This window comes from Pongo abelii, chromosome 4 (assembly GCF_028885655.2).
Source record: "Pongo abelii isolate AG06213 chromosome 4, NHGRI_mPonAbe1-v2.0_pri, whole genome shotgun sequence".
Taxonomy (NCBI): domain Eukaryota; kingdom Metazoa; phylum Chordata; class Mammalia; order Primates; family Hominidae; genus Pongo; species Pongo abelii.
The window spans coordinates 40,952,025-41,071,134 of record NC_071989.2 but is presented as its reverse complement, the minus strand read 5'-3'; the positions used below and the strand labels follow the sequence as shown (position 1 = coordinate 41,071,134).

General features: G+C 38.8%; 3 protein-coding genes, 1 long non-coding RNA gene and 1 other non-coding gene across 7 annotated transcripts in view; 3 read left to right on the top strand and 2 right to left on the bottom strand.

Annotated features, from left to right (window-relative positions):
- Nucleotides 1–11,043: 11,043 nt before the first annotated feature.
- Nucleotides 11,044–52,609, top strand: PRKAA1 (protein kinase AMP-activated catalytic subunit alpha 1). 3 transcript variants are annotated; one of them, XM_009240669.3, is made up of 10 exons: nucleotides 11,044–14,434; nucleotides 34,882–35,023; nucleotides 36,970–37,063; nucleotides 37,497–37,541; nucleotides 40,579–40,723; nucleotides 42,941–43,028; nucleotides 44,755–44,979; nucleotides 47,212–47,698; nucleotides 47,810–47,936; nucleotides 49,413–52,609. In XM_009240669.3, the coding sequence occupies exons 1-10, from the start codon at nucleotides 14,095–14,097 to the stop codon at nucleotides 49,655–49,657; spliced, it is 1,938 nt and encodes a 645-aa protein (XP_009238944.2). In that variant the 5' UTR covers nucleotides 11,044–14,094; the 3' UTR covers nucleotides 49,658–52,609.
- On the top strand, nucleotides 22,288–22,432 carry LOC112133617 (small nucleolar RNA SNORA57). The gene has a single exon (XR_002915248.1). It is a non-coding gene; the product is annotated as a small nucleolar RNA SNORA57 (small nucleolar RNA).
- LOC129059382 (uncharacterized) lies at nucleotides 49,123–56,568 on the bottom strand. The gene is made up of 3 exons (XR_008525226.2): nucleotides 56,265–56,568; nucleotides 51,635–51,794; nucleotides 49,123–49,592 (listed from the first exon to the last, which is right to left on the bottom strand). It is a non-coding gene; the product is annotated as an uncharacterized LOC129059382 (long non-coding RNA).
- Nucleotides 56,484–94,653, top strand: TTC33 (tetratricopeptide repeat domain 33). The gene is made up of 5 exons (XM_002815517.4): nucleotides 56,484–56,609; nucleotides 63,739–63,960; nucleotides 80,261–80,342; nucleotides 82,119–82,250; nucleotides 92,633–94,653. The coding sequence occupies exons 2-5, from the start codon at nucleotides 63,740–63,742 to the stop codon at nucleotides 92,984–92,986; spliced, it is 789 nt and encodes a 262-aa protein (XP_002815563.1). The 5' UTR covers nucleotides 56,484–56,609; nucleotide 63,739; the 3' UTR covers nucleotides 92,987–94,653.
- Nucleotides 94,654–115,024: 20,371 nt separating this feature from the next.
- PTGER4 (prostaglandin E receptor 4) overlaps nucleotides 115,025–119,110 on the bottom strand; it is a 15,588-nt gene continuing 11,502 nt past the window's right edge. The window contains exon 3 of the mRNA XM_024247739.3: nucleotides 115,025–116,989. Within this exon, the coding sequence (XP_024103507.1) occupies nucleotides 116,390–116,989 (600 nt within the window). The 3' untranslated portion in view covers nucleotides 115,025–116,389. The remainder of the gene's footprint in view (nucleotides 116,990–119,110) is intronic.

Below are 119,110 nucleotides of genomic sequence, written 5' to 3'. Positions count from 1 at the left end.
ATCCTCCACAGGAACCAGGGGCACTCCATCCTCTTGATACCACAAAGCCTGCCTCCCACAGCTTGATTGTTCATTCTGCTCCTGAATGCAGAGTGTGGCCCTGAGTGGTATGCAGTGTTCTTTTCCAGGCTGTGAGTATATGTAACTAATAGACTGCTGTTCACATCATCTGTTCTGTGTTGGGTGTTATGTGTTTGGTCATCCCCATCACCCTAGGGCAGGAATCCCTCCCTCACCAACAGGGAGAACAGCAAATGATTAAAACAGAGATTGGGGGAAGTCCCAGATGGAATGCAGATTGTGACAACATAACCTATCTGGTATGATACATGTATGAAACAACCTCACTGAAAAGAGGGAGGATGGGCCTGGCGTGGTGGCTCACACCTGTAATCCCAGCACTTTGGGAGGCTGAGGCGGGTGGATCACCTGAGGTCGGGAGTTCAAGACCAGCCTGACCAACATGGAGAAACCCTGTCTCTACTAAAAATACAAAATTAGCTGGACGTGGTGGTGCACGCCTGTAATCCCAGCTACTCGGGAGGCTGAGGCAGGAGAATAGCTTGAACCCGGGAGGCGGAAGTTGCAGGGTGAGCTGAGATCACGCCATTGCACTCCAGCCTGGGCAATAAGAGCAAAACTGTGTCTCAAAAAATAATAATAATAATAAATAAAAGTGGAGGATGGCCAGACATGGTGGCTCACGCCTGAAATCCCAGCACTTTGGGAGGCTAAGGTGGGTGGATCACTTGAGCCTGGGAGTTCGAGACCAGCCTGGGCAACACAGCGAAACCTCATCTCACCAAAAAATACAAAAAAATAGCCAGGTGTGGTTGCGTGCGCCTGTAGCCCCAGCTACTCTGGAGGCTGAGATGGGAGGGTGGCTTGAACCCAGGAGGTGGAGGTTGCAGTGAGCCAACATTGTGCCACTGCGCTCCAGCTGGGAGGACATAGTGAGACCCTGTCTTTCCAAAAAAAAAAAAAAAAAAAAAAAGAAAAAAGAAAGAAAAAGAAAAGAGTGGAGGAAATAACATGCTTATCCAGGGAAATGGTAGAGTCTAAGATTACCCTTGGAAATGAGTGGAGTCTGTAAGACTAAAGGCAAAAGGAATTGCACAAGAGCACTGGACTTAAGAAGATGATAAAAAAAATTGATATTGACAAGGATAAGGGTTAAAAATTTGCATATTTCTATAAATGTACACTTGAACAATTAAGTAAATGGATAGTAGATTATGGAAGCTAGCTTTCTTACTATCGTAGTGGGAGTTTATAGATAAGCAAAGGTAGGAGGCTAGAACAATCCATGGGGTAGTGGATTAGAATTGATTGTATGGATCAGTATGAAGTCATGTTTAGCTTAACACAGATAAGGATGTGCTATGGTCTGAATGTTTGTGTCCCCCAAACCTTATATGTTGAAACCTAATCACCAATGTGATAGTATTAGGAGGTGGGGCCCTGAGAGGTGATTAGGTTATAAGGTTAAAGCCTTCATGAGTGGGATCAGTGCCCTTATAGCCAGAGAGCTGTCTTACCCCTTCTACCATGTGAGGACAAAGCAAGAATGCACAATCTATGAACCAGGAAACAGGCCCTCACTAGACACCAAATCTGCCAGCATCTTTATCTTGGACTTCCAGCCTTCAGAACTGTGAGAAATAAATTTCTGTTGTTTATAAGCTACCCAGTTTATAGTGTTTTGTTATAGCAGCTCAATCATATTAAGACAGGATGGTTCCACATGTGGAAATATTTAGAAATACGGATATTTTTATTGGTTAATACACACACATCTATTTCTTTGCTCTGTCAGCAGATAGGATCTAGATGCAACAGCACTCCAGAAACAATGAGCAAACCTAGCACTGAATCTTGGTTTCTATTACCATTCTCCAATAAAAGTTATTCCAGCTTTGGAGAAATGGCTGATTCTAAAACTAGGGCAGGGGATATACAAAATGGGTCTGGAGCATCTTGTAGTGGCAGAAAGTAAGAAAGTGCTAAACAAGTGAACAATACAAACTATGTTGATGGAGGTATATCAAAGGGATACAGGAGCCAACTGAAAGAGCACCCAAGGACTAAAGCTGGAATAACTTGAGCAATAAGATAAATTGACATTAGTTTATAATCCAGTGCATAAAATAAGCCCATGAGTCCACACTGCTATACATAAATGATTGATTGAATACATAAATAAATTGAAAAGAGGAGACAAATCTTCCACAAAGAATTCCAAATAATTTTGGTAGACATCCCACTCTAGAAAACAGGGAGCATAAATCACCATGTCTTAAATGTGGGCTGTGCTCACTGACTTCCTTCCATATTACATAATAGAAATGGGGGAAAAACAGTAACTTTACATAGAAAAACCTGACAAATAAACCTTAGCTAGGCAACCAAGGTAAACGTCTACAGTGATAACTCATGTTGACAGTATGTACCCTTGATATGATATGGACCATTATCTCTGTGTTCTTCTTCCCCCAAACCCATAATACTAGTCTAGTCATGAGAAAAACACCAGAGGAATTCCAACAGAAGGACGCTCTACAAAACAATGGACCAATGCACCACAGAACTGTAAAGGTCATCAAAAACAGAGAATGAGAAATTGTCAGAAGCGCCTAAGGAGACGTGGCAACTGTCTTAGCTTGGGATGCCGTAATATTGTAATAAAATAAATACATATTTTGGGGGGCTGAGTGTGGTGGCTCATGCCTGTAATCTCAGCACTTTGGGAGGCTGAGGAGGGCGGATCACCTGAGGTCAGGAGTTCGAGACCAGCCTGACCAACGTGGAGAAACCCTGTCTCTACTAAAAATACAAAATTAGCCGTGCGTGGTGGCGCATGCCTGTAATTCCAGCTACTCGGGAGGCTGAGGCAGGAGAATTGCTTGAATCTGGGAGGCAGAGGTTGTGGTGAGCTGAGATTGCGCCATTGCACTCCAGCCTGGGCGACAAGAGCGAAACTCTGTCTCAAAAAAAAAAAATATATATATATATATATACACACATATATATGTATGTGTATATATACGTATGTGTATGTATGTATGTGTGTGTATATATATGTATGTATATATATATTTGGTCTCTGCTGCTGGTTCCTAAAGCACTCATAAACAGGGGCACCAGGAAAATCTTTTCTTCTAATATTTGGTCTTTGTCTTCATTTCCTGACATGGAGCTCCTAAATCTCTTGGAATTTCCTGGGTGATAGGAACATTTTTTGTTCTAATAAGGCAACTTTTGATGGGCTCATGGACAGCCTTCATGATGGAGGCTGGGTACGAAGGGAGCCAACTATGTAATTAGAGGATTGAAACTTTTCTGTCCTACCTCCCAACCTCTGGAGAGGGCAGAGGGGCTGAAGGTTGAGTTTATTACCAATGGCCAATGATGTAATCACTCACACCTATTTAATGGATCCTCCATAAAAATCCAGAAGGACAGTGTTTGGAGAGCTTCTGGACTGCTGGATATGTGGAGGTTCCTGGGCGGGGGTGTGTCTTGAGAGGGCATGGAAGCTCCACGCCCCTTCCCAGATGCTTTGCCCTATGAATCTCTTCCATCCAGCTATTCATCTGTATCCTTTGTAATAATATCCTTTATAATAAACCAGTAAACATAAGTAAACTGTTTCTCTGGGTTCTGTGAGTGCTTTACAAATTAAAAGAACCCGAGGAGGGGGTTGTGGGAACCTCTGATTTATACCTAGTTGGACAGAAACATATACAAGTCACAACCTGGAGTTGTGGGGGTGTAGAGTCTTACGAGACTGAACCCTTAACCTATGGGATCTGGCATTACCTCTAAGTAGACAGAGATAGAAATAAGTCAGTGTCTGCTGGAGAATCTGTTGTCAAAAGTGTTGTATTGAGTGGTGTTTGAAACTATAAAAAAGTGGTTTTTTTCCCCCTATCTCATTCAGTTGCTGTAACAGAATACCATAGACTGGGTGGCTTTATAAACAACAGAAATTTCTCACAGTAATGTAAGGTGCAAGTTTGAGATCAGGGTGCCAGTATGGTTGGGTTCTGATGCGGGCCTCCTTTGGGTTTGCAGACTGCTGACTTTTTGTTGTAGCCTCAGGTGGTGAAAGGAAAGACCCAGAGACTTTTCTGGAGTCGCTTTCATTTATGAGGGCTCTACCTTCAATGACCTAATTACCCCCCAAAGACCCACCTCCTAATATAATCACACGGAGAATTAGAATTTCAATACATGAATTTTGGGAGGGACACAAACATTCAATCCATAACATCTAAATATAAGACAAGGCTCGGAGCAGTGGCTCATGCCTGTAATCCCAGCACTTTGGGAGGCCAACGCAGGTGGATCACAAGGTCAGGAGTTCCAGACTAGCCTGGCCAACATGGTGAAACTCCGTCTCTACTAAAAATACAGAAATTAGCACTGCCACAGGTGGCACACGCCTGTAGTCCCAGCTACTCGGGAGGCTGAGGCACAAGAATCGCTTGAACCCAGGAGGCGGAAGTGGCAGTGAGCCGAGATCCTGCCACTGCACTCCAACCCGGGTGACAGAGCAAGACTCCAATCTAAAAAATAAATAAATAAATAAATAAATAAATAAATACATACATAATTACATAAATAAAGTATTCTGGATGGGATCCTAGAACAAAAAAAGGAACTTAGGTAAAAACTAAGGAAGTTGGAATAAAGTGAAGACTTCAGTTACTCATAATATATCAATATTGATTGGTTCATAAATCATAACAAATGTACTACAGAATGTAAGGTGTTGATAATCGGGAAAACTGCATGTAGGGCATATGATAACTCTGTATTAGTTTCACAATTTTTCTGTAAATCTAAAGCTGTCCTGAAAAATAAAGTCTATTTTCAAAAAGCATTTGGGAAGGCTGGGCACTGTGGCTCATGCCTGTAATCCCAGTAATTTGGGTAGCCGAGGTGGGCGGATCGCCTGAGGTCCAGAGTTCGAGACCAGCCTGGCCAACACGGTGAAACCCCATCTCTACCAAAGATACAAAAATTAGCCAGTCATAGTGGCACGCATCTGTGGTCCCAGCTACTTGGGAGGCTGAGGTGGAAGGATCACTCGAGCCTGGGAGACAGAGGTTGGAGTGGGCTGGAATCGTGCCACTGTACTCCAGCCTGGGTGACAGAGTGAGACTCCATCCCCCAAAAACAAAACAAAACAAAACAAACAAACCAAAAAGTATTTGGGAAGCTTAGAGAATAATATCCAGCAAAGTAAGTAAGAAATAAACAAGGAAATAAGGATCTTAGAGGAAGGAAAGTAAGATAAATCAAGGGATGAGGTTAGAATACTAAAATGCATGCCTTTAAGTGACTACATCTTTGTTAGAGTTAGCTGTCAGTGTGAGTCAGCTGAATTGAAAAAGCTTTGCAGATTTGTTTCTTAGAACATCCCCCAGGGCCTGAGGCTAGAGGGCAACAGCACAAGGTTGGAGGGAGCTGAGCTGGGCCAGCTGCACAGGAGGTAATCTATAAGTGATATTATACACACCACCACCACCACCCCCACCCACCCCCCGAGGCCTGAAAACATCGCTGGAATTTCTATTTACCTGAGCTTCTTACCTGAGCTCTTCTCAGAGGGATGTAGTTAAATAGAACTACTTTGACAAACCACTTGGTCAGGGGCGGATAAAACTCCCCAACCCACAAACACACGTCTAAGAAGTCAGGGTCTGGTTACCACAAGGTCATTGTTTGCTGGGGCACTGATCCAGCAGTCCTCTTTCTCTGCCTTTCCACTCAAATAAATGTTGGACGGATTTTTTTTTCTTTTGAGACAGAGTCTCGCTGTGTAGCCCAGGCTGGAGTGCAATGGCACAGTCTTGGCTCACTGCAACCTCTGCCTCAAGCGATTCTCCTGCCTCAGCCTCCGGAGTAGCCGGGACTACAGGCGCGTGCCACCATGTCCGGCTAATTTTTTGTATTTTTAGTAGAGGTGGAGTTTCACCGTGTTAGCCAGGATGGTCTCGATCTCCTGACCTTGTGATCCGCCTGCCTCGGCGGACGGATCCCAAAGTGCTGGGATTACAGGTGTTAGCCACCGCGCCCAGCTAATGGTGGATAGATTTTTAAATAATTTTGCTTTGAAGGAGACCAAATTCCTGGTTTGAATGGAGAGTCAAATAATTAGCTTACTAAAGGCATCTACATGTTTATCAGCTCTTTGTACTACCAAAGTATAATTCAGTAAAAGCAATTCTAACAGTGACCAAAAAACAGGACAAATTACTCTTCCTTGCTGATGGTCTCAAATGATCCAAGGGTACAGTTTAGACTATCAGCATATTCTTCAGGTACCCATCCAAGGATATACTTTCTCTTAGCTGATAAGAATAGGGCACCAAAGAATTTAGAGTTACGTCTTCTGGCAAATGAATATACTTTGTACTGCTGATTATGTATAGATCCATATGTCTGATAATCAGCAAGTCAACTGAGGGGTGGGCGGGGTTGATATCTTCTTATTAACACTAAGGAATCCAACCAGGACTAACCAACCACATCCACATGGTGATGGGCCAACAGAGTCCTTGTGAACGGTGCCAAGATTTTCCCTAGAAGACAGTTCTGGGAAAACTGTGTGGCTCACACCTGTAATCCCAGCACTTTGGGAGGCCGAGGCGGGTGCATCACGAGGTCAGGAGTTCGAGACCATCCTGACCAACATAAGTGAAACCCCGTTTGTACTAAAAATACAAAAATTAGCCGGGCATGGTGATGCACGCCTGTAGTCCCAGCTACTTGGGAGGCTGAGGCAGGAGAATCACTTGAAACCGGGAGACGGAGGTTGCAGCCAGCCAAGATCATGTCACCGCACTCCAGCCTGGGCGACAGAGCAAGACTCCGTCTCAAACAAAAAACCAAAAACAAAAAATAGGTCTGGGCCTGTTCTACAAGGGCAACTGAGCTTAAAATTCATCACTATGAAGGGGTTGCAAATATCTTAGCCTAAAATAATTTCAAGGCCCAGTGTGGTGGCTCACACCTGTATCCCAGCAGTTTAAGAAGCTGAGGCAGAATTCCTTTAGCCCAGGAGTTGAAGACCAGCCTGGGGAACATAGTGAGAACCCGTCTCTACAAAAAATTTAAGAAATGAGCTGGGCGTGGTGGCACATGCCTGTGGTCCCAGCTACTCAGGAGGCTGACATGAGAGGATCCCTTGAGTCCCGAGGCTGAGGCTGCAGTGAGCCATGATCACACCCACTGCACTGCAGCCTGGGCGACAAAGCAAAAGCCTGTCTCTTTCTAAACCAGGAGCTAGAAATCATCTATCATAGGTAAGGGGAGACAATTTTCTACAAGCTAATTTTAATCACTGTAACTTCTTGGGGAGCTTCTAATGTAAATGGACTGCTGTTCTGCCTCTTCCACAGGTTTGTATTGCTTCAGGATCCTTTAATTATGCATGTTTTCTAAGTAAGTGCTTTGTCCTTGGATCCCTTTATAAAGTGGAGAGACTATATCCATATTCATTGCTCTACTTCATCTGCCATCTGTTCGGTGATGACAAACAATCTATAACACTGGGCTGACTTTTAAAAGAAATTAATAAGTATTTTATTGATATATAATATTTCTACATATTTATGGGATACATGTGATGTTTTGTTGCGTGCATAGAATATGTAACGATCAACTCAGGTATTTAGGATATCTAGCATTTTGAGTATTTATTATTTCTATGTGTTGTAAACATTTCAGATGATCTCTTTAAGCTATTTTGAAATATCTAATACATTGTTAACGATTAGACTGACTTATCTTTGGAGTTATAGAACTGCATGACCAGTATCATCATGGATATCTTTACCTCTTTACCTGAAAGTCTCTTTGATGTTTTTTTTTGTTTGTTTGTTTGTTTTTTAGATGGAGTCTTGCTCTGTCACCCAGGCTGGAGTGCAGTGGCACAATCTCGGCTCACTGCAACCTCCACCTCCTGGGTTCAAGCGATTCTCCTACCTCAGCTTCCCGAGCAGCTGGAACTACAGGTGTGTGCCACCATGCCTGGCTAATTTTTTGTATTTTTTGTAGAGATGGGGTTTCACCGTGTTAGCCAGGATGGTCTTGATCTCCTGACCTTGTGATCCGCCCGCCTTGCCCTCCCAAAGTGCTGGGATTACAGGCGTGAGCCACCAAACCCAGCCTCTTTGATGTCTTAATGTTATAAATATTCATAATTTCAGTTAAACATCCATTCCTCTAAAATCCTACCGGAATCCTGGGAGGTAATTAAGATTCCTTCCTGGACGGGCGCGGTGGCTCATGCCTGTAATCCTAGCATTTTGGGAGGCCGAGGCAGGCGGATCACAAGGTCAGGAGTTCGAGACCATCCTGGCTAACACAGTGAAACCCCGTCTCTACTAAAAATACAAAAAATTAGCTGGGTGTGGTGGCAGGCACCTGTAATCCCAGCTACTCGGGAGACTGAGGCAGGAGAATCTCGTGTACCTGGGAGGTGGAGGTTGCAGTGAGCAGAGACTGTGTCACTGCACTCCATCCTGGGCAACAGAGTGAGACTTCGTCTCAAAAAAAAAAAAAAAAAAAAAGATGCCTTCCTTTCCCTCTCTATGCACATCACTCCATTCCTTCCTTTCTAATTCCACTTTATGAATAGATCTTGAGTTTTTCCTTTTCGTACGTGGTGGCTGCCTCATTTCTTCATTAGGTGATTGCAAGTTTCCTAATTTACCACTTTGATCTTGGTCTTCTCTAATCTATATCCTCCAAAATAAAGTCAGAGTTTTTAGAAATTTTTCTAAAAGTTAACTTTTTTGATTCTGTAACATATGCATAAGGCTCTAAATCAAAATTTACAAAGGGTAAACAGAGAAAAGTCTGCCCCTTGCCCCTGACTCTTAGTCACCTAATTTCTCTTCCCAAATATACCCACAGCTACCAATTTTGGAGAAAATAATTTATTTCTAAATTGCATCTACTTCACATCTTTCCATGGCTTATCACTCTACAAGATAATGTCCAAACTGAGAAGCACATGAGGCATTTCAGGATTTCGTCTGTTTAACTTTAGTGGGTTTACCTCTCATTTCTTCTAACAAGTCCCTCTGTACATCAGATTCCAGCCCCCGTAACAATTAGTTCTTCCCTAAACAGCCTACTTCCCTCTGATTTTCTTTTTTTTTTTTGAGATGGAGTCTCGCTCTGCCACCCAGGCTGAAGTGCAGTGGCGTGATCTTGGCTCACTGCAACCTCTGCCTCCTGGGTTCAAGTGATTCTCCTGCCTCAGCCCCCCTAGTAGCTGGTATTACAGGCGCCCAACACCATGCCCAGCTAATTTTTGTATTTTTAGTAGAGACGAGGTTTCACCATGTTGGCTAGGCTGGTCTCGAACTCCTGACCTTTGGTGATCCGCCTGCCTCGCCTCCCAAAGTGCTGGGATTACAGGCATGAGCTGCCGTGCCCGGTCCCCTCTGTGATTTTATATCTACTCTTTTTCCTACCTGCAATGCCTTCCCCAAGTTCCCTCCATCCCCCATGCCACCTGTTTCTTTCTTTTCTTTACTTTTTTTTTTTTTGAGATGGAGTCTCGCTCTCTCACCCAGGCTGGAGTGCGGTAGTGCGATCTCGGCTCACTGCAACATTTGCCTCCCAGGTGCAAGCGATTCTCCTGTCTCAGCCTCCCGAGTAGTGGGATTACAGGTGCACACTGCCATGCCTGGCTAATTTTTTGTATTTTAGTAAAGACAGGGTTTTACCATGTTGCCCAGGCTGGTCTCAAACTCCTGAACTCAGGCAATCCACCCGCCTCAGCCTCCTAAAGTGTTAGGATTACAGGCGTGAGCCACTGCGCCTGGCCTTCTTTACTTTTTTATTTTTATATTTTTTAGACACGGTCTCACTTTGTCACTCAGGCTGGAGTGCAGTGGCATGAACATGACATACTGCAGCCTTGACCTCCTAGGCTCAGATGATTCTCCCACCTCAGCCTCCTGAGTAGCTGGGACTACAGGCATGCACCACCATGCCTGGCTGATTTTTTGTATTTTTTGTAGAGATGAGGTCTCACAATGTTGCCCAGGCTGGTCTCAAACTCCTGAGCTCAAGTGATCCTCCTGCCTCGGCCTCCCAAAGTGCTGGGATTACAGGCGTAAGCCACTGTGCCTGGGTGGCCTCCCTTTTTTTGTGTGTAGAAAACATCATCTCTTAATACTTCTCCATAAACAGATTCAAGTTAAAGCTTTGGCAGACCTCCACAGGTAAAGGTTATCCTGACTTCTCATAATGGACTTTAGCACCGTATATGTTTTTATTTATTTTTTAAGAGATAGGGTCTTCCTCTGTCACCCAGGCTGGAGTACAGTGGCATAATCATAGCTCACTGCAGCCTCTACCTCCTGAGCTCAACTGATCCTCACACCTCAGCCTCCAAAGTATCTATGACTATAGGTATGCACCACCAGACTCAGCTAATTTTGAATTTTTTTTTTTTGTAAAGACAGAATCTCACTACATTGCCTAGACTTGTGTTTTTATTATAGCACCTGTAACATTGCTTTGTCTCCTATTAGAAGGCAGAACCATGTTCCTTTGTTTTTTAAGTCCCTAGGATCTAGCAAACTGCCCAGTACATAGTGTTTGTTTAACAAAAATAAAATATTAGTTACAATGTAGCTACAAGTAAGCTAAGGAAATATTAGGCTGCATTAATAGCAGTGTAGTACTCAGAAGTTTTAGTTCCAGCCACCATATTTAGAGATAGTCATCGGAGAAGTTTAATATCCACCTGGCAGTGTAGAGTCTAGTAATGCTGTAATGCTGTAATGACCTCCGAGGAGGCACCTGCTCCCTTACAATGTCTAAAGGGCTAGAGAGGAAGCAGCTAACTGCTAACCACACAGCTCCTCCATGAGGCTGGACATTCTTCACCACAGTGTTAGTATGTCTTCATCAGTGCTGAGATGTACTGTGATTTATTTGTACTGATAAAAGCTACAGTACTTAAGTTTGCAAACAATTTACTTTTTCCCTACTTTTTTTTTTTTTGAGATGGAGTTTCACTCTTTTTGCCCAGGCTGAAGTGCAATGGCGCGATCTCAGCTCAGTGCAACCTCTGCCTCCCGGGTTCAAATGATTCTCCTGTCTCAGCCTCCTGAGAAGCTGGGGTTACAGGCACAGGCCACCACGCCCAGCTAATTTTGTATTTTTAGTAGAGATGGGGTTTCTTCCATGTTGGTCAGGCTGGTCTCGAACTCTTGACCTCAGGTGATCTGCCCGCCTTGGCCTCCCAAAGTGCTGTGATTACAAGTGTGAGCCACTGCGCCCGGTCTGCTTTTCCCCCACTTAAACTAGAAAGGAGTCAAGTTACTTCTATAGGCCAGGCTTGGTGGCTCATGCCTGCAGTCCTAGCACTTTGGGAGTCTGTGGTGGGAGGATCGCTTGAGGTCAGGGGTTCTAGACTGGCCTCGTTAATATAGGGAGATCCCCATCTCTACAACAAATGAAATGAAATAAAAATAGTCGGGCATGGTGGCGCGCACCGTTAGTCCTAGCTACTTTCTCGAGGCTGAAGTAGGAGGAATGCCTGAGTCCGAGTTTGAGGTTACAGTGAGCTGTGATCTAACCACTGCACTCTAGCCTGGGCAACAGAACAAGTGCCTGTTTAAAAAAAAAAAAAAGTTACTTCTCTAATGTAACTCCTGCCCACTTATATTCCAATACATTTTACTGAGATGGGGTAGAGTTACAACAGATAGTTCAGGAAACTGGGAGTAAGCCACCGTCTACCTTATCTTTGCTTCCCCCTGGTAGAATGTTGAGTATGTAAATATTATCTCTCCTGGATGGGTGGGGGATGGTGGAATATAGAGGAATGCTATTGTAGATCATGAGCTCTTTCAAGGTAAGGACTATGACTTTTCATTTTTTAGAAAAATGAAATTTTCTATAGCGTCTGGCAGTTAATGAAAGCTTGAAGAATGAAAGAAGTGAACATTTGGGGATAGATCAATGGGAGAATGAAAGGAAGACAGGGTGGAAGAAACTGTGACAAAAAATTTAAAAAGGTAATTAAGAGAAAAAGCAAAGGAATACAGGAGGCTTCTTAAGACAGTAGTCTTACAAACAGTGAATTGGATTCAGTTTTTAACTCAACATGAATGGAAAAGAAACAAAACCAAAATTAAAACACTGAGCAATTAAAGCTGCTTTAAACAGAGACTATGGGAAACTGGATAAGATGATGTCTAAGTTTCTATCCAATTTTTTGATCTATAATTCTAGGTTTTATCTCTCCAACAATGCTTTTAAGTGTAAATGCCATTTAATGACTATTTATTAAATAGAATTATAATCTACAACAGCACAAAGCAGAAACAAACCCATGTTTCTACTAAAAAAAAAAGGTTATGTTACTTTCTTGAGTTTTCATAGTTTCATGAAGAGACTGGCAAATGGATTTGCAAAACTCAGCTTCAGTTTGTTCCCTTGCAACATGCTCAGTGAATGGTACACAGCTGAGGTACTTTGCTATCTTTTCCTTTTTTTTTCCCCTAGGGGCACTCTCCCACCCTTGGGCCTGAGGAGAGATGTTATCAGATCTTTTTCTTTCAGGTTAGAAGAAATGGCAGAACTTTCCTGGGTTAAATTCTAGATATAATAAAAACTTAAAGTAATTTAAGGTGCTATTTGGGGAGGGGAGGGAGTTTAAGGTTCCCTGCTCCACACGGGAATCCAGAGAGCTATTTCTGTTTTACAGAGATCCAAAATCCAAAAATTCTGCTTTACAGAGATGCCTTGTGTAGAAACTTACAAGGCAAACAGATAAAAGTGAAAAAGCCAGACACCGAAAGTTAAAACAGTAACCACTACACCACCTGCCCCCCAAATACATCAGTAATCAAAGATTTCTTAACCTTTTCCCCTTCAAACAATGTGCAGTCCTCAATACAGTAGGAACTTGATTAAGGCTAGCAGGAACTGTTCCCTGCTTATCTGGTGTAATTCTAAGCTCAAAGGCAGAAACTTTTGCTTCCCCTGCAATATCTTCCTTGGAACAAAACAATGCCTAATGCATGTTACTTTGATTTCAGAAACATAGAGGAGAAAATCAGGAGAGTTGGGTAATTGATTTTAGTGGGATTAAAAATGACATTTTTAGTTTTTTTCTTTTTTTATACTCTTTTCATGAAGGTACAATTTTTTTATTGGGCCATTGACACTGGTTCAATGCTATGACATCCCAAAATTGAGAGAATATAAACTTTTTAAAACAGAACACTTGATTTTGACTACTAATCAGAGGAGTGGAATTGAGTAACAAAATCAAACATTTTATGAAAAATAAGCAGACTTTATGCTATGGTATGGTTCCATTTATGTTTATATAATAGACTAAGTATTACTCATTACAAGTACAATAAATATTTGTTGATCCGGTTGATGTAACCGTAAGCCTTGTTCTCAGTCCAGTGAACGTATACATTTTACTGATAATCTAGAAGTATTAATTCCTATACACCAAAAGATCTGCGTATCATCCCCCTCTTGGAATACACATTCACTTGCACATATCCCCGGCCTGCTCCTCGCAACAGAGCTTGCTTTGGGGAGGAAATTTCAGGATCACCTCCAGAAGAAAACACCGACAGCGCTCCTAGAGCCATCGTGGTGCCCACCAGCAACTTACGGGCTCCAAGTGAAAAAAGAGCGCGGGTTGTTGGGGGGGGGGGGGCGGGGGCGGGGAGCGGGAAACTCCATCACAGACGCAAGTGAAAACTCCTGCGGCTTCTAGATTCCATCCGAGAAGGAAAGATGAAAATCAAGGTTAGGAAGTAGTGGCAGGGCGGTGTCCCCTGCCTTGCTTTAATTCACGCGGCTCTCGTAACAAGCCACAGATCTGCATCACTCAAGCGGGCTTCCCAGTCCTCATCTCCCCTCTGGAGTCACCCGGAGAAGGGTCTTCTCCGACCGCAGAGTGGTAATTAGGGAAGATCGCAGCGGGAGAAACTCCGCCAGGGTAGAAAGGAGCCTGGGGGCGACGGTCCGCCTAATCGTTCCAGGAAGCCCCTCCGCGTGCCGGTGGGCGGGCGCCCAGGCCCGAGGATGCGGGGCAAGGAGGCGGGTACTGGTGATTCTCCTGGCAGCCCCCGCCCGCCCCGCCAGGGGGAGCGTCTGCGCCCGACGGCGGCTGCGGGGCCTGGGCTGGCGGCGCAGGGCGTTGGCTCGGTTTGGCGGCTGCCCTCCCGCGTCCCCACCCCCTCCCCGCCCGCCCCCGGCGCGGCCCTGCCCGCCCCCTCCGCCCCCTCCCGCAGCGCCATGCGCAGACTCAGTTCCTGGAGAAAGATGGCGACAGCCGAGAAGCAGAAACACGACGGGCGGGTGAAGATCGGCCACTACATCCTGGGTGACACGCTGGGGGTCGGCACCTTCGGCAAAGTGAAGGGTGAGAACCCGCGGGACTAGGCTCAGCCCCAGCTGCGGAGCCGCACGACTTCCCCTTTCCGCACCTCTTCATCCTCCCCTGCCCGCTGCGTCCCTTCTTTCCAGGGCTGGGCAGCCCCTGTCCCGGATCCTGCGGGTGCTCTCCCCAGCCGCCGCGGGGCTGCGGCGCGGCCAGCACAGGCCGGGTGGAGGTGGGGGTGGGGGTGGGGGTGGGGTGGGGGGCCAGTCGCCATGGCGACGGCGCCGCGGCCGGAGGGGCTAGTAGGTACGAGGGGCTGGGATGCGAAGGTGCAAACTTTCCCAGGTGGGGCAGGCGGGCGGCGCGGCGTGCTCTGGGTGCTGGGAGGGGGCGCCGGGCGCGATCCCCGGGGAGGCGGCCTCTTGTGCGCCCGGGTTGTGCTCCCTTGGCTCAGGGCCAGCCCATTGCTTCCTTGGCGGTCCTCGGCGTTGTCCGTATTTCCGTCCTCTGTAGGAGGCTGTCGATTTCCCGGCCCCTGCTGTTTCCCGAGTGCGAAATGTGTTTCCGCAGAAGTAAGGTTTCTTTGTGGGTAGCCGACATCATTTTTTTTAAAGGCCATGTCGTCGGAAAGGATCACTGGTTTCCTTCCGAGCAGTTAATGAGTATAAACTGGTTCAGTATTTGCGATGCATGGTTTACGTTCTGAATGAGACTGTGCCTTTAGTGTTTCCGAATTAACAGGAGTTTCTTCGTGCGAAACTTGGCTGTTAGTTCAGATGTTGCCTCCAGATAGTATTTATTACTTTATTAGTACAGTTCGTTTCCACTTATTTTCAAAGGTTATTTGTATTCTAATAAATGCTTTAAGTGCACATCATTTGAACTTTTGTTTTAAGAAAGGTGTATTGGGTGCATTGTACACCATTCGGGTGACGGGTACACTAAAAGCCCAGACTTCACCACTATGCAGTTCATCTGTGTAACCAAAAGCCACTTGTACCCCTAAAGCTATTGAAATTAAAAGAAAAGTGTGGACTCTTTCAAAACAATATTCTGGAAATAAGCTTGCTCTACAGTCCACCAATTCTGGCAAAAAACGTTTAATTGCAAGTTTTGTGAGGCATGATTTTTTTTTCTTTAACATATTTGACTTTGCTATAAGGGATGCAGAGAAAGGAAGTTTGGAACTGATAAAAATAATTCATGCATTGGCTTTGGATAAATAATAGACTGACTTGCATATACTAAGTTCTTGGTAAATATTTGACTTGAAAGAAAAAAAGTTTGCCAAAGTCTGTACGGTAACTCAACTGAGCCTTACTCTTCCAGAGCTAAATAAACATTTTCTGATTTTATTTAGGGTTAGAAGAGAAGAACCCTTCCTTCTCTTGCCATTTTCTGAGTCATAGAATTGGAAAATTGTTGTGTATCCCATAGGGAAGCAACTGCCTGAACCTTCTTATGAAAATCGGCAAGGCAGACAATGTCAGGAGGAAGTAAGAAGCAAATGCCAGAATTGGGTAATAACAGCTATTAGGACAGGTCCATATAAGACCAGTAAGATGTTTCTGTGCCCTGGAAGTTTTAACTTTATCTTTGGCTATGATATTTCTTGTTAGCAATTACAAACTGCTTTTTAGTTTACAAGTGTTTGTAAAAAAAAAAAAAATGTTCATTTTTGCCCCCACCCCTTCCCAGAGTTCTGCCTGGATTAGGGTGTTCATCATTCCCCTAATATAGACCTGAATGCTTGAATAAAGTCAGGTCTATTTTTTTTTCTGTTTTTTTTTTTTTCCCGAGATGGAGTCTTCCTCTGCTGCCCAGGCTGGAGTGCCGTGTAGTGCGATCTTGGCTCATTGCAACCTCCGCTTCCCGGGTTCAAGCAGTTCTCCTGCCTCAGCCTCCTGAGTAGCTGGAATTACAGGCGCCCACCACCACACCCGGCTAATTTCATATTTTTAGTAGAGATGGGGTTTCACCATGTTGGCCCGGCTTGTCTCGAACTCCTGACCTCAGGTGATCCACCCACCTCAGCCTCTCAAAGTGCTGAGATTACAGGCGTGAGCCACCGTGCCCGGCCAGGTCTGTTTTCGTATTTGCTAAGTGGTTTTTGGCATGGCAGGTAATAAAGCAAGAAGAGATTTTTCATCTTCTGGATTTGATCTGTGATATGGCTGTGACATGAATGTCTGCAATGACTTTGCTGTTTCTTAACCTTCACTTCTCCACCCACACAAACTTCTGTTGGAGTACCATATTCTGTTAAAGTCAACAAACTCTCCAAATGTACAAAGGCCAATATTAGTCCAAGGATCATAGGTTTCATAGATATGGTTAAATTTGTTCATAATCACATTTGTTGATGTTGATCAGAATCTTTAACCTGTTCATTTTTTAAGTTAACAGTTGGGATGCTTTTTGCCACAAGTAATAGAAAATCCAGCTTCACCTAGTAAAGAACTTACCTGTGGTTCTCTTTCCACGGATAAGTCCTTCCAGCAGGGAAGGCCGGCATACCTCTTATGAGTCTCATTGGCTCATCCAGTCCCTCTGGCTAGGAATGCCGTGTGCCAATTGGCTTATGCTTGTATTCCTAAGCAGGCATTAGCAAGGGGGATGGCATTGCCCTTGGAGGAATATGACCCACCCTTTGATGTGTGTGTGCAAGAGAGGTGGGTGGGTGGGAGACATCTTCTTTATTTAAAAATTTGTTTTATTTTTTGAATTTTTCTTTAAGTTATTGGGGTATAGATGGTATTTGGTTGCATGAGTAAATTCTTTAGTGGTGATTTGTGAGATTTTGGTGCACCCATCACCCGAGCAGTATACGCTGCATCATATTTGTAGTCTTTTATCCCTCACCCTCCTCCCACTCTTCCCCTCAAGTCCCCAGAGTCCACCGTATCATTCTTATGCCTTTGCGTCCTCATAGCTTAGCTCCCACATATCAGTGATTAGAACATACTATGTTGGTTTTCCATTCCTGAGTTACTTCACTTAGAATAGTCTCCACTCTTATCTAAGTCACTGCAAATGCTGTTAATTCATTCCTTTTTATGGCTGCATAGTATTCCATCGTGTGTGTATATATATATATACACACACACACACCACAGTTTCTTCATACATTGAGTGATGGGCATTTGGATTGGTTCCACGATTTTGCAATTGTGAATTGTGCTGCTATAAACATGCATGTGCAAGTATCTTTTTCGAATAATGACTTCTTTTCAGAAGAGATTGCTGGGTCAAATGGTAGTTCTACTTTTAGTTCTTTAAGGAATATCCACACTGTTTTCCATAGCAGCTGTGCTAGTTTACATTCCCACCAGCAGTGTAGAAGTGTTCTCTGTTCACCCTTTTCAACAAATGGTGCTGGGATAATTGGCCAGCCACATGTAGGAGAATGAAACTGGATTCTCATCTCTCAACCTTATACAAAAATCAACTCAAGTTGGATTAAGGACTTAAACCTAAGACCTGAAACTATAAAAATTCTAGAAGATAACATTGGAAAAACCCTTCTAGACATTGGCTTAGGCAAAGATTTAATGACTAAGAACCCAAAAGCAAATACAATAAAAACAAAGATAAATAGCTGGGACCTAATTAAACTGAAGAGCTTTTGCACAGGAAAAGGAACAGTCAGCAGAGTAAACAGACAACCCACACAATGGGAGAAAATCTGCCTAATCAATACATCTGAAAAAGGACTAATATCCAGAATCCACAATGAACTCAAACACGTAAGAAGAAAACAATAGTCCCATCAAAAAGTGGGCTAAGGATATGAATAGACAGTTCTCAAAAGAAGATATACAAATGGCCAACAAACATGAAAAAACGCTCAGCATCACTAATGATCAGGGAAATGCAAATCAGAACCACAATGTGATACCACCTCACTCCTGCAAGAATGGCCATAATCAAAAAATCAAAAAAGCAGTAGATAGATTTTAGTGTGCATGTGGTGAACAGGGAACACTTTTTTTTTTTTTTTTTTTTTGTTGGAGACAGTTTTGCTCTTGTCACCCAGGCTGGAGTGCATTGGCGCAATCTCAGCTCATTGCAACCTCTGCCTCCCGGGTTCAAGTGATTCTTCTGCCCCAGCTTCCCTAGTAGCTGGGATTACAGACGTGTGCCACCACGTCCTGCTAATTTTTGTATTTTTAGTAGAGATGGGGTTTCACCATATTGGCCAGGCTGGTCTTGAACTCCTGACCTCAGGTGATCCCACCCGCCTTGGCCTCCCAAAGTGCTGGGATTACAGGCCTGAACTACCGTGCTGGGCCGGTAGACATCTTCTAAGTACTTGGATGGTGTGGGGGGACAGGGTAGACACCTACACATAAATGAGTGGTGTTAGGAGAGAGAAAGGGGGACATTGATACTCAGTGAACAGGCAGAAATGGCCACTATCGTGGTGATGTTGGTAATTAACACCAACAGCCTTAATTATGCAAGAATTCTTGCAAATAATAGGGTTAGGCATATATTTAGACAATTTGGAGTAAAGAAAGCTTTAAAAATTAGTTATACATACTGGTAAATTTAACATGAAGAGGGATCTAATAAAATATATGATATTGATATGCAGGAAAAGTCTTAGTATGATATTTCATGCTTATAGGAAATTTAATTTTGTGGGGAGAGTAGGCTGGAAGTTTGGAGTGATTGTTTCCTGTTATAGGCCAAAAAATTTGTTTGGTTACTTAGTGGTAGCATTTTGAGAGGAAAGTTTACAGAAAACTAGGGTTATTTTGTGATTATGCTTGAATTGTCTTTATTGTTTCCAAGGCATCTTTTTTTTTCCTTCTAGTTATCAAGATGTTAGGTTCCGGCCCTTGTGGGCCTTCCCTCTGCCCAAAAAAAGCATGGATGAGCAAAGAGTCATATCATTAAAATGGCAATCTTTGTTAGTTTTTCTAGAGAAGATGATCTTTTTGGTAGGCTGGGTGTATCTTCGGCAAATGAGTTATTTATACATATAAACTATTAAGTTGGCAAGTATTTCTTTTTTTTTTTTTTTTGAGATGGAGTTTTACTCTTGTCGCCCAGGCTGGAGTGCAGTGGTGCGATCTCAGCTCACTGCAACTTCCACCTCCTGGGTTCAAGTGATTCTCCAGCCTCAGCCTCCCAAGTGGCTGGGATTATAGATGCCCACCACTATGCCCAGCTAATTTTTTTTTGTATTTTTAGTAGAGATGGGGTTTCACCACGTTGGCCAGGTTAGTCTCGAACTCTTGACCTCAGGTGATCCACCCACCTCAGCCTCCCAAAGTGCTGGGATTACAGGCGTGAGCCACCACGCTTGGCCTAAGTTCGTAAGTATTTCTGTGTAAAACTGCAATTTCAGCTACATAGGTAACTGTACTCTTTGTGAATGAAGCATAGTAGAAGTTATTTAAAAATTCCTTTAAAAAATATAAACATGAACTAAGCTATATGTATCAGTGTGAATGAATCTTAAAAATACAAGGTTAGACCTCGAAAGCAAGTTGTATAAGAATATGTATAGTCTGCTGTTATTTATATAAATTTTAGAAACCTACAGAACCACTCATACAATGCTGGTAGAGTATAAATTGATATCCTACCTCTACATGAGAGAGTGACAGCATTTATTAAAATTAACCTAACAATTCAACTTCTAGGAATTATTTTATAGATGTACTCATGTGTATGAAATAATGGGTTATTCGCTGCCATATTGTTGTAAATATTAATACAAAACTTTCGAAGTAACCTTTCTAATAGTGTAATAGTTATGATTTATCCATACAGTGAAATACCTTGCAAACATTAAGGAAGAAAAAGGGAGGAACTTTGTATATTTTAGAGAACAATTTCCAAGGTATATTTTTAAGAGGAAAAAGTAGAACAGTGTGTTCAATATGCTTACCACTTATGTATAAAAGGCAGGGGCAAATCTGTATCTTAAGTGTGACTCCTTTTATATATAGAGTGTGTCTCTTTAAAGATACACACAAGACTGATTACGTTAGTTGCTCAATATAGGGGACTAGGTACAGGAGGACACTGTGTTGCACCATAGATGCTTTTGTACTTTTGAATTGTGTGTATAGTGCAGGTATTGTGTTACGAAAATATATACAATGACATTTGTAAAAATAAACATGAAAAATAATGTTACTATATTTTTTATGGATTCATACCCATGTAAAAATATTTAAACGTGGGAAACACAAACACCAAATTCAGGATAGTGGTTACTTCTGAGGACAGATGAAGGATAAGGGAATCTGGGAGGAGTCATGCAGGGCTTGAGTTGTATCTGTAATGTTTTATTGCTTAAGCTGATGGGGCTCATGGGTATTTGGAATGCCCTTGGTGTGCTTGAAATGTTTTGTTTGCTTTCTTAAATTACCATCTATAGCTTTTAAAGCCCACCCTTCCCCAGGATTAAGCTATTTTCCTTAACACGTTTTTATTCTTTCAATTTTAAAGTGGGAATGAAATGGTTAGGTGTCTAGAATATCTTTAGTAGATATTTCTATCTTTGCTGCTTCTCTGTCCTATTAAAATCCTCTGTTTCAAAGTATGATCTTGTTTGCCTTCAGGATTATATATCTAATTAGAAGAGCATTTGTTACAATGTTATGCAGTTAGACAAAGTTCCCTTTAGATGGCAATAGCATGGTTGTTAGCTAATATTTAGTTGACTAATCTGCTATTCCTGTGAGGGGGACATTGTGAATGCTGGTAACATTTGCTCTGAGTAATGTGCAAGTCTTCCGTGGCCAAAATATCTGTCTTCCCTTTCATTTAAAAACAAAACCTTAGCACTATTCTAAAAACTGACAGTCTGAAGAATAAAGTTTGAATTTTGAAAAAGGAGGGAATCCCTTAGTAGTGCATATGCCTGACAAAGTCCATTTACTACATTCATTGATTGACTATGGAACAGCATTTAGTTTGGCTACAACTGAGTTTACTCACTGGGGAGAATATTTAGCCTGGTTTTGAGAAAACAGTTTAGTTTCTGATACCATGCCAAGCCCTTTGTCCCTCTCACTGCACAGTGATGGTGGGAAGAGTGGATAGGTCAAAAAACTTGGGAGTCAGAAGACCTGCCCCAACTTGATCACAACAGCTTTACTTCCACAACTTACAGAATCTCTTAGAGCCTCAGTTTCTTTATCTGTAAAAGACAATATCTCCATCATAGGTTTATGCTCAAATGTGATAATGTGAGTGTCTCCTAAGCTATTAGATGCCATGTTTTAAAAAGTATTATGCTACTGAAGGCTGGGCGTGGTGGCTCATGCCTGTAATCCCAGCACTTTTGGGAGGCTAAGGCAGGCGGATCACGAGCTCAAGATACTGAGACCATCCTGGCCAACATGGTGAAACCCCATCTCTACTAAAAATACAAAAATTAGCTGGGTGTGGTGGCATGCGCCTGTTGTCCCAGCTACTCGGGAGGCTGAGGCAGGAGAATTGCTTGAACCCCGGAGGTGGAGGTTGCAGTGAGCCGAGATTGTGCCACTGCACTCCAGCCTGGCAACAGAGCGAGGCTCCATCTCAACAACAACAACAAAAAAAAAAAAAAGAGAAAGAGTTGACTCCTGATAGACTATGAAGGCTGGGATACAAATTCAAAAAGTGGAAAACCACACGAGCTGGAACATTCTAGGCTGGGAGCAAAAAGCCCTATCCTGCTAAATAACTCCCACTGCTGTCACTGTGTGAGGGTATAAAGAGCAGTTGATACTCATAAGTTAACATTTGTTTGGTTCCCAGTCTTCATGTACAGTGTGTTCCATTTAAGAAGTCATGATTATGTGTAGTACAATTAGAAAACCTGTTTTCAAAAAATATTTTTTGTTAACTTGTTAATTTTAATGGTGAATATCATAGTTTAGAAAATCCACCCTCCTTTTCTTGTCAGGGACTGAGTGTGTGGTCCTGCTCTTGTTATGTATGGAGGCAGAGGGAAAGGGCTCCCGCCCCCTCAAAATCATGTCTTTGGTGCCAGCCGGTTCTCAGTCGCCTGGATACTGAACTTCTCTGAGCAGGGCAGAACTGAGATCCAGCGGGCTCCTCCCCAGGATGCTTACGCTTTCTCATTTGATTTCAGGTCTCCTCTTTCGCTTCCTATTGCAACCAATGAAGGCCATTCCTACCATAAGTAAATAAAAAAGAAAATCTATCTTTAATAAATAACAATTGTATATATTTATGGGGCACAATGTGATGTTTTGATACATGTATACATTCTACACTGATCAAATCAGGCCAAGTAGTATATCCATCTCCTCAAATATTTATCATTTCTTTGTGGTGAGAACATTTAAACTTCCCTTTTTTAACTCTTTTGAAAAATTAATATATTTACTGTAATCATGATGCTATGCAATACAACACCAGGATTCTGTTCCTCTTGATTGTAATTTTATGTAGCCATTGACCAATATCTTCCTTTTCCCCTCCAGCCCCACTTACCCCAGCTACTGGCAATCACCATTCTACTCTCTACTTCTGTGAGTTTGACTTTTTTAGATTCCAAATATGAGTGAGTCTCAGACACCTCTGACATACTGATTTCAGTTCCTTTGGATATATACTCAGTAATGGGATTGCTGGATCATATAGTAATTCTGTTTTTAGTTTTGTGAGGAACCTTTACACTGTTCTACAAAATGGCTGTATTTATAGTTTCACCAACAGTGTATAAGTGTTCCATTTCTCTGTGTCCTTGCTAACACTTATCTTTCACCTTTTTGATAATAGCCAGTCTAACAGATGTGAGGTGATACCTTATTGTGGCTTTAATTTGCATTTCTCTTATGATTAGAGATGTTCAGCATTTTTTCATCTATCTGTTGGCCATTTGTTTGTCTTTTTTTTATTTTTATTTTTGAGACAGTGTCTCACTCTGTTGCCCAGGCTGGAGTGCGGTGGCATGATCATGGCTCACTGCAGCCTTGACCTCCTGGGCTCAAGTGATCCTCCCACCTCTGCCTCCCAAGTAGCTGGGACTATAGGCATACACCACCACGCCTGGCTAATTTGTGTATGTTTTATAGTGACAGGGTCTCACCATGTTGCTTAGACTGGTCTTGTACTCCTGGGCTCAAGTGATCCACCCACCTCGGCCTTCCAAAGTGCTGAGATTACAGGCATGAGCCACCATGCCTGGCCGGATATTAGCTATATATCTGATGCATGATTTGTAAATACGTTTTCTCAGTCTTTGGGTTGTCTCTTCACTCTATTTGTTTTTGCTTGTTTGTTTGTTTTTTTGAGATGGAGTCTCCCTCTGTCGCCCAGGCTGGAGTGCAATGGCGTGATCTTGGCTCACTGCAACGTCCGCCTCCTGGGTTCAAGCGATACTCCTGCCTCAGCCTCATGAGTAGCTGGGACTACAGGTGTGCACCACTACACTCAGCTAATTTTGTATTTTTAGTAGAGATGGGGCTTCACCATGTTGGTCAGGCTGGTCTCGAACTCCTGACCTCGTGATCCACCTGCCTTGGCTTGCCAAAGTGTTGGGATTACGCATCTGGCCTGTTTGTTTGTTTTTTGCTGTACAGAAGCTTTTTAGTTTGATGTCATCCCATTTGTTTATTATTGCTTTTGTTGCCTGTGCATTAGGGGGTCATATCCAAGAAATGATTGCCCAAACCTGTGTCATGGAGCTTCTCGCCTAAGTTTTCTTCTAGTAGATTTGTAATTTCAGGTCCTAAATTTAATCCATTTTAAGTTGATACTTGTTAAGGGGTGAGATAAGGATCCATTTCCATACTTCTGTATGTGGCTATCCAGTTTTCCAAATGACATTATTGAAGAGACTGTCCTTTCCCCATTGTGTAGTCTTGGCACCTTTGTCAAAAATCCATTGATTATAGATATATGCATTTATTCTGGGCTATCCATCCTATTCCGTTGGTTGACATGTCTGTTTTTATGTCAGTGCCATGCTGTTTTAATTACTATAGGTTTGTAATATATTTTCAAACATGGTAGTGTGATGCCTCTAGCTTTGTTCTCTTTGGGCCTAAAGTCTATTTTGTCTGAAATAAGTATAGCTATCTCTGTTCTCTTTTTGTTTGCATTTGTATGGAATATCTTTTTCAGTCCCTTCATTTTCAGTCTATGAGTGTCTTTTATGGTGAAGTGAGTCTCTTTATAGGCAGCGTAGAGTTGGGTCTTGTTTTTTATCCATTTAGCCACTCTATGCCTATTGTTTGGAGAATTTAATCTGTTTACATTCGAAGTAATTATTGATAGGTAAGGACTTAGTAGTGCCATTTTGTTAATTGTTTTCTAGTGTTTCTGTAGAACCTTTGTTCCTTTCTTATTACTTTCCCCCTTTGTGGCTCGATTGCTTTCTGTAGTGGTCCACTTTGGATTTTTTCTTTTTATCTTTTGCAAAAGCATAGGCTTTTGCTTTGTAGTTACCCTGTGGCTTACACAAAACATCTTATAACTGGTATATAAGCTGATAACAAGTTAACTTTGATCACATACACAAATTCTACATTTTTACTCCCCCTCCTCCATGTTTTATGTTCATGATGTCACAATATACATTAAAAAAATAATTTGTATCTTTAACAAATTATTGTAGCTTTATTATTATTATTCTTATTATTATTATTATTATTATTATTATTATTATTATTATTTTGAGACAGAGTTTCACTCTTGTTGCCGGGACTGGAGTGCAATGGCGTGATCTTGGCTCACCCCAACCTCCACCTCACGGGTTCAAGCTATTCTCCTGCCTCAGCCTCGTGAGTAGCTGGGATTACAGGCATGTGCCACCACACCCGGCTAATTTTGTATTTTTAGTAGAGACGGGGTTTCTCCATGTTGGTCAGGCTGGTCTCAAACTCCCAACCTCAGGTGATACACCCGCTTCGGCCTCCCAAAGTGCTGGGATTGCAGGTGTGAGCCAGCGTGCCTGGCTAGCTTTAACTATTTTTAATAGTTTTCTCTTTTAACCTTTATACTAGATATATAATTGATTTACTTACCACCATTACAGTATTAGTGTGTTTTGGGTTTGACAGTATACTTACTTTTTCCAGTGAGTTTTATACTTCTCATGTTTTCCTGTCACTCATTAGTGTCTTCTTTCTTCAGCTTAAAGAAGTTCCTTTACCATTTCTTTTTCTGTTTCTTTTTGTTTGTTTGAGACAAAGTCTCACTTTGTTGCCCAGGCCAGAGTGCAGTGGTGAGATCTCCGCTCACTGCAACCTCTGCCTGCTCTGTTCAAGCGATCCTCCCACTCAGCCTCCCAAGTAGCTAGGATTACAGGTGTGCACCACAACTTGCAGCTATTTTTTTTTTTTTTTTTGTATTTTTAGTAGGGTTTCACCATGTTGGCCAGGCCAGTTTTGAACTCCTAACCTCAAGTGTTCTGCCTGCCTTGGCCTCCCAAGGTGCTGGGATTACAGGCGTCAGCCACCATGCCTGACCACTGTTTTTCATTCTTTATCCTTTTTTCTTCCTCAGATTGTATGATTTCTGGTGGCCTGTCTTCTAATTACTAATCTTTTCTTCTGCTTGATGTAGCCTGTAGTTGAACCCCTTTATTGAATTTTTCAGTTCAGTTACACTATTTCTCAGCTCTATGATTACTGTTTGGTACTTCTTTAGAAAATCCACTTTTCAACTGATTAACTAACTATATCCGTTTCTAGGGTTGCCGTAACAATGCCACAGACTCAATGACTTACAGCAACAGAAAATTATTCTTTGCCAGTACTGGAGGTCAGAAATTTGAAATCAAAGGGCCATCAGGGCCATGTTTCTTCTGAAGGCTCTAGTGGAGAATCTGTTCCTTGCCTCTTCCTGCTGCTGCTGCTGCTTTTTTTTTTTTTTTTTTTTTTTTTTTTGAGACGGAGTCTCACTCTGTCACCCAGAATAGAGTGCAGTGGCGTGATCTCAGCTCACTGCAATCTCCGCCTCCCAGGTTCAAGTGATTCTCCTGCCTCAGTCTCTCAAGTAGCTGGGACTATAGGCATGTTCCGCCATGCCTGGCTAATTTTTCTATTTTTAGTAGAGATGGGGTTTCGCCATGTTGGCCAGGCTGGTCTCGAACTCCTGACCTCAAGTGATCTGCCCGCCTCGGCCTCCCAAAGTGCTGGGATTACAGGCGTGAGCCACCGTGCCCAGCCCTCTTCCATCTTCTTGTAGCTCCTGATGTTCCTTGGTTTGTGATGGCATAACTCCAGTCTCTGCCTCTGTCTTCAAATGGCTGTGCGCTCTCTCTCTCTCTCTCTCTCTGTGTGTGTGTGTGTGTGTGTGTGTTCTCTCTTCTTGTAAGGATACCAGGCATTAGATATAGGGCTCACCCTAAATCCAGTAAGATTTCATCTTCGAATCCTTCGCTAGTCACGTCTGTAAAGATCCTGTATCCAAATAAGATAACAATCAGAGATTCTGGGTTGACATGGATTTTGTGGGGACATTATTCACTTCACTACACTTGTTTTTATATTTTGTATACCTTTGGTTTTATGCTTTCTTTCTTAGTTTTTGAGTAACTTTTAAATTGGTTTGATAGAATGTATTAGTAAAATGTCTGTGGACTGGGCGTGGTGGCTCATGCCTGTGATCCCAGCACTTTGGGAGGCTGAAGGGGGGGTGGATCACCTGAGGTCAGGAGTTCAAGACCAGCCTGACCAACATGGTGAAACCCCGTCTCTACTAAATGTACAAAAATTAGCCGGGCGAGGTGGTAGGTGCCTGTAATCCCAGCTACTTGGGAGGCTGAGGTAGAAGAATCACTTGGACCCAGGAGGCGGAGGTTGCAGTGAGCTGAGATCATGCCATTGCACTCCAGCCTGGGCAACAAGAGTGAAACTCCGTCTCAAAAATAAAAAATAAAATAAAATGTCTGTGGAATCCTAAGACATTGAAATTGATATGAGGCAGGTTTTCAGTACACTGGATTCATGTTCTGATACAGGAAGGAGGTCATAGTAGCAGTGCCTGGCACATAGTAGGTGCTGGTACTCAAATATTTCTTGAATGAATGAATTTGTATGATTGAATGCATTTCTGGATAATTCTTATTAGTACAAGGAATTCAGTCTATTCTTTTCAAAACTGTATATACATTAAGAATTTCTCTGATATGTTTAACTTCCATTTATGTTTTATTAAAAAGATGTGTATTTTTACATGTCTTTCTGAGGATTATCTTTTAAAAAAAATCAAATTTCACTTACCATGTTTGGAAAAAGCATAACTTTCAGAGTCTGACCTGGGTTGAAGTTTTGGCTTTTCCACTCAGCTGTGTAACTTTGGGCAAGTTATTTCATCTTTCTGGGCCTCAATTTCTGGTAAAATGTTGCTAATAATGCCAAATCTTCCAGGTTGGTGAGAGTGTGTCAGTATGTTTGGGTACAAAGTGAGTATGCTGCAAATATTAACTAGTAAGTTGTATACCTTAATTATGTACTGTAAGGGAACTAGATTTATGTTGTAAAAAATTGTTTTTGTTAAAAAAAAGCCCTTGTTTATTAAAACTCGCATCAAATTAAGCTGCTTTTTTCCTCTGTGTTCTTCTGTGACCAAACAAGTGCTCCTGTAGTAGGTGAAATCACTGTCAAGGATTGGTGTTATGTGTATATATGTCTGATAGTAATCTGTTGAACATTAACCAAAGTCAGGAAATGAGTTGAACTTTGGAAGGTAGAAATCTGAGGATTGGTGGTGGTGGTGGTGGGGTAGGAGTGGTGGAGCGGGTTGGAGGGATTGAAGTATATGGGAATGGGAGCTAGATACATTAAAATGACAGCTATTATTTATTTAGCACTTATGTACCTGGATAAAGGAATGCTATTGCATCTACATGGATAGGGAGCACCAATCAGAGCTGAGATAAAACTGGCTATTCAGAGATTAAAACAAATAATTCAGGGCTGATTAGATACAGATGGGGGAACAACAGGTCTGGGAGCAGTGGAAAATAAATAACCCTAAATAATAATGGCTACCATTTATTTCTCAATTGCTTCCTATGTGCCAGGCGTTGTGGAAAGTGCTTTACAAACACTATTTCATGTATGTGTTACAGTCGCCCTTATGGAGTATGTGGTATTCTTATTTTACAGATGACTAAATAGAAGGTTGTAGTTTCTTTAACTTGCCCAAGTCAAACATCTAGTAAGTACCTTCAAACAGGAATAAAACCGAGGTCTGTGCGACTATAAAATCTATGCTTTGTATACATACTGCTTTCACATGTGCAACTGGAATTAGGGGTTCAACCCTATTCAACTCTACTCCCAAAAAAGGTGAATCTGCTAATACTACTTCCAATTGTTTTTTTCCCCTTTGGAAATTTTTTTTTTTGAGATGGAGTCTCGCTCTGTTGCCCAGGCTGGAGTGCAGTGGCATGATCTCCGCTCACTGTAACCTCCGCCTCTCGGGTTCAAACGATTCTCCTGCCTCAGCCTCCTAAGTAGCTGGGATTACAGGTGCGCGTCAACACGCCTGGCTAATTTTTTTTTTATTTTTAGTAGAGATGGGGTTTCACCATGTTCGCCAAACTGGTCTGGAACTCCTGACCTTGTGATCCACCCACCTTGTCCTCCAAAGTGCTGGAATTACAGGCTTGAGCCACCGCACCTGGAGTTGGAAATTTTTTTTCTAACCGATAAGAATACAAAGCAGCAAGTAAAATTCAAAAAGGATCACAGTGGAATAACTATTTTCATTTTAGCATATTACCATTTTTATATAAATGTTTTTGTGTAGCTAAAAAATGTAAAATGCATATATAATTTGTTTTTCATGTTTATAAGAACATTTTCTATAGTTTTCCTATGAGAGTCTGTTAGGTTGGAATAACAATGTATTAAACTGTTCTCTGAAATTGGTCAGCCTTTTGTTCTTACATAATATACTGTAATGAACATATTTATGCACATTTTTTCATCAACTTTTAAATCAAATTCTTAGAAGGAAAACTACAGATTAAAAAAAAAAGATCCTGATCATGTAATTTGTGTGTGTGTTTATGAATTTGAATGATCTCTTGGCATTGCTGTCAGGGCACCGCCTCTATTCCTGCCACTGTGATACGATCATACTTTTGTGATTTCTTCTATTACTTCAAAAGGGAAGAAGTTATACCACCATACTTTAAAACAATTAATTTATAATTTGATGAAATGCTCAAGTATTAGAAAAAAGTTTTATGGTATATCTTGATTGGTTATGGATTTTGTTCTGTTTATTATGCCTTCTTTTGGGTGGTTGGGGGCTTCTATTATTTACAGGTGGATTAATATTCTGCTCTGTATTACTCATGAGTTAAATTATACTCAATTCCCTATTCCATAGTTACCACCTTCCCTCCTATTTTTGCTAATTTCCTCCTCATTTTTTGTTACGTGTTCTATAAAATTTCCCATCACATTATTATTGCTACTACCTACTGTTTTCTAAATGATTTTAATTGTATTGTAAAATTCTTCTTGCTCTGCTCTGATTTCATACCTCCTATATTTTCTTATCATTCTGAAAATAGTTAATAAATTTTGCTAATACAATCATGCATTTCATAGATGAATTTAATGTCTATTCATTTTTTTGTTTTATTCTTTTGTATTATATGACTTTTTGCTTTTTCTCACTTTACTGTTATTTTTGTCATCATTACAGGCCGGGAAGGTCCCATAGCCCAGGTTGCTTTTGGGCAATACTGTTTTCCCCAGCAGCATTAACTGGCATGTAAGAGATGCTCAGTACATAATACCAAAATAATTAATTTGAGAGAATGCTTCGAATTCCTATTCCAGTTCCTTATTAAATGACAGGATATATGTCCAGAGTTTTGGATAAGCTCCAATCGTTTCTTAAAGTTAATTGGGGTTGAAATTCAGTTGAGCAGGGTATCATAGGAGTTTGGTTGGTTTGTGATGGTTTGGGAGTTCAGGCCTAAATTGGATTCTGTCTTAGTATTCTTTCCAAGTCTGAGTCCACCAGTATTATCCAGTATTGTGGCTATTTCCCAGTCCTGTTTCAGCTGGGCAGCTGTCAAGAGAAAGTCTGTGCCAAGCCAGAGCTTGGAGATTCTTGGAGGATGTGTTTAGTGCCATGCTTAGGTTTCAACATACTTGTTCTAAGAAAAAAGGTACTTCCTGAAGCAAGCTTTAACAGTCAAGTTGGCTGCTCTTAATCACATCTAATTAGTACTGGAGATTGGAGAAAGCCTTATTAGAAATTAGAATGTGCTTCATTTCCACAGTTGATTTCAGCTGTGATTATAGGGTTGCCTTCCTTCTTTCTCTTATACATTTCATATTACACCCCCATCCTCCTAATATAGTTATATCGTACTTTTAAAAAAAACCTATATTTGGTTTTTTCATAATTGTGGCTGTGTAAATGCTATTTGCTAAGTCAGTATCTATAACTATGTTTTATTTCTTACAGAACTTTAATTTTACTGGCATTCATGAATTATCTCATTTTTCTTTCATTTGTTTAATTTTTTTACCTAAAGCTTAATTTCTCACATCTTCCAGTGCCTTTGTAAAATCCCCCGGAAATAACTATCTTGGATTCTCTGTCACATTCCTGTCTGGATTTGTTGCCTTCTAGGCCTTCTCCATATCTGTTACTGTGACTTTGCTTCACCATTTTGAGATTCTCTTAGTTTTTCTCCTATATTGGATCCCTTCTTTGCTGGATTCCATGCCATCTTTCTTGGGTTTCTTCCTGATTTTGATGGAATATATATTCTCCAGTAGGTTCCTGAGAAAGGGTGCACAAAGGTTAAATTTTTGGAGACTTAGCCTCATGACTGTCTAAATTCTATGGGTGCTGATCATATCCCCAAAAGACCAAATCCCTAATGCCATAATCCCAAATGTTGAAATACTGAAAGATCAAAATCTCTAAAAATCAGAATCCCTAAATTCTAAAAATCTCACACATCTGAAATCCTGAAAATCAGAATCATGAAAGATTAAAATCTCAAATGTTGAAATGCTGAAAGCCAACACCTGGGGTAGAATTTAGTGCATATTCGGTTGTATGAAAGATAGTTGCATCATTTTACTTGCATCATATTAGGTGGAACGGATTGCCTTTTTATTGTATTTATTTGGAAATTGAGTATGGTTTAAGGAGATGGTTTATGGGTGCCAAATTGACGAGGGGTGGATTCATGGATTTAATTTTAGGTGTCAACTTGACTGGATTAAGGAATACCGAGAAACTTGTTAAAGCATTATTTTGGGTTTGTTTGTGAGGAGATTAGTATGTGAGTCTGAGTGGACTAGGTGGGGAAGATCTGCTCAATGGTGGTGGCCACCATTAAATCTGCTAGGGGCCCAGAGAGAACAAATTGTTGCCTTTCTGAGAGCTGGAATGGACTTTTCTTCTGCTGAATTGGACATCAGAACTCCAGGCTTGTTGGCATTTGGACTCTAGGACATACACCAGCAGCCCCCAGGGTCCTGGGCTTTCAGCCTCAGACTGAGACCTGGTTTGGCTTGGTTCTGAGGTCTTTGGACTGAGCCAAGCTACCAGCATGCCAGGGTCTCCAGCTTGAAAATGACCTGTCGTGGAACTTATCAGCCACTATAATCGCATGAGCCAATTCCCCTAATAAATCATCTCTCATATATCTATGTATATATATATCTTATTTGTTATGTCTCTCAAGAATGCTGTCTGTCGAGAATGCTGACTAATACGGATTTGGTATTGAGAAAGCCAAATATCATTCCTTCTTACTGTATTCCTTACAGCACAATGGAAGAGACCTGTGAAATTGTTCCCTTGCAAAAAGGCTGTGATAAATTAAGTATACCAGGCTACTTAATGGTGAAAGAGAAAAGTTTAAAAGCTAATTATTATTGGTGTTGTGAAGACAGAAAATCACTTAATTGCAATGGCCAAGCAATAACCAGATTTCTAAATGGTCAGCATATACTTACAAAATTTTTAGACCACAACCGCTCTAAACACAAGTGAATGTTTTGAAGATCATAGAAGTGAATATGCAGGTGAAAAATATAAGAAAGCTCCCCTGCCAAATTATTCAATCACGTATGACTTCTGCCCTTTCACACATAGTGCCAATTGGCTATGCTATGTATTTTATCTTTGCATCATTTCTAATACTGCAGGTATAAATTCTGTAAAGGCCTTTAGAGAATTCTAACTCATATTATGCACTTTTTGTGCATATTTGACTCCATGAAAGTGCATTATCACAATGTGATGTAATGTGTAAGCATTGTGCATGTACATGAAAATGTTGAAACTTGCTCAGTAAATGAAGAGATGTCCGTTTTGTTCATCTGTATTTGTGAAATATAAAATTTCTCAAGATCTTGGCTCTTTGGGTAACTCTATTGCAGTTTTTGTGCAAGCGGTAGTGACCCATTGCAGTTTTTGATCGAACTTGTCAGAAGATTCAAGTTGTCTGGTATTTCAGATGACCGCAGTTATGAATCTGGGTGCACCCGATTACCAACCGTAGTGATATGTGTTTATCCATTTTGCTTTTTAATCTATTTCTTCATGAATACATTTTATCTGTTCCTATTATACCCATGCAATGGTTGTTAGTATACCTGAGTGTTTATGCTTGCAAAAATATATTAGTACCTATTTTATTGTGTAAAGGGGCCTATGAACTGTTCCGTTGTGTTTTTATGTTTCTCAAATAAATCTTTTAAAAACGGAAATAAGTGTCTTTTAGAGAACTTTTTACAAATTATTTTTCCAGAATTCTATTTTTAGGATTTTGTTCTTTTGGGATTGTGATTTTTGGAATTTTAGATTTTAGGGATTTTGATCTTTTGAGATTTCAACATTTGGGATTATGGTGTTTGGGATTGTGTCTTTTGGGATTATGTCCTAAACCCAAATTCTGTCACCACCGACTGTCTAGTGATAGCATTTAAAATGGAAAGATAAAATGACTTGATTTTTTTTTCCCTTTATTTTTAACTGCATTTAAAAAAATAGAGGCTGGGCATTGTGGCTCACACCTATAATCCTAGCACTTTGGGAAGTTGAGGCTGGTGGATTGCTTGAACCCAGGAGTTTGAGACCATCCTGGTCAATATGGTAAAACATCATTTCTACAGAAAAATACAAAAAAATTAGCTGGGTGTGGTGGGGCCTGCCTGTAGTCCCAGCTACTTGGGAGGCTGAGATGGGAGGATCACCTGATCACCTGAGCCTGGGGAGGTTAAGGCTGCAGTGAGCTCTGATTGTGACACGGCACTCCACCCTGGGTGATAGAGTGACACCCTGTCTCAAAAAAAAAATAAATAAATAAAAAACAGGAAAAAAAATTTAAAACATAGAGAAACCAAAAAAACTAGAAACCACATACATACACATGAACCAGAATTTCAAAGGTATAAGAGGTTATAGATGGGGAAATGTATCTATGGCATGAGAGAGTCTTTTGGGATGATGGAACTGTTCTGTATCTGACTATATAATGCTGGCTACACCAATTTCTATATGTTTTAATATCCATATAAATGATACTAAAAGAAAAATTTCAGTCTGTATGTATGATAGGTTAAAAGGTGAAAAATTAAAAGAATTTAAAAATACAAAAAGGTATACAGCAAAAAAGAAGTCGCCCTCCCCTCTTCTTTTAGTCTTCTAGCTTTCTTTTCTGGAAGAAACCACTGTTACCAATTTCTTATGTATTCTCCTATGTAATCACTCTTAAACATCTGAACATTTGGGATGAATCTGGCAAAAGAGAAAATAACTTATATTTGCTTAGCTATTTTCTGAGAATGCTAGATAACTACTCTTATAATATGTCTAAATATATTACAATTTTTATTTTGTTGAGACAAGAGTCTCAATCATCACCCCAGACTGGAGTGCAGTGGTGCGATCTGGGCTCACTGCAACCTCTGCCTCCCAGGTTCAAGTGATTCTCCTGCTTCACCTCCCAAGTAGCTGGGATTACAGGCATGCGCCACCACCGCACCCAGCTAATTTTTGTATTTTTTTGTTTGTTTGTTTGAGACAGAGTTTTGCTCTTGTTGCCCAAGCTGGAGTGCAGTGGTGTGATCTCGGCTCACTGCAACCTCCGCATCCTGGGTTCAAGCGATTCTCCTGCCTCAGCCTCCCGAGTAGCTGGGATTACAGCTGTGTACCAGCATGCCTCGCCAATTTTTTGTATTTTTAGTAGAAACGGGGTTTCACCATGTTAGCCAGGCTGGTCTCGAACTCCTGATCTCAGGTGATCCGCCCGCCTCAGCCTCCCAAAGTGCTGGGATTACAGGCATGAGCCACCGCTCCCAGCCATTAATTTTTGTATTTTTTAGTAGAGATGGGGTTTTGCCATGTTGGCCAGACTGGTTTCGAACTCCTGACCTCAAGTGATCTACTCGCCTCGGCCTCCCAAAGTGCTGGGATTACAGGCGTGAGCCACTGCACCCGGCCAGAATATGTGTAAATATATTATTAATCATACTTAGTACTAATTTATTAAATTACTTATTTTACAGTTGGCAAACATGAATTGACTGGGCATAAAGTAGCTGTGAAGATACTCAATCGACAGAAGATTCGGAGCCTTGATGTGGTAGGAAAAATCCGCAGAGAAATTCAGAACCTCAAGCTTTTCAGGCATCCTCATATAATTAAACTGTAAGCTCTGTTTATATTAAATATAGTCCAGTCATCTTTTCATCTTTTTTGTTAACCTACTTAATGTGACAAGTGAGAAAAATGACTGACACTTCTTTTTGTTTCCTGAGGGTTTTGAAAAGTTTCTTCCTAGGCCGTGTGCGGTGGCTCACACCTGTAATTCCAGCACTTTGGGAGGCTGAGGCAGGCGGATCACCTGAGGTCAGGACTTCGAGACCAGCCTGGCCAACATGGTGAAACCCTGTCTCCAGTAAAAATACAAAAATTAGCTGGGCATGGTGGTGGGCGCCTGTAATACCAGCTACTCGGAAGGCTAAGGCAGGAGAATGGCTTGAACCTGGGAGGCGGAGGTTGCAGTGAGCTGAGATCGTGCCATTGCACTCCAGCTTGGGCAACAAAAGCGAAACTCTGTCCCCCCAAAAATTAAAAGTTTCTTCCTGTTCATGTATTTTTGGAACCCCACTGATGGTCATTTAAGCCTATGTTCATATTTTGCCCTTGTGCTTATCAGCTGTTATCTTCTCATTCTTTCTTGTCTTCTGGAAAGATGCCCTTCTGGTAATGTTTGGTGCCCCATTGCTGTAAAACCGACAATGATCTGCTAGTAAAAACTCTTGACCTCCAGATGCCCACATGATATCAGTTAGCCTCACTAGTGAGAATGCGGTAGTAGAAAGAGTTTTTCCTCATCCTGCTTATACCTGAATATATAGATAACAAAATTTCAGGAATCCAATATTTCAAAAGGGCAGTAATCTTACTGTTGTTTTACAGTTGCCAGTTGCAGAGTCTACAAATAACTATTTCCTGCTCAGCTTCTGCTTTGTTATGCAGGCAATAACTTAAAGCTGCTTAGGTTTTTCTCCTGAACTGGCTGACTCAAACTTGTTTCACTCTTACCTCTTCTCATTTGTTGAGTGCTGTGGTTTTAAATACCATCCATACGCTGACCACCCCTAAATGTACATCTCTTGCTTTAAGATCTCTTCTTACACCAGACTGATTTGCTCACTGCTGACTTTACATTTCCATTTGGATGTTCACAAGGTATTTAAAACTCAATCCGGCCCAAAATGAACTCTTTATTACTCTCCCAAACTTGCTCTTCCCCCAGTTTTCAACATCTTGGCTAACAGCCAGTTACCCAGGGCTAAAACTTAGGAACCATTTTTAACTTCCCTGTTTCTTTCACTTTCTACCATCCATTTCATTTCTTCCTTCACAATCAAGCTAGGATTTGATTGCTTCTCAGTTCCTTTATTGCTGTCAACCTGGTCTCAGCCACCTTCATCTGTCTCATGAAATCCTGAAGTAACCTCCTGTGGCTACCTTTACTGTCGACAGTTAATTCTTCACACTGCTGCCATAGTTTTACTTTTAATATGCCAGATCACATGACTGTTTAAAACGTACGATAGCTTTTCATCTTCCTTGGAGTAAAAGCCAAAGCCTTATCATGGCTTGTAAAATTCTGTGTCTTCTGGCCTGCAGTTAACACCTTTGACTCTACATCCTATTTCTCTCTTAATATTCCTCGAACATGCCAAGCTGGCTTCTACTTGGGGACCTTTGCAGTTGCTATTCCCTCTCCCAGTTTCACTTTCCTCCTAGATAATTACATAATTTGTTTCCATTCTTCTTTTAGGCTCAGCTCAAATGTTACTTTATTAGAGGCTTTCCTTTAGCACTCTGTATACAAAGATTCCCCTTAATTTGCTTTATTTGTCTTCATAGCATGTTCCACCACCTGAGATATTGCTTATTTATTTAGTGTCTGTTTCCTGGTTCCTGGAACATGAACTCCATGAGAGCAGAGAATTTTTGTTTCCTGCAGTTTTCCTAGCTCCTAGCCTAGTACCTGGTATACTATAGGTGCTTAGTAAATATTTATTGAATGAATGAATATACATGTTTTAATATTCGTAGACAATGTTTTCTCTCACCAGGTACCAGGTCATCAGTACACCATCTGATATTTTCATGGTGATGGAATATGTCTCAGGAGGAGAGCTATTTGATTATATCTGTAAGAATGGAAGGGTAAGCTGTTCTGCTTTAATTCTGTATGTATTTTGTAACTCCCCTTTATCATTTACTAGCATGAAAATGTCAGCAAGCAATTTTAAGAGGTCTGTTTAATAACCAGTTCCCTTAGTCATATATTTATTTAGAATCATAAACTATTTAGAACTAGAAAGGATCTTAAAGATTATCTCCTTAGCCTGTTTATACAGATGTGGATACTGAGCCTCATGGCTTATATGTTTGCTCACAGTAACATGATTTATTAATGACGAATTGGCTTGAGCCCCCAGAACTCATAATCTGCAGACTTATGCTTCCAGGGTATACAAATACCTTGAATATGTATCTTAATGTAATTAATCATTACAAAATATATTATTACTTAAAGATCTAGGCCTTGCTAGTCAATTCTAGCCACATTTAAATTGCATTCATTTTTTGGTTTCAGAAATCTGATGTACCTGGAGTAGTAAAAACAGGCTCCACGAAGGAGGTAGGAATTAGATATAAAGAATTTAGAGCTGGAAGGAACTTTATAGGACATTTTGAACACTACCTTAAGTTACAGATACAAAAACTCAACACTGCCCTTTGCCCATACTTTTTCTCATACCCAGGTTATGTGGTATGCGAAAGCCCCTTTGTGGGAAAGCTGTATCTAGCCCTGAAAAGAAAGCTTTTCTCCCAATCTTAAGTTATTTACATTACTCATTCATTTGTTCTATATAGCATGTCTATTTACTTTATCAAAATCAAACTTATTAACCAAGTTAATTTTGATTTTACTATTTCTTAACATGATTCATTTCTATTTCAGGTACTCCCCTTTACTCCCGCTTCTCCTTACCAAAAAAAAAAAAAAGTTCTGCCTGGAGACATGGGAAACAGGCACAACTGATATATTTTTTCTTATCTTTTCTGTTGTTGTTTATTTCTTGGTTTTACCTTGTGGGTATTTCTTCAGTTTTACCAGTTGAATATTAAAATTTCAGCACCCATATTTTCCATTTCAAAAGTTTCTTATTTTCTGAAATTTCCATTTCTTTAGTCTGCTGTTATTTGCCTCACAGATATAATAACCTAGTCTGAGGATGGCATTTTAAAAAAAGTTTTCCTCTGTTCCATCTTGTTCTGTACCTTCTGTGCTCTCTGCCTTCATTTTATTCATTTTTGTCTTTGATGCATGGCCCTTCTTCAGATATTTGGTGATTCTTGGCTGTCCACTAAATATTTAAGAATAGGGTATTAAATGCCAGGCTCATGTGGGTAGGACTTATTGATTGCTGGGTTTTCTTATAGCTTGAATAGGTAGGGACTTGTCTATTTTATTACTGTATACCAAATGCTGATAATAACAAATATGTTTTCTTGGATCAGATATTTGTTCCAGAAGAAACCTTCCCATTTCCTTAAAGGCCTTAGCTTAGCTGCCAGTGCTCCAGGAGCTGAGTGGGGAAAAGAGATGCAAGTCTCACTAGTTAGTATGTTGACTTTGTCTTAGCCCCCATGTTTTCCTTAGGATGCCTTATCCCTGCCGTGGTGTCCTTGAGAGCAGAGCTGGTTCAGCCTTACTAGAGTGAATTATAGGTCTTATTCCCCAATATGGGTGAGTTTAAAAGCTTCTTACTTCAAGCACTTGTCCTGTATTCAGCTCATCTCTCACTTCTACCTTGAGTAGTTCCCTATGTTTCCAATTTCTAAGGCTTCCCAGGCTTTGTGTGCAGATGTTTATTTTTTACTGGTTTCTACCCCTATAGGCTTAGGTTTCAGCTTTCTCTTGTAGGCTTAGTCTTTATTACTGTTTATCTATTGTCATCCTTGGTGACTCCTCTTGATTACTGCTGTCTCTTTTGTTCTTTTTGTCTTTATATGCCTGTTTTATTGCTGATGTCATTTTAGTGATGTTTCAAGAGTTGGAGACAAAAGATTTAATCTGCTATGTTTAATTGGAAATGTATTTTGACTTTTCTAACCTTCCTTTATAGATATCCCTTTCTCCATCCTTTGTAATTGTACTTGTTATTAATACAGCATAATTTTCATTTTTGTAGCCTGTCTAGTTACTTTTTATATTTTGTTTAATCAAGTTTTCTCCTATTTTTTCATATTTGAACAGATACACTTCTTTTTCCCCATGAACCTACAAATCTAGAAATAAAAGTATTAGAATGCTAAAGGATTAGTATTTTTCTAGAGGAACGGTATCATAATAGTTTCTTCTTTCAAAATAAATTACTGATTTGTATTTTCTTCCAGATTACCCATGCCCTTTAAGGTGTAAGTCTGGTTTTAGAATGCTAATTTGTGACCTGTGTTAGAGAATTGCATATTGGAGTCCTTCGCTTAGAGGATTAATAGCTTATTTATTAAATATGACTTCTTGGGAGCAGGCATGTCCAAGTAATCGTTGTCACTTATGTTGAAAAAAGTGATAAGAATATATGGATATATAGAGAAGTTTAAAAAAAATACTTCAGGCCGCATACAGTGGCACATGCCTGTAATCTCAGCACTTTGGGATGCTGAGGCAGTAGATTGCCTGAGCTCAGGAGTTCGAGACCAGCCTGGGCAACATGGCAAAGTCCTGTCTCTATCAGAAATACAAAAATTAGTGGGCGTGGTGGCGTGTGCCTGTGGTCCCAACTACTTAGGAGGCTGGGGTGGGAGGATTGCTGCAGCCCAGGGAAGCCGAGGCTGCAGTGAGCTGTGATGGCACCACTGCACTCCAGCCTGGATGACAGAACGAGACTGGGTCTCAAAATATAGATAAATTTAACCCCCCCCCCCAAAAAAAAACAAACAAACAAAAATGAAAAGGTAGTTGCTACGTAAGATTTTTTTTAGCAAGTATATTAAAGATAAAATGCTATAATATTTTATTAAATGAATTAAGGTGTTTCTTGTTAAAATGTCTTCTATTTTAGGACATATAGCAACATAGTTGCTTGCTGGTTTATGAATAGTGCTTAAATATTACTTCCTCATGGTCTAAAATAGTATCCCCCACCCCACTATCACTCACTGCACCCATATTTTGCTTTATCTTTGTTCAAAACAGTATCACTCCTTCAGACTATATTTATTAGTCTATTTTCATCAACTAGATTAGGGCCTTTGTTTTATTCATTGCTGTGTAATGAGTGTCTAAAGCAATGTATAGCACGTTGAAGGTATTCAGTAAATATTTGTTAAAAGAATGAAAGATTAAACATTTCCAGCTTATAAAAGGAAATATGCCAAATTTCGAGTAGATATTGAAATTATTTGAAATAACTCATGAGATACAGAGGAATGTACTCATATGCAAATGATAATATTAGAAACTTGAGTTACTGATTTGGGTTCCAAGACCATCTTAGCATTTCTGTTTTGTGCTGCAGGTATCTCCTCCTCATGTCAAAAGTATCTCATAAGTGAAGTTCATTCGGAAGATTTTCATGTATTTTGACAATTTTATAGGTTGGAGAATTTTAGATAGGACAATTTACTTTGAAAGACACACCTTTAAAAAGCCTCTCTACTTTTCTTAGCTGGATGAGAAAGAAAGTCGGCGTCTGTTCCAACAGATCCTTTCTGGTGTGGATTATTGTCACAGGCATATGGTGGTCCATAGAGATTTGAAACCTGAAAATGTCCTGCTTGATGCACACATGAATGCAAAGATAGCTGATTTTGGTAAGGATAATTTTATAGTTTCTTAACGTTCATTTCTAACGTTCTTATAGTTTCAATGAACCTACGTAGAATTCTTCAGATAACTGTAAAAGATTACATAAAGTAATAGACTGAGTATATCAAAGTATTCTGTTTTGTCTATGAACATACAAAAAGAAGAAAAGCTAAGAAATCATCTTTTCTTAGCTTTAAATGTCTTTATTACTATTACTATTATTTTATAGAGGCAGGGTTTCGCTTTGTCGCCCAGGCTGGAGGGCAGCGACGTGATCATAGCTCACTGCATCCCCAAACTACTGGGCCAGGTGACCCTCCTGCCTCAGCCTCCTGAGTAGCTGGGACTGCAGGTGTGCACTACCATGCCAGGCTAAGTTTTGTCTTTTTGTAGAGACGGGTTCTCACTATGTTGTCCAGGCTGCTCTTGAACTCCTGGCCTCAAGTGATCCTCCTACCACAGCTTCCCAAAGTATTGGGATTACAGGTGTGCACCACTGCACCTGGCTCTTTAAATATCTTTAAAATTAAATTTTAAACAATAGCATTAGAGAGACTATTTGAAAAGAGTATTATTTGTGAAAGAGAAGGTAGCAGCTTTATTTCCAATATGTTCCAAAGAATCAAGTATGGAGAAGAAGGAAAGTGAGTGGGATGGAATTATTTAAAACTTTGAAAGCCAGAAGTGAACTATGTGAATTTAATTATTTAAAATTATTTAAAACAATTTTTTAATTAAAAAAAATTTATTTAAAAATTTAAAAATGTTTTAAATGATAGTAAATTATAATTTGTTTAAAGAACATTTTGATTGTTAAAAATCAATTTATTTTGGCTGGGTGTGGTGGCTTCTGCCTGTAATCAGAGCATTTTGGGAGGCCGAGGCGGGCGGATCAGCTGAGGTCAGGAGTTCGAGACCAGCCTGGCCAACATGGTGAAACCCCATCTCTACTAAAAATACAAAATTAGCCAGGCATGGTGGTGCACGCCTATAGTCCCCGCTACCCTGGAGGCTGAGGCAGGAGAATTGCTGGAACCCAGGAGGTGGAGGTTGTAGTGAGTCGAGATCGCCTGTCCGGCCTAGGCGACAGGGTAAGACACGGTCTCAAAAAAAAAAAAAAGAATTTATTTTTTCTGTATTTCCTATATAAATTGCCATTGACCTTACTAAACCTAAGAGAAAAAGGAATCTTTTCAATTCTTTTCTTTAGGTTGGTTTTAGTTCAAATCAGATAACTTTTTTTTTTTGTTTGTTTTTTGTTTTGAGACAGAGTTTCACTGTGTCACCCAGGCTGGAGTGCAGTGGTATGATCTCGGCTCACTGCAACCTCTGCCTTCCAGGCTCAAGTAATTCTCCCACCTTGGCCTCCCAAGTAGCTGGGACCACAGATGCGGGCCACCACGCGCAGCTATGTTTTTTTGTATTTTTGGTAGAGATGGGGAATCACTATGTTGGCCAGGCCGGACTTGAACTCCTGAGCTGAAGTGATCCGCCTGTCTTGGCCTCCCAAAGTGCTGGGATTATAGGTGTGAGCCACCATGTCTGGCCCAGAGAATATTCTTATAAAAATTTTCCTCAGTTTTGACTACATCTATGTATCTATATCTATATCTATTTAAATGTTTAGAGATTAACTGGAAAATGCAAACCAAACCTGAGCTGGTTGTTTTGGTGTGTTTTGTTTTTTTTAAAATAGTAATTGGCTAAATTATTTGAATTTCTTATTCCGCAGTTGATTATTTTTATAGGGTGCATTTTTGAGGGAGCAACAGTTTCTTTTTGGAGTACAACTATGAGGGAACTTTGAAATTCAAAATTACTGTTCTTTTTTTTTTTTTTTTTTTTTAAAGAATCAGAACAGGCTTAATAGGAACTTTGAATTTTAATCCTTGTATTCATCTGTTACAGATTATTTTCCCTAGTAATTTCTGTATTAATAAAACTTAAACATGGCAAGTTTTTTCTAATAAGCAAAGTAACCAACAGCTTAATATATTTGCATTAAACTCTTAACAGTGCACTAACTTTAAATGTTGAAATAGATTACACATTTTAGGGCATAATGGCAGAATATTTGGCTACAATAGACCATAGGATTTTGTTGAAGCAAATAACAAAATGATGATTTATCATTTTAATGCAAACTCAATTTTATTGTTTAATGGGATTTTAATTTTTGTCTTTGGGAAATCTTTTGAGTAGCTGATTTTGTGCACTTTCAGGTCTTTCAAACATGATGTCAGATGGTGAATTTTTAAGAACAAGTTGTGGCTCACCCAACTATGCTGCACCAGAAGTAATTTCAGGAAGGTAGTATTTGATACCCTGCCGCCCTCAATACATTTGAAATTGTCTTTTTCTCCTAGATTTTGTTAGTCTATAGTGTCATATTTAATTCTAATGAAAGGAAAGAAATATAAGGCTTATTCTTAACCACATTTATACGTGAATGAGGGTTAAGGACAAGTCAACATTATATTAAAGTTGTTAGAAGAGAGTACGTTAATTTTTTTCCCAGGTGGAAGAAATGAAAAGTTTAAAACTAGGGTGTTTTAAAAAGTAGGTAAGACACTGGAAACTTGAATAATACAGAAATATCTAGTAGTTAGAAAAGGATTACTATTTACTCAGAGGAAAAATTAAACATGTAATGTGTAGCTTTAATTTTTTACATAGATGGCATTTTGTAGTACCTTTATGTTTCATGATAAAATGTCTTGGAGAATTGGGCTGAAGTAATCTTTAGACTTCATTTATGTTGAATCTTTGCTCTTTAAACCTTTTAGAGACTGCAATATTATAAGAATTTTAACCTCTCAATTTACTAACTACCAGCATTGAGAACATGAAGATATTTGTACAGTGTCACTTTTTGAATAGTTTGGAAAACAGGAGAATTTAATATTTTTAAGAATAACTCTTTGTCCTTCACTATACTACTGAAATTGAAAACAGAAGCTGAAGTTTGGTAGTTTTTATAATGAACTTTTTATAACTTTTCACCCAAACCATGCTTATTTATGTGAATGTTTTGCATCTTGATTAACTCAATGCAGAAATACTGTAGTATTTTCTTTCTATTTTTATAAGCTTGTTGGCCTAGACTGCTGAAAGAAATGAGATTTGTGTAAAAATATGGCTGTAAGGCAGGAGTACCTAATTTTAGATTTGTCAAGTTTCATCTTTTTTTTAAATATTAACTTAATGTCAAAAATTATTTTAAAAAATTTTTTAAAAATTGTGTTGTCTATCTTAATTCTTTTAGGAATAAAACAATTCAGGACATGGAGACTGTGGAAAGTGTTATTTAAATAAATAAAAAGAAATGTTATAACTGCATGTATGCAATGGGCTATTACTGAAATTTAATTTTTCTAGTTTGGATAAAGTCTTTCTTCAAGCTCTTGGTGTATGAGAACTTTTACTTTCAAAATAATATTTATCGATCAGTTCAGCAGTACGTAAATTTAAATAAATCCTTTTCCTGAATCCAGACTTTGAATGGGTGATCTAACTAGTCTGCAGCTAGTTAAGGCACTTGACTACAGTGCACTGCAAATGGGATTTAAAAACTCTGTGAACCAATTTGCCTGGCTTGCTTTCACAGCCTCAGGATCCTTTCACCTTGGTGTAAGGGGTCTTGTGTTATTGGGATTGTGGGTTCAGAGTCCATTACTAAAGCACATTCTCAGTTGATGAAATATCACTTAATCTCTCCTCTGTAACAAAAACCAATGGTTTTAAATTGAATAGTGATATGTTTGTTCAAGACTTGGCCCTATTGTTAGATCCCATCAGGGCCATAGTAAATAGGAGAACAGAATTTTAGCCATGGTGTGTAATTTACAAAACTTCTTGACTTTTGTTTTCAAGGATAATACTGATGGAATTAACTTTATGTGTAACATGTAGTAGTGGCTATAAAAACCATATTCTGCTTATGAATTCTTTGTGAAATATCCATATTTGAAGTTTTTGATTAACTGATTCTTAGGTTAAAATGATTCTTTAATCCAATTGTTATTTCCTGTTACAGATTGTATGCAGGCCCAGAGGTAGATATATGGAGCAGTGGGGTTATTCTCTATGCTTTATTATGTGGAACCCTTCCATTTGATGATGACCATGTGCCAACTCTTTTTAAGAAGATATGTGATGGGATCTTCTATACCCCTCAATATTTAAATCCTTCTGTGATTAGCCTTTTGAAACATATGCTGCAGGTGGATCCCATGAAGAGGGCCACAATCAAAGATATCAGGTAATAAAGCAGTTTGGAAGTTATTAGATCTAATAGTATCCATGATAAAAGTTATGTGAAAAAAAAAAGTTGCAGAACAGAATATACAGTGTAATCCTGTTTTTATGTGAAAAAAATAGTGTACAGACACATTTATTTTATTTTGTTATTAGAAATACATAGTAAACTGGTTACCTTAGGGAAGTAAGATTAGTAAGAGGGAGGGCTTTCACTTTTTACTTACACATGTTTGTTTTGAAATTTTTACACTGAACATCATATTAGTTTTTAAATTAACAAAAAAGCTAATGAAAGACTGGTGCTGTGGCTCACACCTGTAATTCCAGCACTTTGGGAGGCTGAGGAAAGAGGATCATGTGAGCTCAGGAGTTTGAGACCAGCCTGGGTAACATAGCGAGGCCCCATATATATGTATATCTTTTATTTTTATTTATTTATTTATTTTGAGACAAGGTCTTGCTCTGTCACCCAGCCTGGAGTGCAGTGGTGTGATCATAGCTCACTGTAGCTGGTAACTCCTGGGTCAAGTGATCCTCCCACTTTAGCCTCCCTAGTAGTTGAGACTACAGGCATCCACCATCATGCCTGGCTGTTTTTTGTTGTTATTATTTTGTTTTTTGTTTTTGTTTGTAGTGACAGGGTCTTGCTATTTTTGCCTAGGCTGGTCTTGAACTCCTGGCCTCAAGTGATCCTTGTGCCTTTCCCTCCCAGTGTTGGGATTCCAGGTGTGAGCCAGTATGCCTGGCGTTAGGATTAATACTTTTCAGTAGTAAATTTGTGGGGGGCTATTTTATTTCTTATCTCATGAATTATTGTATTTTTTTTTCTTTTTTTAATCCCAAGGAATGAGATTTAATTGACATGTTTTTCCTGGTAGTATACATTGAATTACATGCAAAATTCCTGTTTTGTAGGTAAAAGTCAGTATTACGAGTTTCATCTGGTTCAACCTAATAGTTTAAATTAGACAAAAATGATGATGACAAATTTTCTTCTCAAATTTGGGTGAGCCATTTCTGATGAAGACTTAAACAATTTTATTGCAAGCCTTGTTTCTTTTTTTTCCCCCCTATGGAAATTTTGGTCTCTTTTGGTCTTCTAATGGCTAGACTGCACATTTATCTGAGAAGGAAGAAAGAAATCAGATATGGATCTAGGAATACTAAATACGAAAGCATTAGTATAATGAAGAAGAAGGAAAGATTATATGTGGAACTGGAAGCTTGATTACTTTCCACTTACTACACATGTTTTAGACTAGCTAAAAAAGAGACCATGAATGGCAGGGCATGATTTTATCACCAAAGGGAAAGGACAAATCATTCTCTAAAATTTATATTTTAAGATAGCTAGGTAAGAAATGTTTTTGCTTGTATTTTACCTATTTTCTTCCAATTAAAATGTAATACATGACAATTGAAAAGACTTAGAAAAACACCAACAATAGAGAAGAGAATAAAAAATTATCTTTAATCCCATGACCCAGAAGATAACCATTGTTCTTTTGTTGTTGTTTTTTTCCTCTCTGGATTGTATTTAGTTTCAGCAAAGTAACACAGTTCAGGTCAAACATATTCTTAAATATATGAAGTTAGGGAATTAGAATAGGAAATCATTCAGGGCATGGCCTTTCCAGTCACACAGAACTGGGTCATAATCCTGGTTCTGTCACTTACTGTCTTTGTGACCTTGAGCATGTTCCTTGATGTTTTTTTTTTAAACCTCAATTCCTTCATTTAAAACAAAGAGATATTATCTTCATATAATTGTTTCGATGATGAGGGGAGATAGTGTATATGAAGTGTTTAGCATAAAACTTAGCACATAGTAAGTACTCAATAGTTGTCTACTATTTTTCTTGTTGTTATATTATTTCCACTTAACATTATATCAAAAGAGTATTATAATGAAGCTACCTAATATGTTCTTTTTCTAAGCTGGAAATAAGCTGTTCTTTTCATTGTTTGTCGTTGTCATTTGTCCCATAACTTTTTTCCCCCCATTGCTATATCAATACATTCTCCCTCTTAAAACTGGAGGGAGATTGCAGCATTTCCCTCAACATATACAATGAAGTGCAGGCTAGAAGAGGAAAATTTCAATGCAAAAAGTGACAATAATACAGTATAAATATAAATATAAATTAAGTCGTATTTTAAATTCCCTAAACTGTTACTTTCAGTCTCAGCTCTATTCAAAGTCCTTCTCCTGATCCTGCCATTTTTCTCTCAGGGAACATGAATGGTTTAAACAGGACCTTCCAAAGTATCTCTTTCCTGAGGATCCATCATATAGTTCAACCATGATTGACGATGAAGCCTTAAAAGAAGTATGTGAAAAGTTTGAGTGCTCAGAAGAGGAAGTTCTCAGCTGTCTTTATAACAGAAATCACCAGGATCCTTTGGCAGTTGCCTACCATCTCATAATAGATAATAGGAGAATAATGAATGAAGCCAAAGATTTCTATTTGGCGACAAGCCCACCTGATTCTTTTCTTGATGATCATCACCTGACTCGGCCCCATCCTGAAAGAGTACCATTCTTGGTTGCTGAAACACCAAGGGCACGCCATACCCTTGATGAATTAAATCCACAGAAATCCAAACACCAAGGTGTAAGGAAAGCAAAATGGCATTTAGGAATTAGAAGTCAAAGTCGACCAAATGATATTATGGCAGAAGTATGTAGAGCAATTAAACAATTGGATTATGAATGGAAGGTAAGAAAGAAATAACATTTTGATTATTAGCATATTTGGCAAACCCATAGTCTATAAAATGTTTTATAGAATAATTACTTTTGACTTGGTTTTTGTTATACCATGTGCTAGGTTGTAAACCCATATTATTTGCGTGTACGAAGGAAGAATCCTGTGACAAGCACTTACTCCAAAATGAGTCTACAGTTATACCAAGTGGATAGTAGAACTTATCTACTGGATTTCCGTAGTATTGATGGTATGTACATCACACAAAACAACATAGATTAGACCTTGTTACTAACTTGGTATTTTACTCTTTTGATTCTTTTGAGGCTTCTTGACTTGTCCTAGTAATTCAACTGCAAAGGAATAAAAAATGTGACTTCTTGTGCCTTTGCAATATTAACATTTATGAATCTTATTATTCTTGTAATCTTATAGCATTTTGTCTTTTTAAGATTATCATCTTGTAAAATCCTTAAAGCCAGGTGTAGTCTGATCCTAAGGTGATAGTTTTCTGCTGCATTTGTTTTTTTTTGGTGTAGTTCATTTTGATAAGAGACAATGTTTTATTTAGAAATAAATATTGACTCTTCTGTAAGCTTTTATTTATTATTAAATAAGTTTTCAGTTAAGAATGAAGTTATGGCAATTCTTCATTGGCCAATTCAATTGCATTAAGCTACGCTGTTGAGCGTAGGTGTGGTGGCTCATGCCTGTAAACAGCCCAGCACTTTGGGAGGCTGAGATGGGAGGATCGCTTGAGCCCAGGAATTTGAGACCAGCCTTAGCAACATACTGAGACTCTGTCTTTGCAAAATATATATATAATATCACCTTTGCTTATGGAAGGTTGCATAGAATTATTAGATGAGGTTCACCTTTGAATTTTTTTCTTCTTTATAAACTCAAAGATAGTACACACATAGTAGCAGAAAGACACAGGTTTGAGCCATGATATGTTGGCCAAACCAGTTTGTCTGGTTATCTTTAGGTCCATATAGTATGTATCTGCTAACATATACTAATGCAGTCTGAAATACGGAATGAGTTTTATTTTTCTTGTATTTGGATCAAATTTGCAACCTTAGATTTACTAGTACTGGGGTATACCAATTGAATGCCCATTTTTGTTTTTGTATTGTGTTCCCAACCTTAGTTTTTCTTCGATTTTTATTCATTGGAATTGTTGCTCTTTTATGAAATACTAAATGAAATATGAAGGGAAAGTGGAAAGTAAAAAGCACTGAGCTGAGAGGAGAGTTGGGTTCTAGACTTACCTTTTTGTTCATTTGTTACCTTGGGCAAGTCACTTCTCTGGGTTTGTTTTCTTATCAATAAAGTGAGGGGTTGGATGAGATGGTTTCCAGTATACCTTCCAAATTTTAAGTGCATTGATTCTATGATTTTAATATAGAGGGATTACTTTTTATTGCTATAGAATAATATCAATCCCTAGATTGTTGGTTTACTGGGCTCTTAACCTTGGATTGCAACTGATGAGTAGCTATACTGTATCCAACTTTGATTAGCTATCTTGAGAATACATACTGTATGTAAAAAAGGTGAATAGTTTAATACAGGCTCATTGACTATTTTAGAAGGTATTCAGAATAAACGTGCTCTTGATAGCTGGCCAGCAGCCCCACTTAAAGAAGCAAATTCAATACTGTTACAAAAATTTTTGGGAGAAGGTCATAGACTATAATAAATTGAAATTCTTTTTACCCAGATGAAATTACAGAAGCCAAATCAGGGACTGCTACTCCACAGAGATCGGGATCAGTTAGCAACTATCGATCTTGCCAAAGGAGTGATTCAGATGCTGAGGCTCAAGGAAAATCCTCAGAAGTTTCTCTTACCTCATCTGTGACCTCACTTGACTCTTCTCCTGTTGACCTAACTCCAAGACCTGGAAGTCACACAATAGAATTTTTTGAGATGTGTGCAAATCTAATTAAAATTCTTGCACAATAAACAGAAAACTTTGCTTATTTCTTTTGCAGCAATAAGCATGCATAATAAGTCACAGCCAAATGCTTCCATTTGTAATCGAGTTATACATAATTATAACGGAGGGCTGGAGTTTTGGAATGCAATTTGCACAGGGATTGGAACATGATTTATAGTTAAAAGCCTAATATGCAGAAATGAATTAAGATCATTTTGTTGTTCATTGTGCAGTATGTATATAGCATAATATACACAGTGAATTATAGGTCTCTCAGGCTTACTTGATTTTTGGCTATTTTATATTTAGTGTACACAGGGCTTTGAAAATATTAATTTACATAAAGGCCTTCATATATTATTACGTGTTATATATTTGCTTCATAAATTTATTCAATAAATATTTGCCTAGAATTCTCAAGACCTTTATAGGTGATTTTGTTTTCTGGGCTCCTTAACTTCTTAAATAGCTAGTATCTTCCAGCAGTATTAACAGTCTGGATAACTTCTTCCATATCCCTCCCTCTTTGTTTTTTTGAGAGTCTCACTCTGTCACCCAGGCTGGAGTGCAATGGCATGGTCTCGGCTCACTGCAACCTCCGCCTCCCAGGTTCAAGTGATTCTCCCACCTCAGCTTCCTGAGTAGCTGGAACTACAGGTGTGTGCCACCACACCCGGCTAATTTTTCGTATTTTTAGTAGAGACGGGGTTTCACTATGTTGGCCAGGCTGGTCTTGAACTCCTGACCGCGTGATCCATCACCTCAGCTTCCCAAAGTGGTGGGATTACAGGCGTGAGCCACCGCACCCGGCCTCCATATCCCCCTTTTAAAATTCTGTAGTGTATGGTAAGTCATATCAGATATCAGACCTAATTTAAATTTCATTTTAGCTTTACAAGTCCAAAAACACAGAATTTATATATTCAGATACTCTAGCACTAATTTTAATCTTAAAATATTCCCACGATATTCTGTACGCAAAATGTTCTTTTTGTTACAAGAGCTGAGTTGCATATACTGTAAATAAATCATACTATTTTTGCCAATTTCACAAATTCCTCTGGCTCATCATGTCAGTCATTACTGAGTATATGCAAACATTGCTAGTTATTTGATTATGTATCTTTTAAATTGATTCAGTGCATAGAAAACTATCTCTTACAAACTTTAAGTGCTCTGATATGACTTCCTTCCCAAATTTTATTATGAACATTTTTAAAAACAGAAAAATTGAAAAACTGTTCAGTAAGCACATGTATATCTACCATTTAGATTCAGCAGTTGTTAATGTTTTGTCATTTGTTTTCTCTATACCTATATATGTATAGATACAGCTAGTTATGCATATATATGCATATATGTATTTGTGTGTGTATGTATATATGCTTTTTTCCCCGAACCATTTGGATGTTACAGACATACTTATCACCATGAAAATACTTCAAGTATCTCCTACAGATAATGACATTCTCCTAAAAATCTGTAATACTATTGTAAAAGTAATAATTCCCCAATATCATCTAATCAAGCCATATTTAAATTTCTGAAGTTAACTCCAAATTTCTTTATACCTGATTATTTCAAACTAGGATTCAATTAAAGTTTACATATGACACTTGGTTCTAACTCTTTAGTTGGAGATATTATTATTATTTTGATAAAATGTGGAACAAATCGATTCTATTAATAAGTGGTCACATTTGTTTTGGGCTTAAATTACTTTTTAAAGATACTGGATTTTCCTAAGATTTCTGATTTACATTGATATTTTCTTTTTGTCATTCTTAACTGCATCACACAATAGATGTAAATGAAGATTTAGTCACCTCAGATAAAATTGGTATCGTGTATGATAATATTGTATCATTGATATTTGCCTTATGTTAACTTTAAGAAATTGATTTTTTTGTATTAATCCTTTTCCCATTGCAACAGAGCTATATTTTTTCTATTTTAAGAATCATGTTTTAGGATTATTTTTGGCAAATACAGTGAGCACTTACGTAACCAGATGATAATGAACTCAAATGTCATGATAGCTTGCATAAATGGTGACTCTAGTAGATTTGACTCAAGCACTTCTAGAATGATGCACTGAATTCAAAAGAAAAGTCTTGCTGCTTTTTGTCCAGGGCTTGTTCTATTCAACTTCTAATTTGAAAGCTGTACAAAGTAATAGAAGTTCCATTTAAATATGAGTTCAAAACTGTATTTACTTGTTATGTGGCCCTTTCTTTAGGGGATTCTAATTTTACTTAGGGTCTCTAAATGCAGCATAATGTTCCTGATGTTAACAGAAGACTGTATTTTTAAAGTTACAAATTTGTATATAGAATTAAGTAATGGCACTATATAAGCTGTTGTGGGGAGGGGGGAAGAAAAGGAGGAACCAATTAAATAGGACCTTCTAAAAATTGTTAATTTTGTAAACTTTGCTTCTCTTATAAGTTATTGTGATTCATTTTAGTTACTGCATTTTATTTTGAAAATATTTAAATATTGCACTTCTATAAATAGTATGATAAATGCACAGACAATTGCAGTAAATTCTTTTTTAAGCTAGGATATTTGAAATGACCACCTTTGGTTAAGTGTGTCAAGGTTGCAACAGAATTTTCACAATATTTTTGTTGTTTGCAAATTGTTACTAATATTGAAGAGGTAAGGGAGGCAATGCAAATGATTTTTAATCTTTTTTTATTATCTTTTCAGCAATTTATATTTTTTGTGACTTTATGCAACCATATTTTTACTTTGTCTTGACAACTGAAAGATGTATAAGGTTTTTTGCCAGAAATGTACTGTATACATAGTTTTAAATATAACAGATTTTACTGATATGTAAAAATTTTGCCATTAAAATAAATGATTTCTCACTGAGAGGAACTTTTCTACCAGGTTGGGGCATATGGGAGCTTAATATATCATATCTAATTTAAAATAATTTCACTGAAATAAACTCCATTGCTTTTACCTAATTTTTTTCTTGAGATGCTTTTGTAGTTTTTCAGAGTTTTAGATTATTTTATACAAAATCCTCTGCCTAGCACTGCTCTTTTTGATGTTGTAGTGACACCATTGACATTGAATTAATGCTTGGTAGCCTGGGGCTAGATGTGGAACTCCATGCATCTGTGTTCTGACTGGCACCTTTGGAATGAAAGAAAAGTGTGTGCTGTCCAAATTTTTTCCCCTTAATTCTTTCCCTCATCTTCCCACCCATGATAGAAATTTTATTTCCATTGTGAGTTCTGACAAGAATGAAATTCCACATACAATGTAACTGTAAATTGTTGGTAGTTAGAAGTTAATATTTGTGGTTCATGTATATTTTGACCAGAGTATATTTAAGTATATAATTTCAACTTCCTTGATTTAGAAATATGATATAATAAAGAAAAACTCCATTTATCATCTGTTACAATGTACTTATGTTTTTTAACCTCTGGGAAAACTCAGTGGAAAAAAAAAAAGGCTAAGTATCTGTACACCTTTCTTTTTAACAATACTGGACAGGTGCAGTGGCTCACACCTGTAATCCTAGCTCTCTGGGAGGCCAAGGTCGGTGGATCACCTGAGGTCAGGAGTTCAAGACCAGCCTGCCAACATGGTGAAACCCCGTCTCTACTAAAAACACAAAAATTAGCCGAGTGTAGTGGCGGGCGCCTGTAGTCCCACCTACTTGGGAGGCTGAGGCACGAGAATCGCTTGAACCTGGGAGGTGGAGGTTGCAATGAGCTGAGATCATGCCACTGCGCTACCAGTCTGGGCGACAGAGCGAGACTGTTTCAAAAAAACCCCCACCAAAACAACAAAAAAAGTACCTAGAAATATAAAATATAGTGCCTGACCACATTTAAGTTCTCAAACATTGTGATTTTTATCTCGACTACATGAGTATTGATTTCATCTAAAAACCAACCACTTGAACAAAACATGATAGATAAAATAAAAACCAAAGCAACTACCATTTATCAGTTGCTAACACTTGATTTGGTTAGAATCCTACTACTGTTAGAATTTAATTAATATTAAATATTGTATCCATATGGCATGATTAGGCAGGGGCTTGTGCTAGATTGTTGACACTCTGTTATCTTCAAAACAAAAGAAAACTGCTAAAGAGTGTTATGAATAGTATATAAGGTTTTTTTAGGGAATGTATAAATTGCTGTAGGTATTTATTTACCTTGGCTGTACAAGAATTGTCCAAGAAATTCTCGTTTGAAAAATCAGAATTTTTGAACTCTTTTATTTATTGTAAATAAACTGTTCTATTTACTGTAAATGCCAATAAATTATGATAAATTTAAAGGATTTTGGAAAATGATCATGTTGTCTTAAAAAGACAGCATAAGACATATTAAATATGTTAGGTGAATCAAGATCATAGACCAGTCAGAGTTAGTAGAGAAGTGGTGGGTGAAGTATAAAAACTTAGTGGGAGCTACCCTTAAACACAGTAGAGCAGATCAGGGTTAGTTACTTGAGAGATTTAGCAAAGACCCCTAGGTAGAGGGCACAGCTTCAAGTACCATTTACTCATTCTGCAAACTCTATTCCTTCTTATGGCTATTATGAACTACTGACACTATGAATGTGACCATAAGATAAATACTCCTCTGGATGTCTTGTTAGGGAGGTACATGTTTTCTTATTTAAGACTTTCATAGACATATACAGAAAAGTGCACAAATAAGTATTTGGCTTAATGAATTTTCAGCGTTTCAGGTACACAGGAAACATGACCATGTAAACCTCTGGGCAGATTAAGAAACATTGCCACCACCTTAGTGTCTTTCATAATTAATATCAGAAGTGATAAACGGTCACTTCTGCCCTCTTCTGTAGGTAACACAGACCAACCCTAGTACAATGTAGGAAGGCAGTGCATAAGGATGTGAATGCCAGGAGTGAATGCCATCTTGGAGGCTGGCTACCACAGTCATGCATTGATCGTTTTCAAATACTACTGGTTCACTTATGCAGCCTGTGCAAATATTGATGTATTTAAGCAAACAATGTAAATAAAAGTCACAACTGATAATCACATATCAGAAAATTCTGGAGATACTGGGAAGCTGCCAAGATCATTATGGTGAATACCATTTTTCCAAAATCATTTTTTTTTGCCTAAAATCTTGAATTTTATCATTGGCAACTCAATTCTTTTTTTCTTTCCTCCCTCCCTCCCTGCCTGTTTCTCTCTCTTTTTTCCTTTCCTTTCCTGTTCCCCTTTCCCTTTCCCTTTCCTTGTTTTTCTTGAAGTTACAGATTCCCTTTGTTCATTTTCAAGAAAGGTTTGTCAAATACCCAAGTCTGAATAACCGGTTTGTCACTCATCTTAGTAAAATTTGTGTTCCAGGAAAAAAAAGTATTTACTTCAGTTTATAATGCCATCTCACAATAGCTCTTCTTTAATACATCATACTTCAATATGCAGCAGAAGTACTTTGTGAGGACTTCCAAGTTTTTACAAAGAATCTTAAGTGTCGGGGTGGTTATAATAAAGTAACTTTTACAACTTCATCAGGGATATTCTCTGGTGACAGCGTTCATTTTTCCTTTTTTTTTTTTTTTTGAAACCGTGCCTCGCTCTGTCATCCAGGCTGGAATGCAGTGGCATGACCTTGGCTCACTGCAGCCTCGACCTCCCAGGCTCAAGGGATCCTCCCACCCCAGCCTCCCGAGTAGTTGGGATTCAGGTGCGCGCCGCCAGGCCTGGCTAATTTTTGTATTTTTGGTAGAGACGGGGTTTCGCCATGTTGGCCAGGCTGGTCTCGAACTCCTGACCTCCCAAAGTGCTAAGATTACAGGCGTGAACCACCGCGCCTGGCCCGTTTTTCTTACTGTGAGCGTGTGGTGGTGAAGAGCTCCAGTATGGTTTGGTGTCATTACTGTAATTGTGTGGAGGTGCCAGCACCTTGACCTACCATTGCTTTTCCACCATCAGTGCAAACGTCAGCATTGTGCAAAGGGCAAATCACGTCTTCATATTAGTATGAAAATAATTTTGGCTTTGAAAGGGTGTCGGTGACACTCAGGACAAATCGTTGGTCGACATCAGTGGTTCTCAACGGGGCAGGGTGGGAGGGATGGTTTTTCTTCCAGGGGAAATTTCACTGTCTGGGGAAACCATTGGCTGTCACAATTGACTGGTGGTGACATCCCGTGGACAGAGACCAGAGATGCTGCTAAGCACCCTACAATGCAGAGGGCACCCTGTCCCCCAACAAAGCATTATCCAGTTTGAAATGTTAATGGTGCTGAGGCTGAGAAAGTATGACTTCCAAAAATAAGTCTTCTTTTGGGCAGGAGAGTTGGATAAATTAACAGTCTTGATCACCTTTGTTACATGTGCTCGTTTATTTTCAAGACATGATGCACAGCTACGTTCAGGCCGTAATTCTGCCTTCCGGGTCCAACTCACTTGTAACTTTCACGTGAAGCCTGCAGTTCAGCCTCGAGCCTCTCTGACTAGCCTCCCCGCCCGGCCGCCTCAAGCCCTTTATAACCGAGTTTTGCCTCTCTGTTCTCTTGAGTCTGGCCGACCTCATCAGCTTGGCTATAAACCCCTTCGGGGCAGGAGCATATCGTAATTCTTTGAATCCCGTAAAATAGTTTTCCCCTCACCTTGTTCCCCACTGACTGGACGCGACGCTGCGCGGTACCGCGGGGGCGGCTCCTCTCGGTGCGCTCCTCAGCCCGCGCGGCCATATTTTCCCGCGCTCGTGCGCTGCGGTCACTCAAGGCTGCTGCTAGAGGGCGCGCCCAGCCGCGTGGCCCTGACTACTACAAATCCCAGAAGGTCATGCAGTGGGGGCGGCCGCGGTGACTTCTGGGATTTGTGGTCCCGAAGAAGGGCTTGGCGGAGGGGAAAGACAGTCGTCTTTCCTTTGCCCGCTTCTGTGGACTGTTCGAACGCCCAGGGGTGGGCCAAACCCGTTTCTTAGGAAACCAGGGATCCAGGGCAGGCAGGTAGGAATTTGGGCGTGAAAATTTCTGCTTCCAGTGGGAAAGAATGTAAACACGGGGCCTTGGGAGCCGTTATCAGGTAACTGGGGCTGCCCGGTCGGCGGTGGAAGCGGAGGAAGAGGAGGAAAAAGAGGCGAGTGGGTGTTGTGATTGGGGGAGAAAGGACCTTCGGAATAGGAGTTGAAACTCGACGGGATCCGGCAGAGCCTGGTCGCTAGGGTTGGTCTCCCGGGACAAGCGAGTCTGGGGGTCGGGCCCGCCGTGGCACCTTCGCCGAGCTGCGCGGCCGCAACCTTCCCTGCGCGGTGGTACGGGCGGGACAAGCCGGCCGCCCCCCGCTGGAGAGGTGTCTGCGGCCCGGGGCGGTCCGTGAATGCGCAGGTGACGTCCGGGGCAGCTTTTCTGAGCATTTTTATTATTGTTGACCGATGAAGGGAAAGTCATTAATACTGGTTTTTCTCTTGCGGTGGCGTTTTTGGGTAAATCGTTTCTTGGATTCCTCACCTCCGAATACCTCCTTTTACCCAGAAGGATGCTGTTGTGATTTCCTGATCTTGTTCATGTAGTGGTTTTTCCCTTTGGGTGCTGCATCTTCAGACACACTCAAGACAAGCCCTCTCTGGCGGCTGGGTAAATGTCAAGCCGTCGACAGTTATTGAGCGCCTACTATAGGGATCTTTGTAACAGTACAGGAATTTAGGATACAGCATCGTTGTTTAGAATCGTTATGCCATTCCTGAAATACAATCCTGTATAAAAGGTTGAATTTGTCTGGTTTCATGAGTTTAACATGAAACCGGTGTGATTGTGGTTTACTCTTATGGTTTCTTACTCTGGTAAAAACATGTTAAGTCTAGGATGTTGGCGCTTTGTGCTTCTAACTAGACTCAGGAAAGCCTCCTTCATATGAAGTTTTAATTTGATGTTTAAACAGTCATAGAGGAACAATAAACCCGTACGGCTTAAGATATCTGAAACAACTGGGAGTGTTAAATTTTCCAGTGCAGAAAGTGCTTTGCATGTTCTAGGATTCACATACCTTTTTAAGCCTGGCTAAGTTTTCTTCAAAGCTTAAGTCCTCCAGAAAGCCACAAGTGTCCCTTCTCTGGTATCATGGCATCCTTTGTTTACTCTCTTGTAGCACATATCGTGTATTGAAATTGACTGTACTCTGTGGTTTCCAGACACTTTTGAAGAAAATATAAAACTTTGCTAATGGCCTTGATAACAGATCCATGCTTTTACACTGTAGTGGGCCCTTGATACTACTGTTTGGTATCTCTATTTTTCCTTTGTTGCTTTTCCTTATCTCCACAGTGACTATTTTAGATCTTTTCCCTTTTTCTCAGGAACTCAGATCTATTATTTTCCTTTTACTTTGAGCAGATGACTAGCTGCTGTTTGCTGGAGAAATGTGAAGCTTGGGGCATGAAATTCCTCATTTTCCTTTCCCTCCATCCCTGAACTTGCTTGTATGTTTCACTCAATATTAACTCCTCTTTTTGTCTGAGAGGAATGTATTTTTGTCTCCCTCTTTCAGGTTAAACTTGTTGATTGCTAGTGGCATCAGGCCTCCCACAACCTCATAACCTCAGTCTGTCCTGACCTCTGCAGCCTCTGATCTCTAGAAGGTCTCAAGGGATCTGTGGAGGAGAATGGCTCAAACACCTGAGGCAATAGTGGCGTGGTTTTTTCACATATGGTTGAGAACCACCACCTTGGGCCTTAACTTATACTTGTCCCCAGCATTTATAACAGTGGTTTGGGTTGGAAGATGGGGAGGGTAATCGGAGTCTGAATGACCTATTAATTTTAAAAAATGTGTAGGTCTGTTTCTCACTTTTTCCTTTCCTTCCCACCCTATCACAGCCCCTCATATAATCTACAGATCTGATCAATGATTTTTTTTACTTTTTTTTCTTTTGATCAATGATTTTTATTGTAATTTACCTCCAGTAAACACACTAGGTTTCCTTTAGTATTAGTAGGGTTCCCACAGTGCCTGGTGCCTTACCTTATGAATAAAGAAAGATTCATTTGGAATCTTGAAACCGGAAAACGTGGTCATCATTCTTGTTACCATTAGGGATAATCATAAATACAAGACTTCTTTTTATCTTGTCTCTACACTGATATCTTGTGAGTCTTTCCTAATGATCTGTATTTTCTCAGGTTGTCCCCACTGTGTGCCTTTTAACTTCTGTTCCATAGTATCCACACTTCCGTTTTCAGCCATCTTCCCCTACAATACTTATAGTCATCTTCAAACATGGGAAACTCATTCTTCTATATTATGATTGGCCTGGGGAGAGAGTATTTGCATTGTCCTTATTCCCACGCCCAGCTAATTTTTGTATTTTTAGTAGAGACAGGGCTTCACCATGTTGGCCAGGATGGTCTCTATCTCTTGACCTTGTGATCCTCCTGCCTTGGCCCCCCAAAGTGCTGAGATTACAGGTGTGAGCCACTGCGCGTGGCCACAAGATTTTCAGTGTAGATGACACAGGTTTCTATTGGAAGAAGATACTCTCCAGGACTTTCATAGCTGCAGAGAAGTCAATGCTTGGCTTTAAAGCATCAGAAGACAGGCTCACTCCTTTGTGAAGGCTAATGTAGCTGGGAAGTTTAAATTGAAGTCAATGTCTATTTACCATTCTCAAAATCCTATTGCCCTTGAGAATTATGCTAAATGTACTTTGCCTGTGTTCTATAAATGGAACAACAAAGCCTAGATGATGGCATATCTGTTTATAGCATGGTTTACTGAATATTTTAAGCCCACTATTGAGACCTGCTCATGAAGAAAAGATTCCTTTCAAAATATTACTGCTTATTGACAGTGCACCCTGTCATCCAAGAGTTCTGATGGAGATGTACAAGATTAATGTTGTTTTCATGCCTGTTAACACAGCATCTTTTCCTCAGCCCATGGATCAAGGAGCAATTTTCACTTTCAAGTCTTACTATTTAAGAAATTCATTTTGTAAGGCTATAGCTGCCATGGATAGTGATTGTTCTGATTCATTTGGGCAAAGTCAATTGAAAACTTTCTGGAAAGGATTCTAATTCTAGATAACCATTAAGAATATTTGTGATTCATGGGAGGTGGTCAAAATATCAACATTAGCAGGAATTTGGAAGAAGTTGATTACAACCTTCATGGATAACTTTGAAGGGTTCAAGACTTCAGTGGAGGAAATAACTGCAGATGTGGTGGAAATAGGTAACTCAAATTAGAAGTGGAGCCTGAAGATGTGACTGAATTCCTGCAATCTCATGATAAAATTTGAAAGGATGAGGAGTTGCTTCTTAGGGATGAGCAAAGAAAGTGGTTTCTTGAGATGGAATCTACTCCTGGTGAAGATGCTGTTAACATGGTTGAAATGACAACAAAGGATTTAGAGTACATTATATAAACTTAGTTGATAAAGCAGTGGCAGGGTTTGACATTATTGACTCTAATTTTGAAAGAAGTTCTACTGTGGGTAAAATGCTACCAAATAGGACTGCATGCTACAGAAAAATTTTTTGTGAAAGGGAGAATCAGTCGATGCAGCAAACTTCATTGTTGTCGTTTTTTTTTGGAGACAAAGTCTTACCCTGTCGCCCAGGGTGCCAGGGTGGAGTTCAGTGGCATGATCATGGCTCACTGCAGCCTTAACCTCCTGGGCTCAGGTGATCCTCCTGCCTCAGTGTCCTGAGTAGGTGGGACTTCAGATGTGTACCACCACGCCTGGGTAGTTTTTAAGAATTTTTTGTAGAGATGAGGTTTTGCTGGTCTCAAACTCCTGGGCTCAAGCCCTCTACCTGCCTTAGCCTCACAAAGTGCTAGGATTACAGGCGTGAGCCAACATACCTGACCGCTGTTGTCTTATTTTAAAAAATTGTCACAGCCACCAGCCTTCAGTAACCACCACCCTGATCAGTCAACAGCCATCAACATTGAGGAAAAACTCTCCATCAGTAAAAAGATTAGGACTCGCTGAAGGTTCGGATGATCATTGGCATTTCTTAGCAATAAAATATTTTTAAATTAAGACATGTACTTTTTTTTTTTTTTTGAGATGGAGTTTCGCTCTGTCACTCAGGCTGGAATGCAGTGGTGCAATCTCGGCTCACTGCAACTTCCGCCTCCCAAGTTCAAGCGATTCTCCTGCCTCAGCCTCCTGAGTAGCTGGGATTACAGGCACATGCCACCATGCCCGGATAATTTTTGTATTTTTAGTAGAAACGGGGTTTCACCATGTTGGTCAGGCTGGTCTCAAACTCCTGACCTCGTGATCTGCCCACCTCAGCCTCCCAGAGTGCTGGGATTACACGCCACTGCAACTAGCAAGGCATGTACATTTTTAAAGATATGATGCTATAACACTTAATAGACTATAGTATAGTGTAAATGTAACTTTTATATGCATAGGGAGACCAAAGCATTTGTGTGACCCACTTTCTGGTATTATTCACTTTATTGCAGTGGTCTGGAACTGACCGTGCAACAACTCTGAGATAGGCCTGTACTTATACATCACTTCAGCCATGTGCATCAGTAATGAAGACCTTGAAACCTGCTCGAACTTATGCAGTATTTCATTTCTCTCCCTCCCATACTCCCACAATGCCCATTCTTTGGTAGTTTCATAAAGCCCTCTGATTCGTTGCTTTTCTTTTCTTTACGTTTTTTGGTTCATTGCTTTTTTCTCTGTTTCTCTAGTTGATCATTTGATCAAAATCTCCTTGTGGTTATAGACTCCTTTAAGAATGGAATGAAAGCTTAAACACTATTCTCCAAAATGTACACAGATATAAAGAATTTTGTACAATTTATATACAGTTCCCAGTGTTTCTCAGTATCTTGAAGAACATCTATACAACTAGTAAATTTTTGGATCCCTCAGTTAATCTCTTCTCTAAATAAATATTTGTTGAATTATTTCAGGATTTCCGTTAACTTTCTTTTATCATTTATCCTCTATTTCTTACATTTGTATATCATTGCAGATTTACCGAAAGTTCAGCATCTGTTATTTATTTATTTATTTTTTGAGACGGAGTTTTGCTCTGTTGCCCAGGCTCACTGCAACCTCCACCTCCTGGGTTCAAGCAATTCTCCTGCCTCAGCCTCCTGAGTAGCTGGGATTACAGGAATGTACCACCACGCCTGGCTCATTTTTGTATTTTTAGTAGAGACGGGGTTTGGCCAGGCTGGTCTCAAACTCCTGACCTCAAATGATCCACTGGCCTTGGCCTCCCAAAGTGCTGGGATTACAGACGTGAGCCACCGTGCCCGGCCAGCATCTGCTATTTTAAAATTTACCCAATAATTTTGTGAGTTAAGTCATTTACCAAGTTTGAATCTTTTAAAACCTTTTTATTATGGAAAATTTTAACACATATGAAAGGAAAAAGTACAATGAACACTATGTACTCATCATTCAACTTCATTAGTTATCAGTTAAAAGCAATCTAATTTCATGTATATTTTCTCTTCCATTGCACTCCCAACCTCCACTGATTAAAACAATTCCTAGATGTCTTATAATTTCATATAAAATATTTCAGTTTATATTTCTAAAAGCTAAGGGTTCCTTTTGTAAGCATAATTACAATACCATTATCACACCAAAGAAATAATAGCCATAATTTGCCAGGTGCGGTGGCTGACGCCTGTAATCCCAGCACTTTGGGAGGGCAAGGCGGGCGGATCACAAGGTCAGGAGATCAAGACCATCCTGGCTAACATGGTGAAACCCCATCTCTACAAAAAATACAAAAAATTAGCCAGGCATGGTGGCACACACCTGTAGTTCCAGCTGCTTGGGAAGCTGAGGTAGGAGAATCGCTTGAACCTGGGAGGCAGAGGTTGCAATGAGCCGAGGTTGTGCCATTGCACTCCAGCTGGGGAAACGAGCAAAACTCCATCTCAAAAAAACAAAGCAAAACAGTAATTTCTTAATATCAGCAAATATCAAATCGGTGTTCCCATTCCTCCTATTTCATAAATGTTTCCTTCTGGCTGCGTATGGTGGCTCACACCTGTAATCCCAGAACTTTGGGAGGCCGAGGTGGGCGGATCTCCTAAGGTCAGGAGTTTGAGACCAGCCTGGCTAACATGGTGAAATCCTGTTTCTACTAAAAATACAAAAAGTTACCCGGGTGTGGTGGCGCCTGCCTATAATCCCAGCTACTTGGGAGGCTGAGGCAGGAGAATTGCTTGAACCTGGGAGGCAGAGGTTGCAGTGAGCTGAGATTGTGCCATTGCACTCCAGCTTGGGCAACAAGAGTGAAACTTTGTCTCAAAAAAAAAAAAAAGTTTTCTTTTCATTGGCTTTTTTGAATCAGGAGTGAAACAAGATCCACACATTATGTTGGTTAGTATGTCTCTTAAGTCTCTCTTAATTTAGGGGTTACCTCCGTTCTTTCTCTTCTTTCTTTCCTGGCAGTTTATTTCTTGAAGAAACCAGCTTTATTTTCCTTTAGTTTCTGTTTTTTGCTGTCTGCATCTCTGATGTGTTATTGAACATGCTTCACTTTATCCCGTATTTCTTGTAGGTAGAGGCCTGATCTGACTCAGGGTTAATTTTTGTAGGAGTACTTACTTCATGAGTGGCATGCTACTTCCATCAGGAGGTTTGTGATGTCCAGTTGTCTTTCTTAGTGATGTTAGTGGCCATTGATGATTATTGCCTACAGCCACTAATTAGGGTTGAAAAATGGTGATAGTCTAATCCTGTTATTTCCTCTTTACCTATTGGTTGGAATACTTCCATAAAAGACCAAGTTTTGCGCCTGGCGTGGTGGCTCATGCTTGTAATCCCAGCACTTTGGGAGACCGAGATGGGCAGATCACCTGAGGTTGGGAGTTCGAGACCAGCCTGACCAACATGGAGAAACCCCGTCTCTAGTAAAAATACAAAAATTAGCTGGTGTGGGTGGTGCATGAGTGTAATCCCAGCTATTCGGGAGGCAGAGGCAGGAGAATCACTTAAACCCGGGAGGCGGAGGTTACGGTGAGCCGAGGTGGTGCCATTGTACTCCAGCCTGGGCAACGAGAGTGCGACTCCATCTCAAAAAAAAAAAAAAAAAAAAAAAAAAGACCAAGTTTGAATTTTAAAGCTGTTTCTTTGTAATTTTCCAGAATGGCTTCCTTTGGGTGGAAGAGGAAAATTGGTGAGAAGGTCTCAAAGGTCACTTCCCAGCAGTTTGAAGCTGAAGCTGCTGATGAGAAGGATGTAGTTGACAACGATGAAGGAAACTGGCTTCATGCCATTAAACGTAGGAAAGAAATTCTTCTTGAAGGCTGTGCTGAGAAAAGTAAACAGCTGAAGGATGAAGGAGCCAGTTTGGCTGAAAATAAAAGGTATGTATTTAAAGTTTTTTTTTTTTTTTTTTTTTTTTATGGAGAACAGCTTACATTTTCTAGCTCGCTGTCAGTAATGGGATGAAGAGTTATGAATTTGATAAATTCATGTTTAAAAATCTATTCTAGGTGCTAAATTAATCAAAGAAATAAGGTGTTTCAAAGTCACCTGAAAAATGAAAGTTTGTAAAATAGTTTTCAGGATGCTAATTATGTCCCTGCTTTGCCATCATTTTTGTTGTGCCTAAAGAAGAGTAAATGCTAAGTAAAATGTAATTCAAGTGATTGGTCAGTAAAAGGTGGTCTTATCACTGGAAACTTTCTGCTTATGACATTATGTATCAGGTAAATTAGGCATTTCCTGAATAGCTTTGAGGGCACATACATAAAAAAAAATAGGTATTTAGTTGTTCTTTGCCATTTACTTCTTATATGCTTAAGTAAATATGACTTGCTGTACAGGAATTTGATAACAGCTTCATTTATTTTTAGCCCTTCCTTAGCTAAGTTGTTCCTATATGCACCCATTTCTTTTTTCTTTTTTCCTTTCCTCTTTTTCTTTTTTATTCCTTTTCTCCTTTTTCTGCTTAGATTTTTAAGAAGGACCAAAAATCATTTTTCATTAGTCAGTGGGGAAAAGACAAAATTTTTAGTAGATTCTGTTGAGAAAACTGGATTACTACATAGAGGAAAATAAAACTGTATCTGTATCTAATACCATGCACAAAGATGGACCCTGGAGGGATTAAAAATTTGTGAAAGGTAAAACTATGTAATTAATAGAAGAAAATATAGAATGGTATCTCTATAATCTATGGTGGAAAAGGCCTTTTTTATTTTGAAAAAATTTCAAATCTATATTAAAGTATAGTACAACTGGCTGGGTACGGTGGCTTATACTAGTAATCCCAGCACTTTGGGAGGCCAAGGTGGGAGGATCGCTTGAGCTCAGGAGTTCGAGGATGTGGTGAGCTATGATCTTGCCACTGCCCTCCACCCTGAGCAACAGAGCGAGACCCTGTCAAATAAATAAACAAATAAATAAATCGTATATCTAGTATGATTCCAGTTCCAGTTTTAAAAAATTCTGGCTGTGTGTGGTGGCTTGTGTCTGTAATTTCTGTGCTTTGAGAGGCCGAGGCAGGAAGATTGCTTGAGCCCAGTGGTTGAGGCTACGGTGAGGTGTGACTCTGCTATTGGGCTCCAGCTTGGGTGACAGAGTGAGACACTGTCTCCAAAACAAAACAAAAGAATAGGACAATCTCGTATTTCCTCTATCTAGACACAACAATTCTGAATATTTGCTTTATCCCTGTCTTTCTACACATGCGTACACACACACACACACACACACACACACACACAGAGGCATACATAATTGCATATTTACAGGGTTTTTTTGCCGATCTATTTGAAAGTAAGTTTCAGACATTATGACACCTACTCCTAATTCCTCATGTTTTTTCTAAGAAAAAGGATATTATCTTACCTAACATATCTTTTATCAAACTTACAAAAATTAACAATTTTATATCTAATATTAGTTCACGTTTAGGTTTTTCCTGTTTTCCCCCAAATGTCTTTTACAGTACATGTTTTTAAAACCAGGATCTAAGGAGTTCACACATTATATTTGGTTATTATGTCTCTTTAGTGTCTTTTGGCATCTTTGGGTTTTCTACTTTTATCCCCCATGACATTGACTGATGGAAGAGTCCAGACCAATTTTCTATTTGATTGCTTCCTTGTTTGTGTCATTTAATTTGTTCCTCTATCTCACGTGTTTCTTGTAAACTGAAAGTTAGGTGTAGAGATTAGATTTAGAGTCTAACTATTTTTGGCAAGTGTATGTCATAGGTAACATTTGTGCTTTATACTGCATCATATTGGGAGATAAATAATATTATATTGCCCTCTCTATTAGTGCGGCCATTAGAAAGACATTGTGCCTATGTCTGTCTCTTTGCTGTGTTTGGTATCTGTTGAGAGCCATATTTTTATAAAAATCTTACAGCATTGTCCTTTGTGAAGAAAATATATTAGAAAAATTACACTTGACAGTATAAGAATTGTTGATTTGAATAAATACATGATTTTTAGAAGACATATGTATGGCCAGCAGGAATAGTAGCCTAATAGGTCTTTGTTTGGGACAGAATACACTTCAGATCATCCAGAAATCTAAAATCAGGCCTGTGTGCCTTTGACTGGTATCTTCCATGTGGTGTTGAAGAGTTTGAGAATTTAAAAGAAAATGAAGTAATACTAAGCAAGAAGCACTTTTTTCTTTGTTCCTTAAAAAAAAAACAAAACAAAACTGGTAAGAGTGGTGATAAGATTTCTTGTTAATAATTTTTGTAAACATGAATCAAAGTTGAGGAACCAATATATTAGCTTTTAGGTCTGTTTTTATTTTTGATTCTGCTGTAATCTTTTATTATAACAATATAAAACATAAAATGGTGCTTTAGCTATGAAATACTAGTATCTCAAATTGGGAATAAAGAGTGGAAAATAAATAACAATCAAGATCAATTAACTTAACTAGCTAATGTTAGGTTGTGAATTCTCATTTGTGGTATTTTAGGCATAAAGATTTTTATCTTACAGAACTCTGTAAGATTGACTAGTCTGTCTTAGAAGAAAACCAAATGTAAATTCTCCTCATTTATGAATACTTTGAGTACATCCATAAAACATCTTTAGGAACTCCTGTAAATGCCCGTTAAAAGTTCATTAACTTCGCTGTTTTTCTGGACCATACTAATGTGTGGAAGGAAAAGCTGTTCTGTTATTGCCATCGGATTCCCTCTGAATTTCCTGTGACAGAGAAGAGATATCAGCATCGTAGACAAACACAATAACTTGTTTTCTGCCTGTATGTTGAAACATTGAGTCATTTCACTAAAACCAGTGGGATTGGATGCTTTATTTTGGATGGAGAACACTATAACATGATTACGTTTTTTGCTCTTTAGCATTCATTTCTGAGTAATGTATATACTGCTTTAGAAAATAACTAAAAAGATATATATTTTTTTGAGGTGGAGTCTTGCTCTGTCGCCCAGGCTGGAGTGCAGTGGCGCGATCTTGGCTCACTGCAACCTCCTCCTCCTAGGTTTAAGCAATCCTCCCTGCCTCAGCCTCCCGAGTAGCTAGGATTACAAGTGTGTGCCACCATGCCCAGCTAATTTTTGTATTTTTAGTAGAGATGGGATTTCGCCATGTTGGCCAGGCTGATCTCGAACTCCTGACCTCAAGTGATCTGCCTGCCTCGGCCTCCCAAAGTGCTGAGATTACAGGTGTGAGCCACCATGCCCAGCGAAAAAATATTTAAGAGGCCACTAAAGTTGATTGAAAGTAATATGAGGAAGAATAATCAAATTAGATTAAAAAAAATACTGAGTCCCTGCCTACCAAATCAACTTCATCTTAAACTGTGCTTATTTTCACTACATTTTAGCCACATGGGCTTTCTTCATTTTTTTGAACATAGTTATTATACAACTTTGTGTTATGACTCTGTCTGAAAACCTTTTTTCTCTGATTTTCTGATGCCTGTCTTCCTGTCCTTTGGATTTCTGCTCATTTGTCATTTTCTCAGCAATCTGCTCTCTGATTACCCAGTCTGAAGTAACATCCCTGTACTCACCCTTTTTCTATCACATCAGTCCATTTTGTTTTTTAGCATTTCTCCCTTTTTGAAGTTACTGTATACACTTATTTAGTGTGTTTAGTGTATTTTGTTTATATGTTGTTTCTCCTTTGTAGGAATGTAAGCTCCAGGACAGTAAGGAATTTATCTAACTTGTATAGTGTCTTCAGCTTTTAGAATAATTTGTGGCACTTACTAGGCTCTCAGTAAATATTTATAAAGCTGTGATTTTTTTGGCTGTATTATGGCTAAAAAGGTTTTTATAAGCTAGCTACCATTTACTGCATGATATCTATAGAATATATGTTTGAAAACTCCAAATTAGAATATAATATTCTGAGAATATATTTTATTTCATACCCAAACCACAAAGGGCCTTTGGGAATAAAATTTTCTCACCCTCCTCTCGAATGAAAATATGGCACTTGATAATAATTGCTGTATTCTGGGTCTTATTCTTTTTCTCTCTTTTTTTAGTCTCACAAGGATGGCAGGATTCTTTTTCTCATAACCCTTACTCTTCCCATTCCCCTGTTGTTTTGTGTACAGAAGGCTTTGTTTATACAATAGGAAAATAACAACAAATTTTACAATACAGTGATTATGGTCTGGGCATTAGTGCCAGATGGCCTTGTTTCTTATCCTAGTTCTGCTGTTGACCAGCTTTGCAATATTAGGCAAGTTATTCAGCCTGTCTGTGTTTAAGTTTCCTTTTCTGCAAAAAATATCTACCTCGTAACGCTGTTGTGATGATGACATGAATTTACATATGTAATGTACTTAATGTATTGCCTGTCACATAGTAAATACTCAATAAATATTAGTTATTATTATTATTACTATTATAATAGTCCTAATTATTCTGTGTCCTTGATTGGCTATGTATTTCTTCACTTGCAATTGCCTCATGGGGTTCTTATAAGGCTGAAATCCAATAACGGATACAAAAATACTTTAAAAATTAGGCATGGATTTCTACTGACAGCCATGAGAGAGTTTCTAGAACTAGACCTGGATGGCCCCAAACAACTAGAAAATTGGACAAAAGATATATTAAAAAAAAAAACTGTTTTCAACCATTGGACAGTAGTCAGCATTGGACTCTTTGAGAGAAGAGGCAAAAACAAGATGATCCCTATGAGCTTCCTTAATTTCTTTTTTTTCTTCTTTTTTGAGACAGAGTCTCACTCTGTTGGCCCAGGCTAGAGTGCAGTGGCATGATCTCAGCTCACTGCAACCTCTGTCTCCCAGGCTCAAGCGGTTCTCCTGCCTCAGCCTCCTGAGTAGCTGGGATTACAGGTGTGTGCCACCACGCCTGGCTAATTTTTGTAATTTTAGTAGAGATGAGGTTTTACCATGTTGGCCAGGCTGGTCTTGAACTCCTGACCTCAAGTAATCCGGCATCCTCGGCCACCCAGAGTGCTGGAATTACAGGTGTGAGCCACCACATGTGGCCGAGCTCCCTTAATTTCTACCTGAAGGTAGTCTCCAGGGAATGGGCACATGGAAGAGGAAACCAGATAGACCACAGTGGTCTTGCTGAGTGAGGAGATGGAGATTGGACTTTGGAGAGGCTGACACAGCTAGAAATTGCAGAGTAGAGTACCAGAGAAGAGGAAGCTACTCAGAGAAAAAGCTCCAGAAGTCTATGAGGTCCCTTTGAGTCTTTGTTGAGCATTAGGCCATGCAACTATCAGGGAATTTCTGTAAATCTAGGGAAAATGACTGAGAAGTTGTAAGCTGAACCATTCGTAGCATTCATACAGAGCGGAGAGCTATTCAAGCTTCAGCCATTCAGAATGGAGTGTCTTTGATGGTCACCAGAAATATTTACTGGAGTCACAGGGGGTTATTTCTTAGTAGAATGACTACACTATCCCTGGAGGGAAGGCTACTCCAGACCTTCCCTAGAAAACCTTTAAAAATAGGTTTTGAAGAGTTCAAACTGATACTTTCAAACTTTAGTGCCTGCCAGAATAGAGCCCAACATTTTTAGTCAACAGTGTGACATTTAAAATATTCAGCATCTAATCAAAAATTACTAGACATGCCAAAGAGTTGGAAACTGTGACCCATAAATAGGAGACAAATCAGTCAATAGAAACAGATTCAGAAATAACATAGATGATGGAAGTAGTGGACAAAGAGGTTAAAATGGTAATATAACTATATTCAGATAATTAAAGGGAAACAAACATAATGGGGAGTGAAATTGAAGATATATTAAAAAAAGGAACATCTAGAAATTAAAAATACGATATCTGAAATAAAAAATATACTGAATAGTTATGCTAGTCTGGGTCCTTCTAGAAGCATATGCTAAGACTGGCTTAAACATGCAAAGATTTCATTAGGGGAATCACTGTATGAGAGGAGATGGGTGGGAACTGAGTAAATCTGGGAGAGCTATGCTTGTCTAACCCCCAGTGAAGGGGAGAGGGAGGGAAGGTTGGATGGAAATGTCATAGGCTGTCATATAATCTAAAGAAAGTTGGATAATACCTTGGATAGTCGTCAAGTCAGAGTTGTCCCTCATTGGAGTCCCATGCCCCTCAGGAATAAGCTGGTCTTCTTATTTCTGCTACTTCCAGCTAATGTGGAGAAAAGCTATGAGATATTTATCCTTGCTGCATATGTGGCCATGGATTTCAGAGTGTAGCAGCTGAGGTCAGCTGGAGGTCTATGCAAGATAATGGAATGACATCATTTAGTTTTGAAGGAAAGTAAAACTGCCAGCTTAGAATTCTTTGTACCACAAAAATATCTTTCAGAAATGAAGGCAAAATAACTTTATCAGACAAACAAAAGCTGAGATAACCCATTACCAGTAGGCCTGGACTTCAAGAAATATTAAAAGATATTCTTTACGTAGAAGGAAAATCATACCAGATAGAAATTTGTGTCTAAGTAAAGAATGAAAGGGTTCTGGAAGTGGTAAACATGGGTAAATATGAAGACTGATTTAAACAAAAAATTTAAATTCTTTAAAAAGGTAATTGACATTAAATAACAACAGCAACGTTTTGCAAAGTTATGTAGAAGTAAATATGTAACAATTGTAATAGAAAGCATGAAGGGATAAATGGAATTATATTGCTATTAGGCTGTTACGTTGTATTCAAACCTAGACCATAGAGAAACCATTAAAAAATAATAAAAGGCTTATAAGCCAATAATGGATGTAAAATAAAACAATTAGAAGCTGAATACTTTATTTTTTTAAAAAAGCACCATTTGTAGTATTATTCCCAAATCTAAAATTGTTAGGAAAAAAATTCAGCAAAACATGTATAAAAACTATATGAAAACTACAAAATGTTGTTGAAATGTTAAAAGACCTAAATAAATCAATAAATATCCACTATACTTGTATTAGTTTGTCCTCACACTGCTATAAACAAATACCTGAGACTGGATAATTTATGAAGAAAACAGGTTTAATTGGCTCACAGTTCTGCGGGCTGCATAGGAAGCATAATGTTGGCATCTGTTCAGCTTCCGGGGAGGCCTCAGGAAAGCTATAATCGTAGCAGAAGGCAAAGGTAGGAGCCAGCACTTCACATGGTTGGAGCAGGAGGAAGAGAGAATGTGGGGAGTGGGAGTGCTACACACTTTTAAGCAACCAGATCTTGCAAGAACTCACTATCACGAGAACAGTACCAAGAGGGAAACCTGCCCCCATGATCCAGTCACCTCCCACCAGGCCCCACCTTTAACACTAGGGATTATAATTTGACATGAGATTTGGGTGGAGGTACAGATCCGAACCATATCAATGCTCACAGATTGGAAGATAGTATTTTGTTAATACATCAGTTCTCCCGAAATTGATCTGTAAACTCAGTGCAATTCCAATCAAAATCCCAGCAAGCTTGCGTTTGAGATAATTGACAAGCTTATTCTAAAGTTTATGTGGAAATGCAAATAATCTAGACTAGCCAAAAGAATTTTATGAAATAAAACGTACTTAGGGAACTTATATTACTTAATTTCAGCCCTTAACTGTGTTTTCGAATGTTATACCTTCATAGTACTAGTGTAAAGATAGACATACATGGATCAATGAAAATAATATATGATACAGAAGTGACTCACATGTATGTGGTCAGTTGATACAAATGAAAACTTCTGTCTTTTAAAAGGCTTAATTGAGAACATGAAAAGTCAGGCCACAGACTGGGAGAAAATATTTCCAGTCCATATGTCTGACATAGGACTTGTTTCCAGAGTATAGAAGAACTCTTACAACTCCGTAGGAAGAAGACAAGCTATTCATGTAAAGAATGGGTAAAAAGTTGGAGCAGATGCTTCACAAAAGAAAATATATGAATGGCCAAGAAGCATACAAAAAGCTGCTCAACATTATTAGTCATCAAGAAATTTCAAATTAAAACCACAATGAGATACTATTACCTAGTTAACTAGAATGCTAACATTGAAAAGATTGACAGTATCAAGTGTTGGCAAAGATATGGAGCAAGTTAAACTTTTATACATTGCTCATGAAAATGTAAAATAGCTTTACCTCTTTGGCAAACTGTCTGGTTCTTTCACTTATTTTATTTTTGAGATGGAGTCTTGCTCTGTTGCCCAGGCTGGACTGCAGTGGCGTGATCTCAGGTCACTGCAACCTCCACCTCCCGGGTTTAAGCAATTCTCCTGCCTCAGCACCCCCGACTAGCTGGGATTACAGGCGCACACCACTCTACACCTGGCTAATTTTTGAATTTTTAGTAGAGACAAGGTTTCACCGTGTTGGCCAGCCTGATCTCAACTCCTGACCTCAGGTTATCTGCCTGCCTTGGCCTCCCAAAGTGCTGGGATTACAGGTGTGAGCCACTGTGCCTGGCTGTTTCACATAAAGTTAAATATATACTTTATTGTACAATCTCACAGTTTTATTCCTAGATACTACCTCAGAAGAAATGAAATCATATATCCACACAAAGACTGTTCCAACAATGTTTCTAGCAGCTTTATTAATAGTGTCCATGAACTGGGACAACCTAAGTGTTCATCAGCAGGTGAATGAATGAATAAATTGTGGTATATCCATACAATAGTATTCTATTGAGCAGTAAAAAGAAATGATTGACATCACAAAAACATGCTAAGGGAAAGAAGTCAGGAAGAGTACATACCGTCTGATTCCAATTTTATAAATCTGTCTGAAGACAAATTAATCCATAGTGACAGAAAAAATCATTAGTTTTCTGGGGTCAGCAGTTGGGGTAGGTTTCCCGAGAAAGGGGCACAGAGAACTTTTTGGATTGACAAAAATGTTCTTTATTATGATGGTTGTGGTTGTATTTACATGAGTGTATACATTTCTCAAAACTCATCAAAAAGTATGCTTCAAGTGGGTACATTTTTTGATATATAAATTACATACCAGTAAATTTTATTAAAAAAACAAAGTTTTGAGTGCTTGTCAAATGTAAAATAATTCTATATTTGTTTCATATATCTTTATATGTGTTCATGATGTATTTGTGTTCTGAATTTGCTGTTATATTGCAAGTTAATTGATAGAAGAGATTAATTTAGATTTCAGTAAAATTTCGAATCTGGATATTATGTATTTTGGGGTCTTGGTTATTTTATCACTCTTGTCAGCCTTCTTTAGTAACTCTTGTGCATCACCTGTAGGATAGTAGCAGAAGACCCTAGTCTTTTTTTTTTTTTTTTTTGAGGTGGAGCCTTTTTCTGTTGCCCAGGTGGCTAGAGGGCAGTAGCACGATCTTGTCACATTGCAATCTCCCTTCCAGGTTCAAGCGATTCTTGTCCCTTGGCCTCCTGAGGAGCTGGTACTACAGGTGTGCGCCACCTTGCCTGGCTAATTTTTTTTATTTTTAGTAGAGATGGGGTTTTGCCATGTTGCCCGGGCTGGTCTCGAACTCCTGGGCTCTGGTGATCTTCCCACCTCGGCCTCCCAAAGTGCTGGGATTACAGGCCTGAGCCACCATGCTCAACGTTGAGTGGTTTTTAAATTCAGAAGTCTTACCTTAGAGTATTCATGATTCTTTTTAACAAAAATCTGGTTTACTCTTCTACCCAACCCCCAAGAAATTTTGGTGCTTAATAGTGAGTATAGTGGTTAAGAGTGTAGATTTTGAAGTCAGATTACCTCCATTCAAATCCCAGCTTTATCATTTCTATCTAAATAAGCTTTGGGTAGTTATTTTTTGTCAATTTCTACCTCATAGGTCAAATGGTGATACATATCTTATAGAATTTTGGAGGATTAAAGAGCAAAGTCCATGTAAAAGCATGCTACCTAGCACCTAATAGGCACCAAGTGAATGTACTTTAGATATAATATTTTAGGATTTTATATGTTCTTGGTATATTTCCTATAGTAGTAATATATATTTTTGTAAATTATTTTGTCCAAATGTCTTTTTCTAGAATTATTACAAACTAGGTTATACCTTCTCAAGAGTCACGGTGTTAGTCCCAACTTTGACATGTTGGCTTTTAAAGTTTCAGTCACTAGATGGTGATATTTTAATGTCTAGCTAACTCGTCTGATTTTTCTGTTAGAATCAGTTGTATGTGTATGAAGCAGGAATATAAATTAGAATTTACCATGCATTTTGTTCTTGTCTAGAAAAGTATACTTACTAATGTAAATTTGAGGGTGATCTTGCTGTGTGACCCACATTCTACAGATTACCCACATCAGTATATTTAATGACAGTGGTTTTGCCTCATGCTCTGTGGAAAAACATAGATACAATCAGTGTAGAATGACTTTATTTTCTCACCAGCACATCTTCCAACCTTACTGTATTTGTGCCTATATAATCTGTCATCATTCCATTGTAATGAAGTGCCCTGCTCTTATCAAAGGCCCACCCCTCCACTTGTACTCTAGACCCCATCCCCTTGTGCCTTCTCAGGAACGTTGTTCTAAAATTGTCCTCTCATTTTTATATAATCTGTTTCTTCTTTTCTCTCGGCTCCTTCTCACTGGCATGCAAACACACCCTGATAACATCCATTTAAAAAGCTTCTCTCCAAATGCTCTGCCATTTCTCTGCTCCCACTGGACTACAAACTCCATTTCTTGATGAACCATCCAGTCGTATTTCTGTCCCCATGAATCCACTGAAACTGCTTTCATAAAGGTTATCAATGACTTCCATGTTGTCAAATCCAGTCATCACTTCTCTGTTCTCATTTATTGTGCTTCTCGTCATTCAGCATAGGTGACCATGCTCTTCCTAAATACACTGCTCTCTCATCTTCCACACCACCATGCTATCATGCTTGTCCTTGTCTCCATGTCCTCTCCTTTTTAATCTTTGCTTGCTCCTTTCCTTTTGCTCTCCAGATCAACAATCATCTGTGTTTGTGGAGCTGTTGCCAGCTTAACATAGACCTTGTATTTATTCTTCTTTCTTCATGCCTTACTTCTGTTTTTCCCTCACTCTTGATTGCCTGGGATCCTATCCACTCAATAAAGATTTAGCCAGTAAGCTTTGGCCTCAGGCTCTGTTTTCCAGGTAACCCAAATTATCCTGGATTTCTTTCTTTTTTTCGCTCATACCAAGTCCAACTTGAGCCAACTGTACATTTTCAGTGTATTGTAAATCTTTTTTCCCCTTTCTGTTTTCACTTCTGCTATCCTTATCTAGGGTTATCTCATACCTAAATTACTTTGGTTGTCTCATATCTAGCCTCCCTGTGTACATTTTTGTACCCTTACTGTCTATTCTTCTGGGTCTGACTGATCTTTTAAAAATGTAAATCAATAATTCATGTCTCACTGTTGTATAAAAACTCTGTGGATTCTTCATCACACATACAATTAAATCCACATGCATAACTATGGCTTATTGTATCCTCTGTGATCATGGCTTCGGCCCACCTCCCTGACCTCTGACTTCCTTTCCTCTGGTTTTATTTCTTTTCCACAAAACATGGTTTGGTCCTGCCCCAGGTTCTTCCCTTTGCCTGGAATGGACTTTCTCCAGATTTTCAGTTGTCTGACCACGTTTTGTCACTCAGGTCTCAGCTTGAATGCGTTCCTAGGAAGACCTTTCTTGACTGCCCATTCCGAGTAGCCACTTGGTCACTCCCTATCACATTCCTCCATTTGTCTTTTATCATGGCACTTATATTTTAACTTAGTTTGTTGTCTTTCTTTCCCTGTCGCCTTCTAACATGCATACACTTTAGAAAGTAAGATCTAGAAGAATAGTAGGGACCTTTTATATCTTGTTGGGTGCTGCATCCTTAGTACTTATTACTAGAATTCTACCTGTCCCAGGGTAGGTGCCCAGTAAATATTTATAAAGTGAATAAGCTGTTAACTATATAGCTCATTAAATTTAAAGCCACAGTAAATTAGAAGTCTAATTGGGAGTAAAGTAGCTAAACACGTTGACATTTCTATTTGGCAAATGAGTGTGCTATCTAACTTATTTAGCTTGATCACCAGCTGTTCTTTACCTCAGTGTAGGGCATTATCTCATCCTGCCCTATTGTAGTCCATGGAACTATTCCCTTTGCTTCCTTCCTTGTGCTAGTTCAGTTGCATACTGTTAATATTGTACTTAAACTGGCGGAATCAGACTTTGGTCATTTATTAACCACAGTGACTTTAAACCAAGTTTTTATCTTTTAATGCTTCCTATCCAACAGCTGCAGTAGGGCTGTGTCTGTTCAGTCTGTTCCAAACTGAAGTTGAATTAAGAGATATGCTGCAGAAGTTATGAGAGACTATTGATTTGTTCAGTGCCAAGTTTCCTGTGATCTAAAAATGGAGGAACTAAGTGGTGCCACCCTTTGTTTGCAGGCCAACAGAAGTAAACCAAAGAGAAATGAGAAGGGGGAAGAATTGAATAAGCTGATGATAGTGAAGTAAATACCCACCATTTCTTGCTTTGTTTAGCATGGGAAAGAGCTCACTTGTTCCTTTAAACCTTTATAGGCCTTGTTGGCAACAAAGCACATTTCATTGAGTGATGCCTCTGCTGGCAGCAATGGTTATGTTTTCAAAATAAAAGACAGTGCAGTTGAGAAGAGAGGACATTTTTCTTTTTTCTCAAATCTGTGAGCCTGTGTTTACGTGTGTGTGTGTGTGTACATGTTTGTATGTATATGCACACATGCATGCCTGCCTAATAAAAAGAAAAAACTAGTCATTGTCACCTTGAACCTCTTAGTTTATTTTGTACTTGGGACAACTTAAGCTAAGGAACATAAGCAGCTTTGTGGGGTTGGGGATGGGATAAGCCATCCTGTTCTCAGCAGTAGTGCTAGTGGTATTTTTGGCAAGACAGCTCTTTATTGTGCAGGCTTGCTCTTTGCCTTGAAGAATGTTAACATCCCTGACCCTCTGCCACCAGTGCCTCCAAGTCACAGTGATGACCACAAATGCCTTCTATGGGGCGATAACTTCCTCTGGTTGAGTTGGGCAGAAAATAGGACTGGAAGTAAAAAGTAAATTTGACAAATATGATAAGCTTTTAACAGTGGTTGGGCCAAGTAGATCTAGGGTTGGCAAACTTTATTTATAAAAACAGCCTGTTTTTATAAATAGTTTTATTGGGACACAGCAATGCCCATTTTTTGAATGCATTGTTTATGGCTGATTTTGGGATACAGTAATAGAGTTGAATAGTTGTGATAGACTGTATGGTTCACAAAACCTAAAATGTTTACTATATGGACCTTTACTATGTCACCCTTTGCTCTAGAGACCAGAGACCTTCAGCCCCTTCCTCAAAAGCTGTCAAAGACTCCTGAAACCTCAAACATCCAAGTTCTTAAGGTCCCTCTGCTAAACCTAGAATTCTAATGTTTTTGTTTTTTTCTGTCTATATTCACATTCCCCTAGTCTTGGGATTTCTTATAATTTCTATATATGAAATAATGAACGGAACAAAGTAAGAATTTACGTTTTTACCACTTTTGTCTTAGGATAGAATTTGTTTTTATTACCATTTTTTTTTCCTGTTGTGTTAAGAGCGTGCTATATCTGTCCCCTCTTTTCATGCTTTATATGCTGCTCTCTGCTGCTTTCAGGACTTGGAGAAGGTAGAATAAATGAGGTAGATAGAATCTGTTATATTAGGCCGGGCGCGGTGGCTCATGCCTGTAATCCCAGCACTTTGGGAGGCCGAGGCGGGCAGATCAGTTGAGGTCAAGAGTTCAAGACCAGCCTGGCCAACATGGCGAAACACCATCTCTACGAAAAAACAAAAATTAGCCAGGTGTGGTGGCATGTGCCTGTAGTCCCAGCCACTCGGGGGGCTGAGGTAGGAGAATCACTTGAACCTGGGAGGTGCAGGTTGTAGTGAGCTGAGATCGTGCCATTGTACTCCATGTACTCCAGCCTGGGTGACAGAGCAAGACTGTCTAAAAAAAAAAATCTGCTATGTTAGTACCTTCTACATTCCCAGAAATGTTCTGGGTACTGTAGAGCATATAAACAAATCTACCCTTTGGTTCCTGAACTCATTAGAGAAAAGACAAAAATACAAGGAGGAATTAGAGCAGAACTAAATGGGAGGCATACTTGATATAGTTACAGAAAGTATTGGTCTTGTATTTTTAAGAGCTAGCTTTAAATCCTGTCTTTTGCAGGACTTGGACAGTCCTTTAGCTGCTCTCAACCGTTGGTTCTTCATCAATAAAGTGAGAACAAGTAATGCCAAACTTGAGGCTAGGCATGGTGGCTCACCCCTATAATCTCAGCACTTGTGGAGGCCAAGGCAGGAGGATTGCTTGAGGCCAGAAGTTTGAGACCAGCCTGGGCAACATAGTGAGACCCTGTCTCTACAAAAATAAAAAAATAAAAAAATTAGCTGGGCACAGTGGCATATGCCTGTAGTCCTAGCTACTCGGTAGGCCGAGGTGGGAGGCCCTTGAGCCCAAGAGTTCAAGGCTGCAATGAGCTGTGATCATGCCAGTGCAATGGAGCAAGACTATGTCTCTCAAAATAATTTTTAAAAAAGCAAATAATACCAAATTTATATTCACTTACTTTGAGTAGTAAGTGAATTAACTTTTTGGGAAAATAATTGTATGTTAAATAATTGTATTGAAAGTGCTTCGCAAAACATAAAATGCTTTGGAAATATAAGTGTTGCTATGTGGTCTGAAGTGGTACTCATAGTTAGTGGGCTAGAGCCGCTGGAGGAGGTCTTCATGAAGAACGGACCATTTTAACTTGGTCTTAGAGGAGGAGCCTTTGAATAGATGAAGAGGAGTAGGAAGGCAATCTTAGATATGTGATATGGTTTGGCTCTGTGTCCCCACCCAAATCTCACCTCGAGTTGTAATAATCCCCGTGTCAAGGATGGGACCAGGTGGAGATAATTGAATTATGGGGGCAGTTTCTGCCATACTGGTCTCATGACACTGAGTTCTCACGAGATCTTATGGATTTATAAGGGGCTTCCCTGTTTGCTCAGCGCTCATTTCTCTCTCCTGCCTCCATGTGAAGAAGGATGTGTTTGCTTCTCCTTCTGCCATGATTGTAAGTTTCCTGAGGCCTCCCCAGCCCTGTGGTACTGAGTCAATTAAACCTCTTTCCTTTATAAATTTCCTTGTCTTGGACAGTTCTTTATTGCAGCGTGAGAATGGACTAATACAGATGTGTGTGTGTATGTGTAGCAGGGGATCCATACTAACAAAGGCATGATATGTGGGTAGGGACTATAAAAACCTTGCTGAGTGGAGTACAGGTATGTGTAAGGAGTGGTAGAAAAAAGATTGGACAAACAGTCCAACCTTTTCCTTCTAATGCCGGAGGAAAGACATTTGCTACTATTAAGTCTTGCAGAATTTATTACTGCTACCTTTGTTAGAAAATTTTGAGTGGAAGGATTGTTATGAAGGAATACATCAATAAATTAATTTTCAAAGTTTTTCCTGTTGCATCTACAATAACATTTGGAAATATTGTTTAGAGAGGCTTGAAATCACCCACAGTATGCCTAAAGAAGCACAAGCACTTTCTTTTTAGGTGATATAGTTACTGCTTTTAGAGGTTATATCATTAAAGCTTAGTAGATAATGGCACCACGGTACTAAATTTATTTAATGTTGTATATACTTTTATTATTATTATAAATAATCAGAAATGGGTGTTAAATTATACTAAGTATTGTTGAGTGGCATGTACTTCTTTCTCCCTTATCTGTTACATATGAACCCATTTCTAAGTTTTTCTGAGCATACACTACATGATCATGTGGATTTTGTACTTTAATAAGTTGCTGGACTTAATTTGCTAATCCTTTATTTTGGATTTTTACATATATTTCATGGACTAGAAAGTAGTCCAAAAAATGGTTGAATTGAAAGTACATGACTGCTCCTCCTGAAAGTAGTCTAAGAGTAGAATGGTGTTTGCCCAGGGGTGGAGGAGGGGGCAATGAGGAGTTATTGTTTAATGGGTATGGAGTTTCAGTTTGGGAAGATGAAAAGTTCTGGAGATGAATGGTGGTGGTGGTTGCACAAAAAGGTGAATGAACTATAAGTACTTAATGCTACTTAATGCCTCTGAACTGTACACTTAAATGGTTAAGATGGTAAATTTTATATTTAACTACAATAAAAATTTTTTTTTGAAAGTCTAAAAAAAGGCATATTGAAAATATGGCATTGATATAACTTTAACAACCACAGATATCGGGAGGCAATTCAGAAGTGGGATGAAGCACTACAGTTAACTCCAAATGATGCTACCCTATACGAGATGAAATCACAGGTAATAATTACGAAGAATTTCACTTTGCATATGAAATTGTGCTATGTTTGTTTGGTGAGTGAGCAATGATGAAGCAAAATAGCGTTTTCTCCCATTTTCTTTCTCAAATACAATTTCTTTGGGAAAAAATATTTCACCATTATTTATGGTTCTGTCTTATGCATAAAATTGGAAATTCATTTGCCTTCACAATAAAGTTAACTGTTATTTTAGCCTAACTATTGTAAGATAGGAATCGATGGCTGTCTTTTAAAGTCACTGGTGGGCAGGTGCCATGGCTCACATCTGTAATCCCAGCAATTTGGGAGGCCGAGGTGGGTGGATCACTTGAGGTCAGAAGTTCGAGACCACCCTGGCCAACATGGTGAAACCTTGCGTCTACTAAAAATACAAATATTAGCTGGGCATGGTGGCACACGCCTGTAGTCCCAGCTACTTGAGAGGCTGAGGCAGGAGGATCACTTGAACGTGGGAGGCGGAGGTTGCAGTGAGCTGAGATAGTGCCACTGCACTCCAGCCTGGGTGACACAGCGAGACTCCATCTCAAAAAATAAAAAATAAATAAAAAATAAATAAAAAGTCACTGTTGAGCTCTTAGATGAAAAACATACGCTTTCCTTGTGATTAAATGTAGTAGACTTAGCAAAATAGTTCAGTTTTCTTAAAAATGAGGATGGATTGGGTTCTAGATGAGATATTTCTAAAAATGGCTTAGTCCTTAGCAAAAGGTCAGCAAAGATGTAATTTTATTAATACCTTAAAAATAACATTTGTACTTTAAAAATATGTTTCTAATATTTTGTAGGAAAGTCTGTAAAGAAAACCTCTGAGCACTTGAATAGGTTATACAAGTGATTTTAAAAGTCTCACACAGAGCATTAAACATATTTTTGGCAGGGAATTGTTGCAATTCAGCCTTAATCTGCACACCTAACAAATATTTTTCAAATCATATCTCAAATATAGGATACACATTTGTCACCTTTGACTTTAGTTTATCCAGGAAAAACCCAAATAAATTATGTCATCTGAATCAAGTGATATGAGGACCTTCATTTGGATTCCTTTTTCAATCTTAAATATGTATATATGAATGACAGGTTTGTGGCAAGCTTTATGAAGACTTGTTTAATTTGGAACCTGATAATAATGTTTGTGTCACAAATCTTTTGAAGTGTTAATGATCCTAAAGATTATAGATAAAATCCAGCCCTTTCCCACAGACCACAGTGGAGGGTACTAGAACTCTCTGGTAACCCTAACTCTCCCTAACCCTAACCCTAACCCTAACTTCCTAGTATGTATGGTTTGAAATGCCTAGTAGTGAGAAGGCCTAGGGAATGTTTTAAATAATTTTTATAACATAAAGATGTTCATTAGGGACAGGATGGCTGGTTGAACGAATTAATTCATCTAGTTTAATGGCAATACCTGGGGTTCCCTGAAAGCCACATTGTAAATAGAATAAATAGAAATGGAATTGGGAGTTCAAAATACCTCTGAGCTACCATAGTAAGGATATGACCACTTGATTTTGACCAGATGGACATAAGATTCAATAACTGGAAAGGGAATGGTTTACATTTTCATAGTTATGTAAGGGGTGAAAAGAGAACTATAATTTCTTACCCTGAATGGCAGAGTAAGGGGTAAAAATCACCGAAATGCTATTTTTACTGGACTAAAAATATATCTTAAAAAATGAAAAGGGTTTTTTATGTAGTTGCTAGTTTATGAATATTACTGACAGATTTTTTGGTCTTTTTTTGCCTATAGGTGCTAATGTCTCTTCATGAAATGTTCCCAGCAGTACATGCAGCAGAAATGGCCGTCCAGCGAAATCCACATTCATGGGAGTCTTGGCAGACTTTGGGACGTGCTCAACTTGGTTTAGGAGAGATAATCCTGGTGAGGAAGTCAGATTATTATAATGCAGAAATTTTAAGTATATTTTGACTTTTTTTTTTTTTTTTTTGAGAGGGAGTCTTGATGTCACCCAGGGTACAGTGCAGTGGTGCAATCTCAGCTCACGGCAACCTCCGCCTCCTGGGTTCAAGTGATTCTCCTGCCTCAGCCTCCTGAGTAGCTGGGACTATAGGCATGCACCACCATGCCTGGCTAATGTTTTTGTATTTTTAGTAGAGACGGGGTGTCACCATGTTAGCCAGGCTGGTCTTGAACTCTTGACCTCAAATGATCCTCCAGCCTCAGCCTCCCAAAGTGCTGGGATTACAGGCGTGAGCCAACATGCCGAGTCTATTTTGACATTTTTTTGATTAACTGAACCCAAAAGTGAATAGCCGTTTATCAAATCTATACAAAAAACAATTAGCAAATTACTTCTTAAAGGTATTAATCCATAAACACAGTTCAGAGGTATTACTGAGCATCTTTTTTATTATAGACACTAGTTATATCATGATCAGAATATTTTTCAGTTACTTGACATCATGGATATTAAAAAAAATTTAACATAAAACATTGGCATTTGGTAAACCTTATTTAAATAGGCAATAGGCAACTTTTTGGCTTAGTTCTTCGGATCATTAAATTTACCACATTATAAAGTGGTATTAGTATCACTGTGGAGACAAAACCGCTAATAGATTATATAGGGGAAGGAAGACAGTAGAATATGGGAGAGAAATGGTGATGAACGTTTAGACTGAAAAGTTGTTAGGCTTATTGAGGGGATAAAGAGGAAGAGTAGAAATGTGTGCAAATGAAATACTCATTGTGTAATGTTTACCATAAACTGGTACCTAATGCATCTCTCAATTTGTCTGGACTATACCTTGTTAGCAGCAGAGGCTATCTAGGTAAGAATTAGCTGTGACAGCTGTCCTGTTGTTTTTCTTTTGGCAGGGCTATATACACCTGATAGCTAACGAAATTTAACTTCCTAACAAGTGTTTGCAAATCTAATATACAGTGCCAAATTTCCTCCTTGTTATTAAGTAAATTAAGATTTTAAAAATGGTTTTTTTTTTACAGTTCAAAATAAAACAAATTTTAAAAGTTTCTTGCAAGACTAAAATTACTGATAAATTCAAAATTTAAACTTACTAACAGTGGTTTTAGTAAATTGTGGATGACTTGGATTTTTTTTCTGGCATTCTTATAAATGTATCATTATTTCTACTTACCAAAAAAGGTGTTTGTCAAATTCTCAGAAATAGTAAGGAATTTCTATGAGAAAATAATTGATTTGATTAAAGTAAGTTAATGATAATCTAAATGAGATTCACAGTGATAGAAACCATTTTAACCAAGTACTGTTTTATTCTTGCCATTTAGCATTGGCAACAACTTCTCTCTTTTTACATGAAGACTTAAATCATACCAGAGTTGGAAAAAAGAGTTCAAAGAGTTTAGTTTTCTAACAGATTAACAAGGGAAGAAAACCCTATCATATAATACTTTTTCCTTGCCTACCTTATTAAAAATTTATACATCACTATCTCTTTTGCTAATAGTGTCTATGGTAATGGAACAAATCTCTAGGACATAATATTTAGTAAAGATTGTACTTTATAAAGAAAGAAAATACACTGCAGGTGAGACAGAGATACTTTGAATCACCCAATAAAAATAATTTAATATTTACATTTTTTTGAATAAGAGTACCAGTTCAACTTTTTTTTTCTGTTGATATGGCTCTATTCATTAATACTGTGAAATTCTTAGAAGAATTGAAAGTATTTTTTTTTTTGCCATTTAAATGTAATTTTTAGGAATCTTCTCTGTTTTTATGTAGATTTAAGCTGTTCTCTTAAAAGACTAGAATGGTAAAAAAAAAGATGACTCAAAATGTCATAATGAAGGGACACTATGTAAAATATATTGAAAGCAAGCTAGAATTTCTAACATCTAACAATTCTTACTATATATACATATGGACTAAAACCATAGGAAATTACATATGTAAATAGCACAGGCAGTAAATTAAAAGTCAGTAGTTGGGTATATCTCCATGAATAATTATTTAAACTTTGTAGGAGTTGGATGTGAACATTGGAAAATGTTTATAGGAGATATATATATAATATGTATATATATGGTATACATTTTATATATATACGTGTGTGTGTGTGTGTGTGTGTATATATATATATATATATATATATATATAAAAGACTTTATGAGAATGAGATTTTAAGAAGTGGAAGGATGAGAGAATAAGAAAGCTGAAGCCGGGCGCGGTGGCTCAAGCCTGTACTCCCAGCACTTTGGGAGGCCGAGGCGGGCGGATCACAAGGTCAGGAGATCGAGACCATCCTGGCTAACACGGTGAAACCCCGTCTCTACTAAAAATACAAAAAACTAGCTGGGCGTGGTGGTGGGCGCCTGTAGTCCCAGCTGCTCGGGAGGCTGAGGCAGGAGAATAGCGTGAACCTGGGGGGCGGAGCTTGCAGTGAGCTGAGATCGTGCCACTGCACTCCAGCCTGGGTGACAGTGCAAGACTCTGTCTCAAAAAAAAAAAAAAAAAAAACTGAAGAAAATTGTTCTGGGAGTTAAAAATTCTGTATGAGGGAATGGAGATGGTGAGAAAGGAATACGTAAGGGATTTATCCTGAAGAAGAAGGTAGAGAGGGAAGGAGATTGGGAAAGGTAATGAATACCAGGAGGTAACAGTATCAGGAAGGATTCTTCTGTTGGCTTTCCAGGGTTCTCAGCCTTCAGTGCTGGAACTAGCTTTGTGGCTTCCCTTGTTCAGGCTCTGTGTAATTCATTGCCAGCTTTTGCTTTTCTTCATGCCGATGTGTAATAAATACTAATTTTGTTTACTAATGTTTTCTCTGTTTTCCAAGTCTCATTTTAGCCATTGGTTTTAATATTTTGCATGAGCAAATCTTTAATTAGAAATTTCAGTTGCATAATTTGATTCTTTTTATTGTTTCGCTTTTGTAGTGGTAGTAATGGGATGGACAAGTGATAATTTCCAGACAAAAGGAAGATGATTGAGAGTTTTTAAAATTTCACTTGAGGGGCTGGGCATCCTGGCTCACGCGTATAATCTCAGCACTTTGGGAGGCTGAGGCAGAAGGATTGCTTGAGGCCAGGAGTTTGGACCAACCTGGGTAGCATAGCAAGATCCTATATTTACAAAAAAAAAAAAAAAAATTCGGCTGGGCATGGTGGCTCATGCCTGTAATCCCAGCATGTTGGGAGGCTGAGGTGGGTTGATCACCTGAGGTCAGGAGTTTTGAGACCAGCCTGGCCAACATGGTGAAACCTCGTCTCTACTAAAAATACAAAAATTAGCCAGGCATGGTGGTATGTGCCTGTAGTTCCAGCTACTCAGGAGGCAGGAGAATATCTTGAACCTGGGAGGTGGAGGTTGCAGTGAGCTGAGATCGCACCACTGCACTCCAGCATGGGTGACAGAGTGAGACTCCATCTCAAAAAAAAAATTCACTTGTAAATTTTTAGTTTAGTTAATTACTGTAGACATTGTTTGAGTCAAGCTGCATTATCTTCTTTATAATTGAATAGTACAAATTCTTGAATTATAGTCTTTATAAATGTTGTATGTTGACACTTAAGAATTGAGGAGTTTTTTTTTTTTTCTTGAAAAATAGTTTGTTTATGAGCTTTATTATTGTTCTGGTTTTTTTTTTTTTTTTTTTTGAGATGGAGTCTCGCTCTGTTCCCCAGGCTGGAGTGCAGTGGTGTGATCTCGGCTCACTTCAACCTCCACCTCCCGGGTTCAAGCCATTCTCATTCCTCAGCCTCCCAAGTAGCTGGGACTATAGGCATGCGCCACCGTGTCTGGCTAATTTTTGTAATTTTAGTAGAGACAGGGTTTCACCATGTTGGCCAGGCTGGTCTTGAACTCCTGACCTCATGATCCACCTGCCTCAGCCTCCCAAAGTTCCGGGATTACAGGCATGAGCCACTGTGCCTTGCCTCACAATTTTACTTTTTGAGTCTATGAATTTGCCTGTTTTAGAGATATCGTATAAGTGGAATTATGCAGAATTTGCTTTCTGTGACTGGCTTCTTTCACTTAGCAGGGAATGTCCTCAAAGTCCCATCCATGTTGTGTATTGTAGAATTTACTTCTTTTTTGAAGCTGAAAAATATTTCATTTTATGTGTATACCATTTGCTTTATCCATTCTTCCTTTGATGGACATTTAGGTTGTTTCTACATATTGGCTATTGTGAATAGTGCTGCAATGAACCTGGGAGTGCTAATATCTCTTTGAGATCTTGATTCTTTTGGATAAATATCCAGAAATGAGATAGCTTTATTACATGGTAGTTCTAATTTTAATTTTTTGAAGAAACTCTATAATGGCTACACCATTTTGCGTTTTTACTAACAATGTACAAGAGTTCCAGTTTCTCCGTAACCTCACTGACACATCTTGCCTTTTTGTTTTTTTTTTTTTGAGAGGGAATCTTGCTCTGTCACCCAGGCTGGAGTGCAGTGGTGTGATCTCGGCTCACTGTAACCTCTGCCTCCCGGGTTCAAGTGATTCTCCTGCCTCAGCCTCCTGAGTAGCTGGGATTACAGGCGCCCATCACCACGCCTGGCTAATTTTTGTATTTTTAGTAGAGACAGGGTTTCGCCATGTTGGCCAGGCTGGACTTGAACTCCTGGTCTCAGGTAATCCGCCCACCATGGCCTCCCACAGTGCTGGGATTATAGGTGTGAGTCACCGCACCTGGCCACTTTTTTTTTTTTTTTGTGATAATACCCATTTTAACAGATGTGAGGTGATATTTCATGGTGGTTTTGATTTGCATTTCCCTGATTAGTGATATTGAGCATCTTTTCAAATACCTGTTAGCCATTTAGAGAAATGTCTATTCAAGTGTTTAGCCCATTTTAAGATCAGGTTACTAGGTTTTTTGGCTATTGAGTTATTTTTTATATATTTGAAAGTTAAACCCTTAGATATGATTTGCAAACATTTTCTCCCATTCCGTAGGTTTCCTTTTACTCTGGTGATTGTTTCCTTTGTTGTGCAGAAGCCTTTTAATTTGATGTAATCTCACTTGCCTATTTTTGATTTTGTTGCCTATGTTTTTGGTGTTATATTCAGGAAATCATTTTTAAGACCAATGTCATGAAGGTTTTCCCTGTTTTGTTTTGTTTTGTTTTGTTTTGTTTTTGTAGGAGTCTTATAGCTTCAGGTCTTACATTTAAGTCTTTAATGCACTTGGAGTTGACTTTTGTTTATGGTGTAAGATGAGGATCCATTTTCATTCTTTTGCACGTGGATATCCGGTTTTCCCAGCATCATTTGTTGAAGAAACTAGACTTTCCTCATTATGTATACTTGATGCCCTTGTTGAAGATCAGCTGACCATGTTGTGTGTGGATTTATTTGTAGGCTGTCTATTCTGTTCCATTGGTCTATATATCTGACTTTATGCCAGAATTGTGTTGTTTTGTTTGCTGTCACTTTGTAATATATTTTGAAATTCAAGAGTGTGATGCCCCTAGTTTTGTTCTTACTTCTAAAATTGATTTTGTCCATTTACTTTGTGCCCAGCTCAGGGAAGGGGTGATAGCAACTTCCAGCCCAAATATCCCTCTCTGTTCTTGCTAGCCCCCAGGCAGCTGGATTTTGCCAAATCCCATCAGTACTCCACTACAGGTAAGACAGAAGCCAGTCCTTTTGGTAGTCCCCATAAAAACTGGGGCATTGGACACAGTGTGGACCAATTCTTTTCCTCCCTAGGCAAAATCTGGGAGCTGGGAATTTTCTTCCCTCACTCTATGCCAAGCTGGGGGAACAGATAGGGTGATTACTCTTCCAAACCTCCATTATCTCTGTTCTCCTGTAGGTGGTTAGATTATGTAGGACTTGTTTTAACAGTGGTCCAAAAAACAGGCAAGACAGAAACCAGTACTTTTGGTAGCCACTGTAGAAGTTGGGGCATTGGACACTCAGACCAACTCATTCTTTCCCTTGAGGGTAGCTTGGAGCTGCAAGGTTCTTCCCAATCCTATGGAGCTGTGCTGGGAGAAGGATTCTGGTGAGAGGGTGTCCTGAATCTCCCTTCTGGCTTTGATGAGTGTGGATTCTTATTCATCCAGGGTGCAGGAGCCTTTCAGTTAGTTTCTGGATTTCTCACAAAGGAATTTTGTTTGTGAATTGTTGCTGAATTGGTGTATTTGTTGGATGAAGGAGGGTCCAGGGCTTCCCACTCTGCCATCTTGCTGATGCTACTCCTCTGCCATTTTGTTTTGTGAAGTTCTTTGAAGAGGAGTGCCCTTGGGAGATTTTAAACTGTCTTAAATTTAAAAATGTAATTGCAGCTCTTTGGATTTACTTTAAATACATATGTATATTTAAGTTTAGTAAATATGAAAGCATTAGTAATCAAGACAGTATAGTACTTAGATAGGCATAATGTAGACATATAGATCAGTGGGATAGAACTGAAAGTACAGAAATAAACCTACATTTTTACAGCTAATTGGACAAGGGTGTCAAGACAATTTAATGGGGGAAGGAATAGTCTTCAGCAAATGGTGCTGAGGCAGTTGGATATCCACATGCAAATGAATGATGTTGGACTCTTACTTCACATTTTATATAAAAATTAACTCAAAAACAAACAAAGACCTAAACATAAGAACTAAAAGTATTATAAAACTCTTAGGAGAGAACATAGGTGTAAATCTTTGTAACCTTGGACTCAGCAATATATTAATATTTTTTAGATATGACATTGGAAGCACAAGCAACAAAAGAAAAAAGTAGATAAAAATTGGACTTCAAATTAAACACTTTTGTGCTTCAAAAGTTACTGTCAAGAAAGTGAAAAGGCAGTTCACAGAATGGAAGAAAATATTTGTAAGTCATGTATCTGATAAAGGTCTAGTATGTAGACTCTGTAAAAAACTCTTACAACTCAATAACAAAAAGACAAATAATGTAATTTAAAAATAGGCAAAGGATTTGAAAAGATATTTTTCCAAAGAAGATACACACACAGCTAATGAGCACATGAAAGATGCTCAACATTGTTACTTGTCAGGGAAATGAAAATCAAAACCACATTGAGATACTACTTCACATTCACTATCATAAAAAAGATGGACAATATGAAGTGTTGGTGAGGGTGTGGAGAAATTGGAGTCCTCGTACATTGCTGGTGGGAATGTAAACTGTTATAGCCATTTTGGAAAACAGTCTGGCAGCTCCTCAAAAAAATGAAACATATAGTTACCATATGACAAAACAGTTCCACTCTTTATACCTAAGAGAAATGAAGACATATGTCCACACAAAAACATTTATATAAACATTCATAGCAGCAGCATTTAAAATGGCCAAGAAGTGGAAACAACTCAAATGCCATCAACTGACGAATAGATAAACAAAATGTGGTATATCCATACAATGAAATATTATTAAGCATTAAAAAGAAATGATGCCTGTTACAACACGGATGAACTTTAAAAACAATATGTTAAGTGAAAGAAACCAGACATAAAAGGCTGTATGATTTCATTTATATGAAGTATACAGAATAGACAGATATATAGCAATAGCAAGTAAATTAATGCTTGCCTAGAGCTGGGGTTTTGGGGAGAAATGAGGAGTAACTGCCAGTAGGTATGGAATTTTCTTTGGGGGGTGATAAAAATGTTCTAGAATTGATTATGGGTAATGGCTGTGTAACTGTGAATATTGAATTGTATGTTTTAAAGGGGTGAGCTTTATTGCTGTTTTAAAATTTCAGTAAATGTGAATAAAATACCTTTTAATGTTTCCTAAGGCATTAGCTTTATGCCATGAAGAGGTATTTATTTTTTAACACTTCTATATAGGTGGATTTTTATTAGAATATTAAGAACACGTAAAGCACAATTCCCATGGTACCTTAATTTTTAATTTTTATTTATTTACTTTTGAGACAGTCTCGTTCTGTCGCTCAGGCTGGAGTGCAGTGGTACCATCTCAGTTCACTGCAACCTCTGCTTCCTGGGTTCAAGTGATTCTCCTGCCTCAGCCTCCAAATTAGCTGGGATTACAGGCATACACCACCACACCCAGCTAATTTTTTTTTTTTCCGAGACGGAATCTTGCTCTGTCGCCCAGGCTGAAGTGCGGTGGTGCAATCTTGGCTCACTGCAACCTCTGCCTCCTGGGTTCAAGCGATTCTCCTGCCTCAGCCCCCCGAGTAGCCACCACGTGGAGGGCGCCACCACACCCAGCTAATTTTTGTATTTTTAGTAGAGATGGGGTTTCACCATTTTGTCCAGGCTGGTCTTGAACTCCTGACGTCGTGATCTGCCCACCTCCGCCTGCCAGAGTGCTGGGATTACAGGCGTGAGCCACCATGCCCAGCCGAATACTGCTTTATATACCTATCTCTGTGTATTTTTTTTTTTTTTTTTTTGAGACGGAGTCTTGCTCTGTCATCCAGGCTGGAGTGCAGTGGCACCATCTTGGCTCACTGTAACCTCTGCCTCCGGGGTTCAAGCAATTTTCCTGCCTCAGCCTCCTGAGTAGCTGGGATTACAGGCACCACCACCATGCCCAACTAATTTTTTTTGTATCTTTAGTAGAGATGGGGTTTTGTCATTGAACTCCTGGTCTCGAGTGATCCATGCTTTTGCCTCGGCCTCCCAAAGAGTTGGATTTACAGGCGTGAGCCATCATGTGTCTATCTTCTTTATGACTTCTCTAAAGGGCCTATTAGATTGTAAATCTGTAGATTATGTGCAATCTTTTTTTTTTTTTTTTTTCCTTTTTTTTTTTGAGACAGAGTTTCACTCTTGTTGCCCAGGCTGGGGCATAATTGTGCGATCTCGGCTCACTGCAACCTCCGCCTCCCGAGTTCAAGTGATTCTCCTGCCTCAGCCTCACGAGTAGCTGGGATTACAGGCGTGCACCACCACGGCCGGCTAATTTTTTGTATTTTTAGTAGAGACGGGGTTTCAACGTGGCCAGGCTGGTCTTGAACTTCTGACCTCAGGTGATCCGCCTGCCTTGGCCTCCCAGAGTGCTGGGATTGCAGGCATGAGCCACGGTACCCGGCCGATTAAGTGCAATCTTAAAACTAATCTGTTTGCATGAGAATCTTCTATCCAGAGACTAAGTATACTCAGAGAAAACAACATATAATAGATTTAGACCAATGGTTCTCACCTGGAGGGCAGTTTTACCCCCAGAGAACATTTGCCATGTCTAGAGACATTTTTGTTTATCACAACTAGGAAAGGAAGCTGTATTGGATTTAGTGAGTGTAGGTCAGGGATGTTGCTGAATATTCTACATTATAGAGGACAGCCCTTCCAAAATAAAGAATTACTCAGCCAAATATGTCAGTAGTGCTGAGGCTGACCTTTATCCAGACTGTAGTGGAGTTCTTGTGACTAAGCAGTATAATGAATAAGAGAATGGACTCTGAAGCCAGACTGCCTGAATTTGCATCCCAGCTCTGCCAATTCCTAGCTGATACCTTTGGTTTCTACTCTTTTTGTGCTTCTCTAAAATAGTACTGAAAACAATAACCCTACCTACTTCATATGATTATTGTGAGGATAGATGAGTTAACACATGTAAATCTTTTTTTTTTTTTTTTTGAGACGGAGTTTTGCTCTTTTTGCCCAGGCTGGAGTGCAATGGCGTGATCTCAGCTCACTGCAGCCTCTGTCTCCCAGGTTCAGGCGATTCTCCTGCCTCAGCCTCCTGGGTAGCTGGGATTACAGGCACCCGCCATCATGCCTGGCTAATTTTTGTATTTTTAGTAGAGACAGGGTTTCACTGTGTTGGCCAGGCTGGTCTTGAACTCTTGACCTCAGGTGATCCGCCCACCTCAGCCTCCCAAAGTGCTGGGATTACAGGTATGAGCCACCGTGCCCGGCCCAATACATGTAAATCTTTAGTGCCTAGAATGTAGTAAACAGTCAATAAATATTAACATTTTTAGGATCTAAACTGTTAACTTCAAAGATATCCACTCCTGGTACCTTTGTGATTGTGGGTTAGCCCAGGAAATCCCCAAATGTACATACTCACTGGTCTACTGAAGCTGAGAATATATTTGCTTTATCTTTAGCCCTATTATGAGTACTCCCATTTTAATGGCTTTTAGTCCATAAGCATATTGTCAGTCACTTTCTTTCACACTTCTATAATTTTTTTCCCCAGTGTTTAGGGCAACACCGTAGCTTCCATCTTTTGTGTTCTAGTACATTAAAATAATGCATTAGGATGTGTATGTGTACAGTATATATGTACACAAACACACAGGATTGTATTAAACATACTAGTTTTTAAAAACAAAACAAAAAACTCTGACCTTATTTTCTAGGCAATTCGAAGTTTTCAAGTAGCCCTTCACATCTATCCAATGAACCCTGAAATATGGAAAGAAGACCTCTCTTGGGCAAGAACGCTCCAGGAGCAGCAGAAGGTAGCACAGAGGATTAAAAAAAGTGAAGCACCAGCTGAAGTAACACACTTTTCACCAAAGTCAATTCCAGACTATGACTTTGAAAGTGATGAGATTGTTGCTGTTTGTGCGGCTATTGCTGAGAAAGAGAAGACAGTTTCAGCAAATAAAACAATGGTTATTGTGTCGGCTTCTGGGGCCGTAGAGACTGTAACTGAAAAGGAGGATGGTGCTACACCACCAGATGGCTCTGTTTTTATCAAAGCCCGATGAAGCAGTATGCATAGGATTATTTGAATCTGTCTTTTTGATTGCCTCTTGAAGTTTTGACATAGAGACATTTACTCTGGAGATAGATAGGAGAACTCTTGGTTGTAAAATATGTTTTTCAGATGAGGCATATAAAAACTAAAATGGCAGGATTATTGTATAGTGTTTGGAATATGCTTTGATAAGTTATGATTTTTATTTCTCAAGGTTAAAATTCTGAGTAAAATGGTCTTTGATTAATAAACTTAGTTTAATCTGAATATGTAAATGAATACATTTTAAAGACAAAACTTGAAAAGTGTATTCTTGAATAGTGAATAATTTGATCAATGTTACTGAAATGCTGTCTCAACTTCTGTTTTATGATAAAGGAAGTGTGTGATTTCCCTCCCTCTGAGAAATATACTGCGCTTACTATTTGCTGTCTTTTTCTTGCTTCATTAGAGTATGTCTGTCAGAAAGCTTGAATATTTTTGACATTCATTTTGATTCAAAGTTGTCATTTGGTTATATGTGGAATCTTTGAAAGTTTGGCTGAAAATGCACGCAAATGTGTACATTCTAAACATTTTCTGAAGTTTCTCTTAACTCTGATTTGTGTTTCTGTTTTGACTTTGAAGTTATAACAGTGATAGTTGTCTCCTTCAGTATTTGGTAAAAGTGTGAAGTATTGATAAATATGAGAATGATGGTTTTATTTTTTAATTGTTACAGTAAGTAATCCTTACCACAAATGAGTCATTTTTAAAATATGCATTTTTAAATGAATGGCTTTTACAGATAGGTTAATGACAATTGTACTGCTATATTATCCCAGTCAAAACCAATACTTTCTTTTCTTTATTTTAAAAAGCTTTAAAAACCCTGGAAACTTACTTCTTGCTTGTATCTTTCCATTTGATGACTGGGAATTACTTTTCTAGATAACTTTTTTTGAAACTACTCAGTGAAATGAAAAATAATTACAATTTTAAGTAGCTAATTATATCTTTCTAAAAATAAAAAAGTAGGGCTGTTATTACAATGCCAATGAATAAATAACTTAAGTACAAAATACATGGAAATTGGAATGTGATTTATAGTACAATCTCATGAGTATGAAAAGCCTATATTAAAAAAAATTTTATTGAAAGTCCACAGTCATATTCACAAACCAATACTGTCGTTGCTAATCTGAACTATTATTTTTATACTATATATTGTAGTATAATAATATAGAACTGTTGGGTTCTGTTACTTCTGACACTCAGGAAGATACTATTGGTGTATTAATTTTATCTTTGTTAGAGATGAAAGTAGCCCACTTTATGTTAAAGATCTTACTACTGTTGGAGCATATAAGTAATGATCCACATTTTTTATGAAGATGGTTTTTAAAACTTTTGTTTTATTGGAATGCATATCTCTTTTCAGAGTTGGAGAAATTAGTACTTGCCTTGAAAAGAATATTCTTTCCTTAAGTTATATCATCAGAAAATTAGCTCTGGTTAGAGAGGTTAGTTTCAGAGTGCTCCAAAAAATATGTTAATTATTTTATTTTGTTTAGTAAAGAACATTCTCAAAACGTAAATAGGTATCTAGAGAAGTGAGTACTCAACATTTGGTATATTGTTTTGAGTAATGGATGTTTGTTTATTGTGTAATTTGTGAATAAACAGTTTTTTTCTGCATTTTGAAGATTTTCCTATTATTTTGTATTGTTAGCTTTTGAAAAATTAGATTGATCTACTTAATGTCTTTCTTATATGAACATAATATATTTAAAGTACCTTGCATGGTGCCTCACACAAGTAATGCTAGCTATTTCAGTAAATGCTAGCTATTTCTATGAAGAACTTAGTTTGGAGATATTTAACCTCAATTTCCTCTGATTTTAAAAAAGGAGAACTTTTTTTGTAATCCTTTCCTTATCTGAAAGTAAGAAGTCTCTGCTTCCAGTATTATAGGAGAGATAGTGGGATTTTTCTTGACAGGGTCTATAGCTCAAGTCCCAAAGAGGCAAGACTCAGGATGGAATGCATGTGGCCACTAGGCCCTGTTATAAGAACCTAGTGTTTCCTCTGTACTGGCATGGTAGGCCAAGTTAGTCTCTTTCTTACCCAGATATAAGACATAAAATAGTTTAGACATAAGACAGAGGAGAAAAAGAAACTAAGTTATGGAGAAGGAAGGCAGCTCATTTCTGCAGGCCCCCCAAAATGCTTATTTTAGCTCATACTCCTCTATGCATGAAGAGAAAAATGCACCCATTATTTTACAAGGATGTGAATACTGATATACAAACATTGACTAAGCTTGTTAATTTTAATAACAAATCTTTATGAACCTGAAGAGAAATAATTGATGTTCATGATAGTGATATAGATGTTTAATATACTTTCTGAAATAACACTGTTTACTGTTCAAGTTATATTGACTATAATTTACATTATTCTTGTTTAAGAACTGTATGGCATAGACACTCATTAGTCAGAGTGTCTAGACATCCAGACCATGCCTGATAACACAAGAATCATATATCATTCTCTAGAAAACAGGCTGTTTGGTTAGAGAGTATTTATCTTAAATATATTAACAGACACTACATAAACATTGAAAAGCCATGCAAGTTATAGATCACAGGAGCCAGATCTACTGCAACTGGGGCCTACATACAAAATTTTATGGCAGTGGTTTCAGTATGACAATCTTTTGAATTGATGCCGTATGGTAAAAGTATAAAGATTTTTTAAAAGCTCTGTCTCAGCTAGAATTTTTATGATTATAACTGAACAGTATAGCCCTTTTAGTTGTTTGAAAATTACATAATGATTCAAAAGCTTGTTTCACTGCCTTTCCCAGCACTAAGAAAATTAACAATCATTTCTTTTAATGTCCTTTGAGTCAGAAGCCCTTCTAAAGTGACTCTGGACCAGCCATTCTGAGCTATGATTTCATGATACGTGTATTAATATCTAAATGAGTTGTGAGTTGACGTAAGAAACATAGTTCCATAATAATTACCTTCAAATCAATGGATATCTTAAATGTGTTTTTTTCTTCCTTAGAGATTATTATTAAACTGATGTATTTGATAATAAAGAATTTTGGGACTGAGAAAGTAAGTTTTTCTTACCAATAATAAGATATTGAAATATATAAATTATAAAACAGAAATAAAATGAAATAAAGGAGGTTATCCCTAAAGTCATTTACCTTAGTCATTTGCAATTAAATACGGTTACTTTGGAAGAAGTGGTGTGGCCCTAAAGCTACTGTAACATGAATCATGCCCTAATATGCATTATATATGAACTACTTTGGTCAGAAGGCAGCGGCGGGTGAGGATGGCTTCCTCTCACAGTGCTTCTTAGGCTATCCATTTACCAAGGAATTCTAATCTCTTCCTCTCACTTCACCAGGAAAGGAGGGAGTTTAAGATATAGAACTGGTCATGCTAGCGTCTTTTTTCCCTTTTGTGGATTTGTCATAACTGCAGAGAGCCTATGTTGTGATCTCTTGCCAGCCACATTGTGAACCTTGCAGTGAAAGTTCTTTGCCTCTGCAAAGGGAGATCTGTGCTTGTGCAGAACTGCCCATGCCTTAGTAAGCAGGTCTGTCTAATTCTGAGTTCAATATCTGGTGGCTATTGTTGGCATAAACTTAAAGTACATCCTCTAACCTAGGCTTTTTCAGCAATAAACTTATATTGAATCTCCATCTGTCTGTGTCTCAAGTGGTTCAAAGGTCAGGAGAGGACAGGGACATTATTTTATGACTCCCTCAAACTTTAACAAAGACAAGTGCAGATTATATTTCGAAGTAAGCGTGAGATATATTAAAAACCACATGTGGGAATTCTTTCCCAATTTTAGAGTTTTTTTTTTTTAAATAATGGAAATTCTATTGAAATTGAGTAGTGTTAATTACAAGGCAACAGGTAAACATTTGTTCAGGATATTTAAAAGGTCTGCTGAGTTGGAATTGTGACAGACCACATTGTTGACTCTAGATTGAATTGGAAGGGAAGAATGTGAAATCAATTAGGATATCCTCTGTTCACCTCTATTAACTTTCTTAAATGAGTATAACTTAGAAATAATAAAGTGCAAGTATTTTAACATCATAGTTGGGAGAGTTTTGACAAATGTAAACACCCACTTCACCACCACTACCATCCTGATATAGTGTGTGTCCATCACCCAAAAAGTTCTCTAAGGCTCTTTTGTAGTCGGTTCCCCTCCACGCCAACAGCCATCCCTAGTCAACTACTTATCTGCTTTCTGTGGCTATACATTAGATTTGACTTCAGAATTCTAGAGTTTGAAATAAATAGACCATATAATATGCACTCTTTTTGTGTCTGACTTTTTTTTTTGCCTAGCATAATGCTTTTGAAACCCATCCATGTTGAGATTCATCCATGTTATTGTGTGTATCAATAAGTTCCTTTTTATTGTTGAATAGTATTCTAGTATATAGATATACCACAATTTGTTTAGCTGTTCACCTATTGATGGACATTTAGGTTGTTTCAAGTTTTGATCTATTATGAATAAAGCTGCTATATGTATAAATCACAATTCTGTGTGTAGACATATGTGTTTATTTCTCATATGTAAATACCTAGGGATGGAATTGCTGAGTCTTATGACCAGTTTATGCATAACTTTAAAGGAAACTGCCAAACTTTTCCAAATTATCTGTACTGTTTGGGATTTCTGCGAGCAATGTATTAAATTAATTTCAGTTTCTCCATATCCTTGTCAATGATGGATATTGTCAGTCTTTTAAATTTTAGCCACTTTAGTGGATATGTAGTAGTATTTCATTGTGGTTTTAATATGCATTTCCCTAATAATGTTGAGCATCTTTTCATAGGCTTATCTGACATTTCTCTATCTTTTTTGGAAAGTACCTGTTCAAATATTTTGTCCATTTTTGATTTAAGTCATCTTCTTATTGAGTTGTAAGAGTTTTCCTTTCTACTGGATAGAAGTCCTTCATGAGCTGTAAGTATTGTGTATATTATCTTCCCATCTGCAGCTTGCTTGTTTTCTTTTGTGTGTGTATATATATATATATACATATATATATACACATATTTTTATTATACATTAAGTTCTAGGGTACATGTGCACAACGTGCAGGTTTGTTACATATGTATGCATGTACCATGTTGCTGTGCTGCACCCATTAACTCATCATTTACATTAGGTATATCTCCTAATGCTATCCCTCCCCTCTCCTCCCACCACACAACAGGCCCCAATGTGTGATGTTCCCTGCCCTGTGCCCAAGTGTTCTCATTGCTCAATTCCCACCTATGAGTGAGAACATGTGGTGTTTGGTTTTTTGGCATTGCGATAGTTTGCTGAGAATGATGGCTTCCAGCTTCATACATGTCACTACAAAGGACATGAACTCATCCTTTTTTATGACTGCATAGTATTCCATGGTGTATATGTGCCACATTTTCTTAATCCAGTCTATCATTGTTGGATATTTGGGTTGGTTGCAAGTCTTTGCTATTGTGAATAGTGCCACAATAAACATATATGTGCATGTGTCTTTATAGCAGCATGATTTATATTCCTTTGGGTATATACCCAGTAATGGGATGGCTGGGTCAAATGGTATTTCTAGTTCTAGATCCCTGAGGAATCGCCACACTGAATTCCACAATGGTTGAACTAGTTTACAGTCCCACCAACAGTGTAAAAATGTTCCTATTTCTCCACATCCTCTCCAGCACCTGTTGTTTCCTGACTTTTTAATGATCACCATTCTAACTGGTGTGAGATGGTATCTCATTGTGGTTTTGATTTGCATTTCTCTGATGGCCAGTGATGATGAGCATTTTTCCACGTGTCTGTTGGCTGCATAAATGTCTTCTTTTGAGAAGTGTCTGTTCATATCCTTCACCCACTTGTTGATGGGGTTGTTTGTTTTTTTCTTGTAAATTTGTTTGAGTTATTTGTAGATTCTGGATATTAGCCCTTTGTCAGATGAGTAGATTGCAAAAATGTTCTCCCATTCTGTAGGTTGCCTGTTCACTCTGATGGTAGTTTCTTTTGCTGTGCAGAAGCTCTTTAGTTTAATTAGATCCCATTTGTCAATTTTGGCTTTTGTTGCCATTGCTTTTGGTGTTTTAGACATGAAGTCCTTGCCCATGCCTATGTCCTGAATGGTAATGCCTAGGTTTTCTTCTGGGGTTTTTATGGTTTTAGGTCTAACATGTAAGTCTTTAATCCATCTTGAATTAATTTTTGTATAAGATGTAAGGAAGGGATCCAGTTTCAGCTTTCTACATATGGCTAGCCAGTTTTCCCAGCACCATTGGTCTGTATTTCTGTTTTGGTACCAGTGCCATGCTGTTTTGGTCACTGTAGCCTTGTAGTATAGCTTGAAGTCAGGTAGCATGATGCCTCCAGCTTTGTTCTTTTGGCTTAGGATTGACTTGGCAATGGGGGCTATTTTTTGGTTCCATATGAACTTTAAAGTAGTTTTTTCCAATTCTGTGAAGAAAGTCATTGGTAGCTAGATGGGGATGGCATGGAATCTATAAATTACCTTGGGCAGTATGGCCATTTTCACGATATTGATTCTTCCTATCCATGAGCATGGAATATTCTTCCATTTATTTGTATCCTCTTTTATTTTGCTGAGCAGTGGTTTGTAGTTCTCCTTGAAGAGATCCTTCACATCCCTTGTAAATTGGATTCCTAGGTATTTTATTCTCTTTGAAGCAGTTGTGAATGGGAGTTCACACATGATTTGGCTCTCTGTTTGTCTGTTATTGGTGTATAAGAATGCTTGTGATTTTTGCACATTGATTTTGTATCCTGAGACTTTGCTGAAGTTGCTTATCAGCTAAAGGAGATTTTGGTCTGAGACGATGGGGTTTTCTATATATACAATCATGTCATCTGCAAACAGGGACAATTTGACTTCCTCTTTTCCTAATTGAATACCCTTTATTTCTTTCTCCTGCCTATTGCCCTGGCCAGAACTTCCAACACTATGTTGAATAGGAGTGGTGAGAGAGGGCATCCCTGTCTTGTGCCAGTTTTCAAAGGGAATGCTTCCAGTTTTTGCCCATTCAGTATGATATTGGCTGTGGGTTTGTCATAAATAGCTCTTATTATTTTGAGATACGTCCCATCAATACCTAATTTATTGAGAGTTTTTAGCATGAAGTGCTGTTGAATTTTGTTGAAGGCCTTTTCTGCATCTATTGAGATAATCATGTGTTTTTTGTCGTTGGTTCTGTTTATATGCTGGATTGCGTTTATTGATTTGTGTATGTTGAACCAGCCTTGCATCCTAGGGATGAAGCCCACTTGATTATGATGGATAAGCTTTTTGATGTGCTGCTGGATTTGGTTTGCCAGTATTTTATTGAGGATTTTTGCATCGATGTTCATCAAGGATATTGGTCTAAAATTCTCTTTTTTGGTTGTGTCTCTGCCAGGCTTTGGTATCAGGATGATGCTGGCCTCATAAAATGAGTTAGGGAGGATTCCCTCTTTTTCTATTGATTGGAATAGTTTCAGAAGGAATGGTACCAGCTCCTCCTTGTAACTCTGATAGAATTCGGCTGTGAATCCATCTGGTCCTGGACTTTTTTTGGTTAGTAAGCTATTAATTATTGCCTCAATTTCAGAGCCTGTTATTGGTGTATTCAGAGATTCAACTTCTTCCTGGTTTAGTCTTGGGAGGGTGTATGTGCCGAGGAATTTATCCATTTCTTCTAGATTTTCTAGTTTATTTGCATAGAGGTGTTTATAGTATTCTCTGATGGTAGTTTGTATTTCTGCGGGATAGGTGGTGGTCTCCCCTTTATCATTTTTTATTGTGTCTATTTGATTCTTCTCTCTTTTCTTCTTTATTAGTCTTGCTAGCGGTCTATCAATTTTGTTGATCTTTTCAAAAAACCAGCTCCTGGATTCATTGATTTTTTGAAGGTTTTTTATGTCTCTATCTCCTTTAGTTCTGCTCTGATCTTAGTTATTTCTTGCCTTCTGCTAGCTTTTGAATGTGTTTGCTCTTGCTTCTCTAGTTCTTTTAATCGTGATGTTAGGGTGTTAATTTTAGATCTTTCCTGGTTTCTCTTGTGGGCATTTAGTGCTATAAATTTCCCTCTACACACTGCTTTAAATGTGTCCCAGAGATTCTGGTATGTTGTGTCTTTGTTCTTGTTGGTTTCATCTTTATTTCTGCCTTCATTTTGTTATGTACTCAGTAATCATTCAGGAGCAGGTTGTTTGGTTTCCATGTAGTTGAGCGGTTTTGAGTGAGTTTCTTAATCCTGAGTTCTAGTTTGATTGCACTGTGTTCTGAGAGACAGTTTGTTGTAATTTCTGTTCTTTCACATTCTCTGAGGAGTGCTTTACTTCCAACTATGTGGTCAGTTTTGGAATAGGTGTGGTGTGGTGCTGCGAAGAATGTATATTCTGTTGATTTGGGGTGGAGAGTTCTGTAGAGGCCTATTAGGTCCACTTGGTGCAGAGCTGAGTTCAATTCCTGGATATCCTTGTTAACTTTCTGTCTCGTGGATCTGTCTAATGTTGACAGTGGGGTGTTAAAGTCTCCCATTATTATTGTGTGGGAGTCTAAGTCTTTTTGTAGGTCTGTAAGGACTTGCTTTATGAATCTGGGTGCTCCTGTATTGGGTGCATATATGTTTAGGATAGTTAGCTCTTTTTGTTGAATTGCTCTCTTTACCATTATGTAATGCCCTTCTTTGTCTCTTTTGATCTTTGTTTGTTTAAAGTCTGTTTTATCAGAGACTAGGATTGCAACCCCTGCCTGCCTTTTTTTGTTTTCCATTTGCTTGGTAGATCTTCCTCCATCCCTTTATTTTGAGCCTATGTGTGTCTCTGCACATGAAATGGGTTTCCTGAATACAGCACACTGACGGATCTTGACTCTTTATCCAATTTGCCAGTCTGTGTCTTTTAATTGGAGCATTTATCCCATTTACATTTAAGGTTAATATTGTTATGTGTGAATTTGATCCTGTCATTATCATGTTAGCTGGTTATTTTGCTCGTTAGTTGACGCAGTTTCTTCCTAGCCTCGATGGTCTTTACAATTTGGCATGTTTTTGCAGTGGCTGGTACTGGTTTTTCCTTTCCATGTTCAGTGCTTCCTTCAGGAGCTCTTTTAGGGCAGGCCTAGTTGTGAAAAAATCTCTTAGCATTTGTTTGTCTGTAAAGGATTTTATTTCTCCTTCACTTATGAAGCTTAGTTTGGCTGGATATGAAATTCTGGGTTGAAAATTCTTTTCTTTAAGAATGTTGAATATTGGCGCCCACTCTCTTCTGGCTTGTAGAGTTTCTGCCGAGAGATCAGCTGTTAGTCTGATGGGCTTTCCTTTGTGGGTAACCTGACCTTTCTCTCTGGCTGCTTGTTTGTTTTCATAATGATACCTTTTAAAGAGCAGAAGTTTTTAATTTTGATGATGTCTAATTTACAATTTTTTTTTTCCTTTATGTTTGTGCTTTTTGTGTGCTAAGAAACCTGTCCTTACTCCCAAATCACAAAGATTTTCTGCTTTGTGCTAGAAGTTTTATAGGCTTAACTTTTATGATTAGGCCTATGATCCATTTCATGTTAATTTTGTTGTTGTTATTCATATTTTCACCTGGTCCCCTAACTTTTTGTTTTAAGCTTAAGTTATTTTACTTTTTAACTTTTATTTTAGGTTTGGGGTACATGTAAAGGTTTGTTACAAAGATAAACATGTGTCATGAGGGTTTGTTGTACATATTATTACATCATTCAGGTATTAAGCTTGGTACCCAATAGTTATCTTTTCTGCTCTTCTCCCCCCGCCACCCTCCCCACTCAAGTAGACCCCATTGTCTGCTGTTTCGTTCATTGTGTTCATAAGTTCTTATTATTTAGCTCCCATTTGTAAGTGAGAACATGTAGTATTTGGTTTTCTGTTCCTGTGTTAGTTTGCTACGGATGATAACCTCCAGCTCCATCCGTGTTCCCATGAAAGACATGATCTCATTCTCTTTCGTGGATGCTTAATACTCCGTGATGTATATGTACCATATTTTCTTTAGCCAGTCTGTCATTGATGTGCCTTTAGGTTGATTCCAAGTCTTTGCTATTGTAAACAGTGTTGCAATGAACGTTTGCATGCATATGTCTTTATGGTAGAATGCTTTATATTCCTCTGGGTAAAGGAACCCAGTAAAGGGATTGCTGGGTTGGATGGTAGTTCTGCTTTTAGTTCTTTGAGGAATCACCATACTGCTTTCCACAATGGTTGAACTAATTTACACTCCCACCAACAGTGTATAGGCTTCCCCTTTCTACACAACCTCGCCAGCTAGCATCTGTTATTTTTTGACTTTCTTATAATAGCCATTCTGACTAGTGTGAGATGGTATGTCATGGTTTTGATTTGCATTTCTCTAATGATCAGTGATATTGAGCTTTTTTTCATATGCTTTTTGGTTGCATGTATGTCTTCTGTTGAAAAGTGTCTGTTCATGTCCTTTGCCCATGTTTTAATGGGGTTGTTTGTTTTTCTCTTGTAAATTTGTTTAAGTTCCTTATAGATGCTTGATATTAGACCTTCGTCAGATGCATAGTTTGCAAATATTTTCTCCCATTTTGTATGTTGTCTATTTACTCTGTTGGTGGTTTCTTTTGCTGTGCAGAAGCTCTTAAGTTTAATTAGATCCCATTTGTCAATTTTTGCTTTTGTTGGAATTGCTTTTGGTGTCTTTGTCATGAAATCTTTGCCCATTCCTAGGTCCAGGACAGTATTGCCTAGATTGTCTTCCAGGGTTTTTATAGTTTTGGGTTTTACATGTAACTCTTTAATACTTCTTGAGTTGATTTTTGTATATGGTGTAAGGACGAGGTCCAGCTTCAATCTTCTGCATATGGTTAGCTGGTTATCCCAGTACCATTTATAGAATATGAAGTCTTTTCCCCATTGCTTCTTTTTATCAGCTTTGTCAAAGATCAGATGCTCATAGATGTGTGGCCTTATTTCCGGGCTGTCTACTTTGTTCCATTGTTCTGTGTGCCTATTTTTGTACCAGCACCATGTTGTTTTGGTCACTGTAGCTTCATAGTATGGTTTGAAGTCGAGTAATGTGATTCCTCCAGCTTTGTTCTTTTTGCTTAGGATTGCCTTGGCTATTTGGGCTCTTTTTTGGTTCCATATAAATTTAAAAAAATTTTTTTCTAGTTATGTGAAGAAAATCATTGGTAGTTTGATAGGAATAGCATTGAATCTGTAAATTGCTTTGGGTAGTATAGCCATTTTAATGATATTGATTCTTCCTATCCATGAGCATGAGATGTTTTTCTATTTGCTTGTGTCTTTTCTGATTTCTTTGAGCAGTGTTTTGTAATTCTCATTGCAGAGACCATTCACATCCCTGGTTAGCTGTATTCCTAGGTATTTTATTTTTGCAGCAATTGTGAATGGGATTGCCTTTCTGATTTGGCTCTCAGGTTGGTTGTTGTTGGTGTATAGGAATACTAGTGATTTTTGTATAATGATTTTCTATCCTGCAACTTTGCTGAAGTTGTTTATCAGTTGAAGGAGTGTTTGATCTGAGACTATGGGGTTTTCTAGGTATAGAATCTGCAAACAGAGATAGTTTGATTTCCTCTCTTCCTATTTGGATGCCCTTTATTTCTTTTTATTGCCTGATTGCTCTGGCCTGGACTTCCAATACTATGTTGAATAAAAGTGGTGAGAGAGGGCATCCTTGTCTTGAGCCAGTTTTCGAGGGGAATGCTTCCAGCTTTTGCCCATTCAGTATAATGTTGTCTGTGGGTTTGTCATAGATGGCTCTTACTATTTTGAGCTTTGTTCCTTCAATACCTAGTTTATTGAGAGTTTTTAACATGAAGGGATGTTGAATTTTATCAAAAGCCTTTCTACATTTATTGAGATAATCATGTGGTTTTTGCCTTTAGTTTTGTATGTGATGAAGCACATTTATTGATTTTCATATGTTGAACCAACCTTGCATCCTGAGGGTGAAGCCTACTTGATCATAGTGGATTAGCTTTTTGATTTGCTGCTGGATTTGGTTTTCAGGTATTTTGTTGAGAATATTTGCATTGATGTTAATCAAGGATATGGATTGGCCTGAAGTTTTCTTTTTTATTGTGTCTCTGCCAGGTTTTGGTATTAAGCTGATGATGGCCTCAGAATGAGTTGGGGAGAAGTCCTTCCTCCTAAATTTTTTAGAATAGTTCCTGTGGGGATGGTACCAGCTCTTCTTTGTACATCTGGTAGAATTCGGCTATGACTCCATCAGGTCCTGGGCTTTTTTTGATTGGCAGGCTATGTATTACTGATTCAGTTTCAGAGCTTGTTATTGGTCTGTTCAGGGAATTGATTTCTTCTTGGCTCAGTCTTGGGAAAGTGTATGTGTCCAGGAATTTATCCATCTCTTCCAAATTTTCTAGTTTGTGTGCATAGTGGTTTTCATAGTGGTTTCTGGTGGTGGTTTTTATTTCTGTCAGCTCAGTAGTAACATTCTCTTCATCATTTCTAATTGTGTTTATTTGGATCTTCTCTCTTAATTAGTGTAGATTGTGGCCTGTTTTATTAATTTTTTTTTTCCAAAAAACCAACCCCTGGATTTGTTGATCTTTTGAATGTTTTTGAATTCTTGATTTTCAGCTCTGATTTTTGTTATTTCTTATCTTCTGCTAGCTTTGCAGTTGATTTGTTCTTGCTTCTCTATTTCTTTCAGTTGTGAAGTTAGGTTGTTAATTTGAGATCTTTGTAACTTCTTGATTTGGACATTTAGTGCTATGAATTTCCCTTAACACTGCCTTAGCTGTGTTCCAGAGATTCTGGTATGTTGTATCTTTGTTCTCATTATTTTCAAAGAGCTTCTTGATTTCTGCCTCAATTTTATTATTTACTGAAAAGTCATTCAGGACCATGTTGTTTAATTTCCATGTAATTTTATGGTTTTGAGTGATTTTCATTGTGTTGACTTCTATTTTTATTGCACTGCAGTCCAAGAGTGTGTTTGGTGTGACTTTGGTTCTTTTAGATATGTTGAGGATTGTTTTTATGTCCAATTATGTGGTTGATTTTACAGTATGTGCCATGTGGCGATGAGAAGAATGTATATTCTGTTGTTTTTGGGTGGAGACTTCTGTAAAGGTCTATCAGATCCATTTGGTCCAGTGCTGAATTTAGGTCTGGAATATCTTTGTTAATTTTCTGCCTTGATGATCTGTCTAATACTATCAGTGGTATATTGAAGTCTCTCACTATTATTGTCTGGGAATCTATGTCTCTTTGTAGGTCTCTAAGAACTTGCTTTATGAATCTGGGTGCTCCTGTCTTGGGTGCATATATATTTAGGATAGTTAGGTCTTCTTGTTGAATTGAACCCTTTACCATTAAGGTAATGCTCTTCTTTGTCTTTTTTGGTTTGAAATCTGTTTTGTCTGAAATTAGGATTGCAACCCTTGCTTTTTTCTGTTTTCCATTTGCTTGGTAGCTTTTTCTCCATCCCTTATTTTGAGCCTGTGAGTGTCATTATGTGTGAGATGGGTCTCTTGAAGACAGCATACCATTGGGTCTTGCTTTTTTATCCAGCTTGCCACTGTGCCTTTTAAGTTGGACATTTGGCCCGTTTACATTCAAGGTTAGTATTGATATGTGTGGATTTGATCCTGTCCTTGTGCTGTTAGCTGGTTATTATATTGGCTTGTTTGTGTAGTTGCTTTATAGTGACACTGGTCTCTGTGTTTGTGTTTTTGTACCAGCTGCTAGCGGTCTTTCTATATTTAGTGTTCCTTTTCAAGATCTCTTGTAAGCAGATATGGTGGAAATGAAGTCCCTCAACATTTGCTTATCTGAAAGGATCTTATTTCTCCTTCACTTAGGAAGCTTAGTTTGGCTGAATATGAACTTCTTGGTTGAAGATTTTTTTCTTTAAGATGTTGAACATAGGCCCCCAATCTCTTCTGGCTTGTAGGCTTTCAGTTGACAGGTCTGCTGTTAGCCTGATGGGGATCCCTTTGTAGGTGACCTGCACTGTCTCTCTGTCTGCCTTTAACATTCTTTCTTTCATTTCAACCTTGGAAAATCTGATGATTATGTGTCTTGGGGATGATCTTCTTGTGCAGAATTTTATAGGAGTTCTCTGTATTTCCTGAATTTGACTGTTGACCTCCCTAGCAAGATTGAGAAAGTTGGTAGATGATATCCTGAAATATATTTTCTAATTTGTTTGCTTTCTCCCCCTTTCTGTCAGGAATGCCAGTGATTCATAGATTTGGCCCCTTTGCATAATCCCCTACTTCTCAGAGGTTTTGTTCATTCTTTTGTATTCTTTTTTCTTTATTTTTGTCTGATTGTCTTATTTCAGAGAACCAGTCTTCAAGTTCTGAGATTCTTTCCTCAGTTTGGTTTATTCTGCTGTTAATACTTGTGATTACATTGTGAAATTCTTGTATTGTGTTATTCAGCTTTGTCAGACCTGTGAGGTTCTTTTTGGTACCAGCTATTTCGTCCTTCAGCTCTTGTATCACTTTATTGTTATTCTTATTTCCTTGGATTTGGTTTTGCCATCCTACTGAATCTTGATGATCTTTGTTCCTATCCATATTCTGAATTCTATTTCTATCATTCCAGCCAGTTCAGCCTGGTTAAGAACTCTTGTTGGAGAACTGGTGCAGTCGTTTGGAGGACACCCTGACCATTGGAGTTACTGGAGTTCTTGCATTGGTTCTTTCTCATCTCTGCATGTGGATGTTTCTTTAACTGCAGTGTAGATTGAGTACAGTCAATAGGCTTCTTTTCTGGATGTTTTCACTGGGCTGAGGCTTTATGTAGGGTCTTTATTTGAAATTGACTTCTCGTCTCTGGTTTCAGAGTCAGGGTATGTTAGTGAGGTATTTTTGGTGTTGAAGTTTTGGGGTGTGATCCAGCAGGTGACACTTAGGCTTATTGGTCAGTTGGTAGACTCTTGCTCAGTTGTGTGGCTCCCCTATGGTTCTTCACAGTTGCAGCCATGTTCCCTTTCAGTGCTCTGAAGGTGTGTGTTCCTCTACCCCTTGAGTGCTGGCTATAATTCACAACTTGGCACTCCTTAGCTGCCTACTGCAGCTCTGGGGCAATCTCAGTGTTTATGTTCCTTCCGCATCATAGAGGCAGCAGAGGAAGATATCTTATTAGTGGTTGTGGCCAAGGATCATTTGCTTGACTCCTGAGGGCTCCACCCCAGAGAAATGCAGGTCAGGAATCACTCAGTGCAGTCAGCCCAACACAGGGGTTTCCTGTCTGGTGACGAGCCATAGGGGGTGTGTGCAACCCATGGGAGATGGACTGGCCTCCTCTTCTTGGGTCGACTGCACCTTGTTGGAGGTGTGGATAAGGAACTTAGGGTCTTTGCTCCTTCGTTAGTCCAAGGGTGGTAAGGGCAGTTTCACTGCAGAGGCAGTGGCAGAGAGGCTTTCAGCTGCCGCTGGAGGCTCTGTCCAGGGAGTTGCTGAGTTAGTACTGGCTTGATAGCTCTGGGTGGGGGGTGGCTGGAGGCCCAGGCCTGGTGGACCTGCTTTTTAGTTTTCAATGACTCAGTCTTACCCATGTTTTAAGTTTATCCCTAAATATTTCACATTTTTGATGCAATTATAAGGAGTCTTTAAATTTTCATCTTCCAATTTTGATAACTATTACAATAGAAATACAATTGATTTGTATATATTGACCTTGTAACCTATAGCCTTGATGAATTCATTTATTAGTTACATTAGCTATTTTATAGATTCCTTGGAATGTTCTACATACATAACATGTCTTTATGAGTAAAGACACTTTTCCTTCTTCCTTTCCAAACTGTATGTCTTTTATATCTTTCTCTTGCCTTATTGCACTTGCTAGAACTTTCAGTACACACAAACTGTGAGAATAAACATTCTTTATATACAGCTTTTTAGTCTTTCACCATGAAGTGTGAAGATTGATGTAGATTTTTATACTTTTTTTTTTATTAAATTGAGAAAGTTCCCTTACTAGTCTGTGAACACCTGTTTATTATGAATGGGTGTTGAATTTTGTTAATTGTAGTTCCTGCATCTGTGAGATAATATTTCTCTTTTATTCTGTTTGTATGGTAAGTTACATTTATTTTTCAGATATTCAATCAACTGCATTTCTGGGATAAACCCTACTTACTCATGATGATTATCCATTGTGGATATTGCTTGATTCCATTTGTTAACATTTTATGAAGGATTTTTGTGTCTCTGTTCATGAGGGATATTGGCTTATAGTTTCCTTTTCTTGTAATATCTTTGTCTGGTTTTCAAGTCATGATATGTTGACCTCATAAAAAATGCTGAGAAGTATTTTCACTTACTCTTTTCAATATAGTTTCTATAGATTTGGTGTCATGTCTTTCTATAATGTTTAAAAGAACTCACAAATAAAATCACTTAGGCCTACGGTTTTTTTGGGTGGTAAAGTTTTTAATTACTAATTCAGTTTTAAAAATAGCTATCGTGTAAATATTATGAATTATATCACATTTGATAGTGTGGTTTGATTAAATCAGGATCCAAAAAAGTCCATTCATTGAATCTATTGCTGTCTTTTCATCCTTTATAATCTGTGACTTCCCCTTCCTCTTTTTTTTTTTTTTTCCAACTTATCTTTAAAGGAACTGGCTCATTTGTCCTTTAGAATTTTCCACATTTTATATTTTGCCTATGGCATTGTACCTGATGTCATTACTGTTTTTTCTGTTCCTATATTTCCTCTTAACTGGACTTAGATCTAGAGGCTTGATCAGATTCATTCAATTTTTTGGCAGGAATACATCATGGGTGGCCATGGGTACATTACTAGAAGTTAAATATTTCTTGCTATCTATTTCTCTTTGTAATGTCAGCAGCCATTGACTATGATTGTCTAGATCCATTGTTTTATTAGTGGCTACAAACTGGTGATAATTCTGTTACTCTTTTGGTACTAGAAAACTTTAAAGAAAAGCTTTCCCTCATCAACTATTTTCTTATGTTGAAAAACTACAGAGTAAAGGCTGTTTATGTAATAAAGGCTTTGTTCTTTGTCTTCTTACCACTTTTCAAAATAATTAGTTGGCTCCCTAGAATCCTCCAAAGGTGACCAATGAGGTGTTTTGTTGTATCATTATAAAGTAATGCATTGAGATATAATTGATATGTTTCAGTCTCTGCAGTTACTGTTTTCATTGATGGCATATACATCCTGAACTTTAGCAGATAATACTAAGTTCATTTTTCAAAGTGGTTGTATCAATTTTGTACTCCCAAGAACAGTATATGTTTTGAAGCATACTTGGTATTTTCATACTTTACATATTTTGCAAATATGTTTGGAGTATAAGGGTATATTATTGTGGTTTCACTGCTATTTCTTCATTTTTAAAAATTTAGGACATTAAGTACTGATATACTGATGAGTATAACTTAGGTCTCTTGTATTTCCCCAATATATTTACTACTTCTTTCTTCATTCTCAGTATAATTATAATTTAGGTTGCAATCTATATTTATGATGATGATGATGATTATTATTATTATTAAATTTTAGAGACAGGGTCTTGGTCTGTTGCCCAGGCTGGAGTCTAGTGGCACCATCTTAGCTCACTGTAACCTCAAATTCATGGCTCAGGAGATCTGCCTGCCTCAGTCTCCCGAGTAGCTAGGACTACAAGCATGTGCCACCATGCCTGGCTAATTTTTCATGTCTTTTTTTTTGTAGAGACAGGGTCTCTCACTGTGTTGCCCAGACAGGTCTTGAACTCTGCAAGTGAGACCATGTGGTATTTGGTTTTCTGTTTCTGAGTTAGTTCACTTAGGACAATGGTCTGTAGTTCCATTTGTGCTGCTGCAGAGGACATGATTTCATCCTTTTTTATGGCTGCACAAAAGGAGTTTGTTCAAGCAATCCTGTCTCAGCTTCCCAAAGCTTTAGGATTACAGGTGTGAGCTGCTGTACCTGACTGTATATTCATTATTTGATATGAGTATAATTATTACACTTAATTTAGTTCACCTTGTATATTATGTTTATTTTGCCTTTCTTCCACCTCTCTGTTTTTCATGGAGTCAATAATTGCCTTTTTTTAATTCACTAGTTTCCTATGTATATATATTACTAATTTTTCTAATAGAACTATAACACTCCCTTCGATTTTCCAAACATCAAATAATCTATTAATTTTCCTTCTTTTTCTTTTTTCTTTTTTCTGTTTTGTTTTGTTTTGAGACAGAATTTCGCTCATTGCCCAGGCGAGAGTGCAATGGCGCGATCTTGGCTCACCGCAACCTCTGCCTCCGGGGTTCAAGCAATTCTCCTGCCTCAGCCTCCGGAGTAGCTGGGATTACAGGCATGAGCCACCACGCCCGGCTAATTTTGTATTTTTAGTAGAGACAGGGTTTCTCCATGTTGGTTAGGCTGGTTTTGAACTCCTGACCTCAGGTGATCCATCTGCCTCGGCCTTCCAAAGTGCTGGGATTACAGGTGTGAGCCACTGTGCCTGGCCTGCCTTCCTTTCTTCTTTCTTTCTCTTCTTTCTTTCTTTCTTTTTTTCTTTCTTTTCTTTTCTTTTCTTTTCTTTCTTTTCTTTCTTTTTCTTTCTTTCCTTTCTTTCTTTCTTTCCTTCCTTCCTTTCTTTCCTTTCTTTCTTTCTTTCCTTCCTTCCTTTCCTTTCTTTCTTTCCTTTTCTTTCCTTTCTTTCTCTTTCTTTCTTTCTTTCTTTCTTTCTTTCTTTCTTTCTCTTTCCTTCCTTCCTTTTTCTTTCTTTCTCTCTTTCTCTCCCTTTCTCTTTCTCTCTTTCTCTCTTTCCTTCTTTCTTACCATGGGGACATCGCGGAGACTTCCCTCCTGCCTCAGTATGGTTTCACTGTGCTCTTGGCCTATTGCAGAGCTGTTGCCTTGAGTTCTTATTCATTGTTCTTGGAATTCTTTTTGCTCCTCCTTTGTATTAAATCCTGTTTCACTCCTTCTCAAGAAAGAGAAATACTTACCTAATTGTTCAGATTTTAGTGTGTGGAGTTGCTGTGGTTAAAAGTTCTTAGGAAAAAGTTATGACTGGTGTTCTCTTCTGTCCTTCTTTTCCATGGTGGGAAACGGGGTGGATGGCCTGGCAAGGTAAAGGGAATGTATAACTGATTGAATGGTAGAGATGTTGATAGAAGGACCAAAGACCCAGCTATCTTTCTCTCTTCCTTTCTGCCAAGGTACTTCCAGTTTGGGGCTAAAGCACCAACTGTAGCCCAGAGAAACCCCACAGTAAGCAATGGGACCAAATGCTCTCTCTTCTTGTAAGCATCTTGTTTTTTTGGGTTCCCTTTCTCATGTGTCTGGATGACAATCTTGAGATCATAATTGCAGCGTCTTAGATTCAGGCTTGGATGTAATGGGAGAAGGGCATGAGGTGGGGGCAGTATTGCAAGAAGCAAACATGGTTTGTTCTGAGACTAGTACAAGTAGTTTAGGAAAAATGAATGTTTGTGTAATGGAAATTTTTCTGCATTAACATTTGAGGCCATATGGATAGCTAACAGTAAATATTACTGTGCCTTGATTTTTCCATGTCCCTTTTGTATTCATGCCCCTAGGAGAAAACTTGTAGAGAGGACTAGCTATGATTTGGGAAAGAACTCTTGAATTCTGTGGTCCCTTGGTCAAAGTACCATTTTATTTTTTATTTCATCATTTAATTTTAGACTCGGGGGGTACGTGTGTTTGTTACATGGTTATATTGCATACTGGTGGGGATTGGGTTTCTAGTATACCCAGTACCCAAATAGTGAACATAGTACCCAGTAGGTTATTCTTCAACCCTTGCTCTCCCCCACCTCCCCACTTTTGGAGTCCCCAGCATCAATTAGTTCCATCTTTATGACCATGTGTACCCATTGTATAGCTCTCATTTATAAGTGAGAACATGCAGTATTTGGTTTTCTGTTTCTGAGTTAGTTCACTTAGTACAGTGGTCTTTACCTTCATTTGTGTTGGTTCAAATGGACATGAATTCATTCTTTTTTATGACTGCACAAAGTACCATTTTTTTCTTTTTTCAGACGGAGTCTCAGTCTGTCACCCAGGCTGGAGTGCAGTGGCCGATCTTGGCTCACTGCAGCCTCCGCCTCCTGGGTTCAAGTGATTCTACTGCCTCAGCCTCCTGAGTAGCTGGGCACACGCCACCATGCCTGGTTAATTTTTGTATTTATTTTTTATTTTTTTTTGAGACAGTCTCGCTGTGTCGCCCAGGCTAGAGTTCAGCTGCACAATCTCAGCTCACTGCAACCCCCACCTCCCGGGTTTAAACGATTCTCCTGCCTCAGCCTCCCAAGTAGCTGGACTACAGGCGCCCGCCATCATGCCTGTCTAATTTTTATATTTTTAGTGGAGATGAGGTTTCATTATGTTGGCCAGGCTGGTCTTAAACTCCTGACTTCGTGATCTGCCCTCCTCAGCCTCCCAAAGTGCTGGGATTACAGGCATAAGCCACCATGCCTGGCCCATTTTTGTATTTTTAATAGAGACAGAGTTTCACCATGTTGGCCATCCTGGTCTCGAACTCTTGACCTCAAGTGATCCACTGCCTTGGCCTCCCAAAGTGTTGAGATTACAGGTGTGAGCCACTGCACCTAGCCTAAAGTACCATTTTAATAGTCCTGCAAGTCTATCTTTTCTAACACACTTGATCTAATCGGTTAGATTGTCTCAAAGATTACAATATGGTGTTAAAATTACCTTCTTGTCTGTTATATCCTTTTGAGATGGTAGGATTTAACAGTAGCCAATTAGACAATCAGAACTTTCCTGTGTAGAAAATTTGAAGTTCTCTAAATGGTCTGGAACAAGTGTCCTATAACAAAAAACAAAAAATAATCTTTGCATTGCATAGCTGTTAAGTTTTACAAATAAATATGGAATAGATGACTGAGCAATGCTGAAATTCATTTTTCTTGGTTGCTATTTTAAGAATAAATCAGGCTCAACAATGAAAAAGACACTTGCCCCCAAAATTCGTTTGTTGGAGCCCTAACCCCCATTGTGACTATATTTGGAGAGAGGGCCTTTAAGGGAGTAATTAAGGTTAAATGAAGTCATAAGGGTGGGGCCCTAATCCAGTATGACTAGTGTCCTTATAAGGAGAGAGAGACATCAGGGATGTGCTTACCTGGAGAAAAGGCTGAGGACACAGAAAGAAGGGAGCCATCTGCAAGTCAAGGAGAGGGGGCTCAAGAGAAACCAACCCTGCTGACACCTTGGTCTTGGACTTCTAGCCTCCATAACTGTGAGAAAATAAATGTCTGTTGTTTAAGCCACCCATCTGTGGTATTTTATGGCAGCCGTAGCTGACTAATGCAGATATATAACTCACTCAAAAAATGAACAAAATTTGCATTTAAAAATGTAAAAATGGCAGGCATGGTGGCTCATGCCTGCAATCCTAGCATTTTTGGAGGCTGAGGTGGGCAGGCTGCTTGAAGCCAGGAGTTTGAGACCAACCATGGCCAACATGGCATGACATATCTCTCCTAAAAATACAAAATTTAGCTGGGCATAGTGGTACACGCCTGTAATCCCAGCTAGTCAAGAGGCTGAGGCATGAGAATTGCTTGAACCCGGGAGGTGGAGGTTGCAGTGAGCTGAGATTGTGCCAATGCACTCCAGTCTGGGTGACAGAGCAAGACTCTGTCTCAAAAAAAAAATAAAAAATAAATAAAAATAAATAAAAAATAAATAAAAAAGTTAAAAAAATTGCAAAATTTAAAATATGCTAATTTTAATAATAATTATTTGAGTCCTTTATATGTCACAAGCTAAGCATAATACTGTCTCCTCCATCAACCATACAAACTGGAGGCTTTGAGTAAAGTGTCATTCTCTACTAAGTGTATCCAAGACTTTGTACTTTTCTTGCAACATTTCTTTAAAATTATTTCACAATAAATTTAAAAAAAATATATAAAAGGATATAGATCATGACCTGAAACAACAAAAAACCCCCCACAAGTTTTCCCAAACTGAGGATATGCAACTCAGATTGAATGTGTATATTTATTATAATCTCCAAAATAATTTCACTTGGTACAACTGTTTCTTAAAACCATATCAATATCAGGCTCAGAATTTAATTACAACCAAGCAATTCACAAAAACACTTTGAGCAACAAAACATGCTTAATATTTCTTTGAGAAAGATCCTTCAAATATGTGTACAGCATCACTGGGAATTACACAAAACTGTTACAAGGTGACCATTAAGTGCCCCAATTCTGCACTTCTGACATACATGAATGGCTAATGTAACCACGTTTGGGAATCTTTTTACATCTCAAAATAAAGCTTTCTGATGCAACTTGCCATCCTTTCAAATTTTAAAGGATATTCTTAGTAATTCCTTAGGAAAGTAAAACTACACACACTTTCAGAGAAACAATAAGCTGCTTAGATTTTTAAAATTTTTTATATTATACACTTCAATTATGGGTTATTTATTAAAGACTTTAAAAAATTTATGTTATGTTTTTAAAAGTACCAATTAGTGAGGGAAAAAGTTGAAAATATTCACCAGCATGTTAGGTTCTCCTGAAATCACAGTTTTCTGGATAAATAAATGTAATATCACTAAACAATTTTCACTATGTATTTTATACATAGCCTGGAAAGAATAGTATTTTGGACTTTAATTTTCACATCTTAAATAGTATTTTTTTCTTTATCCCTTTGATAATACTAAACTCTCTCTTAAAAGAAGTTTATGTCTATTTTATAGATATCAATCTTACTATGAATTTTCAACTTTGACTCGAACTTGTTTATGAAAAATATCTAACATCTGCAACTTCAGCTGGTTATACTGGAAGGAGAGGGGTTGCGATACTTTTATTATACCTTGTATTAACAATAAACCTTCTCACAGAGAAGAAAATACTTTAAATACCTTAAATCATATGTACAACAATAAAAATTCACATTTCATGCTTTAGTGAGACACTTAAATCATCCATAAGGCAGTCCTCATAGTTTATTGGAATAGAGCCTTTCTAATATCTGGGCCTCTGCTGTGTGCCAAATACGACGAAGCTCTGGATGTTATGACAGCAACCAAACTTCTGCCATCCTCCTATCTAGTAGAAAAACTGAGGGTAGGTCTTTCCAGCCATCAAGTTGTGACCACAATCCTCTGTCATAGTGGGGTAGCATCCGACGTGCTGCAGGCCTCAGGACCCATGTGAGTCAACTCGATTGTTTGAAAAGTGCTCAAAAGCCAGGATTTTCTCTAATGTGAGTTGTAGGATGATGATAGCCCTTCTGAGCACAGCTAAATGTGACATGTATGTGTCTATTGCACAGGATTTTATAAGGGTCCAGAAACAGTACTGTATTTCTTTCCTTACCTATTATATACATTTTTCTGATAAGTTCAGTGTTTCACTGGGAAATGTGACTTGCAGGGAGCTCCCCTTAGGGGCAGGCCCAGCCCTGCCGCTCCCACCAGCCTCATCCACCAGTAAGACACTCTCTGAGTCCTGACCCTGTGAAGAGTCTGAGGTCTCTGATATTCGCAAAGTCCTCAGTGAGGTGGTGTCTTCCTGGGCCAGGCCCATGCCAGGCACACCTGGAAGCAAATTCCTGCCTCCAAGGCCATTTTCACTGAGGTCTGGCAGTGAGAGGTCTGGCAGGAGGGTCTGAGATGTACTGCTGATCTCCTTCAGCTCCCGGGAGATGAAGGAGCGAGAGTGGCCTGACATGGCAGAAGATGTCCTTTGACTGTCTGAGCAGTGCTGTCCGGAGCGCTCCCTGCGGGACCCGCCAATACGGCAGAAGAGGCATTTGATCTTCTCTATTGCTTTACTGAGCACTGTCTTTCTCAGGAGGATATATATCCAGGGGTCTAGGATGGGGTTCACAGAAGCAATTCGGATGGCCTGCAAATCTGGATTTTTACTGACTTCTCGCTCCAAACTTGGCTGATATAACTGGTTGACGAATACTCGCACCTGCATAAGTGAGATCGCACATTTAGATTTCATCATTAATCAGCTGGGAAAACATATAAATGCTATGTCTACCTTATCAATATTAGGAAGCTGCCTTCATTTCTGGTAATAAGTTCCAGGAAAAGAGGAAGCTACATAATAAGCCTCAGAAAAACCAGTCATGGGCTGGGCACGGTGGCTCACGCCTGTAATCCCAGCACTTTGGGAGGCCGAGGCGGGTGGATCACTTGAGGTCAGGAGTCCGAGACCAACTTGTCCAACATGGCGAAACCCCATCTCCACTAAAAATACAAACATTAGGCTGGGTGCGGTGGCTCATGCCTGTAATCCCAGCATTTTGGTAGGCCGAGGTAGGCGGATCACAAGGTCAAGAGATTGAGAACCTCCTGGCCAACATGGTGAAACCCCATCTCTACTAAAAATACAAAAATTAGCTGGGGGTGGTGGCATGCACCTGTAGTTCCAGCTACTCAGGAGGCTGAGGCAGGGGAATCATTTGAACCTGGGAGGCGGAGGTTGCAGTGAGCTGAGATCACGCCACTGCACTCCAGCCTGGCGACAGAGCGAGACTCCGTCTCAAAAAACCAAAAATTAGCCAGGTGTGGCGGCACACGCCTATAATCCCAGCTACTCAGGAGGCTGAGGAAGGAGAATTGCTTGAATGCAACGGGTGGAGGTTGCAGTGAGCTGAGATGGTGCCACTGCACTCTAGCCAGGGCAACAGAGCAAGAATCTGTTTAAAAATAAAAAATAAAAAAATAAAAACCAGTCACGGCAAAAATGCAATTACATGTTCTGAGTTAGTATAGCTTTAATATTTTTGTAACTATCTTATGATTATCTTCCCTAGAGCAAAGACAGTATACAAAAATGCAATGTGAGTGCAGGTCACATATGTATAAAGTGTTCTTGAGAAGCACTTTATTAACTTCATTTCTGCAAGTGCTTTCAAGTTTTTGTAATTCTAATGAAGTAACTTTTTTCCCCCAAAAGCTACTGATTTCTCTTATTCCAGCTGTCATTTTACATAATTTAAAGGAAACTCATTTTATAAGTCAATTAACCATCTAATCATCAGAACAAGGCCAAGATTCTTTTATTCTAGTCTAGAAAGTATATGCTGAAAAGTTTTACACCAACAGCAGGATCTCCTGTCACCCAGAATGACCAGAGAATAGTTTTTATTTTCTCTATGACTCTGTTCCCCAGTTATAGTAATCACAATGGATGAGTGAGAATTTGCTAAATTTGGAAGGAAGGACATCACATTTCAAATAGAGGTAGCTCCATGTGCAAAGTCATGGAAAAATGAAATGATATGTCAACATCTGGGAACTTCAAATGATTCAGCGAATGGAGCATGAATTTGTGTAAACTTACATGATCATTTTAATCCTTAGGGGAAAATGCATTTGTTGAATGTACATGTATATATATTTTTGAGACAGGGTCTCACTCTGTCGCCCAGGCTGGAGTGCAGTGGTGTAATCATTGCTCACTGCAGCCTTGACCTCCTAGGCTCCAGCAATCCTCCTGCCGTAGCCTCCTGAGTAGCTGGGACTACAGGTGTGTGCTACCATGCCTGGCTAACTGTTATTATTTTTGTAGAGATGAGGTCTTTCTATGTTGCCCAGGCTGGTCTCTAACTCTTGAGCTCAAGTGATCTGCCCGCTGCAGTCTCCCCAAGTGCTAAAATTACAGGAGTGAGCCACCATGCTCAGCCTCAAATTTACTCTTAAAGTATTATTATTTTTTTGCCTAGATATTACTTCTAATTCCACTGGGATCATTTATATAAAAATCTCATCTGTAATTAATATAGAAATAGTAGTAGTGGTAATTCACATAGAAATAGAAATAGTAGTATAGAAATAAAAATAATTGCCATATATCTTTAGTAATTATTTAGTAATTATTTCTTGCCTTTAGTAATTATTTTAGGTTAGGGAGAAGAGGTTGAGTCTCACAGTCAAGGAAGATACATAAAAACCACAAAAAGGAGAAAGAACTCACAAAAGCATAGCTGGAGTAGCTGGAGCCATTTAACTAGGAGCAAATATCTCTAACAAGACTTGAGGACGTTGCTGCCTTACTATATACAGCGTAACAATGAATGACTCA

Bases quoted from the DNA above. Each gene is read 5' to 3' on its own strand.
- PRKAA1 (XM_009240669.3), top strand. From the start codon at position 14,095: ATGCGGGGCAAGGAGGCGGGTACTGGTGATTCTCCTGGCAGCCCCCGC. The intron at 37,064-37,496 runs GTAAGCTGTTCT...TTTTGGTTTCAG, and splicing joins ATATCTGTAAGAATGGAAGG to AAATCTGATGTACCTGGAGT. The intron at 37,542-40,578 runs GTAGGAATTAGA...TACTTTTCTTAG, and splicing joins AAACAGGCTCCACGAAGGAG to CTGGATGAGAAAGAAAGTCG.
- TTC33 (XM_002815517.4), top strand. From the start codon at position 63,740: ATGGCTTCCTTTGGGTGGAAGAGGAAAATTGGTGAGAAGGTCTCAAAG. The intron at 80,343-82,118 runs GTAATAATTACG...TTTTGCCTATAG, and splicing joins TATACGAGATGAAATCACAG to GTGCTAATGTCTCTTCATGA. The intron at 82,251-92,632 runs GTGAGGAAGTCA...CTTATTTTCTAG, and splicing joins GTTTAGGAGAGATAATCCTG to GCAATTCGAAGTTTTCAAGT.